The sequence below is a fragment of the Spermophilus citellus genome, assembly GCF_964194105.1.
Source record: "Spermophilus citellus genome assembly, chromosome: 10".
Taxonomy (NCBI): domain Eukaryota; kingdom Metazoa; phylum Chordata; class Mammalia; order Rodentia; family Sciuridae; genus Spermophilus; species Spermophilus citellus.
This window is the reverse complement of record NC_138197.1, coordinates 91308083-91452261: the sequence shown is the minus strand read 5'-3', so window position 1 is coordinate 91452261 and position 144179 is coordinate 91308083. Positions and strand designations below refer to the sequence as shown.

The window sequence follows — 144179 nt, the reverse complement described above, 5'->3', positions numbered from 1 at the left end:
CAAGGAGGCTCTCTGGAGACAGCCTGGATGGGCTGGGACTTATCAGAGTACCTACCTAAACTGCTCTGCAAAAAAGGTTAACTTGGGTGGGGGGGAGTATACAAAGGAATAAGGAAGAGGGACTAGGAAACGGAGTAATATAGCAGTAGCCTAAGTAGAGACTTATAAGTATTTTTAAATATCCAATTCACTGAAACTTCTGTGAACCTTCAGCCAAGGAAGTCATATGCCAGGGACCAAAAGGGAGTTCTCCTTCAAAGAATAGCCTGACAGTTACAAGAAACAGCCCCCTGGGAGACATCCTGCCTGGGAGACACCCTGCAGCCATCCATCTCCCTGAGATATCCTGCGGCCATCTGTCTTCCTGAAACATCCTGCGTTATCTCACCTTGTGAAGACGTACAACAACTGCCAATAAGAGAGCTTCCCCATCCCCAGCCCATAAATACCCCTGTGTGAACAATAAAAGTTTGCAGCTTGATCAGAACTCCTGTCTTGCTGTCACCCTTCGTGTCTCTTGTCCCTTCATTCCTCCCCATCTAGGTTCGCTGCCCACGTTGATGTGTCCTGCCTGTCGGGACAGTCATACATGTAAATGTATCATATAATGGTATTTTGGGAAAATCGAAAACCAGGAGTCCTTTGTTCTTTCACCTGATTTGGTGTGGGTGAGAAAGAAGAGTTTCAAAGTATTAATAATCTGGTTTCAAGATGGCAGAATAGAGGAGGTTGTTTTCCTGGTTATTGCATGGTATGAAACCTACAAACATTTGTAGAGAGGCAGCTTCTCAGCAAGATGGGTGGGAAAAAGGGTGGGGGGCTTTACTGGGAATTAATTCTGGACATTCAAAGTAAACTGGGGACTCAGGAAGTTGGATATAATAAAAGAAGGAAGAGGGCTGGGGTTGTAGCTCAGTGGTAGAGCACTTGCCTAGTGTGTGTGAGGCACTGGGTTCAATTCTCAGCACCATATATAAATAAATAAATTAAATAAAGAACTATCAACAACTAAAATATATTAAAAAATAAATAAATAAGGAAGAAATTCCCAGCACTGCCGCTACTGCTACTGGCAGCACCAGCCACATCTATCTCCTGAGGAACAAAGTGAAGGGATAAGGGAATTAAAGGAACCTACATCTTTCGGAAGCCTGAGGCATATCTGGGTACAGAGAGATCAGAGATCAAAGACACTGCCCGACTAACCTGAAAGGCGTGCTGCACAATACCCTTGTGTGGGAAAGAAGGCACATCTCTTCTGTCTGCTCACAGAGGACAAAGGAAGGAACCATTCTGGAGCTGTGGCATGTGCACCAGCAACTGGTGGAGCTGATTCCTGGCAAACCTGAGCTTGGTCCGATATACAGGCTGGCAAGCCCATACCACATGACATAGAGTATGCCTAAGTGACCAAGAGAAAATCGAATGTGTAGAGGGGTTTACACAAGGAAATACAGGTCATGGAAACCCACTTGGCTTCCCTCTCCCCCTCCAGTCTGTGCCCTTGCAGGACAGGCTGGGAGAGACCCAACGACCTGGGAATTCAAAAGGGTGGGGACAGGAGTGATTGAGTTTGGGGATGAATCTGAGAGATAAAGTAAATACAGGATCTATGGGTGATGGAAGGAACTAAGAATTGGCCTCTTCAACACACGGGTGGAACCCTAGTGGTGTGCAGCCTCCCAGCATGGACCAGCAACTGCTGGGCCTTGGAGGTGCATTGATTTAAAATTATCAGGCCAACTGCCATTCAACAAAGAACCCAGAATTGACCTAAACCTAAACCCAACTTCTAGGAGCTCCTCCTATGGGATTTCCTCTCACACTCCAACAACCCTACCCTGAGGGTGGAGCAAGCATCACACCCCAGATAACCCCACCTAACACTGCTGAGAAGGGAAGCTTTGAACTCCAAAGGAAAAAATTCTTAAACTCTTCATCAAGATTTTCTTTTCTTTTCTCTGTTCAATTGTGACCTGAATGTGTTCATAGAGATTTATACATATTCATATTTGTTTCTCGTTTTTCATTTGTAGCATTTTTGAAAGCAGTTATTTTTTCATGGATCAATATTTTGAGTAGTTCGATTAGTATAATTTTGTTTTCTTTTGTATTCTTTTATTTTTATTTTTAAATTTTTTCATTTCATATATTTTCTTTAACTTATCTGTTTCCCTTTATTCTCTTTCTTTTCTTCCACTAACAGTCTCTATTGTTCTCTCTTTCACTCTTCCTTTAACATTTTAATTCTATTTTCTCTTCTACTCCCTCATAATCATCACATCCTGCATCATTTCTGTTCTCTCTCTGCCCACCATTTGTAATTGTAAATACTTTTGCAAACTTGCTGTTTTTACTGTGGGCAATAATTGATCATATTGTTTCTGTTTATTGTGATAATTAACATTATAGATATCATAACAGGAAGTATTTATTTAATGCTTTATATTGTTTGCATTGGTTGTTGTTATAATTTGTCTCAACATAAACAGTGAGGTACTGGAAACCTTCAGGGACACTATAAGTCTACAGGGACAAAACTCTACTGTCTCAGATCCATACCTTTAGATGGGTAGACACATGGACAACATGAAAAAGCAAGGGAACAAATGGCCCCAAACCAACCAATATAATTCAATAACAGAATCCACTGACACCAAAGTGGAAGAAATGTCAGAGACAGAATTTATAATGTTCATAGTTAAACTGGTCTGCAAAGTAAAGGATGATGTAAGGAGTGAAATCAGAGAGAAAATACAGGAAGTAAAATATCACTTCAATTAAGAGCTAGAGATTCTGAGAAAAAAATTAAGCAGAAATTCTCAAAAGGAAGGAATCAATAAACCAAATTAAAAATTCAATGGAAAGCATTACCAGGAGACTAGATTACTTAGAAAACAGAGTTTCATGAAATAAAGACAAAATGTATAATCTTGAAAATAAACTTGATTGTTGTGGTTTGATGTGAACTGTCCCCCAAAAGCTCATGTGTGAGACAATGCAAGAAGGTTCAAAGGAGAAATGATTGGATTGTGAGAGTCTTAACCCAATCAGTGGTTTAATCCCCTGATAGGGATTAATTTAGTGGTAATTAAAGTGGTAGGGTGTGACTGGAGGAAGTGGGAATTGGGGCATGGCTTTGGGTATATATTTGTATCCGGAGAGTGGAGTCTCTCTCTCTGCTTCCTGATCATCATGTGAGCTGCTTCCCTCTGCCTCACTCTTCCATTATGATGTTCAGCCTCACCTTAAGCCCCATGGAATGGAGCTAGCCTTCTATAGACCAAGATCTCTGAAACAATAAACCCTCATTAAACTTTTCCTCCTCTGTACATCTGTGCTGGCTGGGTTATTTAGTTACAGCAGGGAAAAAGCTGAATAAAACATTCGCCATGGAGAAAATATGTTAAAAGGCCAAGAAAAGAATTTCCAAGAAATATGAGATAACATGAAAAGACCAAATAGAAGACTTATCAGGATAGATAAAGGCTCAGAGATACAAACCAAAAGAATCCACAATCTTTTCAATAAAATAATATCAGAAAACTTCCCAAACCTAAAGAATGAAAAGGAAAATCAAATATAGGAGGCTTACAGGACCCCAAATATACAAAATTGCAACAGACCCAGACCAAGTCACATTATTATAAAAATGCCTAACATAAGAAATAAGGAAACCAGAAAGATGGCGGCGGGAAGTGAGTAAGCCACTCCGTGCTCCGCGCCGCCATGCCCGCAGCGTATGTTGCCGCATCTTAAAAGATGAAGTAAAGATCATTAAAGGAGATCTGTCGACAAAAACTCAGCACCGTGTCAAGAAAGGGGCCTAGGTGGAGTGAATCCGCCACGACTCCAGCCAAGGTGGAGTGAGTCCATCACGACTTCAGCGCGAGCAGTAAGGCTGCAGCCCCCGAGCTGCCCAGCTCCCTCGGCCCCTTCTCCTTCTCCTCTCCACCTTTCCGCTTTGCTTCTTCCCCGCCGTCTCTCCTCCCACGCTCAGTCCCTAAATCTAGATCTCAATTTCTTTCCCCCACCCCGCCCGCTCTCCCGCGTGTCCAGTACCCAGCCCGCGTGGGCCCCGAGGCGCTGCCTCCCCTCCCCCAGCCCGCACCCCCTCCCCGGGGGTCCCGAAGGCCACAGCTGGGCCGCCACCACGCCGCCACCGCCGCCGCCACCACTTCCCGCGGAGCACCATAGAGCAGACTCTTCACCGCGCGAGTGAGCTGCCAAGTTAAATGGAACAGCTGATAAGATGAGTGACAATTTAAAATCTAAGTGATCCAACATGGCGGCGGACGCGGAGAGATCAAGTCTCTAACCCCTTCAGCTGCGCAAGCATAGGGAGAAGTAAACTGTCAAAATACTGTTCGCTCAGGACCACTAGGCACTGTTGAGCTGAAGGGGATCCCGGGTGAACAGTCTGCCCCTCTCAGAACACACCGAGCCCGGATTGGGCTGCATTCTAGTTCTGGTTCGCCTGCTTCTCGTGACTCAGCACTAATGATCCCGTTGAAATAACTAGTCGGCCCACCTGAACTCACAGAGGTAAAAGCCAAATGAGCACGATAGACCCAGGGTATCCCTCTGCTGACAACAGAGGCCCCTTGCACCAGCTACCAGGGGAGTTGCTACTTGAGGGCAAACAAATTCGCTGGGGGTCCTCGGCCCCAAGCCCTACAAACTTAGGGTCTGAGGGAGGCAAACAGAAAGGGTGTGCCCAGACATCCATGCAAACAGGGCTCCCAGGAGCAGCAGACCCGGCGTGTAGCCAGTATTGTGGTGAGCGTCACAGGTGAGCGGGGCCTGGCTTGAGGAACCACAAGAGAAGGCCCTAGGCACTCAGGATTGGAGACCCGCACAGTCTGGGAAGAAGAGCTGAGGCAGAGTGATTGGTTCCCACCCATCAAGAAGAGAAGCCTGGCCCAGTGGGCATAGCTCCACCTACTGGAAGAGAAGTTAATTGAGCTCTATGACTGCATTTATTATTATTATTTTTTTTTAATGATTATTGTTGGTATTTTTTTTTATTTTATTTTCACTTTTTGTTGTTGATGTTTTTGTTGCTCTTCAACTTTCTTATTAATGGTTTCAATTTTTTAAAATACTTTTTATTCTATTATTATCACTATTATTTTATAAACTTTAATTTCCATTTTTTATTATCATTATAATTTTGTTTTGTTTTGTTTTAAATTTTTATTTTTTCGTTTTTTCTTTCTTTCTTTTCACTTTTTTCTTTTGTCTTTTCATTTCTTTTCAATTTTCTTATTCCCCCTTTCTTGAATTCTACCTGCCTACACTCACTCTCTTTAGTGACTTCTTCCCTTCCCTTCTAATACCTCTCCTCCCAAGCATCAAATAAATTTATAAGAGTAAACAGTAACTCAGCAGTCAAACAAAACAAGAAGTATCATGAGCATAAAAAAGCAAGAAAGAAAAGGAGTACAAACAATGAAGGACAGCCTAAATATTCAGGAGGACCTGGAGTCATCAGAAAAATGGCCATATAAAGAACTCAAGGAACACCTTAGACAGATGGAAAGGAACCTTAAAGATCACATTGAAAGTGAATTACATAAACAGATAAAAGAAGAAGTTAAGCATCTTTATCAGGAGATAGAGATTATTAAAAAAAATCAAACAATAATTCTAAAAATGAAGGAAACGATAAACCAAATTAAAAACTCAATCGAGAGTATCACTAACAGAGTGGAGCAAGTAGAAGCCAGAATGTCAGACAATGAAGACAAAATATATCATCTTGAAAAGAGTCTAGCCAACTCAGAAAGGCTGGTAAAAAATCACGAGAAAAACATCCAAGAGATTTGGGATAACTTAAAAAAACCAAACTTACGAGTCATCGGGATAGAGGAAGGCACAGAGATTCATACCAAGGGAATGAGTAACCTGCTGAATGAAATAATTACAGAAAACTTTCCAGAAATAAAAAAGGAAACAGATATACAAATTGTAGATGCATACAGGACACCGAGCACACAAAATCACAGTAGACCAACGCCAAGACACATTGTTATGAAGATATCCAATATACAGAACAAAGAGAAAATATTAAAAGCTACAAGAGAAAAGAGGCAGATTACATTTAGGGGTAAACCAATAAGGTTAACAACGGATTTTTCATCACAGACGCTGAAAGCAAGATGATCCTGGAACAACGTATTTCAAACACTGAAAGACAATGGATGCCAACCAAGAATTCTGTATCCAGCAAAATTAAGCTTCAGATATGACAACGAAATAAAAATCTTTCATGATAAACAAAAGCTAAAAGAATTTGTAGCCAGAAAACCAGCATTGCAAAGCGTCTTGAGCAAAACTCTACACGAGGAAGAAATGAAAAACAATAACCAAAACCATCAGCGGGAAGTGCCTCGGTAAAGACAGAGGACAGGGGGAAAGCTAATCATGGAGAAACAAACTAAATAGAAAAAAAAAAAGATAAATAATCAAACATGGCAGGAAGTACAAACCATATATCAATAGTAACTCTGAATGTTAATGGCTTAAACTCTCCAATAAAGCGACATAGGCTGGTAACATGGATTAAAAAAACAAATCCAACAATATGCTGCCTCCAGGAGACACATCTGATTGGAAAAGACATACACAGGCTCAAGGTAAAAGGTTGGGAAAAAATATACCACGCACACAGTCCTCGTAAGCAGGCAGGGGTGGCCATCCTCATATCGAATAAAATCGACTTCAAGACTAAGTTAATCAAAAGGGATAAGGAAGGACATTATATACTGTTAAAAGGAACCATTCACCAACAAGACATAACAATTATCAATATTTATGCACCAAATAATGGAGCTGCGACGTTCATAAAACAAACTCTCCTCAAGTTCAAGAATCAAATAGACCACAACACAATAATCATGGGTGACTTCAACACACCTGTCTCACCATTGGACAGATCCTCCAAACAAAAGTTGAATAAAGAAACTATTGACCTCAATATCACAATCAATAACCTAGACTTAACTGACATATATAGAATATATCAACCATCATCAAGTGGATATACTTTTTTCTCAGCAGCAAATGGAATCTTCTCAAAAATAGATCATATATTATGCCATAGGGCAACCCTCAGTAAATATAAAGGGGTTGAGATAATACCATGCACTTTAACAGATCATAATGGAATGAAACTGGAAATCAATGATAAAAGAAGGAAGGAAAAATCCTACATCACGTGGACAATGAACAATATGTTACTGAATGATCAATGGGTTACACAAGACATAAAGGAGGAAATCAAAAAATTCTTAGAGATAAATGAAAATACAGACACAACATATCGGAATCTATGGGACACAATGAAAGCATTTTTAAGAGGGAAATTCATCGCCTGGAGGTCATTCCTCAAAAAAAGGAAAAACCAACAAATAAATGAGCTCACACTTCATCTCAAAGCCCTAGAAAAGGAAGAGCAAAACAATAGCAAATGTAGCAGAAGGCAAGAATTAATTAAAATCAGAGCAGAAATCAATGAAATTGAAACAAAAGAAACTATTGAAAAAATTAACAAAACAAAAAGTTGGTTCTTTGAAAAAATAAATAAGATCGACAGACCCCTAGCCATACTAACGAAGAGAAGAAGAGAGAGAACTCAAATTACTAACATACGGGATGAAAAAGGCAATATTACAACAGACGCTTCAGAAATACAGAAAAGAATTAGAAATTATTTTGAAAACCTATATTCCAATAAAATAGAAGATAGTGAAGACATCGATAAATTCCTTAAGTCATATGATTTGCCCAGACTGAGTCAGGAGGAAACTCACAACTTAAACAGACCAATATCAATAGATGAAATAGAAGAAGAAATCAAAAGACTTCCAACCAAGAAAAGCCCTGGACCGGATGGGTATACAGCGGAGTTCTACAAAACCTTTAAAGAAGAATTAATACCAATACTTTTCAAGTTATTTCAGGAAATAGAAAAAGAGGGAGCTCTACCAAATTCATTCTATGAGGCCAACATCACCCTGATTCTGAAACCAGACAAAGACACCTCAAAGAAAGAAAACTACAGACCAATATCTCTAATGAACATATATGCAAAAATCCTCAATAAAATTCTGGCGAATCGGATACAAAGGCACATCAAAAAAATTGTGCACCATGATCAAGTAGGATTCATCCCTGGGATGAAAGGATGGTTCAATATACGGAAATCAATAAATGTTATTCACCACATCAATAGACTTAAAGATAAGAACCATATGATCATCTCGATAGACGCAGAAAAAGCATTTGACAAAGTACAGCATCCCTTTATGTTCAAAACATTAGAAAAACTAGAGATAACAGGAACTTACCTCGACATTGTAAAAGCTATCTATGCTAAGCCTCAGGCTAGCATCATTCTGAATGGAGAAAAATTGAAGGCATTCCCTCTAAAATCTGGTACAAGACAGGGATGCCCCCTATCACCACTTCTATTCAATATAGTTCTCGAAACACTGGCCAGAGCAATTAGACAGACGAAAGAAATTAAAGGCATAAAAATAGGGAAAGAAGAACTTAAATTATCACTATTTGCGGATGACATGATTCTATACCTAGAAGACCCAAAACGGTCTACAAAAAAACTACTAGAACTAATAAATGAATTCATCAAAGTGGCAGGATATAAAATCAACACACATAAATCAAAGGCATTTCTGTATATCAGCGACAAAACTTCTGAAACGGAAATGAGGAAAAACACTCCATTCACAATATCCTCAAAAAAAAAATAAAATACTTGGGAATCAACCTAACAAAAGAGGTGAAAGACCTATACAATGAAAACTACAGAACCCTAAAGAGAGAAATAGAAGAGGATCTTAGAAGATGGAAAAATATACCTTGTTCATGGATAGGCAGAACTAACATCATCAAAATGGCGATATTACCAAAAGTTCTCTATAGGTTTAATGCAATGCCAATCAAAATCCCAATGGCATTTCTTGTAGAAATAGATAAAGCAATCGTGAAATTCATATGGAAAAATAAAAGACCCAGAATAGCAAAAACAGTGCTAAGCAGGAAGTGTGAATCAGGCGGATTGGCGACACCAGACTTCAAACTATATTACAGAGCAATAGTAATAAAAACAGCATGGTACTGGTACCAGAACAGGCGGGTGGACCAATGGTACAGAATAGAGGACACAGAGACTAATCCACAAAGCTACAACTATCTTATATTTGATAAAGGAGCTAAAAACATGCAATGGAGAAAGGATAGCATCTTCAACAAATGGTGTTGGGAAAACTGGAAATCCATATGCAACAAAATGAAACTGAATCCCCTCCTCTCACCATGCACAAAAGTCAACTCAAAGTGGATAAAGGAGCTAGATATCAAATCAGAGACTCTCCGTCTGATAGAAGAAAAAGTTGGCTCCGATCTACAGATTGTGGGGACGGGCTCAAAATTCCTTAATAGGACACCCATAGCACAAGAGTTAATAACAACAATCAACAAATGTGACTTTCTTAAACTGAAAAGTTTTTTCTCAGCAAGAGAAACAATAAGAGAGGTAAATAGGGAGCCTACATCCTGGGAACAAATTTTTACTCCACACACTTCAGATAGAGCCCTAATATCCAGAGTATACAAAGAACTCAAAAAATTAGACAATAAGATAACAAATAACCCAATCAACAAATGGGCCAAGGACCTGAACAGACATTTCTCAGAGGAGGACATACAATCAATCAGCAAGTACATACATAAATGCTCACCATCTCTAGCAGTCAGAGAAATGCAAATCAAAACCACCCTAAGATACCATCTCACTCCAGTAAAATTGGCAGCCATTATGAAGTCAAACAACAACAAATGCTGGCAAGGATGTGGGGAAAAGGGTACACTTGTACATTGCTGGTGGGACTGCAAATTGGTGCAGCCAATTTGGAAAGCAGTATGGAGATTCCTGGGAAATCTGGGAATGGAACCACCATTTGACCCAGATATTGCCCTTCTCGGACTATTCCCTGAAGACCTTAAAAGAGCACACTACACGGATACTGCCACATCGATGTTCATAGCAGCACAATTCACAATTGCTAGACTGTGGAATCAACCCAGATGCCCTTCAATAGATGAATGGATAAAAAAAATGTGGCATTTATACACCATGGAGTATTACGCAGCACTAAAAAATGACAAAATCACGGAATTTGCAGGGAAATGGATGGCACTAGAGCAGATTATGCTTAGTGAAGCTAGCCAATCCCTAAAAAACAAATACCAAATGTCTTCTTTGATATAATGAGAGCAACTAAAAACAGAACAGGGAGGAAGAGCAGGAAGAAAAGATTAACATTAAACAGAGACATGAGGTGGGAGGGAAAGGGAGAAAAAAAGGGAAATCACATGGAAATGGAGGGAGACCCTCATTGTTATACAATATTACATATAAGAGGTTATGAGGGGAATGGGATAACAAACATGGACGGAAATGAATTACAGTAGATGGGGTAGAGAGAGAAGATGGGAGGGGAGGGGAGGGGGGATAGTAGAGGATAGGAAAGGTAGCAGAATACAACAGTCACTAATATGGCAGTATGTAAAAATGTGATGTGTAACCGGTGTGATTCTGCAATCTGTATTTGGGGTAAAAATGGGAGTTCATAGCCCACTTAATTCTAATGTATGAAATATGATATGTCAAGAGCTTTGTAATGTTGTGAACAACCAATAAAAAAAAAGAAATAAGGATAGAATTTTAAAGGCTACCAAAGAAAAATGACAAGTCACATTTAGTGGGAAACCAATCCAGATTTCAGCTTATTTTTCTACCCACGACACTCAAACCTAGGTCTTGGAATAATATATACCAAGCTCTGAAAGAAAATGGATGCCAGAGAAAAAATACTATATCCAGAAAAATTAAGGAAATGATGATGAAATAAAAACCTTCCATGATAAACACGAAGTTAAAATAATTCACATCGAGAAAGCCTGTACTACTAAACATTCTCTATAAAATATTTCATGAAGAAGAAGTGGAAAATAAAAGTAGAAACTAGGAAATGGAGGAACTACACTAGAAGAATAGTCAACCAAAGAAGAAACTAATTTAAAGTGAAAACCAGAAATACATCAAAATGGAAGGAAATAAAAAATATTTATCAATAATAACATTGATTGTAAATGGCATAAGCCCATCTATCAAAAGACATAGTCTGACAGATTGGATTTAAAAACAAGACCCAACAATATATGTCCCCAAGAGACTCACTCATAGGCAAAGACATCCACAGACTGAAGGTAAAAGATGAGCAAAAAAAAACATAACACTCACATGGATCTTATAAACAAGCAGGGATCTCTATCCTCGTATCAGATAATGTGGACTTCAAGCCAAAGTTAATCAGAAGGGACAAAGAAGGACATTTCTTACTGCTTAAGAAACAAGACATAACAATCATAAATATTTATGCCCCAAACAATGGAGCATCTATGTACATCAAATAAACTCTTCTCAATTTCAAGAATCAAATAAACAACAGAATAATGCTGGGTGACTTTAACATGCCTCTTTTGTCACTGGCTACAGCCTCCAAACAAAAACTAAATAAAGAAGTTATAGAACTAAAAAATACAATTAATAATTTAGATTTAACAGACATATATAGATATATCATCCATCAATGACTGAATACACAATCTTCTCAGTAGCACACGAATCCTTCTCAAAGTTTTAATAAAATAGGAAAAAAGAGAGAGTTATCATAAAAATATGAGCCTCCAAGAAGTGAAAAAATCATAGCCAGGATATTAGACACCCTATAAAACAGAAATTAGTGAATGTATTCGGGTATCTCTAGCTGCTGTCTCAAGATCAGAAGTTTAAGGCAATAGAAATTTATTTCGGATTCACATCACACTTCAGTTGGTGGTGAGGAAGAGGTTAGAAGCTCTGCGGACATAGTTAAATAAGTTCCCAGACAAGTAAAGACTGCAGCACATGGATTAGAAAGTCAACCTCAGCATCCAGCTCTTTCTGGGCGAGAGAGAGAATCATGCAAGATATTTCTATGTTCTACATTCTTTTAGCCATAACTCAATAATACAACCAGGTCTAACTACAAGGAAGGCTAAGAAATGTGGTCTAAGTGTATAACCAGAAGGAAAAGAGAACTGTTTTCTCTGACTCAATGACTTTAAGCTAAGTTTATTTAAATCTTGAAGAACTGTTTAATGTGGATAATGGATGGAATAAAAATACATGATTTGAAGAAGAGAAAAAAATACCCAAATATTTGTCTATATATTTATAGTAGAGATTTCAGAGTGAGTATATTCAATCACACAGAGATGGGCAGTTTGCATGCATTGCCCTTTCTTGGTCTTTATCCAGAACCCCTGTGATGTTGCTATAGTCCCCATGATCCTGTCTCCTAAGACAAGGACTGACTGAACTGGGGTAGACCTTTCTCAAAGCTAGACAAATCAAAGCCCCATACAAGAGAGTTTGAGTTGAGGTTGAGGAGCTGTATTGGGGTTCTTGAACTAGAGATTCATAGCAGATTATTCTAGTTGTCTAATAGTCCCTTCTGTTCATAACCACAGAGTGTGGCTAGACACTTAGTATTCCAGACAGGTTTATCACATCCCAGCTTCTTGTGGCTGGCCATGGTTATATGGTTTAATTCAAGTCAAAGGACTGAAAGATAAACCCTTTCTCCTGGACTAGCTCTTCCCATTCTGTTTCATGAATTGGAACAGGGACATGCCCATGAACCAGGCAAACTGGACAAGGATCTAGGGAATGGCAGAGAAAAAAAGATGGGAAAAACCAAGATCTCAGAATAACTGTATGAAGTAAATCTGTCTCATTAACCTGGAGAAAAATAGAAATGAACTTTTTAAAAACATCACATTTGGGGAGCTCATTGATGCAGCAGCTCAGTTTTACTGAAACTTACACAAAGGCCATATAAAGCCACAAGCATGCCCAGAGTTAAAATCCAATCTTCAAGAGAAGAAAAATAGCAAAGATAGGAAAGCATTCTGCCTTAGAAAAATGAAGAAAGTAAGTAGTTATTGTTGACTTATCAGTTACTAGTATCATTCTTTCTTGATGTTCTTGAATTTCATGGATACCCTTTCAATAAATGTCCATTTTTTGCTTAAGCTAGTCTGAGTTTCTGTTACTTATAGTTATGAAAACCTCAAATATTATGCAAGATCAAGAGTGAGAGAAAGAAATACATGAAAATGTCAAAAATGGCACTTTGCTTTGTGACATTTTTCTTAATTTCTCAAACATCTTGCAATGAAAGAAAAAAAACAATGCTTTTCAAATAGGGCAAAGGTTATAATGAAAAGCTTTCTGTACAAGAGAGTGAAAATCAGAAAAATAACCCCTCTAATAAAATTCTCCTAGCCATACTTTTTGTTTGGGTATGTCAGATGTTACACATGAAGAAATTATCAAACATGAAAATGAAAGTAATCATCAATATCTATGATGTGAAAGACTGTACAAGGAATTTTTAAGGTCTTTTTTCAATTAATCCTTGAACCAAACATATGAAGAAAATATCTCCATGTTAAGGATAAGGAAATTGAGGCTCTAACAGATGAAGTAGTTTTTCTAAGGTCACAGTGACTTACAGAGTAAGGATTCAGATTTAGTAGAATTAGGATTCAGAGTTAGATTCACAGCCCATCTCTTCTCACTAGTCAACAGCCAGCCAATTTTTTTTCTCTTTAGTTCACATGACAGTAGAGTTGATTTTGACATATTTATACAAACATGGATGTTATGGTTTAGATATGGTGTCCCCAAAAATCTCACGTGATACAGTGCAAGGAGGATTGGAAGAAAAATGATTGTGTTATAGCTTCAACCTAATCAGTAAAATTATCACTGATGGGATTAACTGGGAGGTAACTGGAGACAGGTAGGATGTGCCTGGAGAAAGTGGTTTGTTGGGGGCGTGGCTTTGGGGTATATATTTTGTATTTGAAGAGTGGAGTCTCACTCTCTGCTATTTGATCACCATGTGAGCTGCTTCCCTCTGCCACACTCTTCTGCCATGATGTTATGCCTCACCTCAGACCCCAAGGAATGGAGCCAGCCATCTATGGACTAAGACCTCCAAAACCAGGAACCCTCAAATAAACTTTTCCTCCTCTACAATTGTTCTGGTTGTGTACTTTAGTCACAGCAGCAAAAATTTTAAATAAAACAATGGAGTATATTTTATTTTAATTAGGATCCAGGTCTTGTGGATGTACACAATGCTGAGAATCACTGTGGTGTATTCATATGTGTACATAGGAAACTTATATCAGATTCATTTCACTTTCTTTCCTTTTTCTATCCCCCCTCCCTTTCCTTCATTCCCCTTTGTCTAATCCACTGAACTTCTATTCTTCACCCACCCCCTTATTGTGGTTTAGCATCCACAATAAGGAGATTGTTTGGCAATCTTTTTGGCAAAAAAGGAAAACATTGTTTGGCAGCTTTTAATCTGTTTTCCTTTTGGTCAACGGTGCCTGATCTTACACATTCATCTATTGAAGGGCACCTAGGTTGGTCCCATAGTTTAGCAATCATAACTGAGCTGCTGTAAACATGGAAATGGCTGCATCATTGTAGTATGCTGATTTTAACTCCTTTCAGATAGCCAATGTTTTAAAGAAGGAAAGAAAATTACAAAAGAGGGGCTCATTCAACTTTTTCTTAACAAGTAGTTACTTTGATCCTACTGAGAGACTTGTCACTAACAAGATGATTGCTGTGTTTGAATGTATCACCAAAAAGTTCATGTGTTAACTTGAACTTAATCTCCACAATTTATTCCTAAAATTCATATGTTAATGATACTTGAATGTGGGGCCTTTGAGAAGTAATACAGATTAGATAAGGTCATAAAGGTGGGGCTCCATGATGGCATTAATGGCTCTATAAGAAGAGGAAGAGAAAGTCAAGCTAGCACTCTTGCTCTATCTTGCCATGTGATGCCTTCCACTACATTATGAGAAGCAAGAAGACCCTCACCAAATGACATCTATTGATGCTGGTGCCATGCTTTGGGGCTTCTCAGCCTCCAGAACTATAAGCCACATAAACTTCTTTTTTTTTACTGTTTGTCGTTCAAAACATTACATAGTTCTTAATATATCATATTTCACAGTTTGATTCAAGTGGGTTATGAACTCCCATTTTTACCCGGTATACAGATTGCTGTATCACATCAGTTACACTTCCATTGATTTACATATTGCCATTCTAGTGACTGATGTATTCTGCTGTCTATCCTATTCTCAACTATCCCCCATCCCCTCCCCTCCCCTCTCCTCCCATTTTCTCTCTCTACCCCCTCTACTGTAAATCATTTCTTCCACTTGTATTATTCTTCTCTTACCCCTCATTTCCTCTTATATGTAATTTTGTATAACCCTGAGGATCACCTTCCATTTCCATGCAATTTCCCTTCTCTCTCCCTTTCCCTCCCACCTCTCATCCCTGTTTAATGTTAATCTTCTTCTCAAGCTCTTCCTCCCTACCCTGTCCTTGGTTACTCCCCTTATATCAAAGCAGTCATTTGGCATTTGTTTTTTAAGGATTGGCTAGCTTCACTTAGCATAATCTGCTCTAATGCCATCCATTTCCCTCCAAATTCTATGATTTTGTCATTTTTTAAAGCAGAGTAATGCTCCATTGTGTATAAATGCCACATTTTTTTATCCATTCATCTATTGAAGGGCATCTAGGTTGGTTCCACAATCTTGCTATCATGAATTGTGCTGCTATGAACATCGATGTAGCAGTGTCCCTGTAGCATGCTCTTATTAGGTCTTTAGGGAATAGACCGAGAAGGGGAATAGCTGGGTCAAATGGTGGTTCCATTCCCAGCTTTCCAAGAAATCTCCATACTGCTTTCCAAATTGGCTGCACCAATTTGCAGTCCCACCAACAATGAACAAGTGTATCCTTTTCCCCGCATCCTCTCCAGCACTTGTTGTTGTTGGACTTCATCATGGCTGCCAATCTTACTGGAGTGAGATGGTATCTTAGGGTGGTTTTGATTTGCATTTCTCTGACTGCTAGAGATGGTGAGCATTTATTTATGTACTTGCTGATTGACTGTATGTCCTCCTCTGAGAAGTGTCTGTTCAGGTCCTTGGCCCATTTGTTGATTGGGTTATTTGTTATCTTATTGTCTAATTTTTTGAGTTCTTTGTATACTCTGGATATTAGGGCTCTATCTGAAGTGTGTGGAGTAAAGATTTGTTCCCAGGAAGTAGGCTCCCTGTTTATCTCTCTTATTGTTTCTTTTGCTGAGAAAAAAACTTTTTAGTTTGAGTAAGTCCCATTTGTTGATTCTAGTTGTTAACTCTTGCGCTATGGGTGTCCTATTGAGGAATTTGGAGCCCGACCCCACAGTATGTATATCATAGCCAACTTTTTCTTCTATCAGACGCCGTGTCTCTGATTTAATATCAAGCTCCTTGATCCATTTTGAGTTAACTTTTGTGCATGGCGAGAGAAAGGGATTCAGTTTCATTTTGATGCAAATGGATTTCCAGTTTTCCTAACACCATTTGTTGAAGATGCTATCCTTCCTCCATTGCATGCTTTTAGCCCCTTTATCAAATATAAGATAGTTGTAGTTTTGTGGATTGGTTACTGTGTCCTCTATTCTGTACCATTGGTCCACCCGCCTGTTTTGGTACTAGTACCATGCTGTTTTTGTTACTATTGCTCTGTAGTATAGTTTGAAGTCTGGTGTCGCTATACCGCCTGATTCACACTTCCTGCTTAGCACTGTCTTTGCTATTCTGGGTCTTTTATTATTCCATATGAATTTCATGATTGTTTTATCTATTTCTACAAGAAATGCTGTTGGGATTTTGATTGGCATTGCATTAAACCTATAGAGAACTTTTGGTAATATCGCCATTTTGATGATGTTAGTTCTGCCTATCCATGAACAAGGTATATTTTTCCATCTTCTGAGGTCTTCTTCTATATCTCTCTTTAGGGTTCTGTAGTTTTCATTGTATAGGTCTTTCACCTCTTTTGTTAGGTTGATTCCCAAGTATTTTATTTTTGGGGGGGATATTGTGAATGCAGTAGTTGTCCTCATTTCCGTTTCAGAGGATTTGTCACTGATATACAGGAATGCATTTGATTTATGCATGTTGATTTTATATCCTGCCACTTTGCTGAATTCATTTATTAGCTCTAATAGTTTCTTTGTAGACCCTTTTGGGTCTGTTGGGTATAGAATCATATCATCTGCAAATAGTGATAATTTAAGTTCTTCTTTTCCTATTTTTATGCCTTTAATTTCTTTCGTCTGTCTAATTGCTCTGGCCAGTGTTTCGAGGACTATGTTGAACAGAAGTGGTGAGAGAGGGCATCCCTGTCTTGTACCAGATCTTAGAGGGAATGCCTTCAATTTTTCTCCATTCAGAATGATGCTGGCCTGTGGCTTATCATAGATTGCTTTTACAATGTTGAGGTATGATCCTGTTATCCCTAGTTTTTCTAGTGTTTTAAACATAAAGGGATGCTGTACTTTGTCGAATGCTTTTTCTGCATCTATCGAGATGATCATATGGTTCTTATTTTTAAGTCTATTGATGTGGTGAATAACATTTATTGATTTCCGTATATTGAACCAGCCTTGCATCCCAGGGATGAATCCTACTTGATCATGGTGTATAATTTTTTTGATATGTTTTTGAATCCGATTCGCCAGAATTTTATTGAGGATTTTTGCATCTAGGTTCATTAGAGACATTGGTCTGTAGTTTTCTTTCTTTGAAGTGTCTCTGTCTGGTTTAGGCATCAGGGTGATGTTGGCCTCGTAAAATGTATTTGGAAGTTCTCCCTCTTTTTCTATTTCCTGAAATAGCTTGAAAAGTATTGGTGTTAGTTCCTCTTTAAAGGTTTTGTAAAACTCTGCTGTATACCCATCCGGTCCTGGGCTTTTCTTAGTTGGTAGTCTTTTGATGGTTTCTTCTATTTCCTCTATTGTTATTGGTCTGTTTAGGTTGTCTATATCTTCCTGACTCAATCTGGGCAGATCATATGACTTAAGAAATTTATCAATGCCTTCACTATCTTCTATTTTATTGGAGTATAAGGATTCAAAATAATTTCTGATTATCTTCTGTATTTCTGAAGTGTCTGTTGTGATATTGCCTTTTTCATCCCGTATGCTAGTAATTTGGGTTCTCTCTCTTCTTCTCTTCGTTAGCATGGCTAAGGGTCTGTCGATTTTATTTATTTTTTCAAAGAACAAACTTTTAGTTTTGTCAATTTTTTCAATTGTTTCTTTTGTTTCGATTTCATTAATTTCAGCTCTGATTTTAATTATTTCTGGCCTTCTACTTCTTTTGCTGTTGTTTTGCTCTTCTTTTTCTAGGATTTTGAGATGAAGTATGAGATCATTTATTTGTTGGTTTTTTCTTTTTTTAAGGAATGAGCTCCAAGCAATGAATTTTCCTCTTAGAACTGCTTTCAATGTGTCCCATAGATTCCGATATGTTGTGTCTCTGTTTTCATTTAACTCTAAGTTGTTTTTAATTTCCTCCTTAATGTCTTCTATAACCCATTGATCATTCAGTAACCTATTGTTCATTCTCCAAGTGATGCATGATTTTTCCTTCCTTCTTTTATTGTTGATTTTCAGTTTCATTCCATTATGATCAGATAAGATGCATGGTATTATCTCTACTCCTTTATATTGTCTAAGAGTTGCCCTGTGACATAATATATGATCTATTTTTGAGAAGGATCCATGTGCTGCTGAGAAAAAAAGTGTAACTACTTGATGTTGGGTGGTATATTCTATATATGTCAATTAAGTCCAGGTTGTTAATTGTGTTATTGAGTTCTATAGTTTCCTTATTTAACTTTTGTTTGGAAGATCTGTCCAGTGGTGAGGGAGGTATGTTGAAGTCTCCCATGATTATTGTATGGTGGTCTATTAGACTCTTGAACTTGAGAAGAGTTTGCTTGATGAACATAGCTGTTCCATTGTTTGGGGCATATATATTTATGATTGTTATGTCTTGTTGGTGTATGGTTCCCTTGAGCAGTATGTAGTGTCCCTCTTTATCCCTTTTGATTAACTTTGGCTTGAAATCTATTTTATTTGATATGAGTATGGACACTCCTGCTTGTTTCCGCAGTCCATATGAGTGGAATGATTTTTCCCAACCTTTCACCTTCAGTCTATGTATATCTTTTCCTATCAAATGCGTCTCCTGTAGGCAGCATATTGTTGGGTCATGTTTTGTGATCCATTCAACTAGCCTGTGTCTCTTAATTGGTGAGTTTAAGCCATTAACATTTAGGGTTATTATTGAGATATAGTTTGTTCCTCCAGCCATATTTGTTTATTAATGTTACTAAACCTGATTTGTTTTCCTCTTTGATTACTTTCCCCCCTTTACTGTCCTACCTCCCACTGTTGGTTTTCAATGTTATTTTCCATTTCCTCTTCCTGTAATGTTTTGCCAAGGATTTTTTGAAGAGATGGTTTTCTAGCTGCAAATTCTTTTAACTTTTGTTTATCGTGGAAGGTTTTAATTTCATCTTCCATCCTGAAGCTTAATTTCGCCGGATACACAATTCTTGGTTGGAACCCATTTTCTTTCAGTGTTTGAAATATGTTATTCCAGGATCTTCTAGCTTTCAGAGTCTGTGTTGAGAGATCAGCTGTTATCCTGATTGGTTTACCCCTAAATGTAATCTGCTTCCTTTCTCTTGTAGCTTTTAAAATTCTCTCCTTATTCTGTATGTTGGGCATCTTCATTATAATGTGTCTAGGTGTGGATCTCTTATGATTTTGCACATTCGGCGTCCTGTAGGCTTCTAGGATTTGGGATTCTGTTTCATTCTTCAGGTCTGGGAAGTTTTCTCGTATTATTTCATTGAATAGATTGTTTATTCCTTTGGTGCCTTCCTGTATCCCAATGACTCTTAAGTTTGGTCTTTTAATGTTATCCCATATTTCTTAGATGTTCTGCTCATGATTTCTTAGCAGACTTGCTGAGCTGTCTATGTTCTTTTCAAGTTGAAATACTTTGTCTTCATTGTCTGATGTTCTATCTTCTAAGTGATCTACTCTGCTGGTAGTATTGTCAATTGAGGTTTTAAGTTGGTTTATTGCTTCCTGCATTTCTAGGATTTCTATTTGTTTGTTTTTTATTACCTCTATCTCCCTGTGAAATTGATCTTTTACTTCCTGTATTTGTTTATGTAGTTCCTTGTCAAAGTGATCTTTCATTGTCTGATTTTGCTGTCTTATGTCTTCCTTAAGACTCCAGATCATCTGAAGCATGTATATCCTGAACTCTTTATCTGACATTCCATCTGTTGCAGCTATTACCTCTTCTAAAGTTGAGTTGACCTGCATTGCTTGTGGTCCTTTCTTTTCTTGTCTTTTCATACTGCTCGCGTTTCTTTCTGCTTGGTGAAACTGTTGTGTTTTTGAAATTTTCCCCCTATTTATTTATATTGCTCTTGTATAGTTGGGAGATCTCCCTTGCAGGGCGGGTAGTGGCTGTGCTCCTCCTCTAATTAGGGTGATCTATCTACCACGCTGGTTGGTCGCAGGTCTGCCCACCCTGCGGGCACGGGTGGCAGCTCTGCTCTGCCCCCACTCCAATTGTGGTGACGTAACTACCACACCCTCGGGTCGTTGGTCCTGATCCGGATGTGGGTGGCAGCTCTGCTCCACCCCTACTCCAATTGGTGTGACGTGTCTACCACGCTGGTCGGCCTCTAAGCCTGTTCCGCCGGTGGTTCGCAGTTCTGCCTACCTTGCGGGCTCGGGCGGCAGTTCTGCTCAGCCCCCACTCCCAGTGGGGGTACCTGACTGCCTCTCCAACGGGTCGCTGGGCCTTTTCCGGACACGGGCGGCGGCTCTGCTCCACCCCCACTCCAACCAGTGTGACGTGACTGCCTCAGTGCTACTTGTCCACCACACTGGCAGGCTGCCGGGCCTGTCCTGCCAGTGGGTCGCAGGTCTGCCTACCTTGCAGGCTCAGACGGCTGCTCTGCACAGCCCCCACTCCAAATGGGGTGATTAGGCTACCGCGCTGTCGGGTCGCTGGTCCTGTTCCAGGCGAGGGTGGCTACTCTCCTCGGCCCCAGCTGCAGTTGGGGTGTTGTGATACCACGCCAGCGGGTCACTTGGCCTGCTCTGGGCGCAGGTGGCAGCTCCACTCTGCCCCCCAGGCCCCCACAGCACCCAGCAGGACCCGGACCGAGAAGCAGTCCCCGCAGGTTCCCCAGCCCTGGGCCAAAGCAGCTTCGGGAGCCAGAACCTGGCCTTTCCGATCCCGGCCACGCTCCGCTAGAAGCAGGCTCCACAGAGCAACCCCCGTGGGTTCCCCGGCCCCAGGCCAAAGCAGCCCCGGGAGCCCGAGCCCAGCCGCTCCAAACTCTCCCAGCTCGGTGCACGCTCCTCTAGGAGCAGGCCCAAAGACGCAGTCCCCGCGGGCTCCCCAGCCCCGGGCCAAAACTGTTCCGGGAGTCAGAGCCCAGCCGCCCCTCAGCGCACGTTCCACTTGGAGCTGGCCTCAGCACGCAGTCCCTGCAGGTTCCCCAGCCCTGGGCCAAAGCAGCCCAGGGAACCAGAATCCGGCCGCTCAAAGCCCGGCGCACGCCTTGCCAGGAGCGAGCCCCGAGGAGTATTCTCCTCAGGTTCTCCAGCCCCGAGCCTGAGCGATCTGTCTGCAAGACGCAGGCAAATACCAGCCTGAAATCACCTGTTCCGTAGTTGAATGAGCTGAGATCATTAGAAAACAGGGATGATTACATCAGCTCTCCAAGATGGCGGCTGCTGTCCTCCTCCGTGGTCCGACCAGTGTCGAGAACCGAACTGGACCGCTTCTCTCCTCTGTCTCAAAGCCGGAACTCAGCACTAAGCACGGCCATTGCACCGCTGGCAGGAGCCCCCAGATTTCGCATCGCTGTACTCCCGCTCCGGTACCTCGCCGCTACCCAGCGTGAGCCGCAGACTCCATCCGCGGGGCGGTCCGCCGACCAGCCTCTGCTACCCTCCGTGCGGAGAAATCGCCCTCGACCGAGCCCCCGCAGCCGAACCCCGCGTGATGTAAATCCGTCCTCTAGATTCTGGAGCACCTCAATTTCACTGGAAATTCCCAACAAGGTAGCCTTCAGCCGTTTCACCTCGTCTTTCTCCCGCACAGTGACGCAGCGCACTGGGGTGATGCACTCCCATCGTCGCCATCTTCCCTTCTCATAAACTTCTGATCTTTATAAATTACACAGAATTCGGTATATTGTTATAGCAACAGAAAATGAACTAAGACAAGTACTAAAGATGTTTACTGGCCTGTAATTCCCCGTTAGAGTGGAGAATCTGAAAATTGGGAAGTTGTCTAGCTTATCTGTAATGTCAGACCAATAGAAGGCAGCCATTCAGGAAGAATGAATGATTCTAGGAACTAATGTGGTGATATTTTTCATTATCAATGTTTAGCTCTGCAGTTAATAATTTGGGGCCATGTAGATTTAGTGTTTCTCTACTCAGAGAGGTAAGGAGGAAATTGAATGTCAACCTGAATAAGCCCAAAGATACTAAAATAAATGTTTTTTAATTAATTAATGAGGACTTTGCAATCTCCAAGACCATTAAAAAAGAGAAACTCTGTTCTAATAAGCTTTGTGTTCTAAGAAGGAGTCTGAGCAGAAAACAAGAGATTCCCTTTTTACTGGAAATCTGTTAATCACATAAGTAACAGGTACTATGAAGAAGGCTTGCAAATCTAATAAAACCCACCTGGAATCTTCAGCAACTCTTAGCCAATACCACTGTTGATTCCTTTAAAACTCTCCACTATTTTATCTCGTGAGGAAGGGTAAGATGTACATGAATCTTTGTAGTAAGTCTAAATAGTATAGCTATAATTTTACAAGATGGCTCTATTTGTGGTAGGTAGAATAACATCCCCCCAGATGTATTTATAACCTAACCCCCAGAACCTGAATACTTCAGGTTACATAGCAAAACAGAACTGAGGTTGCCAATGGAATTAAAGCTGCTGATGGGATTAAGATTGCTACTCAGCTAACCTTGAAATAGGCAGAGTATCAAGAATTCTTCAGGCAGAACCAATGTAATTCCAAGAGTCCTTATGAGTAGAAGGGAAGCAGAAGAGTAAGGGAGAGGTGATGACAGAGCATGGTCAGAGCACGGTAGTGGAAGGACCCAGAAGGAATATTGAGCCAAGCAATGCCACCATCTCTAATGGCTGGAAAAGGCAAGGAACCAGATTCTCCCTGAACCTTCAGAAAGGAGAGCAGCCCTGTTGGTGTCTTAGTTTGAGGCCGATGAGACCATGGTGTCGACTTCTAACCTGTGGAACCTAAGGTGATAGATTTGTGTTATTTTAAGCCACTGGGCTTGTGGCAATTTGTCATAGCAACAATAGAAAAATAATACACTATTAATGTGAGAGAGCTGCTTATGAACACAGGTCAATGAGAAAGCGAAAATTGAAAGGTGGCTGAAGTGAAAGAATATCTGCCTGTGTGGCTCGATGGCCTCTGGGGAGGTTTCCTAACAGTGGTGACAGGGAGTTACAATTAGTGATTGAGGAACAGAAGGAAAGGGACTGACATGATCCATCCGGAGGACACTGAGAGATGTTCACGGTATTAATACACCTTCTGGAAAATTAATCAGCTCTGAAAACACTGAAAAAAAAACTTTAATAGCCATCTACAACAGAGAAGTGGATAGATTTTTTATAGAGTGGGAAAAATCTAGCCTCTATATGTTGACACAAAAACAAAATAAACAGGAAATTATATTAAAGGAATTTTGAAAATGAAAATAGTCTTGGAAATTATATAATTCAATTTTCTTTTATTTTGTTATTTTGTACCCAGGGATTGAACCCAGGGGCACTTAACCACTGAGTCATATCCCCAGCCCTTTTTTTGTATTTTATTTAGACACAGGATCTCACTGAGTTGCTTAGGGCCTCACTGAGTTGCTGAGGCTCCCTTTGAACTCCCAATCCTCCTGCCACAGCCTCCCAAGCCACTGGGATTACAGGCCTACACCACCACGCCCAGCTCCAATTTTCTTTTTCTACATAGAAACTGAGGCTGAGTGAGATGAAATGGCTTGCCCATCTTAGTTAATATCACAGCCAACATGAGATCCCAATTCTCCAAATCAGAAGAACCCACCAAAGATGATAAAGATCCACCTGTGGAATCTAGCTACAACTCCATCCTTAGTCTATTTTAATGATAAACTGTAGGAGCAAAATAGTTATCTCTAGGTCATGAAAAAATATAAATTACTCTAAACTTCAGCTGAAATGGGCTGTCACTATTGGCCAGGAAAGAGAAGCTCTAAGTTTAAGAGGCACCACGTCTTTGGACTAGCTGCCAAGACTGAAAAGCAACTTTTTCAGTCTTGGCAGCTAATACAAGAAAGTGTAGAGGTAAGATGTTGGGTTATAAGAGGTTTAACTTAATCAGTGCATTGGTCCCTCATTGGTCCCTGAGTGGTTACTCTTGGTGGGAAGGGCGTGGCTAGAGGAGATGGGTCCTTGGGGGCATGCCTTTGGGTTTATCTTTCCTCCATAGTAAGGAGAGCTCTCTCTGCTTCTGGGTGCCATGTCCTGAGCTGCTTCGCTCTAACACACTCTTCCACCATGATGTTCTTCCTCACCTCTGACCCCAAGGAATGGAGCCAGTTGTCTATGGATTGAGACATCTGAAACCATGAGCCCCCAAATAAACCTTTCCTCCTCTAAAATTGCCAGGTCTTTTATTCACAGCGTGAAAAAGCCGGCTAACTCTATGTCCATTCATTGTCTTCCCTCATCATCCTCCCTGGGGTTTCAGCTTATACTTCACTCCCTCAGGAAAAGTTTTCTAGACAGAACCAATACCTCTTCTTAATAGACATCATCATAACTGATACACTAATATTTCACATCAGTTTTGTGATTATTTCATTTAGGTTTGTCTTTTTTCTGATTTTATGACACTTAAATGAGCATAACATATTCATATATTTAATTGATACATAATAATTGTACATATTTATGCACAGGGTGATATTTCAATACATGTTTACAATGTGTAATGATCAGATCAGGGAAATTGGTATATCCATCACCCCAAATATTTGTCATTTGCTTAGTTTGGAAACATTCAAAATCTTCTCTGCTAGCTATTTTGAAATATACAGAATATTTCAAAATATTTTATTGTTATCAATCATAGTTGTCCTACTATGCCTTAAAATGTCAGAAGATTTCTTGGAAAATTGGGATTGGAACCACCATTTGACCCAGCTATCCCTCTTCTTGGTCTATACCCAAAGGACTTAAAAATAACACACTACAGGGACACAGCCACATCAATGTTTAGAAGCACAATTCACAATAGCTAAACTGTGAAACCAACCTATGTGCCATTCACTAGATGAATGGATAAAAAAATGTGGCATATATACACCATGAAATATTATTCAGCAATAAAAGAGAATAAAATCATGGCATTTGCAGGTAAATGGATGGAGTTAGAGAAGATAATGCTAAGTAAAGTTAGCCAATCCCAAAAAACCAATGCCGAATATTTTCTCTGATATAAGGAGGCTGATTCGTAGTGGGGTGGGGAGGTGGAGGTGGAAGGAATAGACAAATTCTAGATAGGGCAGAGGGGTAGGAGGGGAAGGAAGGGGGCATGGGGTTAAAAGTGATAGTGGATAGTTTTTTCCAAAAAACATGTAGGAAGACATGAATTGGTGTGAATATATTTTGTATACAACCAGAGGTGTGAAAAATTGTGCTCTATATGTGTGATATGAATTATAATGCAATCTACTCTCATATAAAATTTTTTTAAAATTTTAAAAAGTTATCCTTCTATCCAACTACATCCCTGTACCTGTTAACCATTCTCTCTCCATTCCCACCCTTTCCAACTTGTGGTACTATTTTACTCTCTATTCCAATTAAATCAACTTTTTAGCTTACACTTATAAGTAAGAATATGTGGTATTTGTCTTTCTGTGCCTGACTTATTTCACTTAACATAACGTCTTTCAGGTTCATCCACACCACTTCAAATAGGATTTCATTCTTTTTTGTGATTGAATAATATTCCATCATAAATATGAATATTTTCTTTTGTCCATATTTTCTGACAACTGACACCTGGATTGATTTCATGTCTTGCCTATTATAAATAATGCTGCAATAAACATGGGCACACATATATCCCTTCAACACACTAATTTCCCTTTATTTGTGTGTGTGTGTGTATTTTTTTTTCACTAGAGAAATTGCTGGATCATATGACATTCTGGGCATTCTGCAGTGAAGTTCCCCAATGCCTCTTCTGGGGTTACAGAAGGATGGGTAGGGAGCTGGGATTTTCATCACCACTAGACAGTAACTAGGTCCTCTTCTCATGGTGTCAGTGGGGACCATATGCAGACAGGAGTGACAAGGAACCTCTACCCCCCTCAGAAATAAGAGGAGCCCTTCCCCATTGTAGTCATTAACAGAAGCTATTTGAATCCAATTAACAAATGGGCCAAGGACCTGAACTGACACTTCTCAGAAGAGGATATACAATCAATCAACAAATACATGAAAAAAATGTTCAACATCTCTAGCAATTAGAGAAATGCAAATCAAAACTACTCCAAGATTTCATCTCACTGCAGTCATAATGGCAGCTATTAAGAACATAAACAACAATAAGTGTTGGGGAGGATGTGGGGGGAAAGGCACACTCATACATTGCTGGTGGGACTGCAAATTGGTGCAATTGCTATGGAAAGCAGTATGGAGACTCCTTGGAAAACTAGGGATGGAAACACCATTTGACCCAGCTATCCCTCTCCTCTGTCTATACCCAAAGGACTTAAAATCAGCATACTACAGGGACACAGCCACATCAATGTTTATAGCAGCACAATTCACAATAGATAAACTGTGGAACCAACTTAGATGACCTTCAGTAGATCAATGGATAAAGAAAATGTGGTATATATACACAATGGATTATTACTTAGCATTAAAAGAATAAATTTATGGCATTTGCAGATAAATGGTTGGAGTTGGAGAATATAATGCTAAGTGAAGTTAGCCAATCCCCCCCAAAAAAATGCCAAATGTTTTCTCTGATATAAGGAGGCTAATTCATAGTGGGGTTGGGAGGGGGAGCATGGGAGGATTAGACGAACTCTAGATAAGGCGAAGGGGTGGGAGGAGATGAGAGGGAGTATGGAGGTAAAAAAGATGGTGGAATAAGATGGACATCATTACCCTCAGTACATGTATGGAGACATGACTGGTGTGAATTTATTTTGTATGCATCCAGAGATATGAAAAACTGTGCTCTATATGTGTGATATGAATTGTAGTGCATTCTGCTATCATATGTAGAAAAATCAATTTTAAAAAGATTAAAAAAAACCAAATGCCTAATGTTCTCTCTGATATAAAGAGGCTGATTCATAGTGGGGTAGGAAGGAAGAACAAGGGAGGAATAGACTAACTCTAAATAGAGGAGAGGGGTAGGAAGAAAGGGAGGGGGCACAGGGTTAAAAACGATGGTGGAATGAGATGGACATCATTATCCAAAGTACATGTATAAAGACATGAATTGGTGTGAATATACTTTGTATACAACAAGAGATATGAACAATTGTGCCTTCTGCTGTCATATGTAAATTTTAAAAAATTTAAAAAAAAACAGAAGCTATTTGGGGAACCTGGACTTATGCCCCCACCTGGCACCATCTTACAAGATGGGCCCCTCACTTCCTCCCAGAGTGGTATCAGAGGAAGCTAATAAAATCAAAAGATACAAATAAGACAAAGAGTCTCATAATATAATATCTGCAATGACCAAATTTCCATCAAAAGTCACTCATCATATAAAGGACCAGAAAAATTTTCATCTTGAATGGAAAAAAGCAATTAATAAATGCCAAAATCCAGATATTAGAATAATCTGACAAATGTTTTAAAGCAGCTATCACTAAAAATGCCTCCAAAGCAACTAAAAATATACTTGAGACAAGTGAAAAATAGAAATTCTCAGCAGAGGTATAAAAAATATAAAAAGAACCAAATGAAAATTTAGACCTGAAATATATAAATGCCAATTTTTTTTAAATGGATAGTCTCAACAGAAAAACAGATGAGACAGGTAAAAAATCAATGAAACTGAGAAGTTAAGCAAAATGAACAACAGAGAAAACAGACTGAAAAGAAGTAAGAAGAACCCCAGGGTCCTTTGGGACTATAATAAAAGATCTAATATTCCTGTCATAAGAGTCTTGGAAAAAAGAGGAGAAAGAGGGCAAAGTTTTAAAAAGTACGCAAAGAAATAATCGCTAAAAATTTCCAGATTGACAAAAGTATTTTAACTTCACTGGTAATTAAGAATGCAAATTGAACAAAAAGATGATATTTCATTCTGTGCTTTTCCAGTTGGTAAATATCTTTATGATTGATAATATTCCGTGTTGGTGAATCTATAAGAAATGGGGATTCTGACCATTAGTGGCAGTTTAAATTGATGATATATTATTCATGAAGCTTTTTCTAAACAGCAGTTTGGCTATTGCTATCAAAATTATAAATGTGCACATTCACTGATGCTAAAAATCCACTTTAAGAAATAAATTTATCCCATGAAATAGCCAAATGTTCAGAAATAAGAATATGAACTATATGAAGGATATTTTTGGCAATACCATGTGTAATAATGGAAAATTACAAACAGAAACATACATTAGACAAAAGAAGTTAATGAATTGTGGCATGTTTGTACTATAGATATGATGAAATTGTTTTTAAAATGTAGGAGGTAGACTTAACACATTTGGACATGGAAAGAATTCCAAGATGAAAACTCCAACCTGTTTGATATGAGCTTTGTATTAATCAAAAAACAAAGTATATCAATATTGAAGAACGATGTGGAAGAACTGATGGAAATAATAAGGGTACCAAAATCTCCCTACACCAAAGTCTGACAGCTGTTGAATTGGTGCAGTGGGGGACAAAGAAGAATGTTAAAACTTTGTCCTCTACTCTTTTGTATCTTTGACTTCTAAAAAAAATGTTGATGTATGACTTGTATGATAAAAAGTTCCAGCTATAACCATGAGGTTGTTAAATGGATGCATTAATAATAGCTCACATTTGTTGAGTGCCTACAAATATCATGTGTCAAGCATTGAGCCAAATGCTCGTCATGTGTTTTTTTTTAATCTTAAGGGCTCTGTGAGATCGTTGGTAGGTGCTATTCTTAGTTCTCTGAACATACCATCTCATTTAATGTTCACAAGCACTCCATAAAATCAGTACTAAAATTAATTTCCATTTCCCAGGTAAAATAGAGTGCTTTAGCCAATTACCCTAGTTAGTAGCAGAACTGGTTACTTATTTCCATTATCTGACCCCAGTATTATATTGTTAGCCCTACATCACAAACAAAAGAAAACCCACATATCTGCTAAGCCTAAGCAAACATATTTCCTCACCCACAGTACAGAATATTGACAATATAAGCTTTAAACCCCAATTCAGGAAGAAGAAGAAAAAGGGGACCTAAAATAAAAGAAAAACATTTTTATTTTTTATATGTGCAGTTCTAAAATAATAGGTCCATGTTATGTGTTCTGACAAATCCACCATTATGTTCTCTTTGATTTCATTTTATGTGTAGCAATTATACAAAAAATAGTGGATATTAAACTAATCCTGATAAAACAAGATAATTAATAATAGTGTGCAGTTACCTAATTTTCCCTGGATTGAAATAGGTAATTCTAAATGATAGACCATGATTAGCTAGTGAAACACCTTAAATTCATTTTTTAAAAGCTACATGCCTCAAAAAAAAAAAAGAGAAGGGGAAGCTATAAATATATTCAAAACCTTTGTGTGGTCACAGACATTTTTAGAATAGGTGATCTGCTCCTCAGAAGCACTCGTGAAGTTAATGAGTCGACTTCTCCCTAAGATTAAAGGAAGCACTTGACACCTAAAGACCTCTGGAGCTCAAGCCCAGCCCATCACACCTCCAAGGTCACAGTGGACCAAGGAAAAAAAGTTTTGTAAAAGTTTGAGACAGAAAAAGAAATCCAGACCAAATTTCCCTATAGTAGGTACCACAAACCTCTCACCTATGACATCTAGCTAGCTGAACGGCTTAGCTCTGCAGTGTCAGCCTGCTTCTTACATACTCTTTAAAGAAAGAAAAAGCCAGAATGAGTCAGGAAACCCAGTAGGAACACATAGTCCACATGGGTGGAACTTGTCTGGCTTTGCTCATCAGTGCACCCAGTGCTCAGTGCTCCATGCTCCACTGACACTTCTAGGCAGGGGGACTTTGGGCTCAGCTCAGAAAAGTCTGTCACCTCCTTAAACTTTACTTAAAGATCTTCCTCCTCTGTCTCTACAGTCTTTCCTTTCTGGTCACAACTTCACAGCAAGAGCCCCCAGGAGCCTTCGCTATCTACATCTGATATGATCTCAGTGAGGTAGAGTAGTTAAGGAAGAGGGAGAAAGGAAGGACAGATGGTCAATGATAGTTCACTCCAGTATAAGCTCACCTCGCTCACACTAAAAACTGGAACATTTGAATGAAAAGTCAGAAAATCGCCGGGCATGGTGGTGCACACCTATAATCCCAGCAGTTTATGAGGCCGAGGCAGGAGGATCACAAGTTTGAGGCCAGCCTTAGCAACTTAGCAAGACTGTAGGCAACTTTGACAAGACCCTATCTCAAAATATAAAATAAAAAGACAACCTGTATATTCAGAAAAATGAGAAATTATATCCCATCTGATTCAAATGTATGATATGTCAAGATCATTATACTGTCATGTGTAACTAAGTAAAACAAATTAAATTTTTTTTTTAAAGTGGGTAGGGGGTGCTGGGGATAAGTGCCCCTGGGTTCAATCCTCAGTACAAAAAAAAAAAAGGAAAGAAAAAGAAAATCCAAAAGAGGATGATAAAAATGAGACATAGGGATGCAGACCAGCCTCAGGTCTGCTCATTTACAATCCAAGGACAAGCTCCATTAGGCATGGTAATTTTCAAAATGGGACGATAATTGTAGCCTGGACTATAAAAGCCTCTTTGGGTTTCTGCCCAGGCCATCTTCTCTCACACCTGCCTTTCTACCCAGACAAGGGTCTCTACAGCCCCATTTAAATCACTTTACCCTTCCACATGGGCCATAATCCACAGGATCAGGAATGGACAACTGATCCACACTAAATCACTCTTTCCTGAGAATTTGGAATTTAAATTCATATTTAATGAATCCGTCTAAAAATACAACATGTAAACTCAGGAGTTATAAAGTCACCACATTCCACCACTTAGATGGGTAAGTTAAAAAATATATTGGGCTTCACTTTTAGTAGATGGTGTGTGTGTGTGTGTGTGTGTGTGTGTGTGTGTGTGTGTGTGTATACCCTCTACAGAGAAAGGAAAAGAAAAAAAGAGAGTCATAGACAAGAAGTGAAACCAATGTGCAGAGAAGGCAGAGGTGATGGCTAAGGGACAATTCTGAAATTTTTCCAGCTACCAGCTCTCGTCCTTTTTGAAAGTTCATTACACCCCTTCTCTTGGATTTCATTTATAATAAAGCTCCCTTTTATCTGTCAAGTGAACCCAAATTATACAAATAATAGAGAAATAAAATCCACAAAATAAAGTTTAGAAATGGAAAATAAAGCTGAGACTGGATCAGTCTTTAATATAAACCCTAGTGAGACGAAGTGAGCTGGCATGTGTCAGGTCTCCCCAGTGCCCAACCCAGCTCCTTAGGTCAAGGCAAACCACAAGGGTAGTTGCCGTGTGCCTAAGCTGGTGGTTAGAAGGAAGGCTCCTTCAGTGCAGAGATGAGAAGGAGGCAAGAATAAAGGTCCAAGTGAAACTGTTCTCTGCCTCACATCAGAGTATTTTTCTAGAAGTGAATTCCAGAGAAGAGGACATCACAAAGGAAACAGATGGTTATTTTAAGACAAGCAGGAGACACTCCATATTGCCTTTCCCTCACTCTTTCCTTCACCAGGAAGGATTGAAGCGGTTATGGTTATTCCTCACATACATTTCAGCCATCCTATTTATGCACTGCAAAAGATAGACAGATAATTGCATTATTGCACTGCAAAACAAGCAGCTGAACGTGGAGCGGGAGTCCGAAATGGAAACCTTGTCAGTTAGTGTTAGTGAATCATCATATGAAACAAATTGTTCACTTTTTGCTCAGTCCATTAGCTGCAGGGATGAAAGGAATTGCTCTTCCAACACATAATATTCCAATTTCCTATTTTCACTTAGCGCTTCCCTTTCCTGCTCAGCAAATAAAATACATTTATATTCCAGACTTAATTTGTTCCCTTTGACTAGGACTTTATTTTTGTCAGAGACAACCCCAAGCAAGTGTTTTCTGAAATGGAGCCTTGGGAACACAGCACTTCTGACATCAATGGGACTGGTTGGGCTTCACTTTTAGTAGATGGTCTGGTGACCAGAACAGGGTGACAACAACCTCTCTGCCCTCTGTTTCCCATTTTAGACGTTGGTAGAATGGCTCAGAGTCAACTTGCCACAATTTGATGAAATTTATAGACTCAGATTTAATATACAGGCATGCACTGCATAATGATGTTTCCATAAATGACAGACTGCATATATAGCAGTGGTCCCATCAGATTATAATGGACCTGAAAAATTCCCAGTGATATTGGAGCCATCATAATATCATAGCACAATACCTACTTGCAGGCTTTTGCTGCTGACCATCATATAAAAGTATTGCACATATCACTGTGGATAAGACATAACACTTGATGAAAATAAATGGTTGTGATTCTGATTTATGTCTTTAGTAAACTATACTTTATTATTATTTTAGATAAATTTTTTTAAAAAGTTCACTGTGAAACAGTGTGCTGCGTTGTGCTGGGAGTAGCCCCTCCTACATCTTCTGCTGACTGGTTTCCCTAATTGTATTAAGAGGCCATGTCAAGTGATAGACCTAATCCATCTAGGTGTGTGTGAACATACCCCATGACGTTCGTACAGTGACAACATTGCCTAACAAAGATGACCCCATCATTAAGCAGCTTGTGACTAAATATATTTAGTTCTCATGATAATGCAGCAAATAGTCCACTTTATGGAAAACTCAAAACTGAAGCCTCCTCCTGAGGTGTCAGTAAATCTATAACGATCACCCAATTAGTTAATAAGCAGAAAGTTACCTGATTTCAAAGTCTAGGTTCTCTCTACTCTTCTTGGGAGATAATTTTTGCTTAAAGGAGTCAAATCCTAATGAAAAGCAGAGCTTCCCAAGTGCTGCAGTGAAAAATTGGAACAGAAAAAGTCTCATCCCGTTATTTAAGCTACCTCTCAATTTACGTTGAATTTGCTTAGATATTCACTCTTCATGGAAGAAATCAGCGACCTACAGGTTAAATCTCAAGTTGCCACCTGAAACACAAACCCTTCTGTTGTAAATCTTATTGGCCACCTCTCCCTGGAAAAAGTCTGTTTCCAAAATTAGAGAAGAAACAGGACAGATATTCCACATTTCTATGGTGAGGCCAAGCCAAAAGGGACATCGACAGTGTTTCTTCAGAACTTGTGATTCCCAGAACCAAGAGGTCAAGTGTGAAGAATGTAAAACCCCAAATCTCCTGCCTCTCCTCTTTTGCCTTTTTCCTGGGTGTTAGCACATGTTTTATGTCAGCAAGAAAATGAGAGCAGAGGAGAAGGGGCTATTTATTAGTTTGGACCTGGAAAGTCCAAAGGGACTGCTAACTACAGGCACAGCTAAATCTGTGAACTTGACAGTGTCATTAAAACATCATCTCTTTCACTCCTGGTCCTACATTCTGTATGTGGCAATCTGTGTTAGATCCAGACTCACATTCTGCCCCTTTACATTCACTTGAGAATGCAGCACACTTCTTTTCCAGGGGTTCCAGAAAAGTCCAGGGTTTAACTTTAACTGGCCCAACTCAGGGTCCAACTCAACCCCTGAACCAGTTGTAGGTAGGAAGATATAATAGCTCATTGACCAATCCCTGGTCATGAACCCACCTCTAAAACTGAGAGGTAGAATCAGCCCCACCCAAAGTATGGACTTAGAGCAGGGGTGGTATTCACAAAAGGAAAAGGGGGTATAGTTATTGGATAAAGTGTGAATGCTGAATAAACAACAGCTGGTTGGTAAAAGCAAAGCCACAACCACCCTAAAAGACATAATTCCAACATAGAAAAATAGCCTCCATCTAGGCGCAGAGTCTGTAAGAGTAGTAGGGAATTTTCCCTGTTTCCAGGCAGAGGCTCAAGAGGCAGACTCAGTGTGGCAATTAGCTGTCAGCTTATCACCAATTCAAATGTCCTGGAGTGGGCCGTGCTGATGATCTGTACTTGCAGTAATCATTTGGCTGGGTGAATCAAATTATACTTTCCAATGCCTCTTCAAATCAGGATTGCTATGTCTGCGCTCATTTTCAGCAGTAAGTATTACCGTGCAAGTTATTTCCTTTGATATTGACTATACATGGGCAAGGGAGAAATTTAGGCTTCTTTTAAGTTCTGCTCAACAGGAAAGACCAAAAAGTTTTAGAGATTTGTGAGAAGACTATTTAGGATCCATTCCTTTTTAATGGCTAGGCTTTCACACTGAAATGGATAGGGGAACATGTTCTCCCCTTGCAAGGTAGAGATTTTTCTTCCAACTAACTATCTGATTCGGGAAACTCATTCTTTCATAATGCCATGCATAGTGATCAATCAGATGTAATGATCAAAAGGAAGTTTGCCTCAATCAATCCCAATAAACAAATAACTGCTATAGTGGCAAACCTAATGTGTTCTTCACTTCAAATTCACTTGCCAATAATTGGCCTCATTAACGTCTGTGAAGTTAGCTGTTCACTAAAATTGGGCAAGCTGTACATTAGATGTGTTCAGTGGTTTGCAAACCTTTGGGAATAATAGACCTACTGAATCAGCATCTTGCTAGTTCCATGGAAATGAACAAGCTAAAAAGCAAGGAGATTGCAAGGAATCCAGAAAGGGTGAGGGGGACCAGGAAATTCCTATCACATTTCTGTAATTTATATTATCTTTCCCCAACTGAACGTAAAACGAGGGCGAGCTTTTAAAGATTTGATTTTTCTGACAGAAAACGAACTTGATTTCTTTGTGCCATCTAGCTTTCAAATTACCCTGCCCACATCTGTCAGATGTTTTTGTTGTTCAATTATAAAAACTGTATCCAGACTAGATTATGAGAATGCTGTTTGCAGGCACCATAACCACAGATGCCCTTGGGTTGAACATCAGGCTCACTGCAGTCTTCCCAAAAAAGGAAATGTACTTCCAGCTGCTACACCAGACCCATCCTTCTTGGAGAGATGAGGAAATCACAGCAAGGGAGCCTTTTCTGGGATATCTGAACTATGCACTGGGGGAGATGGGAGGCAATGAGAAAAGTGGAAATAAACTTAACTAACTCACTTAAGTGGCCTATTCCTACAGAAATGGCCTTGATGGACAGTGAATAAAACTAGTTTGCCTAGAGGTGAGGGAGTTTTTGTCCTGAATTACTCTATATGTCCTCACCACTGACATTCACCAATACGGTCCCATTTCCTAGTTCATTTTTGTTCTTCTCATCAATACTTATGAGTCCCGAGAGAGAGAAAAAAATGCACTTGCTTTCCAGCCCAGCCTAGATTTTCTTCCTTAAGAGGTAAACTAACCAGGGGAAGATTAACATGATGTTGTTTTGTCCAAAAATCTTTAAATATTTGGGAAAGACACAAGATCTCATTGGATGACTGATTTTCCAGTCAAATGAGAATCAACCCAGGTCCTGGTGAAACCAGTTTCCCCCAGTCTTTCACCTGGTGGTTCTCACCCACTTGGTTTATAATTTATTTAATTACAACAAGTTTTAATAATGTCCACCATGATCCAGCAAGATATTAGCTTTGCAGATCCCCAATATCACAAGGGCTCCCTGATTGGTTTTGCTACTTGGATTCCTGTCCCACACCCACCCCTTACAATCCATTTCCACACAGCAGCCTCAGTAAGCACTTACAAGTGCAGATCAGATCTTGACACCGTCTTTCTTGCAGCCCTCTAGTGCCTCTACTGCATTTAGAGTACACGTGGCTCCTTATGGAATGCTGTATCATCTCACCTTGGCTTCCCGGGCTGCCTTCAAATAGCTCAACTTCAGCCCACTACAATCCATCTTCTCCTCAGCTGCATCATTTGTTTTGATCTTGCTATTCCCTCTTCCAGGAATATTCTTTTTGTGGCCCTCTCCTTGCCTGGTTTCTTTTCACCCTATGGTTCTTGGTTAAATACCCTCTGCTTAGAAAGGCTATCCAGGCCCTCTTGCCTCATCTTCCCACTGTTTTTGTCAAATCACCCTATTTTCTTCATAAAATTTGTCACCTTGTCACACCATGTGGGTTTTTGTTTTGTTTTGTTTTACCTGTGTCTCCTCCACTGGAATGTAAATTGGGCATAAAGCTCTTCTCTCTTATTCACCACTATACCCTCAGGGTCTAGCACAGTGTCTGATTATGTACTAAGCCGCTGGATGAGTGTTTTGAGACCCTCAAATCACATTACAAAGAATAACCACTTCACGTTCCAAAACTGGCTTATTGTGAAATATGCAAATCTAATATTAGAAGAAGCGGTGTCCCACTGCTAATTCCCTTGACTGTTCCCAGAATGTGGTAATCAACCTAAGAATCATTTCCCAAAGTAAGAGAACATCCTGGGAAACTGAAGGAGGGAAAAAAAATTCAGACACACCAGAAAACTCTAGGCTGCTTTCTTTTTCATTATAAGTAAGACAAGGTTCATGAGAGTAAGCATCAGTGCTTGATTCTTTAGAAGTTGAAAATTAGATCAAATGAATTGGAGGACAACTACATCTTGTGTTAATGTTTTCCTTCTCGAATGAAGAAAATGAGATGATGTGAGCCATGACTCCATTTGAAAATGAAACGTTGTATTTCTATTCGCCTCCACGTTAAAGCACACTGTTTTTCATTTTAGACTCTTCATGTTGGTAAATGTTGCAATACTTTACATTCATTAGGCTCAGGCCCATTTAAAATGTGCAAGTAAGACAAGCACAGATATATTGTTCCTATAAAGCATAATTTCTAAATTACACAGTAAATAAATGAGAATAAACCAGAAACCCAAGTTCTCACAAACCTTACCACAAAAGTGCTAAAAAACAAATAAAACTTGGCTCAAAATTCCCCACTCTTAATAGGTACAATTTACAAACTATTATGTCCTTATTATGTCAAATAAACTAATCATTCAGGAATACACTGGGTATTAACCCCAACTCATAACAGATAAAATGCTTCAAGAATAAACCCGAACTAATCAGATTTTATCTATCTTTGCAAAGTGCAATGCATAAGAAACTTGATTTTGCTGGGAACTCTGTTGATTTCTGATTAGCTGATTATAGAAGTCAGCAGCAAAGCCAAAATAAAGTAACAACTCACAGTGAGATGACAGCAAGCAAGCGTCTTTAAATTTATAATTGCCCTTGGATCTATTTAATTTAACTTTAAGTCAGGAGGTTTAATTGAGACAAATGGTTACACTGAGCAGGTATCAGATATGACAAGAAGCTGGCTGTGATTGTTTTGTTGCACTATTTCCATTTGAGGACTTTTTCTGCCAACACTTTTCCTATGATGGCTATTAAATTTTATAGGATTTTTCCCACCATTAGCTGTAATGGCATTTGCATGTTAAATGCTCACAACAAATGAAAACCACGATTCCATTGTTTCACAGGGTGAAAGCCATGGTTACCGCTATTCCAAATGGAGAACAAATCTAAAAAGAATCAAGTAATTCCTCCTGCTTGTATGATACCTATATAGGCTCTGTGGGAAAGCCTATTTACTTTACAGCTCTTCTTTTTTGAAACAAAAATAGAATAGATTTTTGCACATGTAAGAAAAGTGAAGATTCCACAATAAGCAGAAGACATCTCAAATGTTATTTTTTTATAATATTCTTTTACATATATATAACTTTATTTTTTGTTTATTTTTTTGTGGTGCTGAGGATCGAACCCAGGGCCTCTCGCGCGCAAGGCTAGCACTCTACCGCTGAGCTACAATCCCAGCCCTTCAAATGTTATTTTTGTTGAGAGCTTTTGTTTGCAATTAAATATAATTCTCCCTTAAGTACATTTGACTAAGAGGTTATCCTTAGTGGAGCTAAATCAGAAAATTCTTATGGCATTTATGTTTGTTTTAAATGACCAAAAAAATGACAGGACTCTCTAGGTCTTGTGTCTCAAAAACATCAAATTATGGAAACGGGAAAAGCAGATATTTAGAGTATCTTATCTAATTTTCTCCTCGAAGAATTTTCAGCAACTTGCTCTGAAACTTGGGGGATTTTTTGTGCTAGATTATATTTATAAGTACTTAGATATTCACAGTCATTTAGACCTAAGAAGGATATAAGAAACTATGTGTTTGTGGCTCTAAAAACTATAAAGATAATACAACTGCTTGATCCTTTTAGAGTTTTGTTTCAGTGCATTCATCATTTCTCTGATGATAATTTTCCAAGGTACTGTCCCCTTACCCTAGAACAGCATTTATGTTTCAAGATTGTCACCTTCTAGCCACCAAATGCCTTCAGGAACTCAGGTTTTTTGTTTTGTTTTTTTTTGTTTTGTTTTGGGGCACGGGGTGTTTGAGAATGCTTCAGAAATGAAATCTCCTCTTATTAAGAGAACCAACATTCAAAACCCTCAGACTTTTTATTTTAAATTTACCTCCCCTAAGGTGTTTTTGAACTCTTTCTCATGTTTCCCCTGTATATATTTAGACCAAAGATTTCTGATCCATAATGAGTCCCATATAAGACGATGAATTAGCTTGAAATTTGATGTAATTTCCTATTAAAAGAACATCTTTGTTAGGTAGGAGACCAGGCCCTGGAAAGGGACCACACCTTGGGGCTCTCACCTCCACCCAGGGCCCTGAGGACACTCCAACTGGAGTCCCTTCCTGTGAGGGCAAGCTAGGCCATCTTGCTGTGCATGAGAAAGTTAAAGGACCACAAGGGAAATTCAAGACCAAGAAGGCAAGGTCCCCAGTCTTGGGCATGAACAATAGCCCAAAGGCCTGAGGACTTAAGTTAACTTGTTGCTATTTAACATATCTTTAGCATTGGGGTTTGCTCCCTGTCTGTGCATTTTTTAAGGGAAAAATAAACTTACACATGGGCAATAGAAAAGAAATTATGTAAAATTCAGTTGTCAATCAAGGTGTCAGTTAACCCCATATCCACCCAGGGGAAAGAGGGGAGTACTAGTGCAGCCCAATAAAAGCCACCTATGCAGTGTAGACAGGACCTTTAGATGGTTGGCAGCTGGGCCCACTCTACTTCTCTCACTTCTCCCAAAACATTACTTTGCCTTTAAAATAAACCACTGCCTTGCTCTCCAACCTCTCATGTCTGGCTCAATTCTTTGCTCAGGATACCAAGAACATGGATCCAGGATGCCCTGGGACCCCTGTCAGCAATGTTGGAAATTGCTCAAATAAGTATTTTGGAATTACAAGTTTAAAAGCCACTTTGTCATCTTTTCTTTCTCTACCTCTTTTTGTCCCAACCACTTAAGCATTCAGAACCCTTACTACCTGCCAAAATCAGAATCAGTTTTTGTTTGTTTGGTGAGGGAATCAGAAGATGAAGTTCATTCACTCATTCAATATTCTTGGTGCATTCCCCCAGCCATTTCAAAATGCAGTTTTTTATTTGTTCACTTAGTGGCCTGACTTTATCTTTCATAGCAAGGATCACCAAAAATTTGTGGTGTATTATCCATTTTTGCCCAGAGTTGTCCAAACTCTGAGAACATGGACAACTGACCATAGATCTGGTCTGGTGCATGGCTGAGAGAGGAGACAATGGTTACAAACCAGTTCCCATGCAGTGACAAACAGTTCTAACAAGCATTTGTTTCCCTTCTCTGACTACACGTAAGCACGCACACACGCCAAGTTGAACTCAACAATCCAAAATGAAAATGCAACCATCTATGAATTTCAGTGCACAACTAATTGTGCTACTTTGGACAAATCACTTAACTTTTCTATGACTCAATTCCACCTCTTTGGAATCACGGATGATCTTTGTAGCCCTATGATTTTATTACTTCTGACCAGAGAAATGGATTAAACATTTGAGATGATAATTCACTTTATTCCAGCATGAAATACATAGTACCAAGATTTATTCCCCAGTGTTTACTCTATCCTTATATTCTTTCTGGAAGTATCCTCTTCAAAATACTTCAGGAAGCTTGCCACAACTGTTTCTACAAGGTCAATGCAACCTATATATCCTGTTTGTAAAATGTTTTCTTTTCTTACATTGTATAAACACTCATTCTCAAATCATTTCAACTACTGTGTTACCTCAACAATTTTTGAAATAGAATAATGAATCTTTTGTTACTATAATAGGAAGTTTCCTACAACTCTGGGTTTATCTCGAATAATGCTGCAAAAACACTGATACGACTGAAAATAGAAACTGCTTCACTGCTATTTTCATTTTATCTAATGAACAGAGAATAGCTCAGATTCAAGGAAGAAAAGGTCATAAGCTAGAATCATAAGAGGGCGCCTTGTTACAAATTTTAAAGACATAGTTTGGTTAGGGATGCTAAGCAGGAATGTCAGAGCTACTTAAGACATTTAAACATATTACAATCTTTCAAATAATGAGGGTTACCTGCTATTGGGTTCCTTACAGTGTTTCATACATTAACACAATAAGTTACAAGTAGGTATAGATATACAGAATTGCATGCTTACTAGCCAAGCCAAGACACAGAAAGTTATTGGTGTTATATGACATTGACTGAATTGCTGCTGCAACCCCAAAAGATCATGCTGGTGACAGCATTGGTTCCAGGCATCAAATCCCCAGATATTGGTTCATTTTGTTTAAGGCATCACACACTGTGTTCAAATCACTGCGGAGGTCCTGCACCACATTTTCAATACTTCTGGTGTCTTTCAGAATTTCAATACTCTGTGTGTAGGGATTGAAGTATACTGAGAAGGGACGGGTAATTGACTTTGCAAAGTCCCTGCAGAATAAACAGAAATAGAAGGATATGTGATCAACCCCCATTGGTACAAGAGATAGATAGAAGGAAGAAACAGAGCCAGAAAAACAAAAAGTTACTTTCTATAGATGGAAGAAAAGCAAGTTTACCTCATCTTTTCTTTGGCTTCTTCAAAACTTTCTGAAACAAAGTAGGCCTCCTGGAAGGTGGTGATAAGACATTCCTGTAAGCACGTTGTCTTTGGGTCAAAGGCTTTCACACAGGCCTTGTCAGAAAGAGCATGCTGCAAAACACACCACAAAACCCGTTACACTCCATAAAGAGTCCTCCAAAGTGCCAAGACATCACACCTCTACAGCACATTTGATGGCGCAGTAATCCTACAGAACTGCCATGAAACACAACTCTCCTATTTGCAGGGAAAATTGGCATTGAGGGGGGCGCTGGGAGAAGGGAGGGCTTGGTGGATTGATTGGTTTGCTTTGATTTTTCAAGTCTGTTAGGTGCTGAGGGGAAAAAAATGAGATCATGGTATTATTTTATTTATCATCAGCCAAATTCTTACTAAAGGACAGTTCAGAGCTATATCCCAACAGAAATGGAATTTTAAATCTATGCTATGAATAGAAGCAGGGACAGCATAAACATGCTCCTAAATTTATTGCTATAAGCAATGTACTGAAATTTCACTTAAATGGCAGAAGTAATAATTACCTACGTGCAGAGGTAATTGGGACTCTCACTGAACTATTTGTGGACTCGTTGCTATACGTTTTGAGGCCAGACCCTGTGTATCAACAGAGACTGGAGTGGGCCTGTATATTTGAGGATGCTTACAAAGCATTCATTTACCTTTTATCACAGACAGCAGAGCAATATACAGCAGACAAATATTGCCAGTTGGGGGAAAAAGAGCTAATATTAATAGTTATACTTATGTCCAAAGCAGGCATTAGGAAAACAAGAAAGCCGTTGTAATTACTCTTTGAACCATCATTAGCTCTGTTCACCTCCCTATATGACTGGCAGGAAGATCAGCAAGAAAATAAGAATGACCGTATCCTCCAGATAAATTCAGTGATGTTGAAAGTTAGTGGCCATTTCCCACCACCTGCCTATTAATAAATGGATGGTTTTAAAGTGCACTGTACCTAAATAACCTTTGAGGAGCTTGTGAAAATGCAGATGCCCAGGCCTCAATTTCACTTGGTAGGTCTGATGAATTCCAGAAATATGCATTGGAAAGGTATCCAAGGTGACTCTGACATAAATGGCTGTGAAACATAGTTTGAGAAATACTTCCCTAGATTTTGTCCTCTTTTTAATTTAAGGGGTCAGTTAGTTAAGAGAGACAGGAGGGGGTTAACAGAAATTGCCTTGAACTAAGTGAGAAATCCGATGCTGTGGTGCAGGTGCTGCCTCAAACCCGGTAACCTTGGTAAATCATTTAACCTCCCAGGGCCTCCATTCCCTCTAGTGTAAATGAGAGGTTTGGGTGGATGATTCTAAAGATACTCTCTAATCCAGCCTCTGGATTTCACCCAAAGCACTTTTCTGCCTTCTTAATCTCTAACAGCTAAGATTTCCTGGAGAAATTCTGAAAATCCTTTCCTGATCAATATTCTTGGTGCATTTCCCCAGCCATTTCAAAATGCATGGAATGATTTACAGCCCTCTGTGAAGAAGGCTGTGGTTCCCTACATTTGAAAATGCAATTGAGAACCAAAGGACTGACATGTAAGAGAAGGGGCACACTGCTCTACCCTGCATGTGGCTCACTTTCCTGCAAAGTCCTGTTGTCCAGATCAATGCATATATGAATCATGGAATGCAGAGGGCCTCTCGAAGTGAACTCATTTTTTTGGCCCACAGAACAGCTTCATTATAAAGGAGAAGGTCACTACACCTGCAAATGCATTTGTGCTGGATTCAATGCCGCACAGTGAACATCAGGGGATTTTGGTTCCACATGACCAATAATTCTGTCCACATTTTAAAAACAACTTCACGGTTTCAAAAAACAAAATGTCCTTTGATGAGAGCTGTTGCTCCTCTGCAAAAGAATTGGCTTCCCATCATCTTGTCATGGTTTTCAGAATCAGAAACTACTTTCTTTGCAGCTGTACACAGTGGTTACATTTAACTGTAGTGCGTTGCTGTAATTATTCATTCACCCATCCACGCACAGATGGAAGGAGGGACCCTAGCTGACTCCGCGTCCTCAGACTTTTTATCTTTGCATTCAGGGGCAGACAGAGTGGTAGCAGAACAGGTCATAAGAACATTTAAATCATGGCTCCTTGGGACATCACCACTGAGCCAAAGACTTCTTACTTGGTCAAAGACAAGCACAGAAAGAAGTAAAACTCATCTGTTTATTGGGTCTCCAATACCTCCATAGGACATTAGCACCCTCAGTTGTCACTATGTGTAGAGGGGGTTTCCATGATGTATGTGTGTACAACAGACTGAAATCAGTATGGTTCTAGAAAAAAAATCACCAGGTAACAATATCCTATTATGACCACATTCAGTCATTTTAGCAAGTAATGGGGATTAGAATAGATCCAACAAAAGAACCAGGGTGCCCAGCATCAGACTTCAAGAAGAATCAGTGGCTTCACAGCAAATACTTTCAGGCAAAGCCCATTAGGCAACATAGATTACCCTTGTTTGATACCATATTTAAATGGAAAAACTGAAAAATAATTGTTTTAAGCACTCAAAAAATGCCATCTAATCTTAGAAGCCTGTTGTATGTGATATGCTAGTCACTTACCAGGGACCTCCCCATGCAGTTTATGGGACCAGTGCTGTTCCTTAACTAGCAATAAATATGGAGCTAATCCTGCTACCCACTGATTAGTCTGGAAAATGACAGAAGCCTAGAGTTAAGGGAGCAGCCAATGATTAGACCAACAACTGAGGTAGTGCCCACACCTGCAAATGGTCTCTTTTACCTAAATATGAGCTCTCCTGTGTGACAGCACCCCTACCACCCACGAGATATCATGTCTCTGAATACTACCAAATGACACAAGGAGTACAAGATAGAATCTGTGTCTCCCTTAATTCCAAACTCCCTTGTCCAATAGAGAGGCCCTACTGGGTTTGCTTCCTGATTCCTACCCATGTGTGTCTGTGAGCCACCTCAGTTTTGATAAGAGCTATTATGCCCTCTCATCTACCTTCAGAGTGGGTCCTCTCTAAACACTGAGTCACACGACTTGATACCCCTAACACTTCCTTCTTGAAGCATCTAAATTCCTGAAGTCAGCAAGAATCAACCCAACTTTCCCTGGAGAGAAGCTTTAGAATGCTGGCAGAATCCAGCTGACAGTCTTTTACTCTCAAGCCATTTGGAAACTTGCAGGAGTGCTTGGGAGTCACCTTCTCCTCTCTGAACACTCTGCAAGGACTGTTTTTGGATTTATCTACAGTGCTAAAGACAAGGGCACAGGTCTGGAACACGTAAACCTGGATGCTGTCCCACAGAAGCTGGGTGTATGATAGCAAATGAGTGAAACTACCTCAGTTTGGGCTGCACTCTCCACTTTGATAAACTGAGATGTTAGAGCTGCAGGGATTCTGCAGCTCTTCTTGCAATATAATGTTAACAGGGTCTGTAAATATGCAGTACTTACACCACCTTCCAGCCAGTGTAATTGATCACAACAGCCTATCCCACTGGGCCTGGGAATGGCCTTGCCACCCTTCCCCACATAGGTGGCCATTATCAATATAATCAGCTGTAATTAACTTTAATTTGTCACTCCAGACTATTAATTATAAAAAATCTCTTTTCAACATCAAAATTTCCTAAAATTTAGTTGTTAGTAGACAATATTATACAGTGATTAAGAGAATAAGTCTCTAAGATAAAGAACTGAGGTTCAAATCTGGCTCCATCCCTTCCTGCCTTTATGGCTTAAGACAATTTACTTAACTTCTATAGGCCCTTTCTAGTCTTCACCTGAAAAATGGGAAAACTAGTGGTGTCTATAACCCAGAGTTTTGGCCAGAATTAAATGAGGTCATGTATGCAAAATGCCTACTTGGGAAGTACTCAATATATTTAGGTATTATTGCTATTTAGTCCAAGAAAGAAGCTTGGCACACATCTATGTTCAGCCATACCTTTCACCATGTGTGCAGTCCCTCTCTCCAGGGAAGAAGCATGCCCCAGCCATGAGACTTCCAGGACTTAGTCTATAAGAATACCAGCCCTGGGCTCGCTCATCAGACACGTGTCTTTGCAATGACTCAGAATTATTATCTCAACTATTCTAGATGTAAACCCTGTGATCCTCACTCTCTATATTAGGACTGGTTAAAGTTTGAAAAAAACTCAGGTGTGAAGTCAGGTTTATGGGTAGTTTGGGCCCTAGATTCCAAATAAGAATTCACAAACACTCCTACACTCACACCACAATCATCTTTTCCCACATCAGAACAACAAATATATGTATCTGTGCATTGTGTGCATGTGGTATTTTTTGAACCCCCCCTCACAGGCTCATCCTTCAAGCCAGGCACAACATGCCATCGATATCCCTATTGCAAAGGCCAATGATGCATCCAACTTATTATTATTTTTTTTAAATCAGCAATGCTTAGGTCATACCAGTTGGAATAAGCTGCATGGACAAAAGAACAACCAACCTCCTCTTCAAGCAACCCCTTTGTGAAGACCAGAGACAGTTTACAGCTCCCATCCTCCATCATTTGCTCCTTACAGCACTAGGAGGGAGAAGGGGAGGCAGGAGACATCTGAACAGGATTAAGGAGTAGGGGCTCAGCGGCACAGTCCCAACTCTGGCAACACCACTGACCTACTAGATGACCTCAGAGAAACTTCAAGCCTCTGGAGGCTCTTCTCCACAGCCTGGCAATAATTCTGACCACCTCCCAGAGTTGCTGGAAGTAGCAGTAAATACAAATGATTGTAATAAATAGAAAGCTGTTCTGAGAATGCTGATTAATAGCTATATAAAGGCAACACAATAAATTCACTTCACAAGGGCATCCTAAAACTAAAGCCAAAAGGCAATAATAATTACATTTGCTTAAACCACCAGCCTTGTCAAAACATGAAAAAGGAAAACAAATGTATTTATATGAAATATTCCAACAACGACTATGGGGTGGATGGTAAGACCACTTATAAAAAATAAAAATCTAATCTGCGGCCTGAAAAATATAAAGAAGTGAAAAAGAAATAGAATTGGCTCTTGCTTTTGAGATAGATTAGATTTTTGAGATAAAACTCACAATTTATCAATTAGCATTCATTTCCTGAGCACCTAATGTGAACAAATTTCACTGCTGCTTCTCCAAAAGAATTGGGCTGAGATCTATATCCATCATTTTCTTACAGGTTTCCTACTTGATCCCAAGTTCCTTGAAATATTAGACAATCAATTTTGTTTTTGTTGAATAAAATGAATGAATGAACAAGCAAATGAAAGATGAAAAATGATGCCTAGATTTATAGAGTTAGATCAACTCTAGGATATAGAGAAAAAGTGTGAAATAAAGGATATACAAGCTATATTGTGGGTAAATGGGGATCAATTATCCAATTTTCAACCTGTTTTTCAAAGTCAGCTTTTGAGACGATTTAATTCATGATTAACTGCTCTCTGCAGTGATGGAAGGTATGGAAAAGTCCCACCCTGACACACTTTTGGAGTGCCTGCCACAGATCAGATCTGACAACACAGAGATGGAGGGGCAGGGAATAGGAGTTATGGTTATCAGATTTTTTTTTAGCTCTTAAAAGATTTTCCATGTTTGTTTCATTTCTGTCTTCAAAGATAAAAATAAGACTTATGCAAAAAATGAGAGAAAAATGAATGTTATCCCCCAAATTACAGAGGTACCACTTGGAAATATTTGGTCAGCTCTGAAGAGCACCATCTATGCCTCAGGGAAATTTCAGAAGTGTTATAGCACAAATTTTGGAAGTGTTCTGTTCTGGGACCGAAGGTGAGTACTTATGTGAAAGACTATGCCAAACCTCAAACAACTTAGCAGGTACGTACATATGGGCAAGAGTTGGCACAGCATAAAATATTTACTGCAAGAGGCATTCAAAACTGTAAGCATGTTTATACAGGAATTATGATAATACTTTTCATAAAGTTATCCCTATATTGGATCCAGAACCATCATTTATCCATTCAAATAAAAAAATCAAAGTATTGAGAAGAGCTCTAAGAGGGCTCTGGGCATTTACAGAAGCCAGGCAGAGAGAGGGTGCTAAGGAAAGCATCTCAGGTTATGCATTCTCTGTGAACAAGCAGAAGATATTCTTAGAGAAAGAATTTCTGAATTGTAAAAGTAGTCTGAAGTAGCAATCATAAGGATGTTCCAGTGTTGAAATTTGAGAATGGAAGAATGCTAACGACTAGAGGTGATGGACCAGAACGAGTAGATGCATGGCGGACAATGTCCTTTGGTGTATGTATTTCTGGCTGATTTCCATTCCCAGACAATTCTGTCCACATCAATAGGAGCAAAAACAACAGATTCACCTCAGTGCTGCCTGCACATGCCTCATTAACCAGACCAGAAGACCCTGTCAAAAGTTGGGGGCCACGAGAGAGATTTGTTTCTTTTGTTTCTGGTATAATTTATAAACCATCTGAGGAGAATGTAAATAGGTCTTGAGCTGCATCATTTTCTCACTAACACTTTTTGCAGAGAAATCAAAAAACACCCTGTAAAAGACAGGAGCTTATGAAGATATAATATCATCCAATTGATTGGGGTTTGGGCCAGTGTGCTGAAATTAACCCCAAATAGATTTTTCATTAAAATTTGATCTTTAAAAAAATTACTTCAAGTGTTTATTGTTGTAATTGTTGTTGTTGTTATGTGTGTGTGTGTGTTAATGTTGACCATTATCCTCTATTCCAGTCATGCTGAGCCTCGGTTAGTTCCCCAACTGGGCCAGGCTTAGACCAGCGTCCAGGGCACGCATTCTATTGTCCACTGTTTGATCTGTGCACATTGTCCTTTCCTTACTCACCCTTCCCAACCCTCAAGAATCAGCTTGGGTAGCAGGGTCCTTGTCAGGAAGCCCCCTCAGGCATGGCCTAAGATGTACCAGGCACATTTGTCACCTTTTTTTTTTTTTTTATCCGGTTCATGGGTTATCTCTGGCACTAGAAGTCGACCCCCGAATAGCCAGGGTCCCAGGCAGCATAGCCTGGTGGTTAAGAGCTCAGTTCCTGGGGCCTCGATGGTCTGCATTTGAATCCAGCTTCAACACTTACTAGCTATGTGACCTTAGACAAATCCCTTAATGTCTTTATGCCTAAGTTTTCTCATCTGCAGTTTTCTCATCTGTGATAATAACACCACCTGTCTCACTGGGTTATTATGAGGATCAAGTGGATTAATATGGCTAAAGTACCCAAAACACTAAGGTCTATTTAAGGGTTTATTAAGGTTGTTGTGCTATTTTCTTCCTATTCTTCTTCTCCATCATTATTATTTGTCTTTTCATCCCAAGTGTCTGACACAGTACAAGGCACATTGTAAGTGCTCAATCAAGCTTTTGAAGAATTAATGAAGGAATGGAGTCATGGAATGAGCAAACTCGGTAGAACTGCAGTGAAATTGCATCTTTTAAGAATACAACCAACCGAGGCTGGGGTTGTAGCTCAGTGGGAGAGCACTTACCCAGCATATGTGAGGCATTGGGTTCAATTCTTAGCACCATATATAAATAAGTAAAATAAAGGTCCCTCAACAACTAAAAGATAATAATAATACAACCAACCAAAAAGTTCCAATAATAATATATTTCCCAACTATATTATGTAGGAATAACCAGTCTCAAAATAAAAACCCTAGGATAGTACATAACCTGATCTTGGTCTAAATAATCAAGGAAATATTGAATTAATCTCTAGCACCATTTCCAGATTGTATATAATATTACATTCTAAATTCATCAAAACTTGCTATTCCCCAGTGATGCATAGATAGCAATTCTTAAATTACCAAACTATTAATATCAGAACGTCCCAAGCCCCATAATTTCTGAATAAATGATCATTTTACTATATTTTAAGGCAAAAAATAGCATTTTCTAGGCATCTCTAACACATATTAGACTCCTCTGACTATATCCTTAGTTTTTTTTTTCAAATTGTATGTACACAAGTGTTTTAATATCCATTAATTTTGAATTAATGTACATAAAAGAAACTAAAATAACCTCAAACCCCCTTTAGAAAGAAGATGATGGGCAGTCTATGGGAACAATGGAGGTAACAGAAATCAGTGTAGCCAAGCCACCCTCACAAGTGAATTTCAATCAGTAGGATCACTGCTAGGTCATTGCCCACTTTTCAGCACTAAATTTAGGCCAGCCATTTGTTACCAAACACTTGAGGATACATTTATCCTTCCTGTTGATTTGTACACATAGCTGTTCATCCATTTGAGTCACACCAGAAACCCAGAAAGGCATGACCCACTTTCAGAAGTGCAAAAAGTTAGGTCAGCACCCACATCTGAGGTGCCAAATCCTCTATATTAAATATGTATGGGGTATCTGTGAGTAGAAATGCTCAGACAAACAAATCAATATTTTCCATGACCTTGAACCAGTTTGCTTGGGAAGGATATTTTCATTCACAGCTTCATACCTGTAATTCTCCAATGGAGGAAAGCAGTCCTGCTCCATATGCCCGCAGTTGCCCTTCTTGCTTGCAAAGGCCAAACTCAATTGTGAAGAAATAGCACTGGAAAAAAAAAAATAGACACACATCCAGTGAATTGGTCAACAAGTTCCTCAGTAGAATAAAATGGCACCCAAAGTAAACTGGTTGCACTATACATAATTTCTTCAATGTTATCAACTTAAAAACATTTAAAACAACATTTATGGAAATCTACTCTCTTGTTTAATGAATAATCCTTCCATAAATTTAAATTATATGGGTAAAGTATTAACTACTAAGATACTTCATACTTCCTAGATTCAGAAACCCCATAGGTCAAATCCTATCCTATCCTACGCAATAATTTTAAAAATAAAAGCACAGATTTAGAAATAAATGACTATCACAGTGGTAACACCATAAGAAAATGTCACTATATTTACCAACCTGAATTCCAATGACATAAATAAGTTCATGCAAATGTGGAAAAAATTGCTTGGAATCCAATCATCTCAAACTGATTTTCGTAATTTGTTTATTCATTCAACAAACTTATTGAATACCTATTAGGTGCCGATGCTTGCGAAAGAATTGTGGTGAAAAAACAAAAGATACCAAGAAAGCAAGAATATGCCTACCAGATTATCATAACCACAACTTTGGTGTGTGTTTTATTAAGATCTTAAATGTATAGCTATGTATGCATATGTATATGCATGTGTGGATTCATATGTGTGTGTGTGTATAATGACCTTAGTTGTATCAAAATCAAGTACTACAGCTTCCCCAGGATATTAAAACTTGCAATCACTTCTGTTGGATTTATAAAATCAACCTAGACAAAGCCAACAGATGCTGTTGTGAGGGTCTACAAACACACTACTTTTGCTCTGACAGATAAGTGAGAAGCTGACAATGAGCAATAAAAGCTGCATCAGATTAACACTGTCCTGCATTAGTGACGACCGAGCACTGAAGGTGTTGAGAAAGAGGATTTCAACACTCCTGAGAAGGGGCAGAAAATAGTATTTGTAGCACATAGCAGTTTGTTCTATTTTCATGTGGAGGTTAAGATGTCCCACAGTTTAGGAAGGCATTATTTATTTTTTAGTGTGAGGATGACCTCTGAAGTTGAGTGGTCTAAAACAGGAAAACTAGAATCTCATGGTACCTTCTTAGTGTACCTTTGGCTGATTTCCCTAATTTATACTGCCTTTATAGCCCATGACATGACATCCTTAAAGATTTAACATTGAATATAAAAGAGTTTGTGCGGGGGAAAAAAATGTGCTGTCATATTCAAAAGCATCCAAAATACACATATGGAGCCAGCTACAGGAGCATTTAGGTCAGCTATTAAGTGCATTTTTAATTTTACTTATGCTACATCAATGCATACATAATTCATGGTCACGGCTATTATCCAAATCAAAACAAGCAGAGACAGCCTCTGAGAAAAATCTGGAGTGTTGTTCACAGTTTTCACAGAGATTTGGCGTCCCACCCTATTTTACAGCAGGAATTAAAAGGTCTATGTCAATTCAGCTAAAGATTCAAAAGTCAATCTATCATCCAGTGTGTAGTTAATGTGATTCTAGCATCAGAGCAACCTAGAGGGAAGAACCACCATGCATCTTCCTTCCCGTGGTGCAGACTGTGCTCTCGCCCTTACATCATCTGGGAGTCCTTCCAGAAACTCTGACCTCACACAGCTCCATCTGCTTGCTCTCCGTCTACCTTTCCCTTTGGTTTCCTGTGCTCCTTGACCAAAGAAAGCCCCTAGATGCTGCTTCTGCAGCCCTTTGTCCTCAGAGAATGAGAACTTTTGCTTGAAGATAGTTTTCCATTTGCAGCTCCATGTGTGACTGACAGATAATGAGAAATAGTAAATTGCACCTGAAACTCAAGTGTTGGCAAAATTTGAATTATCAACTTGTTCAGGGTAGTTTTCTTTCTGTTTTCGATACCGGTGAAGACCTCGATTAGATCACTAATTAGGAGGAAGGAGCAACCGAACATTTCTACTGTCTGGTTTTATGTGAAGCTGGCTTAGAGTTGAACTAGCTGACCTCTTGAGGACCCTTCAGAATTTGAGGATAACTAATTGCTTCTTGAAAATTTAAGAAAATAGAGTTTATTTTCCTCTGAGAACTCTCCAGATGTGGATCTATAATATACTCCCTAGAGATTTACCAAACAAATATCCTAGCAATTATAAAAAAAATAAATAAAAATAAAGAGTGAAAACATATTCTGAGCCTTGTTTAAAAAAAAAAAAAAAAAACACCTGCAAAAGAGAATTGCCAATTCTTGGCTGCTGGTGTCTTTTAAACAAACAAATAATACCAAAACTAGCACCTCCCAAATTGAAGGGTACCTTTCATCAGCACTGATGTTCATGAATTCCAAATTTTATATGTCAATTGTAATATATAATTATTTATAAATATTTTACTTGAGTATAATTATATACAATCATTAACTGAAAACCAAAACAGGAATGATAGATCGGACCTCTTCCACAGAAGAAAAGCAGAGTCATTTACACACACAGTCATTAAAGCAAAGGAAGTCTGAGTGACAATCTGAAATCCAAACACTGCTGTGGAACATGGCTGGGGTAGTGCTCTTAGGAAAAGGAGATAGGTCACCCAATGCTGCCATCTTCAGATCACTTCTGGTAGTGCATCATTCTTGAAAAGGTTTCAGATGGACAGTGATAAAAGTCTGAAGGAACCAAGTCCCCAGGCATGACAGGACACCCAGTGAAGTACACAATGATCCCTTGTGGTGATTCACAAAATCACACCATGCAACACCCTTCTTATGTTTGGTGCTAGGTGCCTGAAGTTCTTGCTAAGGTCACATATTCCAATTAAATGTCCAAGTTTGTCAAGGAACTTTTGATGGGATAGGAATTTACTCTTTCAATTTGCCTCTTGATGGGAGATTGTACCTCCTGCCTCTCATACTCCCTGCATCCTTTGAAATAATTACATAAATTCTGCCCAAAAGTCATTGTAGGTACAAAAATTGGATTTAAATGGCACTATAAACTGCTAGGAGAAAGCTCAAGTATGGTTTTTTTTTTACCTTCTCCAGAAAATTTGGCTTAAACATGTCATTTACTAGATACCCAAGTGAGTAAATGAGTGATATATTTTCTCTGTCACCTTTCCTAAAAACTTGATCTTACATATTGGTAACATATATCTTTAAGTGATAATATGCATCATTGCATACCTAGAATTCCATTTTCCACATATCTTGCACATGGGCAGGAAGCAAGAATTTGAAAGAGCGACTGAAATGTGTTAACATAACAAAAAGTTATATGTTGGAGCTGGGGTTGTGGCTCACTGGTAGAGCACTTGCCTCACATGTTTGAGGCACTGGGTTTGATTCTCAACACCACATATGAATAAAATAAAGGTCCATCAACAAAACAAAACAAAAAGATAGTTACTGGTTTAAAAAAAGTTATACGTTATATTTGTGTGCTTTTCTTATAAGAGAACTCCTCAGGCCCTTCTTTAGATCCTATTTACCCTTACATGCTATTTACTACACACTTGTGACAGAGCAGTTCTTGTTATTTCCTTTGTATAGTGGGAAAACTGAAGCTCAAATTTTAAATGATTTGCTCAGATCTCACAACTAAGGGTTAGCAGAGTTAGGAATTAAACTCAGGTTTCCAACTGCTAATCCAGCATTCTTTGCCATTAGTGATTGCATTCTGGACCAGTAACAGCCAATCACACTTGCAAAATAGTTCCTGGTGTTGAAATACTGAAATCGTTCCAGAAGGGATGTAAATAGCTATTACCCCACTCCTCAAGTGCCCCTGGCAACCCAAGCTTCCCTGACCCACTTCTGGATTCTGCCTCCCACACTTGTCCACCACCACCACTACTTCTTTATGATCTAGCAAATAAAGGCTCAATGCCTGTAGAACTGGACCTCCAGGACACTGCCCCAACACCCGTGTAACAAGCGTTTGTTCTACTAGATGCCCATGTCATAACAAAAGGATAAATCCCAGAAAGGAAGAATGCCACTCAAAGCTGTTCTAACATCAGGGGTCTAAAGCTCTGGTCACTGTAGATAAAAACACATAAAAGGGACTCAGTGTCTCATAGCCTCCCTTTCACAGAGTTTTTGGTAAGATTTTTCCATCCTCGAACAAATAGCATGTCAAAGTATACATTTGCAAGGTTGTTGAAAAGGTAGAGACTTTCAAGTTCCCCCTCTACCACCCACCCCCAGCTACTAATCTGAAGTTTAGTTACATCAAAATTTCAGTTTATAAACAATGAGTGTTTTTCTAACTTTAGCCAAGATTCCTTAATCTTGATTAAATTGCCAATGATCATAGTATGGAACAAGAATGATGTTTGATGGCTAAGCAGGAAACTTTAGAATAGAAATATTAAGGCAAGGGCTGGGGATGTGGCTCAAGCGGTAGCGCGCTCGCCTGGCATGCGAGCGGCCCGGGTTCGATTCTCAGCACCACATACCAACAAAGATGTTGTGTCTGCCGATAACTAAAAAATAAATATTAAAAAAAAAGAAATGTTAAGGCAATAGAAATAAACATTGGGAACCAAAAGTGAAAATGAAGGCTGCATTGCTAGAGCCACATGGGGGGTTCACTGACTCTGAAATAGCCACACCTGTGCCCCATCACTCAAACAAAACTTCCCACCAGACATCAGTCTTTGCTGCTTTTTCTTCAAGCATTTAAACTCCAACTATTCCCAAGAGTTGTACCTAAAGCCAAATCACACTAAGGTGTCTATGCCTGCCCCAATGCTTTGATTTGCAAAACAAAGGTCCAGAGTGGAAAATTTTTTCTGGGTCTGAACCTCAAGAGAGCAGAAAGGTGGTTTTTGCATGCTTCAACATTTTACCATACATGTTGCCATTATCTAACTAGTGCCACATCAAATATGAGTGCAAAAGTGGTAGAAACAGGGCTGGGAAACGTGAGGTCTGATCCAGGGCTCTAGTCCCCAGTCAACACTGTTCCTCCACAGTCCTGGGACCACAGCAGCTCTACGATCTCAGGCCACTTATTCCGTGCCTTTGAAGCCCCATCTGGCCCTTAACAAAATGAAGCCACTCCTCAAATGTTCACGGATTTAAGAATAATCTTTGTACAAATTCCAAGTTCAGTGGCCAAATGCCTTGTGGCACTGTACTTATATACAGGTTTCTATTATATTTTACCATATTCTCTCCTTGAGTCTCTAAGTGAAAACCACCATAACTCTCAGAAGGTTACAAACGTCATTTTAAATATTATATTTGTTAGGGGATAAGGGTATATATAGCTCAGTGGTAGAGCATGTGCATGGCTTAGCATGTGCAAGGCCCTGAGTTCATCCCTAGCATCAAAAAAATTTTATATTTGTTAAATTCTTCTAAGTTCTAGTTGCAATTACAAATGTAGCTAAAGAGACCACCTCTATGCTTAAAAAGGCACAATATGGACATAGAGAGACAAATAAAATAAAAATAACAAATAATTCTGATTTTAATCCTACCATAAGGGTCTCACTCTGTCTAAATTGTGTTTACTTGTCTGTCTCAGGACAGGAAGAATTTGAACCTTGGATTGGACTTAGAAGAATTAATGGGATCTTAGCCAGGCTACAGGAAAACAAGCTCCTTGAAAGAGTGACTGGGTCCAAGTTGCTGGGGGTGCAGGTGGGATGGGGGGTGCTTAAGGGAAATATGTGTCACCAGAAGGTAGATATGGGTCAAATTACTGCGTACCAGGTCATGGGCTCCAGCCAAAACTGCCTTTTCTGCCAGTGACCCTCCTCAAACCAGGATAGAGCAACACAAGTGCAGAAAAAGGGAAGGGATCCCAGTAACGTCTTGTCAGCTAGAAAATGACGCCCCTGACTTGCGCAAACAGCGCACATTGTCTTAGGTTACAACAGCCATCGGAGGAATTAAAATGTAAAGTCCTAAACTCTGAGGAAACATTATGGCAAACCTTGTGGAAAATTGATCATCAAATATAACAGGAACATTTATAGGGGGGGAAAAAAGAGTGTCAGCAGAAAACAACTTTTATTGAAGAATACGTCGACATAGGCGGATTTTCAACAGCCCTGCGTCAGTCTGGATTTTTCTGTGTGCTCCTTGACTACTGCTGCCTGTATTTTTTTGTTGCGGTGGATGCTTTGAAAAATAAATGCATGGTTTAAGCGCCTTCTGGCCATATAAGTTTTATCGCCCATTCTTCAGCTCATCTTTGGGCATTTTCGAATTCAAAGGCCACCTGACTTTGTTTTTACTTAATACTTAGCAGTCCCCACACCAGGCTCTAATGGTATTTTCCAAATTGAAAAGGAAGAAGAGGAGGAAGAAAGAAAAATCCCCCTCGTCTTCCTCCCACTCATGAACTAAGAGGAGTGCCATGCATTCACTGAACATCAGTACCACCTAAGGAACTGGTCCCCCTAAAACTCCAGCAAGATCCATCCAGGATACTCCCATCCCCGTGCCAGATCACCATGGCCATGTGACAGCCCAATGACAAACCTTCACCGTCCCACTACCCTAGAGTGAAGGTCCAAACTCTGCATATTGCAGAAAACACCCTTCAAGGGATGCCCCTGCCTTCTCCAGGATCTCTAGATCCTCATCTCTCAATCTTCTTCCTCCCGACTCACCTCCCATCACAGAACTGGTGGCGACAGCACAGACTGACCTTGCTCTCTTCCATCTGGGTTCTCCCTGACTGGAGTGCTCTTGTCTAATTCCTGTGGGTCTCCCAGATTAGGTAGCACTGTTGGATTCATGCTGAAATTGCCAGCCTTCTAACCTGTCCCCTCCAACAAACACTGAACTTCCTAAAATCAGGGACAGGGCCTGACTTGGCTTGTTTGTTTGCTATTGTTATAGTTTAATGTCTGGTCTCTACCACCCTGCCTGACATGTAGCAGACCCTCAGCGAACATGGAAGGAATGGAGGGAGGGAGGGAGGGGCATAAGCCAGAGAGTTCCCTAGTAGGTCATGCCAATAGAGTCAGGGACAGCCTGGGTCAGTAATCACTAATCTCAGCCAATTTTTCCAATATTACAGACGTTAAAAAGATGAAAACTAAAAAAAAAAAAAAAAAGAAAACTCCTCTACATTCGTCATCAAATGGGTTTTCACTTACAGGTTCAGAAATAGATCTGTTCCTTGGCCTTCCTCTATGCTCCCTTCAAGGACAGCCAACAGCCCTCCATGTCAGAAAGGAAGGAAGGAGTGGACTTCCTTGTCACAGTCAAGCCTGGCACCTTGCAGGCCTTCAGGATCATGGACGCAGGTTGACTGGCAGGTATCTCCTACAGAAGCTCAGCAGCCTCGTGGTTAAGTGGCTTCAGGCTTCCTCATTACAAGCAGTAACTCTGAGAACTCATTGATTCTGACATCTGATTCATCATCCAAAAATGTCAGGGGGAAAGTTTTTCAGTTTGCTTTTTCTGAAGATTGCAGCCAACTGAAGCTTAGCCAGGGAAAATGCTAACTGTGCTTGGTCAAGGTATGGAGGAGTTTGGATGTGACAGATTCAAGCACTGAAGTGCCTCACAGCCCAGACTGCTCAGAATTAAAGCTATGAGGAATTTATATAGGTATCACCACCCAGACCTTCAGTTAGCAGATGATGACACACAAGATCAAACAGATATTTTCTTCTGGAGATGAATCTGTAAGATGTCTATCCAGACAATTCTGATTTCCACAAACTTCCACAGCTCTTTCAAATGGGTATTATGAATACAAATAGGCTTCTTTTTATGCCTTCTAGACCAGCAGGTATTTCAAGTTTCACAAATCAAAAGCTAGTTTTATATTCAGTAGTATTACTCCTTGAACCCCAGATCCAGTTCATGAGCCTCAATGTAGCATCTCCATAACAAAGCGATTCACAAAGTATGGCTCTTCTTTTAAAGCAATTTCATCTTTTTCAAAATGTCCCTTCGCTGATATTATACAACTAGCTACCTTGAAATGGCCGAACTCCACTATGAAGACGTACACACACACCCCTCATTTTCATACCAGCTGCATGGATCAGCATTCCGTTTCTATATGTGTTTAATCCATTTTGTGCAGAAGACCTACTTAAGCAAATGCTACAGGTTTGGAAGTGTCCAAGAGCTGAGTTTTATAACCTAAGCAGTTCTGGGTTCCTTGAAGGAGAAGAAAACTGATGAGCATATTCTCAACCATTCATCCTTGAGCCTGCCCTGAAATGTTCTGCATCAAATCACACATTTTCCCCAGATGTGGTGATTTTAAAGGTCAGCTCTCCAACACTCATATGAAAAATGAGATTTTTACTGACTTCCAAGTGAGCTGTGGGTCGTCACCACTGCCTTTAGAGGGTCGTTTTATTTTTATCCCTGCATTACTAAAAGCAACACCCTCCTAGACATGAGGGCTAAAGAGCTTCCACTTTCTCACCTATTTCTTTCTAAGCAAGACTGGGAATCCTGGACGATGATTATATATCTGAGAACTGACAAGAAAGGTATGGTTAGCGGTGAGAGCCATTCTTGCTGCTCCATTACACTGAGCAGCTTTCTATTTTAAGTTTTTATTAATGAAGTCGTGTTTCTTTCCTAGTCACTAACCGTCACCACTACCATCATCATCTCTCCCACTCGACACCAACTATCTGTATGTGTAAATGGGGCTGAAAAGATATACCTGTGAAGTGGGGTCCTTGTCACAATGAGGGTTTACAGGTAATTGAAACTCTAGCAGGCATTTAAGTTCAGCCGAGCTTCCCTATCTCTAATCATCAACTCTGCCAGTTATTGAAGCCTACACTCCACCAGACACAGTGTTAAGCACTTTACATCTTACAACCCCGAGAGGTAGGCACTGGGAAGGTAATGGAGCATGGGAGTTTGAGCACATTGACTTTGGACTGAGAGACCAAAGTTCAAGGACAGGCTCTGCCATTTACTTGGTCCTGGGAAAGTTATTTAACCATTCTGAGTCTCAGATTCTTTGCAAAGTAGAGAAAATGAAATAAATACTACCTTTTACTGAACTCTTACTATGTGCCAGTGCTCAATCTCCCATTTTACAGATGGGGAAATGAAGACAGGTCCAGTAACTTCAGCAAGCTTAGGGATATTAGAGCCGGACTGGAAGCAGGTGTGCAGGCCTTCACTATAGCATATGGTTTGCACTATAGCTCGCTGTCCTCCTCCTGTTCCCAGAGTGACTGAACACTACCAGACCCCAGAATTGAGTCCTTGATGGCTGAGTTCACTGTGCCAGGGCAGATAAGGGTGTGTTTAGCTTGCTACAGTCATCCTCCATGGCTTGCCCTGGGGGAAGTGCCCTCCTTTCTTTGGTTATCTCTGGGTCAGCTAAGTAACACAGCACAGGCCTGCAGGGAGTCAACCAGAAGTGCACACTACATGCCAGTCATAAAAGGAAGCCAAAGCCCTCTAAGTGTTACTAGTGGGAAGCAGTACTGCAATGAGCACAGCTCTAGAGAGCTCAGACAACAACAAATGAGGGTAGGTTAGAAATACAACACACTGTTTCTTATTAAAAAGTCATATTACAAGTACGAACTAAATATAAGATAGTCTTACTTTAAACAACAATACATACTTACATTTGATTTAGATGCATTACTTGATAGGCACAAAATTAACTCTGGCTGATGAGAATTCACGAGATGATAAAGAATGGCACAACTTGAAATATTTACAGTGTCTCATGACAAGCTATTTTGCCAAACTTACTTTCTGACTCTGGCTACCAAGAGAGTGGTGTGTTTGCTGCTGCCTAGAACCGCAATCTCTCTGTTCACCTTCCCCTCCCCTAATCAGTAAAGCCCCTTAATCAGTGAGTAGGGGGAAGGCAGGTAACTGAGATAATATTCCACTTCCCACCTGAGGATCATGAAGCCCATCTAATGGGAAAACAGCAACTCAGCTCTGGCCAATTGTCCCCTTGTGTAAAGGCAATCTGACTGCCAAGGAGGCTGGTCTTATTAAGAAAAGCCAGGAATGAGGAACAGTTGTGTGATATCCTCTGATGAGTAAATGTAGACATTGTTTAAAAATTTAAGCAAGATGCAAGCTAATATAGGGATGTATTTATTTATATTTTCCTGGATTACAAATCAGCATCTTCCTGTCTGCTATACCTTTTCTAAGTAGCAGAATCCAGGGTCCCTTTCCTCACCTATTATAGATTTGACTTTTTATCTTGAAGAATTAAGTCTTTTTAATTAGATTTGAGAAAAGAAAAAGTAAACAACCAAAAAAAATGAAAAAGCTTGCATGATAGCTAAACATTTAAATGTCTCTAACATAAGCCATTTTAAGGCACTTCCCCTTGTTTTATTACAGAGAACGTTTAAACCTTGTTAAACACCAACATAGGACCCCTGTGTACAAACATGGAGACTTATCCAAAATGCATCAAAACTAGAGCAAACGACCTGTTTGGGCATTCTGCCAAGAGCTTCCTTGCATACTCTTATGTTAATTCAACCCTCTTACAGCCCAACTGCAGTACCTGGCTTGAGTTAGCAGAAGCTTGAGCTCATGAGAAACAGCAGCCAAGATTTGAAACCCCAAATTTATTGCGTTGTTTAGTTATTAAGGGAGGGCTGCATGTATCAATGAACAGCATCACTCCTAATCTGCTTGAGAAGTTTAGTCAGGAATTCATATTTCATGGGCTCTCCCTGGCACAAACAATATTTTCTCATTTATTTTCCTAAGCTGTTTCCTGCGACTTGCCTCTCTCTTCGTTCACTCAGGGAAGGTGTGCTATTAAGTCAGGGGAGGCCTCCTCCATCTCCAGGGAGCAACTTGACATCTTCTAGGGAGGCCTTACTTCTATTATTTATAGATAAAACACTTTACATTGCAAAGTAGCACGCTATCTCCATCTAAAACCCCTTTGTAAAATAAACTGCACAGTCTGCATTTCAGATAGGAAAACCTGAGATGTCGTAAGTTAGAGAATTACCCAAGGTCACACAGGAAAGTAGAAACTCTCCAGGGGCCTTTCCTGTACGCAAGTACTAATATGGTCAACTAGATGTCTAAGAGTCCCATCATGCGAAATACGCTAACTGGCATTTTTTAACACTTAGCACTGTGCTAAGCAGCTTCACGATGCATTATCTCATCGATTCTCACAACAGCTCCATAAGATTAGATAGTATTATTTGTCTCATTTTAAAAGTGATGGAACGTGGGCACAAAGAGATTACGTAACTTGTCTAAATCACTGACAAAGATTCTCTCCTTGCCCAAACTAGTCAGTTTCCCCTGGGCTCCTTTTTCAGCCTGATCTTAACTTTGGGACTTTCAGGCTCATCTCTGCATTGTCCAATTGTAGCAAGAATACTGCTAAGTCAGTTTAGCCAGAATCCCCCATGCTTGATATCTGATCACCTTCAGTGTCTAATCAGGTTCCTGATCCCCCACCCATCTCCCAGTGATGTATGACATCCTGGCCTCCCTTCAGCATGAGTCCTCTCAGGTCAGCTTAGTTAGGATCCCTCCTTACCTCTCACGGTTCCTTCAGTAATTCTCCATGCACTAACCACCCCTCACCCCATCCCACTCCTTGGTTACAAATTCCCACATTTCTTTGTTAGCAGCTGAGCCCAATCTCTCTCCTCCATTGCAAATCCCCAATGCAGCAGTCCCTTTATCTGTCCTGATGATCCTGAGTCAAGTTTGCCTTAACATTTTTTAGCCAATATCATGAATAATTTTTACTCACCTAATTTTTATCACCTAGCCAGTCAGTAACAAAGCCTGGATATGAACCTAGGTAATTTGATCCCAAAATCTGCACTCTGAATCACTCACCACACAATACTGCCTCTCCTGCCAGTCCCAAATGGCCCAGGCCCAGGAAAACTACATAGTCTACTATAGTAGGGTTCACTGTTTACAATGGATTCCAGTTTCCCTCTTACTCCGGAGCAGTAGGAGTATTTGGGAGCAACTGTTACAGGAAAGCTTTAGAATACTATTGCTACTGGCAGATGTCTACCATCTTACTCAAAAAGAGAACAATAGGAGAGGGTGAATAATGAGGTGACTGGACAAAAGTAGCACTCACTAATGGGGACAAGACTAATGCAAGAGTGAAGGTTGAGGAACATGTATGGAAACCAATTGCTTAAGAAAAATGTGGTGTCTGTTGATTTTTTTTCTGAGAAAAAAGAAGGAAAAGCAAACAAAACTCATTAGCCACATCTGACGTTCATTGAAACACTGCAGCTTAACTGAGTGAGACTCATAAGCCCTGTATTTCTAGACTATTTCCAATTTATCCTTTCTTCTGTGGATATAAAAGATAAAGTCTTTCCTGACAGCACAAGTGTTTGATAAATGGATGAACGCCTCGTTACTCCTTTTTCCAAAGCCAGGATTCCCTTTCACGAAGTCCTTATTCGATGGGTCAAAATGACTTTTCAGAAAAACTTGAAGGCTATATGCCAAAATGTTAAGAATGGTTATTGTTGCTGTGATATTATAAATGTTCTTTACTTTCTTTTTCTTCCTTATCCATTTTTCAGAATTTTCTATAATGAGTATGTGTCAGTTTTATAATAAGAAGGAAAAACAACAGTTTCTGTAAAGACTTTTCAACAGAGGAGTCCCTAAGTCAGGGGATGATTTTTTTTATGTAAAGGACAGACTTTCAGACCCTGAAAAGAATGATGTGCTCCCCCGTCTCCCAGGTGATTTATTCCTCCCAACCCTAACAGCATTTCTTACTTACACCTAGTCTGGATTTCATCTTTCAAATTGATGAAATTTCCATTTTTCTGGAAGCCCTTTCTCCAGTGTGAACTCTGCCCACCAGAAATATTCCAGAAATGCCCATCCCTACAGTAATGAGCACATAAAACTCCAAGCAAATTGTAATATTTCTAAGAAGAGAGCAAAAAGATTTTTAATCACTGTGTGTTCAGTCTCATGTCGCGTTTCATATTGTGCTACCATTCATTGTGGAGGCTCATAATGTACAGTAATACATTTTACATCTACTAAATGTATTCTGGGTTTTTATATCCCAGTTCAGAAGAATAGCTTTGGAAATCCTTTTGACTCCTTTATTTGAAAACTACATTTGTGGAATAGGGTAATTAAATTCCTATAGTTTGATATAACATTACCTCTGCTATTCTAACTCATAAAAAATCCCAACCATCTTCTTTCTGCTTTTTCTAGAAATGGAATTGCATCACAGAAATTTCTGTTAATACAAGTTAAGATTTTGAGAGCCTACCCCATTGTAGTTAAACCAGAAAATTCTTTTCTTTTGTACATCTTCATTGAAATTAAAATGACTGCAGAAATCGTCTGTGCCTGATGAATGCATCCTAGCTTGCTTTGAGAAGAAAAAGTAAGCAGATTTCAGTGTCAGGACTTTTAAGTCTTGGGAAGGTCTGGAGAATTGGGGGGGGGGGCTTGAAATGATTTTAAAACTCTTTAAACAACATAGCTCCTTTGGCGTAGTTTAGTATTTCTTAGGCAATGATGAGATCAAGTACTGCCATACCTGGGTATGATGCAGACGTGGCGTGACATACAGGGAAAGATATGTTATCACATTTGCTCCTCCTTCAGCACTGGGGTGGTAGAAGAGTCCCATTTTAAAGAAGAAGTTTGAGGCACAGAGAAGTGATATAATTTGTATCTTTGTGCCTAACCTGAACACAGGGTTAGAAAGTAACAAAGCTGGCAACCAAACCCAGCTGTGCTAAACTTTAAGTTCAGATTCTTTCTACCCTAGGCACCACACCACCTACTGCTGCTCGAACTCAGAAAACAATATTTCACATTTGCATCTTGAACTTCCCAACTTGTGTGACCCCTGTGCTTATGCACATCAATAAATGTGCATGTTCTATCTCCTGTTCATCCGTCTGTAGCAAGTTTATTTCAGCAGACTCAAATCCTGAACTTCAGAGGAAAAGTTTGAGCCTCTCTACAATGCCCATCAGTCTTCAGCAAGCTCTGGTGAGTGCTGGGAGATACCAGCTGTTGACTGTGGTGCTACTGTGAGGACAAAAGAGACTGGGTACAGAGCAGGTGTGCTCAGCACTTGCTCAGCACTCAGAGAAGGACCAAAGCAGCACTAGTTTTATGAGTTTCCAAATAAATAAAATAGATTTGTTTTGTTTTGATTTCCATCTGCAGTTAGATGATGACTCTCTGAGGCCCCTAGGACACAGTTATAAATGACAAAGAAAGATTTGAGTTGCAAAAATATCCAACTATTCCAGATTGCAAATAGATCTGTTTCTAAACATAGTGGACAAAGTAGAGCCCATTTTTTAAAGTTCCAAATAACTATGGTGTTCTCATCATAGCATAAATAGATGACAAATACCTCATAAGGACAACAACAAATAACTTAAGTGAAATATACTCAAAGGGATAGAGCAAAACAGCCTTGGCTACAAAATTAAATGTTCTCGGAAGAGAATTAGTCAGAGGGACGCGTGACCTTGGAACACCCAGGCAGAAAAAGACCAAGGCAAAACAGTGAAAAAGAAGTTAAGTTCTAAGGGGTTAAAGAGTTAGAGTATTCCTTGCAAGATGCTACTACTTTTCTATATGCACAGCAGATATAAAAGTGAAAGTAATGAGTTGGAAGAGATATTATTAACTTTTAATTAAGTTACTCTTAGAAATAACACATAAACTGATCATCCACCCAAACAGCTCAATTAAGAATGTATAAAAGTGCATTCCTTCCAATCCTTTGTCAGCTTGTATCAAATGATCCAAACAGCTAAACCAGTTCAAAGACTCTACATGGAATAAAGAAGCCTGGGGCTTGTTTCCGTAGAGATACTAAAATGGTCATTTTTAATGTCATCCTGTTGAAAAAGAACTACTGGCATAAGCCTTTCAGTATCCAAAGTCTCCCTACTCACAGCCAGGTAGCTAAAGACAATAAAGACCAGGAAAATATTAATAAGCAATTCATAAACTAAGATTACCTTTATAATTGCACTTCTAACATGAATTATAGTTAATTATTAATTTAAGCTGAATCTGTTTCAAAACCACTCTCAGCATAAAAAGTACTGGTTATACCTGGACATTCAAACATGCTTGATTCATGGCCCCAACCAATGCAAACTCATTTACTTGAAACAAACACTGTTTGATAAAATTATCTGTTTGATACAAACAGAACTCTGTTTTATTAATTTCCTGACAATTCTTTCCTGAAAAAAAAATTTAGCTCATGATCAGTTCTCTACAAACAATGAATCTACCCTTTCAAAAAAACATTCTATACTTCTATCTCCTAAACTGTGCCCTCTTGAAATATTAATAGCTTAGGATGCTGGTATGTGTTCCATAAAGAGACTGCCACCACAAAACACATTTTCTTAATTCTCAAGTTCATTTTGTCACATTTTAACATTCCAAAATGAAGCTTCATTTTACACTGTCAAACTATTTTACCAGCTTAATCTTTTGCCCCCAAACAAACATCATCCACAAAAAGTCACTATTAACAGTATGCTTTACATCCAGTGGCATCTCAGAATGAAGGAAATGTGGTAACTTCAAAAAAAATAATTTTCATCATTTTTGGAGATTCACTCTGTATATTATTTTATTCAAGATTCTAAAAAGTCCCAAACTTTATAAAGCTGTTGGTTTCACCTAGTGTTTCCCAAATATATTTGCTCATGGATTCCTTCTTTCACAGAATTCATAATAACATTTCACAAAGCTAACATCCTAAGAACGTGTCCTAGGAAAGACTGCTTAATCCTTCATTACCCTTGGCCAAGACTCTCTTCTCATCAGCATTATCAAGACCAGTAACAGAACCCCTTCCACCAGACAGGGAAGGTAAACAGGTTTCAGGGTCAACAACTCCATAGGGGAAAATTCCAACTGGGCCAGATGCTGATTTATTCTGCTTGGTAAACATCTGCAGTGTGTTTATTCTGACTGCTGTCTCCTACAGATGATGCACATCTTTGTTGCAAATGCCTTTGCAATGTGAGGAATGAATAGACTGAATTGAAGCCATCTGCATCATAGGATGAGATGCACAATTTGGTGAAAGATGTTCCTTTACATATCCTCACATTTGGGGAAAGGAAAATCAATGTATTTCCAGGACTAGTTCCTAAGTCCACTTGATTAGTAAATTTGTACATTCCTGTACAACTGAATAACTTCTCTTAGCAAATGAAAGAAGAATATGAGAGCAGACACAAAACAGAACCAGTTATTTGACCCGTATGGATGCAAGGATCCATTTTCAGGCCTTGAACAAATAGGTCATACATGAACTCACTTTATACTGCACATATTTATCTGATGATATTCATTAACATAGTTTTTAGAAAAACTATTCAAAATATGAAAATGAGGCTGAAAGATTACTCAGTTCCTTTTGAAAGAAATATTTAAGCATTGTCCAACAGGCCCACCTATTAGACAGCACCTGCTTCTCCTGCCACTAAAGCATGGACCTCAGACAAGCAGCATCAGCATCCTGGGTTTCAGCCCCTGACGAGACCAACCCAATTAGAATCTGCATTTTTAACAAAACCCCTGGGTTATTCTATACACATAAAAGTTTGAAAAGCACTGATCTACAGGATATAATTTTGGTCTGACCTTCTATTTGCTATACAGACCACATGCTATAAAGTTATATGTTAACTTTAGAAGATTGAAAAATTGCAAATTATTTTTGTCCACTAGACATGCAAATGATTTCTGCCTTGTAGAAAAGATAGCCTCAAGGTTAACATCTTAGGGCCTACAGGAACATAAACCATTTTGTATCTAATTCCAGGATTCTTCCTTCTAGTAACTACTTCCAATTCTTCTTTAAGCAAGATTTACCATCTTACTTTTCCTTTATTCATTAATTAAATAAATCTTTGACACAAACCAAAAAGATATATGAGAGTCATATGCATACCTGTTTAAAGTTACTAAAACCAAGTCACCTTTCAACTACAACAAGATACTTACCTTTACTTTTCACCCTAATAACTAACTATCTTTTCTTGTGGGGTGGGGGGGGAACCATCATCCAGCAAACAGTAATTGAGAATGCACAAATTGACACAAAGAAGGATCTAGCATGGGCTTGTCCCTCAAGCATGGTATACTCCAAATGTAAAATTCAACTTCCGAGAGAAGGGCTGGTAATTGAGATTATGTAGTCATGTTGCTGCTCACAGCCATGAGTTGTAGCCAAAGAACCTTTCATTTTGTTTTAATTTTTGCATCTGAAGACCTTAAGGCATAATATATATTTCCTAGTTCTCCAAAGGTCCTAAATGCCTTATTATTATCTTATATCAGATGTTTCACACATGTTTGCTACCTACCTAGCCACTAAAGCCATTTAAGTTTACGGCGCTAATGTACACACTTATCTATTAAATCCACTTTAGCCAGCACTACAATAGAAATGGCTGGTCTCAAAATTATAACATACTCTAAGCAACCCTTATTGGGAATATTTTTGCATATCTATCCTGCACAGACCTTGGACAGCTTCGATGAGTCTGAAAAGAATACAGCTGCCAAATCCTGTGGCCTTATTCATTATCCACCAGAGGGCAAATTATTTACACATATAACAATGTATTTGAAATACACTTTGCAAGCATCATCATCAATTTCTTCAGATACAAAAGAGTTTCATTTATTTGGTTCTCAGGGCATAGAAATCATTGCCCAAATAAAACAGTGGAGATAGCTTCATTCTCAAAACTGAGTATTATTAAAATGTCAAAATAAACATCATAGAAATACAGCAAGGAGACACAGTGGCTACAGGCAAGGTAGCCTGGTCCCTCTGAAAATCAGACCCAGAGGTCGAAAAGCAGGTTTGGACAAAACCAAGTTGGAGGTACCAATTAGTCTTAATGGAAGTTATTTTCTACCTTACACAGATTTGCTGACAGTACATCAAAGAAAGGTATTAAGTGTCTGCTTTCACTAGGCAGGATTCTCTTTTTCATCAGTGCTTAAACTCACTAAACAAGGAAAAATGGGTACTACATAAACAGCATCATTAATAATATAAACTTCACCTAGAGTAAAAAAATAATATAGGCTGTCTCATTGTTTTGCAGAAACAGTGATTTCTGTAGTTTTTTACTGGTCCTCTCTGCAGACTTTTCTACTTTGGTGCTTCTCATCTCTCCTTTCCCTCTAGTGCTTCTGCAGGGGGCTTAATGCAAACAACTCGGGAAATCAACCAAGTACCTCCATTTCTTATCTGGCCTAACCAGCCACCACTCCTCCCACCATAGTACTTTCTACCCCTCCAGAAAGGCCTGAACTCAATCTCTTAGTCTTTGCAAGTGAGTCATTAAGCCTACCTTCTATATGGCTTGTGGAATCATTAATATGCGTGTTATCCAACAAGCTATTTATTCCAGGGTTTACTTTGAAATTGCCTGGTTGGAATCTATGTTTTCTTTCAAGACATTCTTCTGGCCATTTTCCACTCACTTTGTTTTAAACTGAGGGATGGGATGGAATTCTAGAAGTCAATAACAATTTTAGTATCATTTCAGAAAAAGTCATCCTAGCCTAGTCATACTGTGAGTCTGTCCCCTTCCATACCCTCCATATCACACAGAAAAGATTTTCCCTTTGGCCTGCCAAACACTATTCAAAGTAAACAGCCATTCTACAAAATTGGAAAGAATTGGAACTGAAAGGTTTGTGAGAAATAAAAGTCAGAGGGGAGTTGTGGCAGGGGCTCAGACAATACCAAGAAAATGAGAAAATCAGGTCAAACGAGGGAGAAACACAAACACACCCAAATCCTCCATTGCATTTAGAAGAGACTCATAATTTTCTGCATTGAAGTGTTTTACAAGTTCATAGTCTGCTTTTTTATTTTGTTTTGTTTTTTATTGATGGGTATTTCATTTTATTATTATGTTAACATATTAATTGTCCAAACTTATATGTTTTACTCTGACAGTTTTTATATATGTATATATCAAGCTTTGTTCATGACTCCCCCTCCCTTTTCATATTTTTCCTCCCTTCTGTTCTCTCCAGCTAACCCAATTTGCACTTTTTGTTCTTTTATTTTCAATCTTTACATATGAGAAACAACATGGGATATGTCTTTCTGTGTCTGACTTATTTCATTTAATATGATATTTTCCAGTTCCATTCATTTTCCTGCAAATGGCAAAATTTCATCTTTCTTTATAGCTGAATAATACTCCAATATGTACATATATCATATTTTCTTTAACCATTCACCTGTTGATGGACACCTAGACTGATTTCATGTCTTGGCTATTATGAATAGTGCCACAATGAACATGGGTGTGCAGGTATCTTTTTGTATGCAATTTCATTTCCTTTGGATGTATACCATTTCATTTCCAAAAGCAGTATACTTAGATCATATGGTAGTTCTATTTTTAGGTTTTTGAGAAATATTCATATACTGTTTTTTATAGTGCCCATACTAATTTACATTCCCACCAGCAATTTATAAGAGTTTCTTTTCTCATCCTTACTAGCCTTTGTTAAATTTGGGGGTTTTGATAATAGCTATTCTAACTAAAGACATTTTAACATGTTTGTTGGCCGTTTGTGTTTCTTCTTTTGAGAAGTGTCTGTTCAGATTATTACCTTTTGAATGGATTACTTGCTCTTTTGTAAGGTTTTTTGAGTTATTTTTATATTCTGATTATAATTCTCTGTCAGATGAATAGCAGGCAAACATTTTCTCCCATTCTGTAGGGTGTCTCTTCACTCTGTTGATTACTTCCTTTGCTGTGCAGAAGCTTCATAGTTTGATGTCATTCCATTTATTGTTAATTCTCGATTTGGTTTCCTGGGCTACTATAGTCCCTATCCAGGAAATCGTTGCCTGTGTCAATCAATATCTTGAAGTATTCCCCAATGTTTTCTTCTCACACTTTCAAGGTTTCGGATCTTAGGTTAAGGTCTTCAAAATATTTTGAGTTGATTTCTGAATAGTGTGAGAGATATGGGTCTAGTTCAATCTTCTACAAGTGAATATCCAGTTTTTCCAGCACCATTTGTTAAAAAGGTTGTCCTTTCTCCAAAGTTTGTCTTTGGCATGTTTTGCTAAGAATCCGCTAGTTGAGGCTATATGGATCTATTTCTGGGTGTTCTGTTCCATTGGTCTGCAGGTCTAACTTTAGGCCAATACCATGCTGTATTTTTTACTGTGGCTCTATAGTAGGTTTTGAAATCAGATATGGTGATGACTCTAGCATTGCTCTTTTTGCTCAGGATTGCTTCAGCTACTCAAAGTTTTTTGTGTTTCCATATAAATTTTAGGGTTGTTTTTTCTAGTTTGTTTCACTTTTATTTCTTTCTCTTACCTGATTGCTCTGGATAATATTTTCAAGTACTGTATCAAGTAAGAGAGGTCAGAATGGACACCCTTGTCTTATTTCTAATTTTAGAGAAAATATTTTCAATTTTTCCCTATTCAGTATGATGTTTGTTGTAGGTTTGTCATATATAACCTTTATTATGTTGAGGTATGATTTTTCAATACCTAATTTATTCAGGGTTTTGATCATAAAAGGATGCTGAATTCTATCAAATGATTTTTTTTACATCTAGTGAAATGGTCCTGTGATTTCTATTATTAACTGTATTTATGTGCTGTATTGCATTTATTGATTTGCAAGGGTTGAACCATCCTTGCAGCCCTGGAAGGAAATTAACCAATGAAAGTGTTCCTCCCCTTTCTATCTTATTGAATAATTTGAGAGCACTGGTGTTAGTTTTCCCTTAAAGGTCTAGTAAAATTCAGCAGTGAAGTCATCTCATTTTGGCTTTTCTGTTAAGAGACTTTATTCTTGCTTTGATCTCAGTACTTGTAATTGATCTATTTAGGTTTTTTAATAACCTCTTGGTTCAATTTGGTAGGTCACAGGAATTTTTCCATTTCTCCTAGAATTTCCAATTTATTGGCATAGAGTTCTTCAAAATATTCCCTAATATCTTTTGAATTACAGTGGTATCTAATATAAACATTTCTCCTTTTTTCATATCTAATTTTATTTATTTGGGTTTCTCTTTCTTTTGATTAGTTTAGCTAAAGGTTTGTCAGTTTTATTTACCTTTGTAAATTCTAAGCTCTTAGCTTCACTGTATTATTCTTTTAGTCTCCATTTCATTTATTTCTGCTCTGATATTTATATTTCTTTTCTTCTGATTTCGAGTTTGGTTTGTTCTTATTTTTCTAAGACTTAAAATGCATCTTTGAGTTATTTATTTGGGATATTTTTATAGGTAATTATTACTAAAAATTTTCCTCTTAGTACCACTTTTGCTGTATTCCACAGGTTTTGGTATGTTGAGTTTCCATTTTTGTTTGGTTAAAGAAATTTTTTTAATTTCCACTCTGATCTCATTCAAAAGTGTGTTGTTCAATCTCCATGTGTTTATATAATTTCTATAGTTTCTCTTACTGTTGATTTCTAATTTCTTTTTTTTTTTTTTTTTTTTTTTTTGGTACTAGGAATTGAACCCAGGGACACTCAACCACTGAGCCACCTCAGCCCCTTTTTGTATTTTATTAGAGACAGGGTCTCTCTGACTTGTTTAGGGCCTTGCTAAATTGCTGAGGCTGGCTTTGAATTTGTCATCCTCCTGCCTCAGCCTCCCAAGCTGCTGGGATTATAGGCATGCACCACCACACCTGGCTTTATTTCTAATTTCATTCCATTACAATCAGATAAGATGCAAGAAATTATTTCAGTTTTTTTTTTTAATTTCTTAAGACTTGCTTTTCAGCCTAACATATGATCTAGTTTGGAAAAATTTCCATGTGCTGATGAAAAGAATGTGTATTCTGCAGTTATTGAATGGAATATTCTGTAGATATTTATTAAGCCTATTTGATCTATAGTCTAGGTTCACTCTAATGGTTTCAGGGGGGTGTTTTGTTTTGTTTTGGGGTATTTGTTTGTTTGTTTTGGTACCAGAGGTTGAACCCAGGAACACTTAACCAATGAGCTACATCCCTTGCCCATTTTATTTTTTATTTTGGGACAGGATCTCCCTAAATTGCATAGGGCCTCACTAACTTGCTGAGGCTGGCTTTGAACTTGTGATCCTCCTGCCTCAGCCTCCCAAAAAACCAAAGCCCATTTGGATTATAGGTATGCACTACCATCTTTGTTAACTTTTTGTCTGGATAATCTGTCTATTGTTGAGAACAAGGTATTGAAGTCACCCATTATTATTGTATTGGCATATTGAAGTCACCTTTTATGTTTAGTGGCATTTGTTTTATGAAATCAGGTGCTCCAATGTTCTGTACATATACATTTATAATGGTTATATCTTCTTGATGTATTGTTCCCTTGATCAGTAGTATACTGACCTTCTTTGTCTCTTCTGAATAATTTTGTCTTAAAGCCTATTTTGTTGAATATGAATACAGCTACTTCTGCTTGCTTTGGGATTCTTTTTGCATACAATATCTTTTCCTTCCTTCCACTTACAGCCTGTCTATGTCTTTGCAAATGTGCTGAGCCTCTTGTATGCAGCATATTAATGGGCCTTGCTTTTAATCCATTCGGCCAGTCTGTGTCTTTTAGTTGGTGAACCAAGACAATATACATTCAGAGTTACTGTTAAAAGATACTGGTTGTTTTGAATATCAATGTTCATATTTTCATCTTCTATTTGTTTGATGGTTTACTGTATTGATAATGTCTGGGATTCTTTCTTATTTCTTATTTGCATGTCTACCCTTTTGGTGGGATTTATGATTTGACATGCTCTCTTGATTGTGTTTCTCTTCCTCTGCTGGTTGTAGAGCTCCCTTAAGCATCTGCTGTAACGTGGATCTAATAGTCATGAATTCTAAAGTTTATGTTTATCATAGAAGGTCTTTATTTCTCCTTCAATTCTACATGACCTTGCTAGGTATGGTAATGGTGGTTGGCAGGAATTTCCTTCCAGAACATGAAATACCTTATTCCATGTCCTTCTAGACTTAAGAGTTTTTGCTGAGAAATCTGCTGTCAATTTAATGGGGTTGCCTTTAAATGTGCTTCTCTCTTGTAGATTTTAGTATTTTTTTTTTGTCCTGTACTTTTGGCAATTTAATTATAATATGCCATAAAAAGTTTCTGTTCTTATTATGCCTGTTTGGTGCTCTAAATATCTCCTACCCCTAGATGTCCATGTCTTCCTAAAACTCTGGGAAATAGTCTGCTATTATTTCACTGACTAGGTCATCTCTGCTCTCAGTAGGTACTCCTTCCCCCTCCAATATGATAATTGTATAAATGTTTGCTCTTTTATTGATGTCCCAGAGATCTTGTATGTTCTCTTCATCCTTTCTTATTTTTTCCTATTGCTGTTTGGCAGATTCATCTTCAAACTCCAATACTTTCCTCTCTTTGATCTTGTCTGTTGTTGAGGCTTTCAACTAAAGTTGAGGTTGAATTCTTTTTTTTTTAATTTCCATATCTTTATGAAAGTATTCACTCATATTTTTGTATTGTCTTTCTCAATTCATTCAACTGTTTATTTGCATTTTCTTGGATTTCAATGAGCTTTCTTAAAAATCATCATTTTGAATTATTTGTCCAGCATTTCATGCAACTTGATGTCTTTGGAATTCCTTATTATGGAGTTACAAACCTTAGGAGTGGCACATTATTTTGTTTTTTCATATTTCTTGTGTTTCTATGTTGGAATTTCTGCATCTATGGGGATGGAGATCTCTTCTGCTTTTTTTGTGGTGGCCTTCACAATATGTGGCTTCTTTTGACAGTGTGACTTGAAGATTAGTTTATTTCTAATTGGATTCCATAGTATACTCTCTAGTTTCTTTGATTACAATTCATAAACTTGGACACAGAGCATTTTGTATTGGAGTAAGAAATGTTAACTATCTCTACAAAGCTTATAAGAGTAGTGACACTCTGGTATATCAGACAGATGTGCTGTAGGCAACAGATTATGTGGAATGCACCCTCTGTGGTTACTCCTATTATGAGAGTAGGACCCCCCATCAGAAGTTGGGGACTTCCACAGGCACTGTTGATTGTGGCTTTATTCCTTGAAAACAATTCCAATGCTGGTTGCTCCAATTATGTTCAAAGTCCTGAAGCTCTTGTTCTCTAATTGGAGATTGCCACAGATCCAGGGGCTTCACAAGGAGAGAAAGACATGAGAATCACAGCTCTCCCTCTATGGATTCACCTTCAGTCTTATCAGCCCTCTGCAATCTGACAAGGCATGGTTGTAATCAGTGTTGAGGGCTTCCCTTGATGTAATATCATCAACTGTTGTTTTCTTCCAATCTGCCAATACTATGAGAATGTCTGCCCAAGAGCTGGATCCCAGCCTCTCCTACATTTCCCCACCTGGAAACAGGTTGACAAATTGGAACTTAGGTCTTCCTTTTCTTTAAATAGAATTGTCCACCAGGCTTCTGATGAAACTGGGTTGTGGCTGGAGGTGAGTTTAATTCCTCCTAGCAGAAGTATGGCAGGGGTTGGGGGCGATGAAGGGTCAAAACTGCAGCTTGTTGTAATTCCTCTCAGTTCTTGCCAAATAATTGGGAAGTTGGGATGGTATGTAGGCTGTATCCTATGTTTCTCAACAAACAGGTTAAGGCAGAATATTGACCACACCTAGGGCATATTCACTCTAGAGGCTGTTATTTTCTGTTTGTTTGGTTTTTGTTTTGTTTCTGCAGTACTAGTAATAGAACCTACGGTCTCATGCACGCTAGGCAAGCACACTATGACTGAGCCACATTCCCAGCCACTCCATAGGGTTTTAATCTGCACACCCTGGGGTATGGCAAATGTCAGAACTACAGTAAGCCCTTTTTATCCACAGGGTTTTAGTGGAATGTGGACTGTGCCAGGCCTGTTTCTGCTCCAGAGGGTTTTAGTCTTGTAACTGGGGGTGTTGTGAATGGCAAAGCCCTGCAAATCCCCAGATTGCCTCCAAGGGTAGAGGAAGCATTGAGTCACCAAATTCTGTGCTGGAGAGGAAAATCCAGGGACCAGGCAATCAACTAGCTTTGATCTCAGCACCCTCCAACCTGGCCCCATAAAAAAACACACACAACTGTGTCACTCCACTTCTCAGAGGCCAGGATTACTGAACCACTATGCCCTCCACTCCCCTCCACATTGCAGCCTGAGTTCCCCACATTATAAATCTCTCAGCAGGTTTGTGTCAGAGACGTTCCTCCCACAACACCACTGTCTCCTGTGGCTGCCGCTGGCCCAAAGCAGAGGCATATCCACAGGGACCCTGAGATGTGATTATGCTGAGTTTTCTGCCCCTCAGAGTTTGTTCTCTGATAATAAGACCCTTCTCAAGATGGTTCCAGGCTATAGCACTCAGAGTTTGCTGAGAGATACCATGAATTTCTTCTCTAAAGCTAGCTTGCTGTGTAGACACTGGGTCACCTATTTACTCCATTTGTCTGCAGGGTGCAGCCCTGTGCACTGCACTGTCTGTTTTTCTTTCACCTTAGTCCCTTAGAAGGGAAAGTCCTGGTCCCCTGACAGAGATGCCAGATGCTGGGGTATTCTGTTTCTTTTGCTTGTTTCTCCCTTGTCTTTGGACTTCACCAAGTTCCATTTTCTGTGCTGTCAATCTCCAGTGCTCACCCACAAACAATCACCTCTACAAGGAGTTACACACTTGTCATATGGTTTCCATCCAGAGGCTGAGCAAACTAGTGTTAGGTAACTCTATTCTGCCATCTAGAGCCTTATTCTGTAGATTTGTTTTGTTTGTTTTTGTTTGCCAAAGCCACTGCAAGATAGCAAGCAGTTGACACCCGATCCTCCCTCATCTGTCACAGGTCTATTACTATTTCCTGCAAGGAAACAGATGCTCCCCAGCACCTCCAGAAAGGAACACGGTCCTACCAAACCATAGGGATGTCATATTCTCTCTGAAACAGACCCTCTTCTCCCCTTTGCCTTCTTCTCCACTTAGCTGACTTCTTCTCCCCTCTTGAGACACAGCATAAACTTTCTCTCTGAAAACTCTTAGTTTTATCTATGTAGGTAATGAATTTCTTGAGACACAGCATAAACTTTCTCTCTGAAAACTCTTAGTTTTATCTATGTAGGTAATGAATTTCAAAAATGAGGAGGACCATGTTATCTTCTTTTTAATAAGTTTTAATAATAGAATTAAGCAATCCTAATTTGATGGAGAATATAAAGAAAGAACAATAAAATTGCTTTCTTGTCACTGCTTTTAAAAAGGAACATAAGCACTCACTAGGATCCATCCATGAACTCTACCTCAGTCCTCTCCTTCTCTGGATACACACACACACACACACACACACACACACACACAGAGAGAGAGAGAGAGAGAGAGAGAGAGAGAACGAACACCAACAGAGCCTGGCAGAGTTGAATTCCAGTTTGTTTAGAGTCAGACAAATAAGCAATATGCTCATCTCTGACTAAAGTATATTCACTCTAAAAGGTGTTATTTTCAAGATGTAGAGGGTCAAAGCTGAAACCAGAAGATTTCAAGGGAAATTTCAAAGGTACCAAAAAGCTTCTAAACATAAAGTTTAAAGCCAGAACCGAGGTTTAAGAACTAAATAACAGGATGCATAGGTCATTTTAAATTTTGTCCACAAATACTTTGACACTTTTTAAACTAAATGACAGAATCTCATTCCTCACCCCTTGAGTGTGGGCTGTAATGAGTCACCCCTCTAATGAACAGAATATGGCCAATAGGACTAGCATTTGATCAAGTCAAGAAAGATATTACAGATTATTTCTCCTTTTCCTTCTTTTTTTTCTCCTGCCACCCCCATATTGCTTGCTATGGAAGAAGGCAGGGGCTCAAGTAGCATATGGAGAAGCCCATGTGGTGAGGAGCTGAGGCCTCCCCCAATATCCTCTTCAGGGAGCCATCTTGGAAGCAGATTCCCAAACCATCAGATACTACAGATAGCCAACATCTTGACCACCACTTCATGAGCCAAAACCATTCAGCTAAGCTGCTTTCAAATTCCTAATCATAGAAATTATGAGATAATACATATAATGCTATTTTAAGTCACTAAAAGATACAATTCCTAAAGCAGAGGTTATAAGTTGGAAGTCAAGATCCTGATTCAGTATGCAAATATATTCTTTAGATCACTATGGTATTTTTTTTTCTTAGCCAAAATTTTTAAATCCTTAAATTTAATCTAGAGTGCCAGTCTCTCAAAATTTGGCAACACAAAGCCTGGCATGCATTCTGAAAACCATCAATGAAAGCTTGAGAACCAGTTTTCAGCTATACAGAGGGACATGCTTCCCCCAGTTCACCTCAGTCCCCACTGCCCCCTACCTATTTCCATGTGGACACCAAGGGTTATTACCATTTAGATGTGTTCACTGTTGTTTTTCTTTTAAGACAGAAATATTCATAGTTCCTGTATCTTCATCAGCAGTAGGAAACAGAAGATATACTGAAAGTATTGTGTATTTTAAGAACTCTAGGAGAAAATTTATTTCTTGGGGGAAAATAAAGAATATCTATGCTATTGATGTGTATCTGCACCACATACATACAATCTAAGATTCCCTTTTACTTCCTCTGGTAGCTTTGCTCATCTAGGCTATCTGGTCTCTGTAGGTAAAGGAGTTGGCTAATCTCTCCCCTCCATGCCCCCTACCTGGGCTCTTTGAAATAGGGTTAAGGACAATATATGAACTTTATACTCTAGCTCTTCAACAACTTACATATTTCAGCCAACATCAACCCTTTCTTCCTATATTGTTTGTATTGAGAATAACCTTGCTGATATCATAGCATCTATTAAATCGTTTTCTAGTTCTGTACTTAGAATAATTATTGAGCTTGAGTTTCTTACTGCTGATTCAAATCATGTCTGATCATAGCCATATCAACTGGTCAGAGATAATACCAGATACAATTCCTACTTACCATAAATGTATATCTTTTGCTCCTACTCATATTTCCATGGGATTAAACAAAGTATAGCACATAGGCCAAATCGGCCCACTACCAGCTTTTGTAAATAAAGTTTTATTGGAACACAGCTACACTTATTCATCTACGTATTATCTGTGGTACTTTTGTACCACAGTGACTCAGCTGAGTAACGGTGAGAGAGACTAAGTGACTTGCAAACCTAAAATATTTTCTCTCTAGCTCTTTGTATATAGACAACTGTTGAATAAAAATATTTTAGTGGTCAATAAACTAAGAATTCACTGTTCTTTCAAAGAACATAAGTTAGGAAGGATAAAACCATGCTCCATCCAGGAAAATCTGCATATAATTCATAATCAATGACTCTGAAGCTTCCTTCATCTTACAAGTGGACATAGACAGATTTTTAAGTTGAAAATTAACTCACCGTGGCTAGTTTCTGAACATCTTCGTCTGATGCTCCCAAAGATGCCAGACCTATCTCTTGTGAAAATTGAGCAAACTTAGGATCCGCAAGTAGTGGGACATGTCCCAAGAGTTCATGGCATGTGTCTCTGAGAATAAAAAACATTACAAAAACATGTTTAAACCACCACTGGTAGAAGAATAAAATCTGTAATATAATCTTGTTACTATAATTAATTACCACTAATCATATTTTAATACCTCTGAAATCCAGTAATATATTACTCTTAATGACATCTGAAGTTATATGATATACAATACTTTAAATAAAAGCCACCATTATTTTCAATGCTAAGCACATGATTTTTTGTTGTATACATTGCATCTTTTAATCCTCAAAACAACCTTAAAAAATTAAAGTAACTAATTAGTGTAAGATCCTAATGATCAGGATAGGCAAACTACAGCAACAGTCCAAATCTGGCACAGTGTCTATTTATATAGTTTTATTAGAACATGGACACACCCATTTGTATATATATACATTGTCTGTGGCTACTTTTGACTACAACTGCAGAGGTGAGTACTTGTAACTGAAATCACATAGCCTGCCAATCATAAAATAACTACTCACTGACCCTTTACAAAAATTTTGCTGATTCCTATTACAGATAGTGTTAAAATAAATTAAATTTAAGTCTGAGAATACCCCCATGCTTGAGTCCCCCTGTAATGAATGAACTGAGTACATAAACTAACAGAAAGTGTAGCCGAGGGGGTCACTCTTGTAACAAAAAGCTGAGTTTTAGTCAACCCCAACATTTCTAATTCCTGCCCACAGATGTCTGACCACCTTGCAGCTCTAGAATTCTTTGACCTACTATGGTTCTAGAGTTCGCCCAATTCTGAAATCATGAATAAAAATCAATTAGGATTTTTAAACTAGTGATGGGGATGCAGCTCAGTGGTAGGGTGCTTGTCTAGAATAACTAAGACCCAGGGTTCGCTCTCCAGCTCTGCAAAAAGAAAAAAAAAATAAGCTAAACTTATTGTGACTTTCTCTTTTAATTAGGAAGAAAGCCAAAATTGTAATTCAGCTTGTCGTGATTTTTAAGTTCATGCTCTTAATCCTTAAATTTGTGTGCATCCCTGTTATAGTTTGCAAGGCATTGGAAAACCACAGAGGGTCATGTTATCATTATCAAAGTGGCATTTCCTTAGGGAATTTGTCTCACTATAATATAAGCAACTGCCTTCAGAGAGCAGCTTGGGAGAATCTCCCAGTTCTCTAACTGGTAACTGAACTAGGTAATAATAATAAATAAACACATCTCTCAGTTTCATCAGCTTCCATGTGGTGTTGGATACGTGGGCAAAGGAGAGATATGTGTCACAGCAAAATAAGGCTGTTGCCTACCTGAGTCATTACCACAAAGAAGGAAATGTTCCCTCATCCCAAGCTGAAGTGGAATGAATTTTATTGTCACTCTGGCATGGATGGAAATAGTGCAACATTTCACTTTCTTGACAAAAAAACTAATTAGCCAGGAAGTAATTGAAAGAGGTTTTGTTTTTTTTTTTTTAATTTTATGTGTGTTCCTCTGAAGTGTATTACTTTAAAAGGTACTACAGGACTAATGCCAGGTGCCACCACCATTATGAGATAGATAAAGTCAGCTGGATGGTTGTATGGTTGAAGCAAGTAAATGGTGGCAAATGGCATGAGACTGATGGTCACATAAAACAGATGACATTACTCAGAGAATCATGTTCCCACAACTCAAACCACATCCCCAACATTGGCCAGACAGTTGGTAAACACATCAGTTTAAAGGGCAGCCAAGTGAGAATATGTGGACAGGACTTTGGAAGAAACTAGATTCATCCTCTGACAACTGTATGCCTTCTTATTTGCACAGAATCTGATTTTATAGTAAAGAATACACGGAGGTTATTCTCCAAGCACATTGCTTATAGCAGAGAATCAGATTTACTGGATTTTAGAGCAGAAAGGAATATATAAGTGTTATCCCAGACTCTGTTTTATCTGATAAAATAAGAAAAAAGAGAAAGAAAAAAGAAGAATATACTGAGTAGCTATTTACTGGATTCAGTACTAAATATTTTTATAACACATTATTAACTTAATCCTCACTTACAAGGAAGCTTTATTATACCCATTTAGCCAATGGGGAACATAAAATTGAGCAAATTTAAGAATTTTGGGATGGAGGGAAGTACCAGGGATTGAACTCAGGGGCACCCACTGAGCCACATCACCAGCCCTATTTTGTATTTTTATTTAAAGACAGGATCTCGCCGAGTTGCTTAGCACCTCACTTTTGCTGAGGCTGGTTTTGAACATGAGATCCTCCTGCCTCAGCCTCCCAAGCCACTGAGATTACAGGCATATGCCACCATGCCTGGCAAATTTAAGAATATTTACCAAGGTCATACTTTTTGTAAGAGACACAGAAAAGATTTATAATTAAAATTTTTCTGACTCCAAAGCTATGCTCTTTCTGCTCTAGTTTTAATTTGCAGATATGGCGTGAATGAGAAAGGGGCATGGCTCAGGCTGTAGGGAGAGTTCAATCAATTTGGATAGCACAATAAAACTGTAATCAGTATGTCCTAAATCTCTCCCCTGCCACTTAGTAGTTCTCAACCCTCCAAATCACTTGAGGAGTCAAATGGCTAAGCCCCACCTAAGACCAGTTCAATCAGGCTCTCTGAGATAGACTAGATGTGAGTCTCTCTCTCTCTCTCTCTCTCTCTCTCTCTCTCTCTCTCTCTCTCTCTCTCTCTCTCTCTTTAAGCTCCCCAAGTGATAAGAAGACATAGCCAGCTGGGCAGGATGGTGCCACCTATAATCCCCAAGGCTCAGGAGGCTGAGGCGGGAGGAACTCTAGTTCAAAGCCAGCTTCAGCAAAAGCGAGGCACTAAACAACTCAGTGAGACCCTGACTCTAAATAAAATACAAAATAGGGCTGGGGATGTGGCTCAGTGGTCAAGTAACCCTGAGTTCAATCCCTGGTACCTTAAAAAAAAAGAAAAGAAAATATAGCCAGGGATGGGACCCTTCTCATAACTGACACTGGGAACTATCCTAGCAGGTTTTAAACAACTAGTACTTAAAATTAAAGCTGAATGTGATTATGTAATTTTGAGCTGCCTAAGTTTAGTTCCACTAAAATCATATCATGATAGTGGAGAATAAGGAAGGTGGTGACTGAAAGATGAATAGGAAACTAATTACTCTTCCACACACATTTGGTTTAGTTACATGTCTAACTCTTGTACTGGAAATAGACCCTATAAATTAACTCTTGTGATCAATTTTTTTGAGAGGCCATATAGCCTGCACCAATGTTGGAATTTGGATGAAATGGCCCACCATAAAAAATCTGACTACCCGCATTTAAACAAATGATGTAAATACTAAAGCACCCTGCTGATCCCAGAAGAAGATATGGCAACAATAATTCCAAGTTAGATCAGATATCAAACCGCAGGAAAATGCTGAAAACATATTAAGTCATTGTGTGAATAAAAATGTGATAAAAAACTAAAATAACAATGATAGTGAATGCTTACTATGGGCCAGACCCTGCTAAAGTGCTTAATAATGTGAGAAGAGAATAGGGGAGGTCATGGCTACAGCAGCAGGGGACCCTTGGTGCCATAGTAGACTTACTTTTTGAGCTTGTCAAATACTTCAAAAAGGCTGATGCAGAAGATAGTCCCCCATCTACCTAGGTACTGATGGAGCCCTTATTGGTAAAAGCAAAGGAAAAAAGTTGACAGTTACACAGGTAAAATGAAATTACTAGAGGTCCAAAGACATTAAGGAGTCAATTCTCCATGGTAGAAAAGGAGTTATCACCTGAATTTTATATTAAGGTGTCATTATCAGAAACCTGTGACTCACTAGCCAACTTAGGAACCTTTAATAATATTACAATGACAAAGTAATCCAACTATACACAGGATAAAAGAAATTATAGATTTGGAAGAAAAAAATCTTACAATATAACAGAATAAGTTATATTGTTTCACTAAAAATGAAAGCCTGAAGCAAGATGTCTAACAGAATTATTAATGGAATATTAGGGATGCCCTTTGCTCTGTTGTAAGCAGAAATGATTGTGCTGTATTTCACACATCAGTTTCTTCTCCATGCGGAGATCCTAGGAAAGAACTGTCCCCCTGATCCTGAACAAAGTATGGATTGAGTGTGTATGGTAACCTCACTTCTCATGGGGCCAAGGCTTTAAGTTCCTATATTTCAAGACCAGGAAGAAGGTTCTTATCTTTTCTCAGTCTGGTAGAACATGATCTGAAATAAACACTATATTATTCTCTATTGCAATGTCTTTGGCTAAGGCATGCGAAGACAAAGGATACTGAAATGCCTGGAAACACTTTAACCAATGAACAAAGAAACAAATGTTTAAGAAAACAATTTATTAACTTTGCAAACTTACATTTTCTTTAGTTTCTTTGAGACAGAAGCACTTAGAATCGGAGTTGGCCACCACTTTGGGGGAGCTAAGAGGTTCCAGGCTATGGGGGAGTCTGAGGGAGACCACACAACCTTCCCTCCAACCATGGCACTAATTAAGGTCAGTTGGGCTGACAATATGCTATTTCACCCTATTTTACAATGCAACCACATCCTGCAGGTCAAGTAGTTTAAGATCCCTTCATTGGTTGTATCAACCATAGCTGGACCCCTGACTATCTAATTAGTAACAGATTTCCAATGTTAGTCTACAGCTATTGCCTTATCTCACCAAATCTCTTTTAAACCGATTCAATTATTTGGTCATAATTGCACCTGTCAGCACATGCTGCCTCCAATCTGTGTGATGGCAAACTTTTCTCTGTTTAACTCTCATTCCTTTCATGCATTTCACCTGAATAATGCTTTTCAGAGTCCTTTTCACAAAAGAGCTCTCTGTTCACTGGAAACGTAGGACCTTTCAAAACTGTTAACACTGTAAAACATCGTGTCTCTTTAAAAAAAAAATAGCTAGAGCTGATATCAGACACTAGACTTTTGCTGCTCTAAATTGGAATCTTCTCTGATAAGCCCTGTTAGGAGGATTCTAAAGCCTGCCAAGATAGGCCCACAAAAGGGCCTGGGCAAAATGTCTCCAGGGAATTCTTAAATCATTCAAAGAAAGTTGCGATCATTTTGCTGCAGGGAAATAAGGGTCCTGGTTGTTAAGTTCAAATTCAAAATAAGTCTGGCATTTTTTTCCTCTTATCAGTTTTCCATGCTGACTCCTCGTGCTCAGTATCGAACAACTCCTTTTTTATTTTTGCTGTAAATTAAAGCCTTTAAGAGGCAGTGAGTGAGCATCCTGCGTTTGCTTCCCATCCCAAATCGGTGCATCTGTCTTTGAAAACATTTTTCTATAGGTTTTGTTTGTTCTACATGACAGAAGCCAACACTTTAGCAAAATCATGGAGAGAAGGGAGGATGAGTGGGAAGGGTGCAGAGCCTGCATTGATGAAAAGAAGCAGAGGGTGAGCTGAGCCAAAATAGGGTATTTCTTCAGCTTTCACACAACATTTGGTGGGTAAATGCAAGTAATCTGGGATAACACACAAAGATACATAGCAGGCGGATGACTTGGTTTGTTTTCACTGCACTAAGATGATAACAGGAATTAATTTAGTATTGAAGCAATTTTTTTTTATCAGTGCTTGCTTTGGAGCCATATACAAACTTTCTTTAGTTTAGATTTTAAATAGCTTACTGTAAAATCTGGCCCAGATAAGATGTTCGGCAGCTCTTAGGATGGCTCACTCTTATGGCCCTCTCACAGGGTAGATAAATACAAATATGGCCATCTTTTTACAAAACCCAAGCTCAGACCTTGCATGTTGCCTTGGAGGAAATCTTTTCATTCCCCCAGTAGGAATTTAAAGAAGTCCACCAACATTACTCTTCACTACAATTCTTTTGAGACAGGCAGACATTATAGTTATATTAAAATTCAGTTCCAGAAACATCTATTGTGTGCCTATTATGTACCAGGTACTATATTAGGAGCTGAGGCTAAAAAGTAAATAAATCACAATTTTAGAATAACTCTTAGCAAAAGTCACCTTATGGTTTCATTAAAAGACAAACAGCAAGTACTAACATTTCTGATCCAACAAAAAAGAAATAGTTCCTGGTTCTTTCAAGGGCTACTAGTCCCCCCACCATTTCTGAGATGTTTCTTATTTCTTTAACCTTCCCTCTCTTTCCCCAATTTCTCTAAAATTAAGGCAGCAGTATATCATAAGAGTTAAAATAATGTACTCAGCAGACTTAAGTCCATTTCCCACATTCTCATGTAGGCAAATTACTGATGCAGGCAACTGTCCAATAGGACTTTCTGCAGAGATGAAAATTGCTCTCTATTGTGCTGACCAATAGCACAGCCACTTGGCAAAGGTGTCTACAGAACACTTCAAATGTGGCTAGTATTACTAACTGAATGTATGATTTTATTTAATTTTGCTTAAAAAATGTCAATAGCCACATCTTGCCACATTGAGCAGCATAGACGTAGTATTTTGCTCATCTATAAAATGGAAATTATATATATATATTTTTTTTAAACAGCAAAGAGGTGTTTATTGCAAGCTAGCTTGGTCCTCCACGCACACACACAGCAACTGGTGATGCTGAGAGGCCCCGAGCCCAGGGTTTGCAGCAGTTTTATACATTCTTTGGAGAAGGCAGGGACCCCCACATACATCATAGCATCTCTTAGCAAATCATCACACTCGGTGGGAAAATCAAATAACAACTCTAAAACATGATTAGCACATTCAATGGCAGGAACAAGTTGGGTAGGGATGATTGGTTACTACAAAAGGGGTATTCATTTGAACTGATTGGTTTAAGCCAAGAGGGGTGTTCATGCTGAATTATGTGGTTTCCCAACACATTATCAACCACCATAAACTACTGGGAGGGTCATCTGGCATCCCAGGTATTTTCCTGTCTCATGCTGATTGGTGGCTGCTAGGGGGTTGCTATGGATCCCCACCTAGCCTGACTGAGTCAGGGACACCTGGCTCAGCAGATCTCTCCTGTTATTTGTAGATAAACAACTTAGCAGGGTGGGAATGTGCCTAGGAGCGCTCTATGGGTCTTTCCAGGGACAAAGGTCATGTCCCTTCCTTGGACAGGCTTTGCTCTGAGGTAGAGGCTGGTTTTTCATTCCCCCCTTTGTCTGGAAACTTGGGAAACAATCATGGTTCCCTCATTTGGGGACCTATTTGGCCAGGCTCTACATCTTTGTAAATAGTAATCTCAGGAGACCGTCTTCAACTTCCCAGACTCACTCAAAATGGGCCTCCTATATCCATCCAACCTGACTTGATTTACCTATCTACACTGTCTATTCATCTCTGGCTTCATTCCTCCTAATTTTAGGAACTCTTTATTGCTGTAAGGAGAAGGGGTGACAGCTCATTCTGTCTGCTTCAGAGCTGAAAAGAGGTGTCGAACATGAGGTGGCTTGAAGACATGGGGGGCAACGTGGGGGACGTGAGTTCCCTTTTAGAAGTCAGTTCCATTTGAGGTCTGGTTGGGGAAAAACAGGTTGTCATCTGGGGATGGGTGCTTCAAGGAAGGCAAAGTTTCTATAGTTCTCTAGCATCACATCTTTATATAAGTTTTTCTGAGCAGGCTGAAGGCATTCCCACTCCTCTTCAGTAAAATCAATGGCTATATCCCTGAATGCTAATAGTAACACAGTAAAAATATTTAATTATTTTCCTGTCTTACATTCTTTCATAGCACCTTTATTAAGAACCCAGACTACTGAATCAGAAACCTTGTACTAGTCCAGCAATCCTGGTAATACCCTCAAGTCTGAGAGTCACATATCTTGTCTGCTTCTTCCCACAGGTTCAGGTACACCACCATTCTGCACTTCAAACAAGCTCCAGGATGTAGGACCACTTGGATAAGCAAAGCTGAAGTCCTCCTCAAGTACTTGGTGCACGCTGGTGCAGAATGACTTGCTACTGCAAGTCAAGGGCATAGGTGGCACCGGCTCCTTCAAGCTCCAACGCCAAAAGCTGGTGGCCAGCTAACGGTGTGCCCCTTTTCGGCGCCTGCCGTGCACAAACCCAAGAAGCCGGCAGCAGGGCGCCACAAGGACCCCTGACCCACCAAGGGCGCCGCAGCCGACAAGAATGCGCCCCTAAGGCCCCTGCCACCGAGGACAAGGGCAGCAGCAGCAGCAAGGCCAAGAAGGCAGCGGCTGGGAGCAAGAAGTTGAAGAAGGCAGCCAAGCCCAGTGTCCCCAAGGTGCCCAAGGGCTGCAAGTCTAAAATGGAAATTATAAAGGTCACTATCACTTGATGTTCTTGAACAATGTAGTAAGACAATGAATTGAAAGCATTAAGTTCCTATGAGTTAAGTACTGTTATTCATATTAAATTATGTTTAGACCTAAGTTTATTGTACTCAAATGAGTTTTGCCCTTTTTGATGGTTTGTTTTAGATAAGAAGCAATAAGCTTCTCCAGGCCAGAGGTCATGCCATGCTCCTCTTTGGGTTCCCAGTGCTTAGAAAAGCCTGGCACAGGAGAAATGCCAATAACTAGTTTTTGAATTGAGCTGAATAGAGCAGGTGTTGATGGGGCTCTATTGCTCCAAATAGAAGTGAATCCAAGTGAAACCCAAGTACGGTTCTACTAATTTCTAGTGTTGCATAAGGGCTTTGGACCAGATCATGGCTTGGCAATTTTCTAGTTGTGTGGCCTTAGGGAAATTACCTGACTTCTTTGAACCTTGGAATTGCCATCTGTAAAACGGTGACACCTCACAGAGGTGAATGAAATGATGCCAACAAGCAGAATTTGAATAAAGAGAGCAGAAACCTTTTGTCTCTCTTGGGGTAGCTTCCGTGCCTGTCCTGTCCCTGGCTGTCATTCTCCACACTGTAGTGAAGAGGCTTGGATGGCGATTACATTTTTTATTGAAAATTCAATTGTTTTGAATTTCTTCTTCTGAACTTCAATTTTAAAATGCAAATATTCCTTAAAACACTGTTCCCTGGTCATCTCAATCCTCCACACCTGAAAGTACCTAATGAACTTCTCCCTGATGACAGGGTGCTGAGGAGATATGAATTTTGATTCAAGTGCAGGTGTTTATGAGTGCTAATTTTGGATTATGCGCATCACACAAGGAAGACAATCCCGGGTACAGCGGGTAGGAAAGCAGAGGAATCCCTACTTTGAATCAGTTTTTTAAAAAAAGAAAAAGTGACTGAAGCTTCATCCCAAGTTACTGCAGAGAGCCTCAAAGAGCAAAAACAGGGCTACAGCAGCACTTAGGCACAGATTTGGCTTCACAATGCACAGGTCTTAAATAATGTATAGGATTTTTGTTTTAATAGAATGAGTACTGTTAGCTTGGAGCTCTTCAGACAATAGGCACTGAAATAGGGGTTATTTTTGCTTTTAGGCATATCACAAAATGAGACACAATATAATGATTGAAAACTTGAAAGTCCAGGTGTAAGAATGTGGAACTTGTAACTAAGGATGTGCTGGAATTTTATGAGGCAAGAGCCTTCAATGAATTTAAGAGGTGTTAAGGAAGAGTGCACTTATTTGGTATTTATATCAAGCTTTTTCTCTCTAAAGATCAAAGCGTTATTTCATCATCCCTCACACGGGGAGGTTAAATGGCTTGCCAATGTCACATTGAGAGCCTGGTTTTCTGGCCTGCAGTACCAGGTCCTTCTGCCTCAGGATGGTGCACAGCAGTCTCCTATCTTCAGTACTACACTGTGGTAAGGCCCTATCCCTATAGCCCCCTAGTGAAACAGGAGATACCTCCTCATGATAAATGGAGCAGGCAAGCCATCCTGTGAGGATCAAAGGACAGGGCCGGCTTCTAACAAGCCTGGTAGTTCGGCCAAGGACTGAATGGGACAGCACAAGACTAGCCTCTCCAGTAAGCACATTGAGTATTCAGGCAGAGCAAAGCCAACAAATAAAAGTAAAAAAGTGTCACTTTTGAATCACATACAAACTTCTCAATTAAAAAAAAAAGGCTATTCAACTTCAGCATATGTAAGTTTTGAGTTTTTGTGTTTAGTGTTACTGCTTAACACAGAGTAAGGGTTAAGTCCACAGATCTTAACATTACTCTCCAAGTTCAAATCCTGGCTACCTAACTTAACAGTTATGTTACCTTGGGCAATTACTTAACGTTTCTATGCTTCATTTTCATAAACTCAGAATAGTAACAGTAAAAAACGCAAGGAGTTGTTGTATTAAATTAATTCATTCATATACAACACTTAGTGCTTGGCAATACGAATAGCAAACATGTACTGTGAAGGTCAGTGTATACATGTTTGCTATCTAAGAAAAGCATCGTAGCTATTGAATTGTGATGGTGGTAGTTGAAATTATTTATCTTGGAGGATGGAGGGACGACTATTTTCATTGGCCCTGGGTGTAGCCCAAACCAAACTTCTCCTGGAGGAGAAGATAGCCCCGAAACTGAACATATAAGCTCTGGGTTAAAAAGCAGGAAAGGGAGTCCAGATGGGATCAGCTTTCTGAGAACACGCCATTTTCTGGAAAGCCCTAGCATTTGCATTGATCTACAAGTCTGATCAGCAAGGAAGACAACAGTACCATGAAGGAGGTCAGTTGGCTGGGCAGGCTTGGCTCTGAGCTCATAGGTCTCACGGGAAAGAGCTAGTTAAGCTAAACAGTGCTTACAGGGGCGACGGTGAAACTCCGGAAAGCTCTGGTTCATCTTGCCAGCTCTGCAGCAAGACCATGCCACACCTGACTTCAGGAAGGCTGGATAGCAACAATACCCATGATGGCCGGGGCTTAAGTCCCACGAGTTTGCAGACCCAGAATCTCTCAGGTGAGAGTAAGGAGAGAATGTTCAGAAAGGCAAGATGGTATTTTCCCCCTCCTTGCAGGCCTGGTGAGAGGCATCTGTTCAATCAGACGGTAACAGCCAACCTTTCCTATAAACGCAAAAGCCTGTGTCTTTACCTGCTGATATTATTTCTTAACAAATGAGGATGAATGCCTGAACCCCAAGAAAAGGAAATAAATGACTTCTCCTGCCCCTTTTAGAGAGGATTCTGTTCACATAAGCAAGGGCTAAGCATAAAATTCATTCACTTTACTTAGAAGCAGATGAAAAATATTGTCAGAAATAATTCACTTTTATTCTTCTTGTAAAATTGAAACACAGCAGCAATTATAAGAAAAATCACCTGAACGCAAAGCCTTTTTTAAACTTTAAAACAGTTATATTTAAAAATAACGTTAATTGCCCCTAAACTGTTCAACTGTAGGGGGAAAAAGATCTTCCTTAATGCAAATGCATTTAGTTGTATTATGGCAATAAATGCAGCAGTATTAGTCAATGGCGTTGTGAATTATTTCCTGATCATGAAAGTTAATTTTCAATTTGAAAAGTGACATCACCAGGGCAAAATCTATGCCCCATCAGTATTTGCTGAAGGACTAATCATCCCAATGTACCCCTAAACCTAGAATCATTGATTTAATGTGCTTACACTATGTTGTACCAAGTATACCGTTGTTACTAGTATGCTAAACATAATATCTGAAACACAAAATATAATTAATATTTTTAAATATTTTCATTTTTAAGAAGAAATTCCTCATGTCAAATTGCTTCATCACTTTGGCAATACCTCTTCTGGAAAGATAGATATTGTACTGACTTGACTTCAAAAAATGTATGTTTGTATTTAAATTCCTGGCTACTTCTCCCTGAAGGTGTGCAGGAGTCGTGCTATTAATTGTGTGTTTCAGTACTGCTCTGGGCATTGTTTTATGTTCCAAAGGGCACCTGGCCTCTGAACCATGAGACACCTGGACTCCTCTGGTCTACATCCAAAAATTTAGGCCAGGGTAGGGTTTGGCCTAAATTGAAAAGAACAAGATTTCAGTTAATATGAAGATACATAACATATGCAGTATTTTAGAAGCAGGATTTTTTTCCCTGTCCTTTATTTCCTAGACCTCAGTCAACTTCTAGTATCTGAAGGAAAGCACGAAATATGGGCCCAGGAGAATATGGTTTTATTCAATTGCATTTCTTGTTAGAGAGCTCTGCATTTCTAAGGTATCATTGGACATAGGGACCACAGAGAGAATTGCAAACCTCATACACAAGTAAATGTGCACCTGCAAATGCAATTAGCAAGCGCCCAACATCCACTTTACACAAAACATATTAAAAGAGTCTGTAAGAACCACAGACAGAGACCTCAGACTCCCTAGAAGGAAGTGCCCAGGGAAGAAAAGCCAAATGAACTAAGACAGAGCTACAGGGAATGGGATAAATACAACACTTGAAAATCCAAAACACTCTCTGAGAACAAGAAGCCTGAAGTCAGAGACCAGACCAGGCCAAGCCTCTGCAGCAAAGGAAGGAGGGAAAGATTCCCCTCCAATTGATTCTATTCCCTGGATGCCCAAGAATTTCCTGAACTGAATCAGCCCCAATTCCACCCCTACTCTTCAAAGGAGTGTCTAGAGACAAATGCAGAAACATTCCTGCCTCTCTGGTCCACTCTCTCCCTGGGGAAGGAGCACCCATCCACTTTAGACATCAGAACATATCTGCCAATGTGGCAGCCCCATACACACCTGTACCAGTGCTCAGCAGAAACCGCCAATTTCACAGAATTTCTTCCTAATGCAATAAAGTAGTTCAAATGTAATTTTGAGCTTGTCATGGACAGAATTGTTTTTTTAAGGTGTGGCAAAGAGCTTTTCTACCTTTCAGGTAGGACAGTATTTAGGTTATTACCCAAAGAGGAAAACAAGGGAAAGCTTTGCACCATATGAAAGAAGTTGGTGTCTCTTTCTCTTACCCTCCTTCCCTCTCTTTCTCTCTTCTTAATAAGGGGGCAATAGAGACAACCTTCATGCTTTCTTTGGATCCTCTTCTTCAGCTTCATAGTGAATATCATTTTTTTCTGAGACTATTTTTATCAAAAACAATGAATGTGTTAGACGGTCCACTGGTAGGTGTGGTTTGAAAAGAATGCTATTCTGGTCCACGTGACCTAGCTTCATAGTTTTCATTGTTGTTTAATATCCTATCATTAAAGTTTCACAGTTTTGCCTGAAGACACTGAACATGAAAAAATGTTCAATTTGTGGAGGGATGACCAGCATCAGTCCCTGAAATCAGAGTAAAGCAGTTGGGATGAATGGGGACACTCACCAGCACAGGGCATAGCCATTCACAAAGGGACCCACTGCCATGCAGGGTGTGCCCAGGACTTCTCCACAGAGCTGGGACTCTGTATGTCTCAACCCTGGAACCTCCTGCTGGCAGTGCCATATATGGCTTTATCCCACTCTTGACTTAGTTTTCCCTTTTATGCCAGGGTCAGGGATCCACTCCAGTTTCATTCTGGATCTTCTTTTTTCCCATGCTTGCTCCCTTTGCCAACTGGCCATGAGTTCACTACATACCTGTAATCCCAGCAGCTCAGGAGGCTGAGGGAGGAGGATCGATCACAAGTTCAAAGCCAGCCTCAGCAACTAAGTGAGGCCCTAAGCAACTCAGTGAGACCCTATCTCTATACAAAATATTTAAAAAGGGGCTGAAGATGTGGCTTAGTGTTTAAGTCCCTCTGGGTTCAATCCCTAGTTTTCCCCCCCCCAAAAAAAAAAGAACATGACACATGAATAAGTAATTACCAGGCAGTGGTATAAGGGCTAAAATAGAAGTAAGGTAATGTGCTAGAGGAACACCTACCTCTACCTGGGAGTGTCCTCATGGAGCAGGATGCAACTGAACTGAATACTACAGAATTAAAAGGACATTGCCAGTTGTTCATTCCAGACAGAATGAACCACAGTGCAGAAGGCTGGGGGCATGAAGTGGCAGGTTCACATGATGGTGAGAAGTCTTGAGTGACTGGAGCAGAAGGCTTCAGAGGGGCCAGGAGGAAGGCAGAAACAGTTTGATAAGATCAGACTTTTTTCCCCTTTATGTAGCAAGGAATCCGCAGAGGTTAAACAAAGGAATGCTATTTCCAGGTTTGAGTTTTAAAAAGGAAACAAAGTCTACAGATTGCTTCTAAGAGGAGGGAGGGAGCATGCTTACTGGCAAATAGAAAACCAAAGGGAATACAGCTAGTGGACTTATTCTGAAGTAGTGGTTCCTGATCAGAGTCGTTATCGCCCCCTAGGCACATCTTCGGTTATTGCAGTTGAGGTGGAGGGTAGGGTAGAAGGGTACTTTTCAGATTTAGTGAGTAGCCACCAGGGATGCTGCCAAACATCCTACAATGCACAGGACAACCCTCCATAACAAAGAACTGTCTGGCCCAAAGTGTAAATAGTGTCAACCAAAGTTAGAAACTGTTCTAAAAGAGGGTGAGGTGATCAGAGGACACAACATGGCAGAGTACACAAATGAACTTTTCCCAGAAAGACAAAAAACAGATCAGGGACATTGTAGGACTTCTAAAATTGTTGTTCTGCCACTATATACATGCTGGATGACGCTCATATGCCCATGCTGGCACTCTGCATCTTTCCCTGTCATCCCAGTGAGCTAGAGGGATGGCCTTATTGGAATAACCTTGAATCTGACCCAATTGGTATTTTATAAAGGAAATCATTTGTAAACATCAATACTTGATTAGTCACGACTTGCTTGGGATCACAGCTGATCAAAGCACTCTCTAGGCAACATTGAAGTGCAAATCTCTGCCTCAGGCACTGCTCTAAGGGAGGAAAAACAACAGCATCTCCCTCCTAGCAGAGCAGTGACCTTTAACCCCAGTGCAAACACATGGAAAAGCAACTCCTCCCACCAGGAAAACCAGCAATTCCCCAGAACTTTCTCTGCTATCCTCCAGACTAGAAAACTTTCCCAAAGGAACCAATCCAACCTGGCACCACTTTTTAAATTCATGTCCCCCTGAATGCCCAGGTTTAGCACACCCAGAGCCTTTAAAATGCAAAATATTCAAATAAGCCAAAGACATGTTTAAAACCCAGTGTGTGTTGAAAGCTGTGAGAGCAAAATACGTTCTAAATAAACCAAAAAGGGAAATAAAATTCCTTTATTCAGATAATGTCTTTTTTGCTGCTTCTATTCTCATTTCTGCCTGGGTCCTGTGGCTCATCTTTGTCTTATTATTGCTGTCTCTGCTACCACAGTTCAGCAGTTATTTGGAAGCAGGATACAAGCAGCAAACATAGTAGCGAAGTTGAACTTCGTAAATTGGAGAATCTGCCCTCTTGTTGGTTTCCGAATGAGAAAAGGGGATTTCATTACAAAGACAATGCTGGTGAAAGTGCCTGAGCAGGAAACAGTTCTTCCAGTAAGTATTCCATAGATTCAAACTATGTGGCTGAGGAGAGATATATGTTTTTGTGATAGGCAAAGATTAAAGGGATCTCTGCAGAGAATTTAGTCTGCATAGCATATTTCTGGAAGGATGCAATAAAAACTAGCATCAGTAGTGGCCTCTGGAGAGGACAAACAGAGCAAGGAAAGGAACCCATGTACATGTATTACCTGTTTCTAAAATAACAATTTTTAAAAATAAATAAGTGTTATAAAAAAAAAAGCTTATAAAGACAACACTAAGTTAATGAATCCCCAGTTTCTATACTCTGATTTTGTTTCCTCTTGTCTGAATGGTCACAGGACTCTTAGAACTTTAAAAAAAAAAAAAAAAACTCAACTATTGTGGGAGCTTTGGATTCACCTCTGAATCAACCCTTGTTTCCAACTACCAGGGGTTTCTCCATCTGGAGGTCTCACCCTTGACACCTCAAAGACAATATACCCAAACTCCAAATCCTCTTCTTCTCTCCCTTTCTCCTTCCATCTTCCCTCCAGGTCTGATTCTCTTCCAATATTCTCAATCATTATTAGAAAGAACTACCCACTAGACTTCCCAATAAAATCCTCAGCATTACCTTGGAGGCCCTCTATTTCCTTATTTCTATTATATTCACCAAATAGTGAATATTTCATCTCTACAGTTTTAAGAGAGGATCACATAGGTGCCCGCTTGTACTATCTCACTGGCCTTTCCCAGCTCAATACCATATAACTATATTCCTTTCCTAGAATATGAGCTCCCTGACTAGAAGCAACCAGAAGGCTTCTGCCATCCCCACCCCAGTCATCTTTCTCAAATACGCTTAAGATCACACTTCAGAACCTCAGAGAGTTCCTTGTGGCCTGCACAATGAAACTTGAGTGTTCTAGTTTAAATGTGCCTTGTAAATAGGTTTCATCCCTAATACATAAGCCGGACCCTGACCACTCTGCTCTATCAAGCCTTGCTCACTGATGCCTTCTGCATGCCTCTACCCCTATGCACTTTCTGTTTCCCTTCCTGCCCCACCAGACCTTGCCCAAAAGTGAAATTTCTATTCACCCTCTCAGACTTCCATTCATATCATACCATCTCTGAAAAGCCTTTCAGGGTCCCTCTCTCCTCTGTGCTCCTCTACCACATTGTATACATCCTGATGATAGCTCTAACCACACACTTTCCTAATTATTTATGTTCCTATATCCCATGCCAGAATGTGAGCAGCTTTAAAATAAATAAATAAATAAAATAAAGCTACTATATTTTATTCATCTTTAAATCCACTTCACCTCCCTGCTAACATTGCACATAAATATTGCCGAATGAATTGGCTGAAAAGTACTTTGGTAAAAATGTAACACATTATCCCAAAATTTTATAGACCTCTGTGGCTAAAATCTCATTTCTTTGCCCTCTTCTCTGCATACCTATTGGCACGCTATCACAGGTCTCAGGAGGGCCAGTTATTCAAAGGGAACTAACAAAGTGCCTGCTATTTGTAAACAGGGCCATTTGTAAACCCTCTGGGCTAGATTTAGAGATTGCCTTTCTAACTCTGACAACGCTCCTTTGAGCACTCTAAGAAGCATTTCTTTTCCAAATGTCTGGAGTCCTATAAGTAACCTTTGTTTACCCTGCAAACACTTTCAGGGAAGCTGAACAGAACTGAAAAACAATGTAGTGACCCTGCAGGGACCTACCAGGCCAGTGACTCATGCCAGCCTAGGAGGGGGAGTGGGGCTTCAGAGACTCAACTCTAATCCCTGCCCACTTCGGCTACTTAACTGCTGGAACCTCAAAGGCTCTCTGCTCCCCAGTGAAGACCATGGCAGCCCATTAATCACAAGCTTATTCAAGTACAATAGCATCATAAGCAAAGTGATAACCTGAGTGGCTTGAAGAATAGGGTGCAACAGATTACAGCAAGATTAGGGAGGGACACTCATGTAAATGGAGCCCAAGGGGGCAAAAAAAACCCACTTGGGCTGTCAGACTTAAGGATCTTTGCTTTGCTGCTTTCTTGGCTTGGAATTGTCCACCCTGAAATATGGACATTCAGGTTCTGTTGAAATGTCACCTCCCACAAGTCTGTCCTGATGATCCAATCCAAACAAGCAACAAGCATGACTCTCTGTCTCCTCCCCCTACTCTGTTTTTACAGTACATAGTGATACTTTGAGCTTACACCTGCCTGTATTTCCACCTATCTGTCTATATGCTAACTTCATCTCCCTTATTCCCCCAGGAGGACAGGGATGTTGCCTGGTGTTCCATTCTCAAACAATCCAAACACATAGCAGTCTTCCAATATGTATTTGTCACATTTTTAAATGCATATAAAGAAACAAGATACAAGGCATTTGACACTTGTAGACTGTACAGTATCATGTGGAATGAGGCCAAATGATTAACCTGTAGGGGCTATTGCAGCTGACCCCCATTGCCCACCCATGATAGAACAGTATGGCACCACTGTGTAGCTCCTCCACCCACTCAGCCCACCATTGTCCAGCAGAGAATATATAAAAGCCCCAAAGCAGAATTCTTTCATGGAAAGCTGACAACACTGAAGAAGAATCACAAACCTCATAGGTCTCTGGAGGTGATGGGCAGGATTGGAAGAATGTTCAAGAAACTAAGATGATAGGGAAAACAGCACAGAGTTCTGAGTTTGGGGTGATAAAAGATGAAAGGAGAGGGGTTTAGTAACCAGTTGCTATAGTGTGTGTTTGAGCCTCCTGGACCAAAGAGGGGCCTCCTATAGAGTTATGTGTGTCCTATTGTGTGTCTGATCTTACTTTACCCTCATACCATCCTTTCCTCCTCAAGGATGCAAAGCTGGCCAAGCAGGAGGTTCAGCAATGGGCTCAAGTTAGAGAGATGAGCTAGAGCAAGAGTATCAGGGACCTAGAGCTGAGAAGTCTGCTCCTTCAATGAGCCCTTTCTTATTTGGGTATGTGCTATGACTCACCTGCCTAGAAAGATGAAACTACCCTGGAGGTAAAAGACAGCCTAAGTTACTTTCAAGTCAAGTGAGCATTGACCACTCCACAGTGTGGTGGTCTCCATCCAGCCTGGCTTTGAAATGGTACTCACGGTTCAGGGGTGTAGAGCGGGTCTGAGCCATGTCGGACGTACTGAGTACAGTGGAACACCCTGTAGGCCAGTCCTGCCAGAAAGTCTCTCGGGCTCAGGTAGCCAGCCACCGGCCTCACCGTGAAGCCAGACCTCTCTAAAGAGACAAGAGGAGAGCCAACTAAGTATTAACTTGACATGGCCTGAGGGCCCATACAGGGGTTCCTATTATTTATAAGGATGTTCTAGAAACAAAGTAATCAAGATTCTAAACTTTTGACTACTGAATGACATATCCTGTTAACAACTATCACATTTGGGGTTTCTAGTGACTAAAATTCTCTCACAAATTATGGTTCCCACAGGAATAAGACATTCCTTAAGAGGGAAAGGTAAAAAACTGAAGTTAAAAAAAAAATGTGTGTGTATATACACATACATATAAAGGGATTTCAATTCAGAAGTCAAATTAGGAAAAGAAATCCCAAAGACACAGGAAAAGATTAAAATCTCAAGTGATTATTATCAAACATTTCCTTGTATCTTTCTAAAAGCCTCCCCTGGGGATACCCTCTTCCCTTTGCTTGTGTTCCAAGGCATACAGCAAGGCACCCTTCACTAGCATCTAGGGATCAGTTCACACTGCAGCTTCCTATGTGGATACCTCTCACTCCTTCATCCTGTATTGATGTTTTATGTGATACTATATTAATTACTAGGATTTAAAGAGGTACTCTGGAGCTCTACATGCTATATTTATGGTAAGAGAAATAAAATAAGAGCACAATAAAATCTGTAAAATTACCCTATGTCATTCAGTTTCATCAGTGTTCTCAGGTTCAGGGTGACCTACCTAGTGCTACTCTCTAATGAAGGCCCAGAAATCTTACAACTTTCTACTTTTTTCTAAAACACATTTTATAAATAAATAGATAGATAGATATAGATATAGAAATGGCAGCTTTATATTGTCCTCTTCTCACAAGAATAGTTAAATATTACATACATATTTAGTCATATACATATATATTTAATAGAAACATATATATTTAAAGCATAAGACATGTTTTGACAGATATACACAAAGGGAAATGATTGTCACGGTCAAGCTGTCACTGGAGAGGAGGTGTCTCCTAAGAAGGGCCTGAGGAATTCTTGGAGAGAACAGAGAACTCAACTCAGGACTAGTGGGGTTCTTGATATGTGACAGGAAAGAATTTCAGCACATACCAGTCAGGGGCATACACTGAGCTCTATGTAGGAAAGCGAATACGTAATCAGGGAGAATGACAACCACCTCAAGAGATGCCTTTGGGGATAAAGCAAGAAATGCTCTTTCAAGGGGAAAGGCAGGCTACCTCAAGAGTAAGAGATGCCCTCTGGAGCCCCAGTTCTTCTTTTAAAGGAAACTTGGGATGGGGAAGTATGGAAAGATTTGTAGGAATGATATCAGTCCAGTGATTTCAAGACAGATTTTGGTGGTCTTGTTCAATCTCTGCATCCTTAAGCTGACATAGTCTTTATTATCTGATCAATAGATAGCATCAAAAAGTCCCCTAAATTATAGATTTCTCAATATATTGTATCTCTCTTTGCCTAATCTATATATTGGATTATATAGATTAGGTCAAAGAGTATTAATTAACAATGCACAGGTAGATTGACAGATTTTCCAGTAATTTGGAAGTAACAGGTCTAGAAGAAAAAACTCACGTGGGGAGTGACAGCCCTGGAAAAGTACACAGAATTTTTTAATTAAAATCTTTTTCCCTGTCCCTCTTTTATGTCTTCTTTTTACTTATTGTCTACTTCTTTTATCCCTTCAAAGATAACATATCCTGTCTTCTTATACTTACCTGTGTGTGAATGTGTGTATATTAAAAGAACATTAAATCTACTCTTTTAGCAAATCTCCATTAGAGTATACATAACTACTAGTCAGTCACCATAATGTAAGCAAGATCTCTGGACATTTATCCTAGATGACTACAACTTTGGACCCTTTGACCAACATCTCCCCATCTCCTGTACCTCCCTCCCCTCCCCTGTAACCACATTTGTCTGATTCTATGTAGACAACTTTGTTAGATTCCAGATATAAGTGGGACCAAGTAGTATTGGTCTTTATGTATCTGGCTTATTTCACTTGGCATAATGTCCAGGAGAAAAATTCTTATACCCTCTGCCATACTGAAAGGCTCCAATTCCAAAAACTTCAACTTATTAAGAGAATACCTCAGAGTGGTTAGAAATGGTCTTAAAAAGTAAGAGCAAAGTATGTGAAACAAATTCATCTGAAATTTCTGGCACCTACATGAAAATAACACACTTCTCAGGCCTCCTCAAAATCATAACTCTAGCAGCATTGTGTTCATTACAAAAGTTTTTACTTCAGGTTGTTCCCCATGGTATATAAAAAAGATAAGCATATTTTCTTCTTTTTCTATATTACATCAATCAAGTCAGTATATCCCACATGTGGCACATGAGTAGTGGTACACAGAAGAATATTTTTTATTTCAGTAATTACACATTCTTTTTTATTATTTGTTTGTTTATTTATTTAATGTGGTGCTGAGAATTGAACCCAGTGCCTCACACATGCTAGGCAAGCGCTCTACCACTGAGCCAAACCCCAACCCCGACACATTTCATTTTTATGTAAATTAGGGGAAAATATGCAAATATATATCAAGAATGTTAAATTTGTAGATATCATTGTTTTAGAAGTTTTCTTTTCAAACAATTTTTTAAAGTGAGTCAATTGAAAAGAGCCTCTCATGAAAATATTAATTTGGGAGTCAGAAATAGCAAAAACTATGAGATGGCATTCTAATTACCACTTTTACTGTATTGAGAAAGAACACTGGAGCCCATGGTAAATACAGTATATACATAACTCTGTAGGAAACAAAGGAACATGACCATAGGGCCATTAGGGACAATATAATCTAGTTAAACAACAACAGAAGGCATTATGTAATTAGGTGCTAATTAAGTGATACTGATCAGTGGTTCTCAATTTCTTTTCTTCAGAAACAAATACTGTATAGTAGATAATGTTCACACATTGGAGGATCAGTGTACCAGCTATAAAAGCTTGCAAAGCTTTTTCCTGATACACAGATGATATTGACTGGAATCAGGGGGAGAGACCATGGTGGCTGTGATGATCAGGATTCACAAAGGAGGCAGGACTTGCTCTGAGTCCTGAAGGTAGAATTTGAATAGGTGGAGAAGAGATGATGTTTTTTGGTCAAGGAAAGACTTTTCCAGGAAGCTAAAGTATGGAGAGCCCACAGGGAGAGGCCACAGCCTGTACAAGGCAGCCACCGAGGAGACAAACTTGGCCAGTTCAGACTCTGGCCACATCGTTTGCTGCCTGTTTTGTACATTTTTTAAATGAACACATTAAAATGGTTATGTAAGTACCCAAAAAAATATCCTTGATATTCCCTCTCGGCCCATAAAAACTAAAATAATGACTATCTAGCCCTTTACAAAAAAGTTTGCCAATAAAAACAACAGGGAATCACTGATAGTTTCTGAGCAGAGCTGACAGGGAGAAAGTAATGTTTTAGAAAACAATATTTATGTGGAAGCACTGGGAAGGAGAGAAAGGGGAAGAAAATTCCATAGGCATGAAGGTTGTAAAATGATGGGCACCTCAATTTGGATAGTGACAGTAGAATGAGGGACGGAGAAGGACAGATTTATAATGTGTCACAAAGCTAGAAGCAGCAATAGTTGGAGATTGAATAATAGCCCTTCAAAGATGCCCGTGTCTTGAGTCCCTGAATCTGTGAACATGCTACCTGCCTTGGCAAAAGGGATTTTGCAGATGTGATTAAATTAAGGTTCATGGGATGGGGAGATTATCCTGGATTATCTGGATGAGCTATTATAATCACAAGGGTCCTCCTAAGAGGAAAGTAGTAGGGTCATAGTCAGAGAAGGAGATGTGACAACGGAAGCAAGAGTTCAGAGTAATTTGAGAAAAGGACACAAGCCAAGTAGCTCAGGTAGACTTTGGGAGCTGGCAAAGGCAGAGAACAGAAGCCTTCAGAAGGAATGCAACCCTGCCAATGCCTTGAGTTTAGACTCCTGATCTCCAGAACTGTAAGATAATAATTTGTGCTGCTTTAAGTCACAAACTTTGTGGTAATTTGTTACAGTGGCAATAGGATACTAATACAAAGACTGGTTAAGTATGGGAGGAGGTGGGGATGGGCAGGTTCAGAGGAATCCTTGCAGGCAAGCTTGGTGAGTCTAGAGAATAAAATACTGCTGACAGAAACAGGGTAGACAGGCAAGGAAGCAAGTGTCAGGAAAGGAAGTGGAATAGCAACTTTTACTTTTCCAACAATTGGCCTTGAAAAAGAAGAAAAAGAGCAGAGGGCAAAAGGATTTAACCACAAAGAGCAGAGGGAGTCTCATGGTGAAACCACCGTGAAATCTTGCCTCCTCCTCATCCCTCACAAGAGCCCTAGAGCTGTTGTCCCAGCAGGGTCAGTGAGGAGGGACCATGCAGAATGTAAAGTGACATTTCCCTGTGGTTCATCTTGTTCACCACTGTACCACCACCAACAAGGACAGTCCCTGACATATAATTTATACTTTATTCTTTTTAAAGAGAGAGAGAGAGGGAGGGAGGGAGGGAGGGAGAGAGAGAGAGAGAGAGAGAGAGAGAGAGAGAGAGAGAGAGAATTTTAATGTTTATTTCTTTTAGTATTTGGCGGACACAACATCTTTGTTTGTATGTGGTGCTGAGGATCGAACCCGGGCCGCACGCATGCCAGGCGAGCGCGCTACCGCTTGAGCCACATCCCCAGCCCATAATTTATACTTTAAAGTATTGATTGGTTGATGCACTGACTGACTGATCTGTCCCAGGCGAATTCACCATTATCTATGATATTTCTTTATCCAAAAAGTATGGATGACTTTTTTTTTCTTTTTTGTACAAAGGCTTGAACCCAGGGGCACTTAACCACTGAGCCACATCCCCAGCCCTTTTTATCTTTTATTTTGAGACAGGGTTTCACTAAACTGCTTAGGACCTTGATAAGTTGCTGAGGCAGGCTTTGAATTTATGATCTCCCTGCCTCAGCCTCCCAAGCAGCTGGAATTACAGGTGTGTGCCACCATTCCAGCTCCAGTACATGGTTTCTTTCTTTCTTTATTTCTTTCTTTCTTTTTTGAGGGGTGGGATACTGGGGATTAAGCTCAGGGGCACTCAACCACTGAGTCACACCCAGCCTTATTTTGTATTTTATTTAGAGACAGGATCTCACTGAGTTGCTTAGCGCCTCAGTATTGCTGAGGCTGGCTTTCAACTCATGATCCTCCTGCCTCAGCACCACCACACCCAGTTTGTACATGGTTTTTAACAAAGCAAATAAAAAGTCACCTTTGTTGTTATTCCATACCCAAATAGCCACACATAGTAGTTCCTGGATCAGAAAAAAAAAAAAACTGTACTTGCAAATATTCTTTGTGGTTTACCACATGTAATGGCCAATCAAAGAGAGTGGGACTTCAGCAAGCTCCACACTATATAAATGGCAGAGTCCATCTCCCTGCCCAGAGTCTCTGATCTGCTTCCCACAGGTGGCCCACAGGTAAATATTGGTTCAATGCTTTTCTTTAAATCATTACTTTTCTTTTTTTGTATAAAGACCATTGCTGCTATTCGTGCTATGTTTGAGAGGCGAATAAGGATATTGGCCAAGACCAGATAATCTATAGAAAGCCTTACCTTTCAGAAACACAGAGACATCTTCAAGCTGAGGCACATTGTCCTCCCTGTAGCCACAGTATTTAGTCAGCAAAGGAAAGTTTTTCAAATACTCCTGGCAAGCATGAGTGGGATAGAGTTTGGAGAGCTCCCGGAATACAATACCCCAAGTTTTAGTTTCTTCTTCTGTGTATTCCACCCTGGGAATGGGTTGACCACTAGACAGGAAAGAAGAAAACAAGTGACTATAGCTTTGAACCACTGAGTTAAGTGTATTCTGATCTTAATGAAAGTCACATTCTCATAAAGTAGAACACCTGAATGTCCAAAAGGTTTTCATCAGGTATTATTTTTTAAAATAAATGCTAATCCTCTAAGTGTGTGTGTGTGTATGTGTGTGTGTGTGTGTATTTGGACTTCCAGTTAACTTTTCAAATTATGTTACATCATTATATATCCTGTATAAGCATCCATAGAAATTTGATCAAAGTTATGTTCTTAAACTGAGGTTGGTAACAGATAAGGGTTCTGGGTTGGAAGGAACTGGTTTAGGTACAAAGCTGTGCTCTCAATGTCTTTTCTGCAATCACAAGACAACAATAATAAATATTGTCTCTTGAAAATAAAATTGCCTTGTGGGTTCTCTTTGTCCCCTGCCCAGACTCACTCCAATTTCCAATTGTAATTTTGAGATTATTTGTTCAGTGCCCAAAATGTCTGGCAAATACTAAAAGACTATGCTGAATTTAAAAGTGAGAGCCTAGCAAATCACAAAATATGGAGCATTTATTGCAGGTCATGCTGAAAGGTACACACGTTAAGCCCTCCCAGTTTAGGACAGGGGTCAGCAAATTTTTCCTGTAAAGAATCAAAAAGTAAATATTTTAGGCTTGTGAGTCATGTGCTCTCTGTCACAATCCTGCCACTGTATCTCAAAGCAGCCATTGATAATAGGTAAACAAATGGACATAGTTATGTTCTAATAGCACCTTTTTTACTTGGCCCCCAAATAGTTCTATACTGATGACTGGGTTGGACTACTGAGAGTCATCTGGACTGGAGTGGTCAGGGAGAACTTCCTGGGGAAGGCACAGCTAGAGCTGAGACATGTTGGCTAGGTAGGATCTGTAGGTTTCCAGATGAAAAGGAGAGAAGGAAGTGCTATCCTAATAGCAGCCAGCAGCATGAGCAAAGAACATGGATCCCCAAAGTATCCTGGGGTCAGCAAGAAGAGGGGAATATAGACATGTACTTTTACAGACTATTGATTGAGGGATTAGAACCTGAATTTAGCCTCTAATTAAGATACCTCTTTTGAAAATGAATTAGGGTTTGGGAAAACATCTCATAACATGTTACACAGCCCCCACTGCCCACCCTGGCCACTCATCAGACACCATCCCTGCAGTCAGCAAATACATATGCACAACACATGGAAATATATATACTTCCACCTTCCCACCCAGATCCCCTGCTCTGCTTCCCACAAGTAGCCCACAGGTAATTGTTGGTTCAGTGGTCTTCTTTTTAAATCACCATATATACAACCAGAATTTCTACCCCCAGAATCTACTAATCCAGCCTAGAATAGGAGGTCACCACAGAACCATGCACAGGCAAGAAGGAAACTGCCACCCAGGGTCACTATAGCTGCAGGACATCTTTAAGGAGCTGGGCTCATTCCAGATAATCTTCTGTGGTAGTAAATAAGAAAGAAGACAATAACAAGAGCAGCTATCAAAGAGATTCCTCCTTGTCCTCCCAACCCCAACCCTCTACCTATTTTAGTGTTCTTGTCAGAATATTTTCTGTTTAAAGTTCAGGTCCAAATGTGGTTCCTACTGTCTCCCAGTTGTTTTTATTTTAAAAAATAACAACAACAACGATAGTAATGGCATTACATGGGAGCAATGAGGGAAAAATACATACTGAATAAGAAACTCAAAATTAACATTTACTTTCTCTCCATACCAACACTAGCATTTATATAAACCATTTCAGAACAAGATTAGCCTTATTTAAACTTGGCTGTTGATAACAAATAAAAAATTACAACCTGGCAAATATTTGTCGGGAAGATCAAAATTGCCAACTAACAGCATCTGTGATGAATTTAGAGTGAAAGTTTGATATGGAAAGATAAAAATAGAAAAGATGCAAGGAAATAAATATATAAATCGTCTGCCTGTGCATCCAGAAAATTGAGCTAAATCAATTTGAGTCAGGTAGGCCAATAAAGCTAATCAGGGGAATGCCACTCAGAAGGTAGGAAAGCAACGAGGCTGAAACAGTAAATGAAATATCGAGAAGCCATTGAAAAGAATCGTTAGGTCAAACTTTCCCTTCAGTATCCATCTGCAAACACGCAGCATTCCAAAGGGTGAGGAGCTAAACATCACCAACAAAGTGCAGAAAGAGTACATGGGAATTGGGTTAGGAAGAGAGAACATAACGCTCTGTTACTTAATAATGAATGTTCAGCAAGGCAGTCTTGGAAATACAAATAGTTGTATACATATTCTCATCTGTTTCTACTCATCTGCCTTCTTGGGTAGCTGACCTGCCCATTGATTACAGGGCCCGATAACCAATACTGGGTAGGGCTACCTGGTCCCAGGTTAAGTCACCTCTGGTCACATGGGGAAATTTCTCATCTCCCTCTACCGTAGGCAACTCTTTAAGACAAATATTTTAAAAATCAACTTCATCATAAAATAAGGGCTACTTTCATCCTTTCGTTTCTATTGAAAACATCTAAAATATAGAAAAAATAAGAAAATCCCATTTTTCTATGTAGTTCATACATGTATATAATAAGAAGTAATATTCCAGAGCTTACTATGTACCTGGCAGTTTTTTAAGGTGAAATGTTTTTATGTTAAATGACCTGTTTTAGTCCCACAACTCATGAGGTAGATACCATCATTATCCCCATTGCCCAGATGAGAAGTCTGAGGCTCAGAGAAATTAAACAACTTGTCTGAAATCATGGAATCAGGCTGAAAATCTAGTCAATCTGGCTCAAGATGCCAATAAAATGACAATTTTACTTCATACCTCACTCATTTTCACATTCAACTAAAATGAGGCTTGAAGGAATGTTTATTTGTATTTAGAACATCTTATCTACCATCACATGACATCATGACACTAGCATGTATTCGTAGGTCACAAAAAGCACCTTTATATGTACTCATTCCTTTAACCTTCTCAGTGAGACTGTAAGGTAGCGCTGGGTTCCTCAAAAGAATAAACGTGTTTGGGACAACAGGAATGTAGGGTCACCTATATACTTTTTAATCCTTTGAAATTTAATATTTGGAAAAAAAAGATTATAGTCATGGGAAATCAGATGTGTTATATTTCTTTGTACTCACTATGGGTAAATGTGGCTTTTTTATAAATGAATTTCATCTGATCAGGGTGCCAGAAGGGTGTCCCAAACTTTTTCAGGCCTTGGATATATACCTGAACATCCTTTGGCATTTCTGTGTGTATATGTTATAATGAATGTATAACAGACATATCTCAGCATCCTAAAATCTTGCTTCGATACAAAACTTAGGTACTCCACATTCCTGAAAAAGCCCCCAGCAATTGAAGCCAACTCCTTACAAGGCCCACTAGGGGACACCAGAAATGTCCCTGCCACCAACAAACTCCTCCCGTATCACGGTTCCCATCCCATCCCCAGACTTGGCACACCAGTCTAACAGGGAATAAGAGATAGTGAGGATTGTGAGGAGGGCAGCGTTTTATGGGAAGGGCATGTTCTCTAAGCCAAGAAGGCAGGCTGCTCCATGACATCATTTCTAGGGAGTGTAGATCCCTGCTAGAAGTTTTTCCAACTTTCTCAGCTGGACCCTTGCTGAGCAGCAGGACCACAGGCCTATCTTCAGGTTGCATCCAGGAAAGAAGAGGGACAGACAGTCCCTGGAAGAGTGTTTAGAAGACTAGGAGTACAGCCAACTAATGGGGGATTAAAAGGGACCCCCATGACATGTGTCCTCTGAAATCTGAGGTTCACATGAATGTGCAGCCTAATGCCCAGCAAAATCTAGAGATTTCTGGGAGACCCAACGTATTGTGCCTGGAAGGATGTCCCACCCCATTCAGTTCCTCTCAGTTCCCAGGAGGCCAAAGAACATCCCAGAAAGAATCTGAACCAGGGTGAGTGTGACCTAAGACCTGCCCACTTCTGACATTCCAGCAATCAAAGAGACCTTGGCCTCCACCCTCCAGCCAGCCCCTGCAACACCAGAGGAACTGGGTCCTCGAAGAGGGAAGGAAAGGAGGTAGAAGAACCCGAGCACACCCACCCTCCCAAAGTAAAAACCCCACATACACACGCACACACACATATTCACTCCAAATTTGAGATTAATCTTTTTCAAATGAACAGAACCAGGTCTTAAATACCCAAATGAGACTATACTAATAATTGAAAACGACAGGAAATTAGATGTTGCTAAGGAACTTGCATCCCAGCAGGAAAATGGTATTCAACACAATGCAGTTGAAAGCTATGAGTGGGAAAATAAAAGCATTTTATGTTGGTATAAATCCCAACAAGATGATACTCCTGAACAGACTAATTGCATGTAATTATTTAATTGGATATCTAGGGAGTCCCTTCCATTTATATAGAATTGGCTGAATTCTGGAATTCTCAACCACCACCAAAATTATTATTCACAGCTTCCTAATTCTCTAGAGAAAAGCAGATGTGACTTCCATCATTTTCCTTCATTGTAGATTCTGCCTCTTGTCAAAGAAGGCAAACTAAGGCTTTATAAACATTGATAAGGAACCCGTGTTCAGTGAGGACCGCACTAGACAGGGGCTGAAATGGTCACCGCGGGGATTTGGGCTTGACAATAGGGAAAACCTCTGGGGGATTATGTTACTCAGACATGACTAAGAACTTTCTATAGAAACATTGAAGGCTTCAGGGGGCATCTTTCTGACTGTATGTTTAAAATCCCACTCTTCCTAGACACTGGAGATGGTTCCAAAAAACCTGCCTCGTCCCTGCAGAGAGGAGAGAGTAGAAAGTGCACAGACGCACCTAATTGGGGGCAAGTACACAAAGAGTTATTCTGTGCAAGTTCTGAGCTTGTTAGAGCAAAGTTGTTTAACAAATACATTTTGACACAGAAATCCAGGGTTGTATGCCCCACTGAGACTGAAATTGTGGGAGGTCTTTCTATAGCCAGATGAATAAACAACACCACTTTCTTTCACTTACATTTAACTCTTTGTTGGATTCTCTCCTCCAACAGGTCTAATAGCACCTTTTCTTACGTGTGTGTGTGTGTGTGTGTGTGTGTGTGTGTGTGTATACATATATATATATGTATTTGTTTGTTTGTTTTTATTTGGGGAATTGAAAAACATTTCTTTGTGGTGGTACATCCGACTACCTCCTGGTGTCCTTAGTGCTACAGTTCCCAGTATGAGATGCAGTCTGTCTGCTTGTATTATCTTTGGAGGAACTCCAGTGTGGAGAAGCAATTCACTTGTTCAGTGGAGGAAGATGTGACAGGCTACAATTGATAGTATTTACATCAAGACAGCAAGACTAGCTGAAACACAACACTGACTGTGTTCTTTGAAAACAGCTGGATTTTTCTCAGTAGCAAGGACCAAACAGAGCAGAAGGTAAACAGAGAATTGGTTAAGGGAACGGGTGAATCTGATAAAAAACAGTTAGGAAAAAGCTCATTTTCTATTTTATTTCATTACATGTTCCTTAGGGAAGGAGATGCCTCACTTATTCAAGAGCTATTTATCTTCCTGGAATAAACTTTCCCTCTCATCTTTGCCTCATCTTTTCTCTCCTTCCCCACCTTTGCATGTTCCTTTTGATTGACACTTCCACCTGGGGCTTACAGAAAACAAATGAGAAGAGATGAAATGTAAAATCCAACTTTGCAACTCATTAGCAATTAGTAGCTCCTCTAAGGATTTGGACAGGGCCATTGGAGAAAGTTTATGGGAACATCAAGTCTATCGATCTCTTTGTTCCTTCTTGACTTATGACAGGTGTTTGCTGCACTCAACAACCATACCCTGATTTCTGCATAATTTCCAGGGAGCTAGCTGTAATTTATCCCCCTTCCTTCCTACCCAAGAAAGCATACAAGAATACAGAAGAGTAAGATTGACATTATTCTATTATCATTGTTAGAATAATCTTGCATTTGATAATCCAGTGCAATTTTAGAAAACATTCATCATTTATAAATTTTACTATAACTTGTTACTAAGTACTTATTACACTTTTCACAACTAAGATGACACCTGGTGTGTAGAAATCTCAATCAGTACCAAATGACTCTCACTTATAGTCAGTGACCATAACCATAAGGAACCCGTGTTCAGTACTATGCTTCGTGAAATCATCTGCATCCAGGTGTCTCCAGAGGAGTCAATGAGTATTTAACAAGAAAACTGCTGATGCCCCTTAAACTGGAAAAAAAAAAGTGTATTGCCAGGAAAAAAAAAATAAAGAAATACTCAGAGTGGAGTGGATGAATTCCATTAAGGTTAAACCAGAAAATAAAAGTCATTTTTCCTACTGATTTCTAAGAATTAGTAAGAAATATCTGAGGCTCCTGCACTTGATAAAGTTATACTTCAGAATTCAGACCATAAAGGACATTGAATAGCTTTTTGATAAACTATGATCAGCAATATCTAGGTGAAAAAACAAGCTTGTTGCTTTGCCAAAACGATACCTGCATATCCATGTCTATTGCAGCACTATTCACAAGAGCTAAGATATGAGATCAGCCTAGATGCCCATCAACAGATGAATGAATGAAGAATATGAGGCAAACATGTGGCAAATATGTACAATGGAATAGTATTCAGCCAGAAAGAATGAAATCCTATCATTTGCAGCAAACTCAATGAAACTGGAGGACATTATATGAAGTGAAATGAGCCAGATACACAGATAAGTACCACAGTACTTATATGGCGGTTACAGTCAACCTGAATATAGAAGAGTAATTAACAAAGGTTGGGAAGTTGTGTGTGTGAAGGAGGATGGATAAAAGCATGGCAGGATTTGATCAGTACATGATGAATGCATGTGTGGAAATTGCACACTGAACCCCATTAATATGTACAATTAATACATGTTAATCAAAAATAAAAATTATTTTAAAAATATATGTATATATGTATATTACTCCCCTAAATCTTCCCCCTCCTTAGAATATATACTTTCCAAAGGCAGGATTTTGTATTTGCTTTGTTCATATCCCTGCCATCTAGAGTGGGTCTGTCATATTTTGGTGTTCAATAAACATCTGTTGAATGAGTAAGTCAATCAGTCAGCCTAAAACAAGCCATAAATTTAAATACTGAGAAAAATAACAGTTGTGAATCAGAAAGTCTGACAGATATGTGTTTGTCCTACCTCTTTCTTGACTCAAGTATTTTAAGCTATGGGAAAAACACTCTAAATTTGTGATTTTTATAAACTTTCTGGTAGTTTTCAGTTATCCTTATGTACTATTTATCTGTAAGTATTTCTTTCTTCTAATTGTCTCAATTTAGGCTTCTTGAGCCCTGTCTAAACATTGTCACCCATCACACTTGTAGCCAAAATTTCACCCAAGAAAGAAATAGCATATACAAACCCAAAAAGACATTAAAGTCCAAAGTTGACTAAATATAGATTATTTCCCTGGCTTGGGATCCTAATGAATGAACTTTCAAAGATATTCTCAAGACCACAGGACACTATGATTTAATGGTATTTTTCACAAAAGGAAACTCACAAAGCAGCCCAGCAACGTAAAAAATCATAGAAGTGACACAAGAATCCAAAGAATTCAAGTCGCCTGACATAACGTGGCTTATAGGTGCTCATCTGAGAGTAGGCTGGGATGCCCGTGCTGTTAAACCGCAGCAGAGAATAAGTGTAAAGGCACACACGCCTTTTCAGCTACTCCCCTAGGCCACTCAGGTAAAGAGCATTTGTGATCACATACTTTATTTGCTTTTGCAAATGAGTTTTGTGCACATGAATTTTCGTAAATGAGTCTATGGGCCCTAAGGAACTTTCAGATGGTAGCAAACAAAAACATTAGTTTGTTTTGTTCACATTGTTAATATTGGTGATGCCTTTACAAGAGACATAATGAAAATAAACTACTGCACCTCTGGAGCCTCAGGGAGAGTGAAGATTTAACTCCTGGAAATTATTTGTTTTTATTTGTCCCGTACACCACAGGATAGGGCTTCCTACCATTTCTTCACCTTATAGAAAGCCCTCTTCACATTACAGAGGAGCGGATTTCATCTGCAAAAACTAGCACGATATTAAATATTAACAGCAGCGATTAACATCCATCAGTATGTACATGCTCAACTGTACACAAAGAGGCTGAACTCAACCCAACACAGGCCAAGCATGGTGTATTCCCAGTGACTGGGGAGGCTGAGGCAGGAGGATCACAAGTTCAAGGCTCACTCTTTGCAAGTTAGTGAGGCCCTGAGCAACTCAAAATAAAAAATAAAAAGAGCTGGGGCTGTGGCTCAGTGATTAAGTACCCCAGGGCCAATTTGTAATCAACCATTTCAGGTCACTAGAAGCAGAGACCCAAAGCTAGGGTACTAAGAGCTCCAAATTCAGTCTGAAACATGTTACATCAGGACCAACAATGACTGAAAGTAGCTAACTCCTGGTCTCAGCCTTTTTCAGGAGCACAATTAACCCTACAGTTCATGGTTTATGAAAGTTAATAAAAACACTCATTCATTCACCGATCCATTTAACTGAAAAATAACAATAAAATAATAGCTCATTACATGGATTATGCTCTCTTTATGGGCTGAATAAATGACTGTTAGTATCCCCATTTTATGATTTGAGGAAACTGAAGCTAATGAACACAGTTATCTGTTCAAGTCAAACAGCCAATGAGTGGCATAGCAGATCTAAACAGCCAAGTTTTAAAGATCTCACTCTTAGGCTGGGGTTGTGGCTCAGTGGTAGAGCACTTGCCTAGCACATGTGAGGCACTGGGTTTGATCCTCAGCAACACAGAAAAATAAATAAAAATAAAGGCACCACAACATTATTTAAAAAAAAAAAAAAAGATCTCGTTCTTAACCAATGCACCTCAATGCAAGGTATTGCATTACCAATGTATTCCCAATAATGGGGTTTGGCCTCTGTTTCCTCATTTGACACTGAATGAGACAAGACTACCACCCTACACTGTGAGAATGGATTAGGATGATGTCTGCAAAGCACCTGAATCTGTGCCTGGTACCTAATAGATACTCAATGCAGTTGATTCCCTGCCTCCAGGTGTACAAAAATGAGTAAAATTTCATCATTCCCTGCAGGGTTGGGAATAGCTCTGGATATGACAAAACTGCACTGCTCCATATAAATCCATTAGCCTCTCAGACAGGACTTGTAGAAGTAATTTGAATCCTTCGTGTTCATGGAAATCATTGTAAAGTAAAAATACCCACACCTCTTTCCCTGTGAAACACGTTAGATTTTGGTGCCATGGTTGTCCTTGTCAGTGAGTGACATGGGGTCATACTGTGTTAATGTATTCCACAGCTGTGGGAGCCAGGCTATAATCAGACAACATCCTACTGAGGCATTCATGCACACCTAACAACCCACCAAGCCCAAAATATGAAAAGGAGAAACCTTTTCCAAATCAATTTTCCCTTTTGTGTCTCTTTACAACTCTCAGGCTCCCTTTCTTTTAGCCATTGAGCTAAACTTCAGGTGGAGAGAAGCATTTGGCATGAAAATGATTCTCCCATAAAGCCTGGAGTCTTTTAAATACTTACAAGAACTGTGCATTTCAAATATGCTGAGGATTCTGTAAAGAGCAAAATAACTTTTTAAAAGACCAAGTCATTTAAGTTTGTTGCTCTTCTTTTCAACTTGTGTGTGATACCACCGATGTCAAATGAAAGCTGCTACAAAGATTTTTTAAAAAGAAAAGAAAAGAAAAGGTGTGGCCTCTTGGGCAGAGAAAGCTATTGAGATTCTACAGGAGAGGCACTTTTCAAACCCCTAATGTGACCTTCCTCAGAAACAATTCTAGTCATCTGGGAAATGACCCTAGAACTACAAATATTTGGTTTTGTTCTACTTTTCAATTTACCGCTCCATTTCAGAGAAATTAAAGCATCAACAACTAGTGTTTATGCAGGATTCACGAAGGACCCAAACAACAACATATATCTCAGATTCATTCAAAACCTGGGAAAGCAAATCAATGGAGGATAATGGGATGGGACAAAATTAGCTCAGTCAGGGAGAAAACATTTTTTACCTTCTAAGGTACCTCTTCTCAAATAGGCAGAGAAGGGAAAAAAAAATTAAAGCTTTCTCCCACATCCCAGGATTCATCAAGGTGACCATGTGCCAATGAAACCGAGGAGGAACACATCACAAAGAATGAAACTTGAAACCCCCAGCTAAATTTCTCTCAGTTGAGAAAGCACAGTCTTCCCTTCTATTCTTCCTCCCCATCTTCTATTTGTTATGTTTCCAATTAAGATTTGCCTATCTAAAAAGAGGTAATGTGGCACTCTTGACTCCTGTTAGTAATGTATTCCTTTAAGCTACATTCTGAACCCAAGCGGGATCCATAAATCATGCTTCTTCTCGCATGAAATGAGAAACGCTAAGGTCAACTGAAATTTCTGAAAAGGTGGGGAGGTGGAGTCACCCCAGTTATTTTCCTACAAGTTGCAATAATTGCAAATGTCTCTTAGGAAAGACTCAGAATCAGAAATCCTCCAGCACAAACACAAAGCTAAACTGTCACAGCCACCTGTGAATAGGAGAAATCCCAATAAGCACAGTACTGAGACTGGGAGGGAAAAGGAGGGCCTGCAAAACAATTCTCTTCAAAGTCTGGTACCTTTCTTTGTCTCTAAGCATGTTTTCTTTGCATGCTCTTGGCTGACCCTGGAAGAGTCACTTCATGAAAGAAGAAATTGCAAAGACCTGAGAAGTGAGATGCTGGTTTGGTAACCAATATGCTTATTCAAAGGCAATCCATTTTATATTTACGCATCCATTCAAACATCAATTCCTGAATCTCAGTCCCAGAGGGTTTCCTTTTGACATTATATAGTATTTGGCCTAGTAAATGAGGAAAGGAAAGTGGGGGGAAAAAGGTTCCTCTCAGCTTTGATGAAGAGAGGAGGTTTTAATCAACACCACTCCACGTTGATAAAGAAAACTCTCCCTCTCTCTGATAGAGCCGGTGTAGAATATTCACGAGCTCACCCAGATTGAATGTGCCTGCTGGGCGGTGATTGCACTTTCAAATATGCTAGTCTCCATTTGGGGCTGTTTAAACAAAACAGGGTCTCTGTTCTGCTGAGTACTTGAGCTCTGAGCAAATGAATCACAAATGGTACAATTTTATAAATCAGAAAATCAAGAACTAAAGAGGCTAGCAACTAGTAAAAAACAGAGTGACTGAATCCTTGGCAATTGTTTTTCAAACCTAGGCCCAGCTGTGTTTTATTTCCATTCATTCTCTACCCCCTGAGGGTCTGGCTTTGGGTGGGAGAAGAGTCCAGGTCCTAGGAGCACAGAGGAAATTCACCACACAGGACTGGGAAGTGGTTCTGCTGGGCCAGAGCCAGGCAGATGTCCCAAACCACCTGTGAAAGACCACATAGCCAAAGGCTGGTTGGAGTGCTGATTCCAAAAAAAAAAAAAAAAAAAAAAAAAAAAAAGCCTTAAAGGTTTTAAACACCGACAAAAATAGTGCATTTCAGATATGCTGAGAATTCTGCAAAGAGAAGAAAAATTTTTAAAAATGCCAAGTCGCTTGGTTCTATCGTGGTTATTTTCAACTTGTGTGTGAAACCACCTATGTAAAGTGGAAATTGTTTCAGACACTTCAAAACAAAATTAAAGAAAGAAAAAAAAAAAGGTGTGGCCTCTTGAGCAAAGACATTTAGGTTCTAAAAGAGCAGCATTCTTAAAACTCCCAAAAGCAAGTGACACTATTCAGAAATTATTCGGCCTCTGGAAAATGACCCTAGTACTGCAAATACTCTAATCTTCAATTTACTGCTTCATTTCAGAGGAATTAAACGATCAGCAATGGGTGTTTACACAGGTGACACAATCAGCTATGTCATCTTCAGCATGTTTCCTAATGTCTCTGATCCTGATGTTCCCTCATCTTCAAAATGAGTATTATAATAGCATCTATGTCAAAAGACTCATTGGGAGGTTAAATGACAGAACCTAAGTGATATGGTTAACATAGCACTCAGAACACGGCAGGACTTTAAGAAAAGGAAACTGAAACTCCTGAAAATGAGAGCTGAGAGGTCAGCCTATGATGAACATTTCTATCATCATTAGCAATTCAGAGTGAGTCTAGCATAGCCCAGTTCCAAGTTGTACTTTCACCCCTAGCCTGGCTGAAACTCAGTGACCTTTAAGAGGGTCAGTTTTTCAGAATGAAGAAGCAAGCTACAAGCATGACTTATGAGAAACTAAGGAATGTCCCCTCGCATACACACATGCTTTTTGAAATGCTCTTATAACCCATCACACCATGGGGCCTAAAACTCCTTAATTCAATTACTCTTTAAGGTCCTTTACTCATTTTTAATGAGATAAACAATTGATTATATGGAATCAGAGAACCATTAGCTACTTAACACATGATAAAAATCATCATCATGGGTATCTTAGAGTCAACACTTCCTATGCCAGCCAACATTCTGAGCCCTGTAATATTGTTAATCCTCCCAACCCTGCAAGATAAAGATTGTGACCATTTTAAGAAGAGACTTAGACAGACTAGGTCATTGCTCGTGTCCACAGAGCTTGTAAATGATGGGTGGGAATGCTAAACCCAGTTCTGTCTAGCTGCAAAGCCTATACCTTTGGCTACAAGTTCTGCTACACTATTCTACCTCTGCTTTCATGGGTACTGGTTCTACAGATAAAGCATCAGCACCACGATGGTAAAACAGTTACAGAAAGTCTTGAGGAAATGAAATGCAACACAAATTAAATGTGTATGGCATCCAACCTCCAAGATGGTCTCCAAAGAATCTTGTTCATGTCCATGTGTAGTCAGTCCCCACTCCCCACCCATTGTATCAAGGTTGATCTGGGCAACCGTAAGTATTATAGCAAGAATGATGGTATGTCACTTTCAAAGATAGGTTGTAAAAGGCTCTGTGGGTTCGGCCTTGCTCACTGTCTCTTGGATCACTTTATTTGGTGAAAGCCAGTTGAAATATATTGAGATGCTTAGGCCACCCAGTGGAGAGGTCTTGCTTTGAGAACCTGAGGCCCCCCCTGCCAACCACCCTGTGAGTATTCACATTGGAAGCAGATCCTCTGTCCAGTCTTCAGATAACTGCTTCCCTAGCCAACACTTTGTCTTATGAGAGACCCTGATTCAGAACCACCCAGTTAAACTGCTCCAAGATTCTTGACACTCAGAAACTATGTGAGATAAAAAATGTTGTTTTAAGCTACCAAATGGGAGGGGGGGAGAGAAAGAAAGTCTCAGTTGAGGGGAGTGAAGAAAGGTGGCAACCAAAGGGTAATATAACAGGTTTGAAGCATGCAGGTAGACAAAAAGGAAGCATGAGAAAATAATATTAGTAACTAACACTTCCTAAATAGCATTCTAAGTGCTGAGTCTATATTGGCTAATTTCTGCTGATACTATATTAATTAGCTCATTTAATCCTCATGACAATTTTATAATGTAGTAATAGAGTTATCCCCATTTTACAGATAGGGCAACCAAGGTACAAAATTCTTAAATAATTTGCCCAGTCATTAAACTGGTAAACAGTAAGCCTGGGATTCACCCCAGGCAGTGCAGCTCATTCTACACACTGTTTCCTAGATCTAAAGAGAAATGAGGGAAAGCAACCAAAGCCCCAAATTGGTCACGGGTAGAGTAAACCCCATGTCTTTCATCTGGATTCTTTGATTGATTGATTGATTGATTGATTGATTGATTTTGATAAAGATAACTAAGTGCATTGTATAGCAATGACCCATTTATTTCATGTAATCCTAAAAATACTCCCAGGGAAGAAACAGATGATATATTTTTATCTTCATTTTACAGAGGAGAAAACTGAAGCTGAAAAATGTTAAGAAATCATTTGGATCTTTGAATTTGAAATCAAATGAATTTTCTTGGCAAATTAGGGAATTTTTCAACCCTAATTTAGGTCACAACTTCTGGCATGTTGAAATTTTCTTGTTTACATTACCTGTTGACATTTGTATTTACCCATTTATATTTCAAATTCCTGAGATGGGAAAATAAATAAAGAGGAAGCAGTTCCTCTGAGAAGAACATGAGGTTCATGTGCCACCTTAATTTCAACCAGGAGGAAACACATTCATAACAAAACATAATCACAGTAATATTCAAAATCAATTTAAGCAAACAAGAGTGGCATAATTAAAGTCAGAGCTCGAGGCCTCTTTCCAAGAGAATAAAATAGATTGAAATAACCACCCCCACAAAAATATAATTAAATTAAATATGCATGCATGTTGTTGAAGAATAATCATTACACTAGCCCCCAAAGAAAAATTTATTTCTAGTCAATTAAAAAAATTTGTTACTGATTTTTTCTCCCCAATAATTTAGCAGTTTTGAAAGGCACAAAAATGCATCTGAGGTTAAAATATGAAGGTGCCAATGACAGAAAACTGGATTGTTTGAGATAAACCCAACAGCTACCACATCACAATCATAATTTTCTCCTCCACCACATGCTATCTGCCCCCCACGCACTTCCATTTCCTCCGAAATGCAAGTCTATATGCACTTCACATTATCTAATCATGGGGTGCTTTTTTTTTTTCCTGTTACATTAGGATTTCTTTTATTTGAGTTCGGGAGGAAGGGGTGCGTCCCACAAGTTAGACATTCTCTCAAGGCTGATTTTACAAACAGTGTCCTGCAATCCAGAATGTTCATTCTCGGGTCTTCTATAAGAAATAATATTTGCACTAATAAATGTTTCCTCTGCTACTATTGGTGAAGCAATTAGGTTTTCCCGACACTCTTGCCATGAGCACAGGCTGATCTGCTGGCTCCTGGCTAATCAATCACGTTTCTCAGCTGCGTTGTCAATCAGAACCTCGCCTGAGTGGCCTCTATTGACAATCTCAGCGTGCGGATGCCTTCCCGCTCCCTCACCTCTTTCAGGTTCATGGTAATACAGACTTAGAGCCTGCTGTTTTTTCATCATAGAGTGGAATTTTTTCATTTTTCTCTGCTTGTGTTGGTTCTTTCCCCCTGTTATATCCTTTCAAGACTATCATAGAAAATACAGTATTCAACATGAATCCCCCAGAGGGCTTCCCAATGTAACTTCAATATATATTATCCTGTATTTCATTTATCTTCCTTCTCCTTACCTTTAGACACCTCAGACTACATCCTGCCAATCCCTATACAACCTAGAAGCATCTGTACTCCATCTTTTCCTGTTTCTGATCTAATATTTATGACTTCTCCTCAGTGTCCTGAAAGCCTTAACTAATTGTCAACTGGGAATGGCATTGTTTATCCTGGGTCAAAATGGTCCCTAATTATGTTTATTCTTCACTGAATATTGACAAATTATAATTGTTGTATTAATGGGGTAAGAAGCGATGCTATGATATATGCATCCAATGCAGAATGACTGACTCAAGCTAACATACCCATTGCCTCAAATACTCATCATTTATTCCTTTTAACTGAAACTTTATACCCCTTGACCGACATATCCCCATTCTCCCAGCCCCAGAATATTCCTAATTTTATCATCAAACTGTATAGGCAGCAACTTCACAAGCTCAATTTTTCAACAGTACCCCAAATCTCAAATAATCGGCTCCTTGAACCAATTTTAGAAAATCTGGCCACAGTACACTTAAATGAACTTATTTTAAGTAGTTATGGTATTGACATCTTTCCATTTTGTACACTCCAAAAGTGATCAACACTAGGAAAATGCCTATTTCAATGAGAAATTGGATCTTTCTTTTTCTGTAAACTAAAAGGAAAGCAAACTGGAGACAAAGGCCAAGGCTCATTTGGAATGTGTTAGTTCACCCCCCTCCCCCCACCACACCAGAGCAGATGCAGGAGACCAGAAATGAGCTGGCAAGAATGCACACACCTGACTAACCTCATCCACCCTCACACTCCAAGAAACCTCAGCCACGACAGCATAAGGGGTATTCAGGAAGGATCCTTTGCTCTCTACTTCCCACAAATCCTGGATTCACGTTTTCTTGATTTTCCTACTCCTGAAAGGCACCTTCCTCATTCCATCCACTCACAAGAAGCACCCAAGGCAACTTGTTATTGGTACTTTGACAGCTTTTTTCACACAAACAAATATGGGAATGTGATCGCTTTTTATGAAATCTTTCCATGAAGAGAGATACTGGGGGCTGGGGATGTGGCTCAAGCGGTAGCGCTCTCGCCTGGCATGCGTGCGGCCCGGGTTCGATCCTCAGTACCACATACCAACAAAGATGTTGTGTCTGCCGAGAACTAAAAAATAAATATTAAAAATTCTCTCTCTCTCTCTCTCTCTCTCTCTCTCTCTCTCTCTCTCTCTCTCCTCTCTCACTCTCTCTTTTTTTTTTTTTTTAAAAAAAGAGAGATACTGGTCAGCATGAAAAGCATCAGTATACCTAACAGTCTATTGATGGGAAACCAAAGAGTTTCCTGCAAGGAATACCTCTGGGGATATTTGAGCTATATTTGTTAAAAAGTTATATTTTTTTAAAGGCAGCACAAACCATGGTGTTAACACAGCTGAAGTAGAATAGGTCAACTACAAACAGGAGGCAGCCTGTGGAAAAGGTGGCAGGGAGACAATAATGATAATTAACAATTATCATCATGGATAACATGCCAGACCTGGCACTAAGCACAGAACATGCATCTCTTTGTAAATCCTTACTACAGTCCCATGAGATTGATCCTGCTGCTAGGCTGAGCCACCAGCTGGGAAGCAGTGGAGCCAGCACTTGAATCCAGACTGTCCACTCCAGTGCCCCAGTTTCTAAGCACTTTGCTATTCTGCCTAGTTGGTCTGGGCTCAGCCCTGTCCAAGGAGCAGGTTATAACGTCCCTAGATTCCAAGCCCTCCTAGGCAAACACCCTTTGTTTTGATTCTATATCTACCAAATTGCCTTCAGATATAATTTGGCCTCTACTATCAGGACAACAGGGAGAGTTTTGTGAGTTATTTGAGAGTTGTTTCTGTTTCTGGAAAATGATCACTGTAAAATGATGAGCTGGCAGTTTCCTGCCTGCCTCAGTCTCCTATTCAGTTACAAAAGCCACATGCCTTAGGCCTGAGCACTCCCCAGCCGTCTAAGGTGAACCCATATTCCAGGAGCCTCAGTTCCACCCAGTCCTCCTTAATTCAGTATAAAACCTCCACCTGTTCCAACATCCTGTTTCCACTTTCTTCCCCCTAGACACCACAGTTCAGTTTCACTCTTAAGCTATGGGAAGGTGGCAAATGCTCGTTAACACTTTGATGATTTTACCTTCCATCATTTCACCCATATGCTCTTTTCCTCCTCTCCATATAAATACATTTTCTTTAAAAGAAAATGACTCCCCATGAACAGTACTCCTTGAAACTGGTTGACCATGGTTTGTGCTACCTTTGTATATCACTTCTACATCAGCTTGCCTTTATCCACTTTCTGGGCCCTCCCAAGAAGAAAAAAAGTAACACTTGAGCTAGACCTTTAGTCATCATGCCAACAAAATTCTATGTCAAATTCTATGTCTCTATATGCTCTGCCCAATACTTAGTTTTTTCTATGTCCTGGACAGATCATGCCCCAAAGAACTGCCTTGCCCACAACCATCTAAGGATACCTCGACATGGACATGACTTGACCCCACAGGAAGGCCCAAGAACCAAAGGGAGCCAATCTTAAGGTCAACAACAACTTATCAGGGCCTGATGTGAAAAGTGAGCTCAGCCCTCAGTGTCCTCCCTTGGTAATTTGACTGGGAAACTCTGGAAGCAGGGACAAGAAAGAAGAACTGAGGGCAAAAAGGGACATGAGGTTGGGTTTGGGGCAAGCTATGCACACACTGACATGGCGAGGGGTGAAAAATTACCGTATGGAGGGGAACAGACTGCTTGGAAAAGAGTAGATGTGGAAAAGCATGTGCAAGTAATTCTGGTTCTCATTAACAGGACTTTTATAAGAAAGGCTGAAGGATGCCTGGGGCTTGGGAGGAGGAGGGAAGAATATGCAAGCATCAAGGAAAGTTAAGGATGAGCAAATGATTGGCCCAACAGATACTGCAAAATTCTCTCACTTGGCTTTAAGCATTTGTGTATCATAGTTCTTTAAGATTAAAAAAAAAAAAAAAAAAGCAATCCTGATGCCCTCAGTAACACACATAATATCCTAAATTCTCACCAAAGACAAAATTTTCCCGTCAGGACACTTAAACTTCTCATCTAGTCTTAACTAGAGTAAAAATGTATCTTTCCTTTACCAGACATGGTTTTATATTTTATTCCCAAATTTATTTCATACTCATGAACTTATCCTGTCACTGCTACTTACCTTCATCCATTATACACAATCGTCACCCAAAAAGGTGAGGTTCTCCACTTTTATCCCAGCCCTAATCTGGGATTATGAAACTTTTACACAACGCCCCCCGCCCTGCCACCACCACAGTTTCCAGAAATAGAGTTTTCAGAACATATTTCAATTATGGCTGCTTAAATGACCCCTTCCTCTGTTCTTGCTGAATCCTCTATTTTGGAAAAGATGGACACTGAAGGGGGTTATTGAATAGTCAAGTCAAAACTAAAACTAAAGCACAGATTCCAAGCCTTGCAGAGTGCACAGAAATGGTTGCCTGCCTTAATGGAGCTGCAAACACAATGGTGTAAATGTAGAACTTGGCATGTGGCCCGCAGGTCTCATTATTTTACAATTATACACAGATGTCAAACATCAGTGTTGGCATTTAAAGCCTATGGAGTGGTGATGTCTAAAATGGTTCGTGTCTGCTTTCTGCAAAGTTAAGGTGAAGAGAAGACAGGTCTGTTTAACACAGCATGTGTTTTTCCTAACCAGCCAGTGACAAGAAAGAGTTATACAGGTACTTACTATTTATAACTCATGGCCACATCCACGAAATACTTCCTTCTCTGTCGATAGACATTGTCCTTAAATCCCTTAAACAGAAAAGAGATTAAGTTATTTAACAAAGTGCTGAAAAATTAGCTGCAGAAGAGCTAAAAGAAAATTACTGTGGTGTTTATTGAATGTTCAATTCAAATGTAAATCTTATCCTCAGATGACCAACTTGATGACACAGGCTAAGGCAAATTGTGCTTACAGTAAAACCTCTTTCGATTTGGGCAATTTCGACTTAGGCTCTACCAATTTGGGATATGTGGGAATTCAGTCTACAGTTCACCTTTCCCCTAGGTAGACAGAATGGCTTACTTAAGCAAATTGATATTTTGAACAATATCTTTTAGTTTTCAAGTATCATTTACATGTAATTGATCTTAATCACAAATTAATCTTATCCTATTCATTAAAATCAGTCTCTTTAACATTGTTATTCAGTGAATTAACCTAATTTTAATGATTTGTGTAAATAACTAATAAATATGACATTTATTAAAAACACTGTCATCCAGAATAATCATTAGATCCCCAAATTAGTATAAATTAAAGAAGTTTTACTGTCTTTTATGACTGCAGCCACACAATGCAAAATTGATAAGGGATTAATGCACAGTGAAGCAGGTTAGCTCCACTCCACTCTGAGTTACTATAATTCTTATATGTCTTAGCCAACTTCAAGGTTTTTATCTAACATCATCCACTCGGGAAAGTAAATACTGTGTCTGTCATTTTTCAGTCAAGTGGAGTCCTTCTGAGAGGAATTCCTGGTGTACTCAACAATTTCTCCTCTTGCCACCATACGTCCCATTTTCCTTTCCTTCCCATACTTTCAGACAATCAATTTTTTCCAGGGTGGTTTCTTCAAGTTGCTGGAAGCCCAGGAGGAATTGTTGCCATCTAACTTCTTACCTCTACAACCCAAGAAACCCCCTAGGATTTTGACCAGGAAGCAGTGCTCTCGGGCGACAGAAGCCAAGCAAGAAGACAAGCCTCGGAGACCATGGGGTTGACAGTAAAGAACAGGGATGAGGCTCACAAAGGCCTAGACCACCTCTGTGGCAATACAGATGTTCCTACAAGGTGGGCTGTTCAAGAAGGACCTCCAAACACACTAGGAAATGGTCCCATTCTCTTGTCGATTGAAAGAGAATGAGCCTCAAGGCCAAGAATCTTCACAGGACTGTCTGCTGGACAGTAATGAAAAATGCCCTTTCTTTCAAGAAAAACAAGAACATTATTAAAGAGGGGAGAGGGAAAAAAATGCCCTGAGATTACCCCAATACCTACAGAAATGTGATATCCTCTACCCAGAAGCTAGAACTTTCTTTCTTGTGCTATGAACTGGGAGTTTGTTTTTGTTTTTGTTTGTGGTGCTGGGGATTGAACACAGGGCCTTATGCATGCTAAACAAGCACTCTACCAACTGAGCTATATCCCCAGCTCTGATCTGAGAGTTTTTAAGTGGGGTCCATAGGCAGGCTTGTGAAGCCCTAAAATGTCTACAGACAAAATTTTTGTGACCATAATTACCACATTTACAAATGGGTCTGTGACCTAAAAAAAAGGGGCCTCCTGCTGTAAAAGGTAGAGCCAGGCATGCTAGAAAGTCCACTTCAATACCCACTAGTAAAACAGGACTACCTGGGGTAGGAAAACAAGAAATCTAAGCACTTTATCCTTCAAAAGAAAGTAGGCCACGACAAAAAGGAGCGTCCTGTGAACAGTGAAGCATCTGTTCCCTGGTTCCTGCCAGACTGGACACCATGGTAACAGCATCATAATCTGCTGGGCTTCCAGAAGAATCTCAACTGTCTCTCCTCAGCAAACACCTGCACCTTTTCCAGGGACGCAAGAGAGAGATGTACTCATCATGCCTCATTAGCCTGGAGTGGCAGTGATTACGCACATGTTGTGGGCGAGCCAGAGCTTCCTGGATTGAACCATGACTGGCAAAGTAATCAGCACTGGCGATTACAGAGACATCGCATTCCTTGCCCATCCATTCTGAATTACAGTAGGGACAGTGTTACCAGATAAAATACAAGATGTCCAGGAAAATTTCAATTTTAGATAAACAACAAAATTTTTCCAATTTAACTGGGCATCATATATGTTTATTTGCAAAATATGGCAATCCTAGCACCCAGCAAATACCTGCTACACAACTCCCCCCCACCCCACCTTCAATTTAAATTGAAGGGAGCTCAAGATCCATCCTGAACCCTAAAGCACCCAGCTCAATTTACCAGCTGGCACTCAAGTAGCCATCCCAAATAGCTCAACCCTGGTGAGATATTAGAATCACCTGGAAAGCTTTAACTAGTACTTCAAACCTGGACATATTCCCAGAGATACTAACTTAAGCTCTCTAGGATGAGGCCCTGGCATCAGTACTTTAAAAAAATGTTAGCTCTTACATTTAGAGCTCATCAGAGCCGTCTCAGATCCACTTACATGCAGATGCCCGGGTCTTCCCTGAGAGTTCCCATTTGATGGGCTTCAGGTAATCCTCAATTTATTAGGAACATTTTAGAAGTGGACCTTGAACCACACTTTAAAAGACCTTCCCAGTCTAGATCCTGACTACTCAGTATGGTCCCCATCTCCCCGTCACAGTAGGGCTTGACTAGGAGCTCACTAGAAATGCCCAATTACCATCTGCATTTTTAAAAGTTCTCCTGATGATTCTTCCATGAAAGCTTAAGAGCCACTGATCTAGATATTTAACCATTTCTAGGGAACTCCACCCAGCAGCATGATATATTCCAAGCCCTTTTTGAACTAGCCCTGTTGCAAGGATCCCTGTGTCTATCTCAGAACTAAGATTATTCTCAAGACACAAAGGTACCTAGACAACTTTTTGTTGTCTTCATCAAATAATAGCTTAAAAACACACCAACTTATCAATATCAAAATTTGCATAATGAACATTTGGTGTGCTTATAAAAGAAATGCATGTGGTTAAAAAAAATGACAGGAGAGATAGGGGGTTTCTAAGTACTTGCAATCATTTCAAGTGGTTGCACAGAAAATAAGAGAAGGTATCATAAAAGTGAGCGTAATTAGGAGTAATGGAATAAAATTAAGCACAGGAAAATTTACTCTTAGTATTGGAATAATTTTTTTTTTTCTCAGCAAGGTCAGTACTTCCTGTGGTTCTTCCAGTAAAATGTCTAAACCCCTTTCTCCAGGTTGAGTAATTTTCAAACTAGACTAAAGGGAGCATTTGGAAATAGGTTATCAAAAAATCCTTTACTGTCCAGGCATTGATCTGGATGATTTAATACAGCATTTCCATTACTGGAATTAAGCATTTACTCTTGCCAAAATGCCTTCCAGTTGTTTTATTAACTAGAATTTTCAAACACCCCTTTGAGGTCAATAAGAATTTTATTTTCACTTTTACATAAAGAACTTGAGGCGCAGAGGTAGAGGGACTAGGCCAAGGTCATTCTGCACGATAACAGCTGGTGTCTGTGAAGCCCTGTCCTGCTAATCTCTTAAATCAGGCTTCTGAGTTAACTCTGACTCCTCAGGGACTGGGAGAAGGGGAAGATAACAAATGGATGATTATTAAAGGCACTCGTGAATTGTTTTCCAATGTTCAGGAGATTTACGTGGGAATTCTTGTAAATAGTCTGACATTTTAGTGTGTGCTGGTAAATATAACACAATGTGTCCTTGCATGAATTTAGCTTTTTAAAAACAATGTAATTGAATTAGATCCCTTTGATGGTTTGTTCAAGTGGTATATTTGAATTGGTCTGAATTGATGTATTATGCTAAATGACTGGCTAGTCTGAAAAATTCCCTAGGGGTGAAGTTTTCATAGTTTCCTTTAAAACAGCAGTTCTCAAACTTAAGTGTGGACTGGTTAAAACAAGTTCTCAGATGCTGCTGCTGCTTCTTCTGCTGGTACTATACCCTTATTTAGACACTGCATAGTGTGTGGTCATGCTTCAAACACCCCTTCCCCAGATGTTATCCATTTCAATAACATGAATATCTGTAAACTATTGCTTTCATAAAAAAAAAGGCTTCCTATAAGCAAGACTGATCTGCTTGGATCTCACCCTTTTATCTGCCCATTTTTAGACAAGGGAGACTAGAGAAGGAAAAAGTGTTTAAAATGAATAGGTGCATTGCTTACGTCTCTCAGTTCCAGGTCTCTTGTGTTAAATAAAAACTGATGTAAAGAGGGGAGGGGGAAGAATAATGGGAAATTCTTACCCCAGCATCATATTTCTTTAAAAATGGTCATTTTTATTGAAGTAGTGGAAAGAATGGTGGTAGATAGATTCAGGGTAGATGTGGGGAGAGATACATCCTCCATCTCAGCCTTATTTTAAAACTGTCTGCCTTTCCATTGAGACTGAAGTCAACCACATTACTCTGCTCCTAACTACCTCTAGTCAAGGAAAATGGCAAGAAGAATTTTATTCTCTCACTGAGCCCCATCACACCTAGTCCTCCCTAGTTTCCCAAAGGTGTGATCAATTTCAGTTCATCGTTTTTCCAAGGGTCACCATCTGCAAGTATATTTCAGGCTGTCTAATTCCACAGAAATATTCTCCAGGGTATAGAATCTCCTCCTCTATGCAACCCTTTTAAAAAATAAATGCTATGTGAAAATGCCATCTTTCTAACCTGCTTACAACTAACACATGTGTATAGGGAAGCTTTATCCTTTATCCTTTGAAGGTCTGTTCTCAGTTTTGGGGAATGAATAATAAATTGCTCTGCAATAAAGTATTACAATGTGATGAAACATGGCACAGGCTCCTCCCCCTTCCCCAGCACCTGGGCGGATCTGGAAAAGCATGTGTGAAAGTTCTTTTACCAGACACTTACTGGGTGGTCAGCGTCAAGCTCGGTACCATACATAAGAACTCTGTGAGAACATCTGTCTAACTCAGAGATCTTCCGGGGGAACCACAGTACATCCTCTAGCTCTGTTGAAAACACAGTACAGATTCAAAATTTAGCTCACAGATTGCATTTTGCCCTTTGCAACATTTGTCAGAGTGCAAAATCACCCAACAAGCAAAACCCTCCCTTGCCTTCTTCCTCTGTCCAAATGTTCTCTGGTGGATTCAGCGTTACAATGGTGGTTTGAAATTTCAGCAACTGTATGAGCTCATCAAATTCTGTTTTGCCACACTCACAGTCCACGAAGATTTCAACCTCAGAACTTCTTCGCCGGGATCTCCTGGATTCAATGTGGACCATGTTGACATGTTTTTCCTGTTACATAAGAAATATCTCCAAGTCACAATTAGGTCACAGTAAAAGGAATGCTTTCCTTGTTTGATTCTGAAGCAACAAAGTATCAAATATCCACAACAAAGGAAAAGACGATTTTCTTATTCTTTGACTAACATATGAATATTTTTCTAACTATTATTTCTATTAGTAAGAGACCTGCATAGTTATGCCTCTGTGTAGTTTGTCCAGTCTCATTAAAAATGAAGAGAACATTTAAGATATATAAAGGGCCATATAAAATATCTAATAATTATGAGCATCACTGTTTCCCAGAGTGGTTCACATCCCACTGGTGGTGCATGATTATTTTGGGAAAATTTTTGTCTATTACATTATCATCTAATCCCAAAATTTTTATCTTGTATTTTTATATGTTTCTGAAAAACAACTAAAACCCAAACTCCTGATTTTATAGTGCTATAAAGCCTCCTTTTGAAATAAAGTTTTAAAATAACCTTTTAAATAAATCTTTTTTAAAAAAAAGTAATACAAATGGCAGGCAGAAAGGGGAAGGTTGTATGAAAATGCCTGAGGTGTGGGAAATACTAGCCAAAGCATAGCCAAATTGAAGGAAAAGAACAAAAAGCACAAAAAGAGGATCTGTGAGAGCAAAAGAAAAACAAATATTTACCACAGGAGGCAAAACAAAAGGTAAAATAAGCTGGGCCCAATGATACACGCCTGTAATTCCAGATGTTTGGGAGGCCAAGGCAGGATGATCACAAGTTCAAAGCCAGCCTCAGCAACTTAGTGAGGCCCTTAGCAACTTAGTGAAACCCTGTCGCTAAATAAAATATTTTTAAAAGAGCTGGGGATGTGGCTCAGTGGCTAAAAACTCCTGGGTTCAATTCCTGGTATCACAAAAAAAAAAAAAAAGGATAATCATCATCATCATCATCATCACTCCCAAATAGTATTACTAATAACTGTTATCTTTTGGCAATCTCCAGGCCAGCTTTATTCAACTATCACTCTGAGATAGATGGATTTCTTTACAATAAGGTGAAAGGGAAAATAGTAATTCCATGCTTAAAAATCAGGTTTGAATTTCCCCAGTGATATACACTTCTTTTCCCTTTAATTAATTGAAGACTAGGTTCTCCTCTCCATCCCAACCCACAAACAATAAGCAATACATCCCCATCACTCCAGATGGTACACCCTGATTATCAGTACAATTCCTGGATGAGCTCAGAATTTTCCGCATAGGAGCAGGATAAGTAGCTTTCAGTGCCAGAATTGGATCAGACAGAGTCTTCTCCTGTATAAAGAAACAAGTCTTGTGGGAAACTGTTCAAATGGTTTTTTATTATTTTAATATTTAGAAAATAATGCTCTATTTTCTAAATTGCCTGATAATATAAATAAGATTAAGTTCAAGGTTCAAGAGATTTCACATACATTATATCACTTTGGACTTTTAATGTCCTTTGGTTGAAGCAGATATTTTTAGCCTTAGGGAACTGAGGTCCAGATGGGTTAAGTGGCTTAGCTAAGGCCCCATGACTAGCTGATGGCAGAGTGAAAACTCAGGCTGCTAACTCCTTCTCCAGGGATTTTTCCACTGTACCTAGCTGTCTAATTGAATTGGTTTTCCTTTGGGCACTGTATGGACACAGCCCGAGATGACATAATTATGTATAAAATACTATCCCAGATTTCCATTACCACTGTTTATGATACCTGATCCTTTCTTCAAGGTTAAAAGGGAACAAGGAAATGGCTGCCAAATCAGGCTGCTAATTCCTCGTCTATGATCATCATAGAAGTATGATAATGCCTCATATCTGTACACTTTACAAAGCACTTTCACTCATATTATTTCATCCCAACAATCCAGTCATTTGGGAATTATAACTGCTACTTTACCAATAAAGAAATTGCACTCAGGTAGCAGTTCGTGATTAGCCAAACCAGGAGAACACAGGTCTGAATCCCCTGACTGCAGCTCCAACTATCTTTTCTCTGCACAGCAGCCCCAAGGCATCAAGGCAGCTAGGCTTCTTATCTCACAGCTCTAATCAACAGCCAGTGTCCCCAGAGGAAATGCATTTGTAAGGGAGCATGTTTACTAATGGTTGGAGAATCCATCCAGTGTACATTGGCAAGAAAGCAATAGCTCTTCTAGGTTTTCCTAGGTTTATCTCCACCCAGGCTCTTTCTTGGGGTCCCAAATCACAGATTTGGTGCAAATCAAACTTCACACTTATGTTTTTTAAAGATACCCCATTTGGTTCCTTTGGTATTTGCATTTCCAAGTGTGAGGTTCACTTTTTTAACTTGTGGATTTTCTCACCTGGCCATAGTCTTTAAGTTCCTAATAGGCTAATTCTGAATTAATTTAATTAATAAATCACAGTTCATGTAAGTGTGCTTCTTTCATTGTTTGGGAGATCAATTCCTCCTGTAGGGCCTCATGAAGTTTGGTTTCCTTTGAATCTCTTCCCACATTATCTGGAAATTGACTCAGTAATGTTTTGTAGCAAATGGCAGGTTTGTCACCAGAGACACAGTCATTTTAAAAGTTATGTGGTAATGTTTTATATTCACCTGAAAGAGCCTCAGTGCTTTCACCAATCCACCCACTTCGTTTTTCAAGGAGAAAATGACAGCTGTCTTGCCACTCTCGGCAGCAGTATTGCTTTTGCTGCTTCCCTTGTTGCCTTTCTTGTCGTCATTCTTGCTAGAGTTAGCTTTATTCAGCTTCAAGAAAGTACAAACACACACACACACACACACACACACACACACACACACACACACAATGTTAGGATTCCAGAGTTCTCTATCATCATTTTCCCACCCCAGCTAGATATCCCATTCATATGCCAGAAGCCCCACCAAACATTCAAACTCAAGGTGAAGTTGCCAGGGCACTAATAACTTTCATCTTTAAATATTGGTCTAATTTACTCAGGGATATTATTTTCCAGTACTCCAAGACAGCATGTAAAGTCTAGAGGTTGAAATAAAAGGGAGATCAGATTTGCTTCACTTTAATGGCAACAAAAATCTGACCATCATTAAGTATAAACTATCATGTATAAATAGTCCTTGCCTTTCTTTATCTAGGTTTATTTTACAGCACAAAATCTGGTCTTTTAGCCTAGTGGAATTATTCTTATAGAAACTGTATTGGTTGCTAAGCATAGCAAAACTAAGAACAAGTATGTATTTTTGACAATGGTATATTTAGCTTCAATTAAGTTTTTAAGACAAAATATACATTTAATCCTGAATAGGTCAGAACATGTACTGAAACTGATTGCTTTGTGCAATTAGATCCACATTGTCAATGTGAATTGTCATTGTAAATCTAAATACACATGGAAGAAGTTGAGCAAAGAGGCCATCTTTGTCAGAAGATGGTATATGAAAAGTGACTGTTACAATTCAGCCACAAATAAAAAGGAAAAGAAGAAAAAGGAAGGAAGGAAGAAAACTAGCTAGCTAACCATTAGAAGGAAACAGTGGAATCTAAGTATAAAGTCCCATTGGCTAAAGACAAAAATGAAAAATGCTAACAACTCAGATCATAATGTCATAAATGCAGAATAAAAAAGCTAGAAACTTTTCATGTAACAGACAATGAGAAACTGTGATGGTCTGTTTCATGTTCTTTATATGTGAATGCAGAGTTTGGTAAATAGAGAACTATCTCCCTGGAAAATGATGATATAATACAACCACACTCATCCATTGTGTCCTGATAAAACTGAGAAGTGTATATTTAATATGGAACCAACAGAACAGTGATTTGCCATTGTCTTCCTCTGACTTCTCTATTGGATTTATTTTCATACATTAATATTGCCTCACTAGATTTATATGTAATTAAAATGGATATTGTATTATTTATAACCTGAGGGAGTAGAATTTTATATAGACATTGATATTTGACAGCATGTTTAAAAACTCAAATGTCTTAGTACTCTCAACATCTGCCCCTTCCTCACAGTATAACACACAGTTCTCAGATATTTAAGTGCCTTTTTTAATATGAAAGGATCATACATTAACCATTACTCTGAGTATTCTTTGTTTTCCTTCTAGAAGTTCATTATAACTTCAAATTCCTCGATGTCATATCTCATCCAAATATTCAGATATTTAAATGTTAGAAAATCTATTTACATTTTTGGCCTCATTTTCGCAAATTGATTTAAATAGTTCTACACAAGTTGCTGTGATTACTTTTCAGCATTTTTACACGTAATAAGATACCAGTATGATGCATCCCTCTGGGACATATTTGAAGCTATAATATTAAAACATATTTTTCTATGACAAACTGAATTGGAATTGGCTGGTGAACACTGATGAGTTGAAATGTCATTTAGTATTTTTAATGATTAGGAACCTGGATATATTTTTATTTCACTGCTGTGAAATAAAAACTACTATTTTTATTAAATCCCATGATTGTTACCTCAAATCAGGATCTAAAATCCTGCAAATACTGTGTTTTTTTTGTTAACATTTTAAATATAAAAATTCCTTTAAATTCTCAAACAAGTGGAATACTGCTTACACAACTGCATCAATTAAAAATGGAGTAATGAGGGGCTGGGGATATAGCTCAATCAGTACAGTACTTGCCTAGCATGCACAAGGCCTGGGTTAAATCCCCAGCACCACCAAAGAAAAAAAAATGAAGTAATGAGCCAAGCATGGTGGTCCACAACTGTAATCCCAGCTATTCAGGAGGCTGAGGCAGAAGAATCAGAAGTTCAAGGTCAACTTGGGCAACTTAGTAAAACCCTGTCTCTAAAACAATATAAAGAGGGCTGGGGGTGTAGCTCAGTGGTCAAACACCCAGGGTTCAATCCCCAGTACTAAAAAAAAGAAAAAAAGAAAAAAAATGTGAGGCATTCAAGAAAACTTTTGAAACAAGTTTGATCTTTTTCTTATTCCAAAATCTTCACCTCCCTACAAACAATAATACAAAATATTAGTTCTGTGTTTAATGACTGGTTTTCATAGACTTGGAGTGGGTGTAGGAAACACTATAAGCTTCTGGAAACCATAGGAATCTATTTCATCTCCCTATTCCTCTCATAATAAATGGGCTTTCAAAATTCTACATACTTTTTTTGGTTATGGATTTGGGACATTGGTTCATACAAACTCTCCTTCTTAATGTTTAGGACACTTTCTACCTTGAGGAAAGAAAGTTTATTTAGCATGTAGCAATCAGTACATTTGCTTTACTTTATGAAGAGAAGAGGCAGACAAAAGAGAAGCAGAGAATTAAGGTGTGTATATTTACTCTACACCAGGTGTCCATATGATGAGGATAAGACTAGAGCATAGCCCTAGAAAACGCTCTTGAATGCCAGGTGTCCAGTACTCACTGTTAAGCTGCCAAGGAGCTGATGCTCTTCAGGCACCGCTGAATCCAAGGAAAACCCTCTTCTTGCCCAGTATTTACTGGAAAACATCATCATTGCCGGCTGCATGAATCCCGATGTATTTTTCTCAGCAGCAGGGGGAGCCTTCAGGGGCAATAGAAGCTCTGGTGGAGATGCAGGGAGGAAGGGACAAGAGCTTTTGCAGGCTGCTCAGAGTGCTGTCCAGAACCCTGGTGCTGAAGAGCAATGAGAATCCTCCCCTCCCCAGACTCCTTTATATGAGTGACTGAGAAGTGATGGAAAGCTGATTAGAAAGAAACTCATTTCTGGTTGCTGATGGCCACAGTTAGATTACATATTTGAAGCCTGGGGTTATCTGCTCATGATGTGATTTGTTTGTTTCATAGGTCGAGTAGATATTTGGGCGGAGGTGGTGGAGAACAATACATAAAGGGATGTTATTTGAACAAGGAAACAGCTGTCCCTTGATGTTAGCACTCATCTCTTAGCCTGCTGCTAGCAGGTTAGCCTCAGTCTTTAAGTAACTATGAATTCAAAGGTTCTGTGCTTTCATTCTAAAACTGAAGAAATAACTTAAGATCTACTGTTTATGTTAATATATTTTTTTCTAACCTGTGATGTTATGATTTTGTGTGTGCTTGTATGTGCAGTGGCTTTCATAAAAGGTACTGCTTCCTAATCCTCTCATCTCTGTACAGAGTGATGATCAGGCAACCTTATTGCAAAGAAAATGTGAGACTTTGATTTAGCCACCTGTAGATATAGCTCAAACACTAGCCCTAGAATATTCCTATCTGGAAATAAAAGGAAACTAAATACCTGTATAACAGTCATTCCTTTAATGCTTTTGATGGTCACTGAGTTTTTCCACTCCTCTTTTAACTAGATCAAATCCAGCAATTTGAAATGCATAGTCTAATCAATATTCTTACTAGTCAAATTCTAGAAAGAAGAAATTTTACCATGCCACAGAAAAACATTGCCAATCTCCTGAAAAAATGGAAAATTCTTAACCAACTGTGCTTGTTTGACTAAAAAACTAAACAAAATCTGGGGCTGCCACAGCTTATCAATAAAGAAAAAAAGATTAAAAATTTCAAAACAGGAGTTAATGAATTACTATTGACTAGGTTTTAATTGTTTCTGGATTCTTGGGGTATTTAATTATTATTTTCTCTAATTCTCAAAATGATTATTTGGCTTCTATTTCCTCAATAGATCAGCTAATAAGGGAAACAAGTTTAAGTTGAAGTAATGATCAAAATAATAGCTAAAATTACTAAGTGCTTAGTATTTCCCAATTTCTATTCTAAGAATTTTCTATATACTTTTGTAAGTCAAAACATGATTAATCATCACAACAATACTTAAAAGGTGGTCATTATTATTTCCATTTTATGTGTAGATAAACTGAGGCATGGAGAGTTTAGAACACTTAGCAAAGATTCACACAATTACTAACCAAAGCAGAATTCAAATTCAGCCATTCTGACTCCAAAAGCCATGCTCTCCACCACCACATTGTACAGTCTCTTGAGTACTAAACAAGACATGTTAACAAAAGTAGGTTCTACAGACCATACACAGATTATTTCAACTAGAACAGAGTTTGGGAAGATGTGTCATTTAATAAAATTTGTGTTAGGCATTGAAACTAAATTCTGGGAATACAAAGATGAATGAGAGGTACCTACCCTCAAGGAGATTACAGACTAGCTCAAAAAACATCTATGCAAATATACAAATGAAACAAAACATATTGTTAATATTAACAGCACATGGGACAGAGTACTCAATTCTACCTTAGAGGGATCAGAAGAGGGTTCTTGGAGAATCTAAGTTGAATCTTTAATTGTGAGTTTGTTTATTAGTCACAAGGAAATTGGAAATAGAAACGAAATGGTTCCATGCAAAGGGGACAACATAAGAAAATATAGAACCATTGTTGCTCAATAATGATGGTGTATAGGTATGATGAGGTAAGGATGACAAATGATGGGCTGGAGTTTTGGCTCAGTGGTAGAACACTTGCCTAGTACATGTGAGGCACTGGATTTGATCCTCAGCACCACATAAAAATAATTTTTAAAAAAGATATTATGTGCATCTACAACCAAAAACATATTTTAAAATTTTTTTATTTAAAAAAAGGACTCCGAATGAGACAAGGCTAAAGAGGAAAGCAGGGTCCTTCAATGACATCATATGGGCTTTGCACTTCACCTTTTCTGATATGTGAGGGTCACAACTGGAAGAGCCTTATGCATGAAAGTCACATAAGCATACTAATATTTTAGAAAAGTAGCACCTTGGAAGAAGATTTCAAGATTGAAGACAGAAACCACATAGGATTTAAAATAGTCTAGCCAAGATGACAACCTGGCTTAAGCCAATAATATAAAAGATGCAATGAAAAGAACCAGAGATATGAAAGGGTAAATTCCACAGGGCAATATCCTGTTTGTATGTGGGAGCCAGGGGAAAAGATATTAAAAGTCATTTATTGAAGACATTCATTGAAGATATTCAAGATTTAACTACTTTTTTCTCTCTTATAAAAGCAACTCAATTTATACTACAGAATTCCCCAAATGTTCACATACCCTTGGAATTGAGGAGGGGGATAAATGAAGGAGAATGAGCAACAGTCATTCAAAGTCTATGAAGCAGTCAGACAACTTTCAAAGCTTACAACAAAATTCTAGTAACCAATACAGTGTGGCAATGTCTAAGGACAGACATAAAGATAAATGGAATCAAACTGATAGTCTAGAAATAAACCCTATTGTTTATGATCAACACAATTTCAACAAAGTCTCAAAACAACTCAATGAGGGGGAAAGCAATTTTTTCAATTTTGGATATTCTGGGACAACTTTGGATATTCACATGAAAAATAATGAAGTTGAACGTCTTTCTACCTCACCTCACACCCAAAAATTAACTCAAAATGGATTATAGACACAAACATTTGAGGTAAAAGCACAAAACTCCTAGAAGAAAACATAGGAGTAAATCTTTGTGACCTTGGATTATGTCATAGATATGACACCCAAAACATAAGCACTCATAGGAAAAAAAAAGGCAAATAGAATTTCATTAAAACTTAAAAATTTTGTGCTTCAGGGTATACCATCAAGAAAGCAAGAAGACTACCCACACTATAGGAGAAATTTTGTATTTGTAAATCATATATCTTATAGAAGACAGTATCTAGAACCAACAATGAAAAAAGAGATCAATTTTTAAATAGGTAAAGGATTTATTTAGAAACTTCTCTAAATATATAGCCAATAGGCACAAGAAATAAAATGTTCTGTCATTAATCCCTAGAAAAAGGCAAATCAAAAAACACAATGAGACAGCACTTCAGACCCATTAGGATGGCTGAAATAAAAAATACAATGACAAGTACTGGTGAAGAAGCAGAAAATCTAGAACCCTCATACATTGTTGGTGGTGTTGAAAAATGGTTTGATTTGGACAATGGTTTGATGTTACTCAAAACACGATACACAAAGTTACCATATAACCCAGTAACTTACTCCAGGTCTTTATAAAATGATGTAGTTCCTCAGGAAAAAAAAAAGTCAGCAGTTCCTCAAAAAAGTTAAACCAAGAGTTACCACAGGGCACAGTCATACTACTATTCCAAGCTATACCCTGCAAAAAAAATGAAAATATGTATCCATACAAAAATTGCATATAAATATCCACTAAGCATTAATAATTACCACCTGATGAAAAGACAAAATATCACATCATAAATGGAATATTATTTGGCAATATAAAAGGAGCTGGCAGTTAATGTTTCAATGTAGATGAACCTTGAAAATGTGATTCTAAGTGGACTGGGGTTGTAGCTCAGTGGTAGAAACACTTGCCTTGCATGTGTGAGGCCCTGGGTTCAAACCTCAGCACCACATAAAAATTTTTTAACAATTTTAAAAACTCTAAAAAAAAGAAAATGTGATTCTAAGAAAAGAGGCCAGCCATAAAGACTATGTATTTTGATTTTGTTCATGTAAAGTGCTGTAAGATGTTAAAAAAAAAAAAATACTAAGTTAGTCATTGCCAAGAGTTGCAAGGAGGGAGAAAGTGGGGAATAGCTACTGATAGGTCACAGGGCTTCTTTAGAGAGTGATGAAATGTTCTAAAATTTGATATTGGTGATAGGTGCACAACCAAATGAATATACTAAATACCAACAAGTTGTACATTTTAAACAAGTTAATCTTATGGTATGCAAATACCACAAAATAAAGCTGTAACAGTTAACACCTTTTATTTACCTCTCCCAGATAGCCAAGCCACCTCCCCTTTTACCCCCCTAGCTCCAACCCCAGGTAGATAAATGGAGTTATGTTCTGGAAAGGGTAAAACAAAGGACCTCTAAAAGCACAGTTGAGAGCATGGGTACCATCCTGAAAAGAAAATGACTAAATAAATATATGTACTGGATTTTGAGATTCCTAAACCTCAGAAGGCAGAGAGCCAGATAAAGGGATAAGCCTTCTTTGAAGAATCTGACCATGCCAAGAGGAAAGACCTCAAAATACTTAGAACCCAAGATTGCATTCAGAGCTCTTTAACAGTGACAAGCCTCCATTTAAATATTTGGTAGAATATGAGGTTGGATTAGTTAAAATTACATAAAAAAAAATCAGCAAATAAAACCCTTGATAATAACTTCCAAAGAAAAATCAAAGGGCAAAAGAGGAACCTGTGTTATCTGAGAATTGCATTTACAAAGTCATAATAGTATCAGTACTAAATATTGACCTAAACAATATTATAACAACTATAACAACAATATGGTAAGATGGAAAGATAAGGAAGTAAGAATGTGATAGTCAGACAAAGGGAAGGAGACAAAGAGCTAAGCTCCCATCTTCCATGATGGAAAGTCAATGGTAATGCCTAAAACTGAAAATCAAAGTAGTAACAATACATACATCTGCAACATTGAGATACAGAAGTAAATAGCGAATGCATTTAAGGATTCCAACATGGCGGCGGGTGCGGAGAGATCAAGTCTCTGACCTCTTCAGCTGTGCGGGCATAGGGAGTCGTAAACAATCTAAATTCTGTTTGCTCAGGATCACTAGGCAATGCTGAGCTGACGTGGATCTCGGGTGAACAGTCTGGGCCTCTCAGAACACACACTGAGCCCGGATCGGCTGAATTCAAGCTCCCGTTCGCCTGCTTCCCGCAGACAAACAGCTGTGACTCAGCACTAATACATCCGGCTGAAACAACTGGTCAGCCCTTCTGATCCTACGGAGGTAAATGCCAACCAAGCCTTCATAGGTAGTGGCCACAGGTTTGAAACGGGGCTTGGGAGAGACAGTAAGGACCCACCCGTTGCATTGGTCACCCAGCAAAGGGAAACGAACTATCGCCATTTGCAAGAGATACCACCATGGCAGAGAACTGACGTCACCAGACTGCGGCGGAGGAGATAACTTCATTGAAACCTGTGGCTACAGGTGTGTAATTCCCTAGCCTTCCCTCTCCACACATTGGGGAAACCTTAAGGGCCCCTCCCAGCTCTCCCGTGAGCGCGATAGCCAGACTGAGGGAATCAGACGTGGCGCGGGACCCGTGGCACAGGACTCCCGGTTACCGCTCCCACCAGTGCTGACAACTGAGGTCTCTTGCACCAGCTACCACGGGCGTGGCTACCGGAGGGCAAGTAAAATTCGCTGAGGATTCTCAGCCCCAAGCTCTACAAACTTAGGGTCTGAGGGAATGGCAAACAGGGAGAGTGTGCCCAGTCGTTCATGAAAACAGGGCTCCCGGGAGCAGCAGACCTGGCGTGTAGCCAGTATTGTGGTGAGCGGCACCCGTGAGAGGGGCCTGGCTAGAGGAAAAGTGGGGAAGTGACTAGACACAAGAGGAAGCCCTAGGCACTCAGGATTGGAGACTCGCCCAGTCTGGGAGGAGGAGCTGCTGCACAGTGATTGGTTCCCACGTATTGACAGGAGAAACTTGGCCTGGTGGGCATAGTGCCACCTACTGGAAGAGAAGTTAATCAAACTAAGACAGCATTTATTAGGTTTTTTTTTTCTCTTTTTTTTGATTTGGGTTTTTTCTTTCATTTTCATTTTTCTTTCTTGTTGTTTTTTAAATTTTCTTCCAATTTTTTAAAAAATTTTTTCTTCTAATTTTAATTTTTATTTTTTTATTATTTATTTATTTTTCTTTTTTTATTTGCTATTTTTTTCCTTCTTTTGTCTTTTCATTTCTTTTCAATTTTCTTATTCCCCCTTCCTTGAATTCTACCTGCTTACTCTCATTCTCTTTAGTGACTTCTCCCCTTCCCTTTGAATACCTTTCCTCCCAAGCATCAAATAAATTTACAGAAGTAAACAGTAACTCAGCAGTCAAACAGAACAAGAAGTAACATGAGCAACTTGAAAAAGCAAGGAAGAAAAGGAGTACAAACAATGCAGGACAGCCTAAATATTCAGGAGGACCTAGAGTCATCAGAAAAATGGTCATATAAAGAACTCAAGGAACACCTTAGACAGATGGAATGGAACCTTAAAGAGGATACGAGACAGCAAATTCAAGCAGCGAAAGAACACATTGAGAATGAATTACATAAACAGATAAAAGAAGAAGTTAAGCATCTTTATCAGGAGATAGAGATTATAAAAAATAATCAAACAATAATTCTAGAAATGAAGGAAACAATAAACCAAATTAAAAACTCAATTGAGAGTATCACTAACAGAGTGGAGCAAGTAGAAGCCAGAACGTCAGATAATGAAGACAAAATATATCATCTTGAAAAGAGTCTAGCCAACTCAGAAAGGCTGGTAAAAAATCACGAGAAAAACATCCAAGAGTTATGGGATAACATAAAAAAACCAAACTTACGAGTCATCGGGATAGAAGAAGGTACAGAGATTCAAACCAAGGGAATGAGTAACCTGCTGAATGAAATAATTACAGAAAACTTTCCAGAAATAAAAAAGGAAACAGATATACAAATTGAAGATGCATACAGGACACCAAGCACACAAAATCACAGTACACCAACGCCAAGACACATTGTTATGAAGATATTCAATATACAGAACAAAGAGAAAATATTAAAAGCTACAAGAGAAAGGAGGCAGATTACATTCAGGGTTAAACCAATAAGGTTAACAACGGATTTTTCATCACAGACGCTGAAAGCAAGGTGGTCATGGAACAATGTATTTCAAACACTGAAAGACAATGGATGCCAACCAAGAATTCTGTATCCAGCAAAATTAAGCTTCAGGTATGACAACGAAATAAAAATCTTTCATGATAAACAAAAATTAAAAGAATTTGCAGCCAGAAAACCAGCATTGCAAAGCATTTTGAGCAAAACACTACACGAGGAAGAAATGAAAAACAATAACCAAAACCATCAGTGGGAAGTGCCTCGGTAAAGACAGAGGGCAAGGGGAAAGATAATCACGGAGAAACAAACTAAATTTTTTAAAAAAAGGATAAATAATCAAACATGGCTGGAAGTACAAACCATATATCAATAGTAACTCTGAATGTTAATGGCTTAAACTCTCCAATAAAGCGACATAGGCTGGTATCATGGATTAAAAAAACAAATCCAACAATATGCTGCCTCCAGGAGACATATCTGATTGGAAAAGACATACACAGGCTGAAGGTGAAAGGATGGGAAAAAATATACCACACACACGGTCCTCGTAAGCAAGCAGGGGTGGCCATCCTCATATCGAATAAAATCGACTTCAAGACTAAGTTAATCAAAAGGGATAAGGAAGGACATTATATACTGTTAAAAGGAACCATTGACCAACAAGACATAACAATTATCAATATTTATGCACCAAATAATGGCGCTGCGACGGTCATAAAACAAATTCTCCTCAAGTTCAAGAATCAAATAGACCACAACACAATAATTATGGGTGACTTCAACACACCTCTCTCACCATTGGACAGATCCTCCAAACAAAAGTTGAATAAAGAAACTACAGAACTCAATACCACAATCAATAACCTAGACTTAACTGACATATATAGAATATATCAACCATCATCAAATGGATATACTTTTTTCTCAGCAGCACATGGATCCTTCTCAAAAATAGACCATATATTATGCCATAGGGCAACCCTCAGTAAATATAAAGGGGTGGAGATAATACCATGCATTTTATCTGATCATAATGGAATGAAACTGGAAATCAATGATAAAAGAAGGAAGGAAAAATCCTACATCACATGGAAAATGAACAATATGTTACTGAATGATCAATGGGTTACAGAAGACATAAAGGAGGAAATCAAAAAATTCTTAGAGATAAATGAAAATACAGACACAACATATCGGAATCTATGGGACACAATGAAAGCAGTTTTAAGAGGAAAATTCATCGCCTGGAGGTCAATTCCTCAAAAAAAGAAAAAATCAAGAAATAAATGAGCTCACACTTCATCTCAAAGCCCTAGAAAAGGAAGAGCAAAACAACAGCAAATGTAGCAGAAGGCAAGAAATAATTAAAATCAGAGCGGAAATCAATGAAATTGAAACAAAAGAAACTATTGAAAAAATTAACAAAACTAAAAGTTGGTTCTTCGAAAAAATAAATAAGATCGACAGACCTTTAGCCATGCTAACAAAGAGAAGAAGACAGAGAACTCAAATTACTAACATACGGGATGAAAAAGGCAATATCACAACAGATGCTACAGAAATACAGAAGACAATTAGAAATTATTTTGAAAACCTATATTCCAATAAATAGAAGATAGTGAAGATATCGATAAATTTCTTAAGTCATATGATTTGCCCAGACTGAGTCAGGAGGATACACACAATTTGAACAGACCAAGATCAATGGATGAAATTGAAGAAGCAATCAAAAGACTACCAACTAAGAAAAGCCCAGGACCGGATGGGTATACAGTGGAGTTTTACAAAACCTTTAAAGAAGAATTAATACCAATACTTTTCAAGTTATTTCAGGAAATAGAAAAAGAGGGAGCTCTTCCAAATTCATTCTATGAGGCCAACATCACCCTGATTCCGAAACCAGACAAAGACACCTCAGAGAAAGAAACTACAGACCAATATCTCTAATGAACCTAGATGCAAAAATCCTCAATAAAATTCTGGCAAATCGAATACAAAAACACATCAAAAAAAATGTGCACCATGATCAAGTAGGATTCATCCCTGGGATGCAAGGATGGTTCAATATACGGAAATCAATAAATGTTATTCACCACATCAATAGACTTAAAGATAAGAACCATATGATCATCTCAATAGACGCAGAGAAAGCATTCGACAAAGTACAGCATCCCTTTATGTTCAAAACATTATAAAAACTAGGGATAACAGGAACCTACCTTGACATTGTAAAAGCTATCTATGCTAAGCCTCAGGCTAGCATCATTCTGAATGGAGAAAAGTTGAAGGCACTCCCTCTAAAATCTGGAACAAGACAGGGATGCCCTCTCTCACCACTTCTATTTAATTTAGTCCTTGAAATACTAGCCAGAGCAATTAGACAGACAAAAGAAATTAAAGGCATAAAAATAGGAAAAGAAGAACTTAAATTATCACTATTTGCGGATGACGATTCTAATACCTAGCAGACCCAAAAGGGTCTACAAAGAAACTACTAGAATAAATGAATTCAGCAAAGTGGCAGGATACAGAAGTAAATAGCAAAATAATCATCCCAAAGTTAGAAATCTTGCCACTGAAGGGTGAACAGAAAAAAAAGGGAGTTTCTTATATAACAAGAAATCTTGTAGTAATCCTATGCACATGTAACAGTGATTATAAATATATAAACTAAAAATAAATTGTACTGCATAGTTGGACATTGGTTTTAATAAACCTGATTTTAAATCTTGCTTTGCCATCTGCCTCATTGTGCTTAAGAAGGACAAATTAGGGGCTGGGACTGTAGCTCAGTGGTTAAAGTGCTTGCCTTACACGTGTGAGGCACTGGGTTCGATCCTCAGCACCACATAAAAATATTGTGTGTCCACCTACAACTAAAAAAAATAAAATAAAAAAAGGACAAATTCCCATTTCTCAGCCTTCATTTCTGTAATGTAAGGGTAAGAATACCTATATCTTATGGGGCTGATTAAATTGAATGTGTGCACAGTGCTCCACGTGGGAGCTGGCAGTTAATGCATGCTCAAAGTGCCACACTGACCCTGAAACCATAGTAAAACAAAATTAGGCATTGGTTTGAAATCTTCGTCACAAAATGAAGAGATGTGGATACCTGGGATTTAATGAGGTGATTGTCCTCATAATCCAGACAAACAGGAAGTCAACAGTCATAATGTGAACTGACAGAATTGGCTTCGATCAAGCAGTTAAAGACACCAGGAAGTGAGAAAGGGAGGGGGATATTGTCAAATAAAGAAATCTCCAGGAAATCCTATAGGTGGAAGAGGGACATGTGGTTATGAATGGCCATGATGGTGAGCAGCTGAGATCCCAGAGAACCACAAAATTAGGCAAGTTTTATCTTAAAGATGCCAATTGTTCTCAGCATAGATATTTGTTGTGATAGAGAATAGTAGTAAAAACAAGAGAAATACTATAAGCCACCCTAAACCACCTGGAACCTGAAGTGCATCCTGGGAAGCAGCAGAATACAGGAACAGAGAAAAAGTGATGTAAATAAACTGAGAGAATGAAGGAAATGCTGAACATCTGTGACCCACAGTTACAACAATCTAGCTTTCCCTCCCTACTAGTTGCCATTATGTAGATGGGTCCTCAGGGACTCGCCTTACTACGCTGGCCAAATAAGAAGGAACCTTTAAATCCACTGTCATCAAGGGAAGGATAAGCTTCAGAGGTGCAAAGAAATGTGTTTGGGGAAAAAGATAAAAGGACAGACAGACCTAAAGGGAGAATTTGCTTGGTATCCCCAATGTGAATGGAGAAAGCAGGTGAGAAACTATTAAATAGGGGGGAGGGGCTGGGGTTGTGGCTCAGTGGTAGAGCATTTGGCTAGCATGTGTAAGGCACTGGGTTCGATTCTCAGAACCACATATAAACATATGAATAAAATGAAGGTCCATCAACGTCTAAGAAATTGAAAAAATAGAGGGGATGTGAGGATATGGAGATATTTGAAAGGGAAGCTACACTGATTATTTGAGATCTGGATTTAATAAAAAGTCTGATTTCCTTGAATAACTTGTCTTGTTTTAAGCCATCATTTCAGTCTACCACGTGTGTGTCACAAGCAGGTTTGGTATGTATGCCTTCTATGCTTAAACCTATGTTGAACAAGGAAAGAGAAACCTAATGATCAGTTTAGCTGGAAGTCTTTTTCCATTGATACTGATTCCTACAACTTGGGAATCAATAGAATCAAACACTTTAGGCATATATACTTTATGTTCCTTGGCAGTTGCAGTTCAACATTATTAACATTCACTTTTAATTTCTCTATTATAACCACATATTATAATAAAATAATTTATGCCCTATTTCCCATGATTTGGTATTAATTTATTAATAACAGGAAATTACTCACTTTTAGGAAACTCAAGCAGGCTTCCATATACCATCATTTCCACTTCAAGATATTCACAAGCCAACCTTACATACAACCTTAATGAAATATTTGCCTATTTTGGCACTTTATCTACAAGTGGGTTTAAAAATTAAGGCAGCATTGTGGAGAATGAAAAAGGTCTTAAGTTCTTTTGGGACATTAGAAAACCCCTCTCTCCTGAACTTCAGTAAAAAGTCTTCATAAGATTATTAGTCCATCATATTAAAAAAAAAAAAAGAGTTTATTA

At 39.1% G+C, this 144179-nt stretch overlaps 1 protein-coding gene across 1 annotated transcript; it reads right to left on the bottom strand.

Moving 5' to 3' along the window:
* Nucleotides 1-40349: 40349 nt before the first annotated feature.
* On the bottom strand, nt 40350-132590 carry TPH2 (tryptophan hydroxylase 2). Its single transcript, XM_081309586.1, has 11 exons — nt 132345-132590; nt 129541-129693; nt 126786-126969; nt 126577-126677; nt 121696-121763; nt 102537-102733; nt 96800-96935; nt 78329-78455; nt 49885-49980; nt 41371-41504; nt 40350-41242 (listed from the first exon to the last, which is right to left on the bottom strand). Exons 1-11 carry the CDS (start codon nt 132447-132449, stop codon nt 41068-41070), a joined length of 1476 nt encoding a protein of 491 aa, XP_081165712.1. The 5' UTR covers nt 132450-132590; the 3' UTR covers nt 40350-41067.
* Nucleotides 132591-144179: the final 11589 nt, after the last annotated feature.

What these genes read in the sequence shown, in the direction of transcription:
- TPH2 (XM_081309586.1), bottom strand. Translation starts at nt 132,449, where the DNA reads ATGCAGCCGGCAATGATGATGTTTTCCAGTAAATACTGGGCAAGAAGA. An exon ending in CCGCTCTACACCCCTGAACC is followed by an intron (nt 78,456 to 96,799) that starts GTGAGTACCATT and finishes TTTTATTCTCAG; the next exon opens with AGACACATGCCATGAACTCT. An exon ending in CCTCCATTGGAGAATTACAG is followed by an intron (nt 41,505 to 49,884) that starts GTATGAAGCTGT and finishes TGTGTTTTGCAG; the next exon opens with CATGCTCTTTCTGACAAGGC.